Source organism: Mesocricetus auratus, unplaced genomic scaffold (assembly GCF_017639785.1).
Source record: "Mesocricetus auratus isolate SY011 unplaced genomic scaffold, BCM_Maur_2.0 Super-Scaffold_2245, whole genome shotgun sequence".
NCBI lineage: Eukaryota > Metazoa > Chordata > Mammalia > Rodentia > Cricetidae > Mesocricetus > Mesocricetus auratus.
The window spans coordinates 43,485,224-43,613,958 of record NW_024429180.1 but is presented as its reverse complement, the minus strand read 5'-3'; the positions used below and the strand labels follow the sequence as shown (position 1 = coordinate 43,613,958).

General features: G+C 41.0%; 1 protein-coding gene across 4 annotated transcripts; it reads left to right on the top strand.

Moving 5' to 3' along the window:
- The first annotated feature begins 18,779 nt into the window (after positions 1 to 18,779).
- Positions 18,780 to 122,430, top strand: Epsti1 (epithelial stromal interaction 1). 4 transcript variants are annotated; one of them, XM_013114015.3, is made up of 13 exons: positions 18,782 to 19,094; positions 39,146 to 39,259; positions 39,474 to 39,532; positions 41,146 to 41,229; positions 45,882 to 45,955; positions 46,825 to 46,908; positions 57,143 to 57,216; positions 80,231 to 80,324; positions 94,111 to 94,143; positions 95,943 to 96,026; positions 107,054 to 107,127; positions 113,437 to 113,536; positions 120,337 to 122,430. In XM_013114015.3, the coding sequence occupies exons 1-13, from the start codon at positions 18,910 to 18,912 to the stop codon at positions 120,343 to 120,345; spliced, it is 1,068 nt and encodes a 355-aa protein (XP_012969469.1). In that variant the 5' UTR covers positions 18,782 to 18,909; the 3' UTR covers positions 120,346 to 122,430. The 4 variants fall into 4 exon arrangements, with proteins under 4 accessions (XP_040613737.1, XP_012969469.1, XP_021083333.1 ...); XM_040757803.1 differs by lacking the exon at positions 39,146 to 39,259 and having other exon boundaries at positions 18,780 to 19,094; XM_021227674.2 differs by lacking the exon at positions 95,943 to 96,026 and having other exon boundaries at positions 18,783 to 19,094.
- Positions 122,431 to 128,735: the final 6,305 nt, after the last annotated feature.

Below are 128,735 nucleotides of genomic sequence, written 5' to 3'. Positions count from 1 at the left end.
AGTCTAAAGTTCTATATGTAGCTTATCTTTTATCATAACTAAGGAAAACTATAATTATAACTATCTGTCTTCAACTCCATCAAAGACCACAGAAGGACAATATATAAACACTAGGATTGACAGAGATATCTTACTGCCTGAACAGTCACCCGAAGTTCCTCTGTATTATAGGGGCATCCATCTTCAGCCCATAGGCCACAATGTGTCCAGAAGATTTCTCAGGATAGCAGGTAATTTCAAACTGTCCATCTGCATTGGCAGTCTGTCAGTCATTTCTCTGTGTCCTGCAGAAAGTCTTGTATACTCTTCCATGAAGCAGGAACCCTGTAAGACTGAGTTCAGCAGTTACTTTCCTGTGGGTCCTGCATGTCCAGATTATACAGCAATAGTCAAGCAGTCTAGGCAAGAGCAGTTTCTTGCCCAAATGGCTAATCTTGCCATGTTGAAAGCAAACTCCATAATGAGTTTCTTCGATGCCCATCTTCCTCTCAGACATAATTGGTGCTGCCAGGAGCAGACATTTCTCATTGTCAAGAAAAACCCTAAACCATTTTAAATGCCATTTTTCTGAAGGTCTTTGAGAGGTTTGAAGACTATCTGTCTGTCTCAAATACATCTCCATTTATCTAGAAAACCTAACTTACCTAACTATAAATTTTGACTATTATAAGTAACTATCTATAATCTGTATTTAATTACGCATTACATTTTAAAAGATCAGTATAAGTACAATACTTAATCAAGAGGAGAAATATACACATCGCAAAATTGACCTTGAATTTGTATCAATAAATGAAAAACAATACCCATACCATAATTCCCCTTTTTACCATTAAAAAGAGATTGGTTGTGATCATTAACCAATTATAAACAACCCCTTTAAATGAAAACAAAGATTTATAAACAAGATGGGAATTAGGACGTCGCTCATTCCAAACCTGCCAGCCCCTTGGTCTTTCAACTTGCAGCCTCCAGAACAGAAAGAGTAAATGTCTGTTGTTTTAAACCATTTAACTTGTGGAATTAGGCTGTGGCAGCCCTAGAAGTGAATAGATGCTCTTGGATTGCTTTCTGTTAACTTTAGCTTCTATGTGTACGATCTTCTGACTTGAAAATTCTGAAAGATCGAGTGAAACAGATTTATTTTATATTTATAAAAGATTTATTTTTATGATTTTAAGTGTGTGTGTGTGTGTGTTTGCATATGAGTGTGGGTTCCCATGAAGATCAGAGATGTCATGTTTCCTGGGGCTGTAGTTAAAGACCATCGTAACATGGGTTCTGGGTACCCAATTTGTATCCCCTGCAAGAGCAGTGCATGTTCTTAAAACTTCTGAACCATTTTCCAGCCCCCCTAGTGAAAAATTTAAGAAATTCTATCTCGGGTTTTTTATGCACACACTTTTATATGATGTTACTATATATCTTAACCCCCTCACCTCCTCCCTGGATGTTGTCCTAAAAGTAACTAACCAGATAAAACAAAAATGTTTACTGAATTATATTTGAGCCTTTTTTGAATTAGCACAATACAGTAAAAACGCCTCAAAATATCTGACTCAGAGACATAGCCCATTAACTATGAATATAAATGCATGTATAAAAGTCAAGTGTTATACAATAACCCTGAGCTTTGCTCACCATTGCAAAAATTGAAGAACAAACATTTCTTTAAAAAGATTTATTTTATTTTCCAGTGTATGTGTATATATGTACTTATGAATGTGTATGTACTTATGAATGTGTATGTGTGTGCTTGCGTGCTCGTGTGTGTGTGTGTGTGTGTGTGTGTTTGACACTGGCTGTCTTCCTCAATTGCTTCTCATTTTTAAAAGATTTATTATTTGTGTGTATGTATTTGTGTGAGGGTGTGCACTGGTGTATACCTCTGAGCACGTGCAGAAGTGAAGAGACATCGAAGTCTTCCTCTATCACTCTAAACAGATTCCTTTGAAGCAGAGTCTCTCCCTGAACCTGGGGCTTGTATTTTATAAGCTTGAAGCCAGGAAGCTGCAGTGATCTTCCTTTCTCAGGGCTGGAGTTTAGGTATGCATGGGGTACCCAACTGGTTATGTGACTGTTGAGATCTGAACTCCAGTCCTTATGACTGCTCAGCAAATATACTGAGTCATCTTCTCAGTCTCTTCATGTAAGTTTTTGAGACTGGGTTTCTCACAGGAACTTACCAATTGACTAGACTGGCTGACTAGCAAGACCCAGGGATCCTACTGTCTTTGTTTCCCAGAACCGGGGTTTTTACATGGTGATAGATATCAGAACTCAGGTCTGATGCTTGCACAACAAATACTTTACCTCCTGAGCCATCTCTCCATCCCCCAATAATGGGGACTTGCTGAAAATTCTTAAAATTCTGGTTTCAGTCATCTCTTTAGAACACAGCTCAGCACTTCAGTCAGAATTTGACATCTGATTTCAAGAAAGGATTGTTGATGGTGCTCAGGCACAAAGCTACCCATTACTGTTTATGACTTACTGTTTATAAACCAAACCATGTACTATTTATATGTTGGACTGGTGCTTGCCTCCCATCAGCTTTAAAAGTACACATTGACATCACATGCCCAGAAAGACATTTGAATTAGATGATGATGATGGTGATGGTGTGTGTGTGCCAGAAAAAAAAACACTTTGGATAAACACAACTAGAAAACAGAAAAATGCTGATTTTGTTTTGGTCTCAACTGTGTTTCATGGCCGACTCTGTGAATGTATGAGGGTTGGAGACAAATCTGCTAGGCATTCTTAATCTAAAATGAATACTCAGACCATCTGACCTCTAATGCTGCCATCTGACCTCTAATGCTGCCATCTGACCTCTAATGCTGCCATCTGCCAGCTGGACTACTTTCCTAGGGTTTTCCCCCCTGCATGATCACTAAGCTAATTTATTGAAACCACAGGGGATTTAGGGCATTGTGGGTCCACTTTCACTTTTCACAATATCATGCTACAAAACCCATCTCACCAGTGCAATGTCCCTGCACGGCAGCCACAAGAACAGAGTGACCTTTGCAGGTCAGCTGCAACAGCTAAGTAACCAGAAATACCTTTGGAAGGAGTTGTAAAAGGAATCTCTAAACAATTATAACTTCTCATCCCAATAATTTTTATATCCTTACTTTTACTACATTCCAGTGGAAAAAGTCACGCACTAAATTCACTGCCAAAGCCTATACTTTAGGATATGATATAAACATATTTCTCTGTCAGTCCCTTGTATGCTATACCATATGCAACCAATCACAAGCAGCAGAGGAGAAGCCCCATTTGATGCTCCCATGTAATCCTCTAGGACCATGGCCTGATGTTTTAAGAGATGGCAACAGGGTCTCCCAGTTCTTGTTGCTTGCTTTCTGTATCGTGATAGAAAATTAAAGATCATCATGGTCCAACCTATTACCTATTGCTGACTTTCCCAGCAAGCTGGAACCCAAGCCAGGACCTGAACACCCCTACACCAGCTTGACTCCCCAGATCCTCATACAAATTCCCTATCCTGTCCACTTTGCTGTGGGCATGTGGGTGAAATACGACCCTTCTCTCTGTGACTGTCTGGGGGATGCATTGCAGCCCTCAGTGGGCCCCTCTGATATACGCTTTAGATTGGTCACCCCTGCATTTCGTGTTCCATTCCTTGGAATTCCAGCTGGCTCTCTGTCTAGGTTCCTTGGGGGCCATCTTTTGTGGGAACTCTCCCTGCGGCTGAGTTTGGGTTTTTGGTGAGATGAAATAAGGTGAGCTACTAGAAGCAATTTAAACTAGTTATTCAATACTTGTTCCTATCTTTCATTTTGTTTGTTTAGCTTTCTAAGCCGTCCCTCTTTCACAGAAGAGTGTTGACATGATCAGAACAATAAGCAAATAACTACTGGTGCAAGCGTTGATGTGGTAAGCCAGTAACTAGTTTTCTTCTGCCTCAGTGGTGCTGCACAGCAGGGTCTACCTGAGGCCCCAGGGAGTGTCTATAAATGCCAGGACTCCTTACTCAGGACTAAGACTGCCTCAGGACATTCTACCTAAAATTCCATCCTTAAATTCACTTCCCTTTCTCTTTCTTCTTTCATTTTCTTTCTCCTTATTTGTCTTAGTTATCTGCTGCTGTAGAACAAATTAATTACCCTTATTGGATGCCTTAAAATAACATTAAACATTTATTTTCCCGAAGAGCCACTGTGTGTGTGTGTGTGTCTGTCTGTCTGTCTGTCTGTCTGTCTGTCTGTGTGTGTGTGTGTGTGTTTGTTTGGAAACAAAGGCTTGCTGTAAGCTCAATCTGGCCTTGAACTCATGATTTTATCACAGCTTTCCAAACTGGAATTACAGGTTCTTGCATGCTTGGATTCAGTGTCTATGAGTTGGAAATTTAGGGCCAGCTAAGTTGCCTGCTTTTTGGCTGTAGTCATAATGTCAGTTAGCTCCCAAACCTGCAAAGCATGGCAAAACAAGGTGAGCTAAGGTTGTGGTCTTATTGTTAGAGGTGAAACCTTGCAGCCATGTTGAATGTTGGAGGGGATTGCTTAAAGTAATGAATGCAAGAAGGCAAGAACCTATGAAGGCTAGCTACTGTTGTGTATACATCTAATTAAGACTAGGTCCTTTGGCTTTGAAACTTAGTTTAGCCAGCTAACTAAATTTTAGCGGGTAAATGTAGGCAAAAGTGAAGTGTACTAAGTTGTAGCCATAAAGGAAATGGTATTACCCACCATTACTTCCATTTCCACCTTCTCATTGGGTGGACTATGTATGTGTTAGATGTAGATAAACATAAAGACTCAAGAGGAATTAGAGCAGCAGGGCTGGAGAAGCCCAAGCCCTTACCACGATGGAGATGCTATGGTGGTCCCAGCTTGCACATGCTTAGACAGGTAGCTAAAAGCAAGCTTCCAGGCCATGCCCTTCACAGCTGTTCTATGTCTCTATTACTAGAGTTGAGCCTATGGTTTAGCTACTATAAGGTCCATAGGTGAAAGGAGTTAGGGTTGAGAGATAATGGGCAATTAGTTCTGAAAGACCTATAATGCTGGTGAACATCTGTGATCCTAGCACTTGGAAGGCTGAGGCAGGAGGATGATGAGTTTCATGTCAGTCTGCACTACAGAGTAAGCTACATGGTACTATTCTGTTGCAAAAGTAAATAGAAATGACACACGCAGGACTTCATTATATGTAATATTAAGTTTAGACTCTGTCATACTCCCTTATTTATTTGTTATTGATTGATGGGGGAAGTCCTGTGTATATGTCAATAAAGCACTGTTAGCCAATAGGGAAGCAAGTTAGGTGGGACTAGGAGTCTAGGAGGACACTGGGTAGGAGAAACACAGGAAGTCAAGATGTAACCGCCATGGGGTAGGAAGCCCAGAAAATTCTCCCGTAAGAGAAATACTTAGATTAACAATTATGGGATAATTACTTAAGTCAGAGCTAGCCAGTAAGAATCAAGCAAGGCCAATAGCTTCATAATTAATATAGCCTCCTGTGTGTTTATTTGGGACGGATGTGGCTCTGGAACCAGGCTGGTGGGAAGGTTTCCCTTTACAATTGATCTTTTTAAAATCATTTTTATTCTTTGAAAACTTAATGCATGTATATTGTGTACCTTGATCATATCCACTCCTCCTTCCATTTTACTCCTGGTATCATTTAAATATACACCTTCCTCCAAACTTTATGTTCTGTTAACCTTTAAAAAATAATTCTCCGTGTCCAATATATTTATGGGTGTAGGATCCTCTTCTGGGGCATGGGTGATCTTTCAATGGAAACTCCCCACAAAGAGAAGTGACTCTTCTGCCCTTAGCAGCCAATAATGACCAACAACTCCCCAGTGAGGGCTGGAGCACCAGGAGCTCCTCCCTATTCCACACTAGAAATTTTCATTGACTTGATCTTGTGCAGGTCTTATGCAAATACCTAGTTTCTGTGAGCTATTCATGGGTCCCCTGACTACATCCTACCCAGAGATCAGCATTTCAAAGCCCCCCTCTCCATCTTTCAGGTCTTGTATTCTTTGTATCCTTTCTACCTGATTGTCTTGGTTCTGTTGTATTGCTGTAAAGAGATGCTACCATCAAGGGAGCTTAGAAAAGAAAGCATTTAACTGAGGGCTTGCTTATGATTTCAGAGAGAAAGTTCATTACCATCATGACAGGGAGCATGGCAGCAGGCAGGCAGGTAGGGAACTAGGGCAGTAGCTGAGAGCTTACATCTGATCCACAAGCAGCAGGTAGGGAGACAGAGACAAACAGAGGGACAGACAACAGAGACAGACAGACAGAGAGACTGAACTGGGCTTTTGAAAATTCAAAGCCCACCCCTGATGTGGAATGTCTTTCTGTATGCTGTGAATATGTGCTGCTTTTATTGGTTGATAGCTAGGCAGTAAATCCAAACAGAGGTAAAGAAAGAAAGAAGGCGGAGTCAGAGAGATGCCACATAACGACCTAAGGAGTAACATGCTGGAGCATTACTGGTAAGCCACAGTCTTGTGACATTATACAGATTAATAGAATAGTCTAATTTATAAGAGAGAGCTAGTCAGTAATATGTCTGAGCCTTTGACCAAACAATTATAATTAACATTAAGCCTCTGAGTGTTATTTCATAAGCAGCTGCAGAAACTGTGGGTAAGATAAAGAATTCAACTATATACTCCCAGTGACACACCTCTTCCCACAAGACTATGCCTCATAATCCTTGCTAAACAACTCCATCAACTGGGGACCAAGCTTTCAAATATGTAAGCCTGTAGAGAAAGTTTTCATTCAGACCACCATGCGGGCGTCTCTTCTGCAATGTTCCCTGGAGATGGAGGGACTTCTTATACAGATGCCCCATCTACAGCAGAATTCTCACAGGTCCTTATCCTCAGCACTTTAGACAGCAGCAAGTCCCTCTACTAACCACTGCCTTCTGTGGTTATCAACAGACAGGCCTTTTCGTAGTTTGTGGTTTTATGTTCCAGTTAATAACACCAATCTGAACATTCCACACGTGATTTTTTTTTACCAGCACAAAATTTGCTTGTATTAATATTCTCTTACTTTTGCACACTGCAGTTAGAATGTTTCTGTTTTTTTCCTCAATATATGTTTTTATTTAAATTAGAAACATGAATGCTTCACATGTCAATCCCAGCTCCCTCTCCCACCCCTCCTCCCATGTCCCTCCACCAGATCCCCAGACCCCCACCCCATCCCCACATCATTCCCCAGGGAGGGTGAGGCCCTCCTTGGGGGGATCTCCAGAGTCTGTCATTTCATCCAGGGCAGGACCTAGGTAGGCCCTTCCCCATGTGTCCAGGCTGAGAGAGCATCCCTCTATTTGGAATGGGCTCCCAAAGATCATTTATATACCATGGTAAGCACTGATCTACTACCCAAGGCCCCAGTGATTTCTGTGGCCTCCTTACTGGCACTACATTCATGAATCATTCCCCTGTTGGCCTCTCAGCCATCAGTCTGGGATTCAAGAGCTCCCCCTTATCTGGTCAGCTGTCTTTGTGGGTTTTACCATCATGGTCTTGACCCCTTTGCTCATCATTCCTCCATCTCTGTCACTAGGTTCCAGGAGTTCAGTTCAGTGTTTAGCTGTGGGTATCTGTCTCTGCTTCCATGAGTCCCTGGATGAAGGTTCTAGGATGGCATATAGAGTAGTCATCAACCTTATCATCAAGGAGGGGCAATTAATGTAGTCTCTCCACTATTGCTTAGTTTGCCAGTTGGTGTTATCCTTGTAGATCTCTGGAGATCTCACTAGTGTCACCTCTCTCTTCAAGCCTATAATGACTCCAACTATTATGGTATCTCTCATCCTGCACTCCTCAATTCTTACTCTGACTCAACCTTCCTGCTCCCCCATACCTTTTTCTCCCCTCCTCTTCTCTCCCTCTCTTTTTCCTGGTTCCCTCTTCCCTCCCCCAATGTTCCCAATCTGCTCAGGAGATCTTGCCTGATTCCACTTCTCTGGGGTATCATGTATCTCTCTTGGGAACCTCCCTGTTTCCCAGACTCACTGGCACTGGGATTGTAGGCTGACACTCACTCCCCTGATCCATATCTAAAATCCATATATGAGTGAGTACATACCATGTTTGTCTTTTGTGTCTGGGTTACCTCACTCAGGATGGTTTCCTCTAGTGCCTTCCACTTGCCTGCAAATTTCAAGATTCCATTGTTTTTTTTGTTTTTTTTTGTTTTTGCTGAGTAGTACTCCACTGTGTAAATGTACCACATTTTCTCTATCTACTCTTCAATTGTGGGGCAACTAGGTTGCTTCCAGGATCTAGTTGTTACATATAATGCTGCTATGAACATAGTGGAACAGACATCATTGTTGTGTGAATGGGCATCTTTTGGATATATGCCTAAGAGTGGAATTGCAGGGTCTTGTGGTAGACTGAGTCCCATTTTCCTGAGGAATCTCCATACTGATTTCCATAGTGGCTGTACGAGTTGGCACTTCCACCAGCAGTGGAGTAATGTTCCCCTTTCTCCACATCCTCTCCAGCACAAACTGTCACTGGTGTTTTTGTTTTTAGCTATTCTGACAGGAGTAAGATGGTATCTCAGAGTTGCTTTGATTTGCATTTCCCTAATGGCTAATGATGTTGAGCATTTTCTCAAGTGTTTCTCAGCCATTTTATACTCTTCTATTGAAAATTCTCTGTTTAGTTCAGTCCCCCACTTTTTAATTGGATCCTTTGGTGTTTTGGAGACTTGCTTCTTGAGTTTTTTTGCAAATTTTGGCGATCAGCCCTCTGTCAGATGTGGGGCTAGTGAATATTTTTTCCCATTCTGTGGGCTGCCTTTTTGTCTTGCTGACTGTGTCCTTTGCCTTATAGAAGCTTCTCAGTTTCATGAGGTCCCATTTATTAATTGTCGATCTCAGTGTTTGTGCTATTGGTGTTATGTTCAGGAAGAGGTCTCCTGTACCAATTCGTTCAAGGGTACCTCCCACTTTCTCTTCTAAGAGGTTCAGTGTGGCTGGATTTATGTTGAGGTCTTTGATCCATTTGGACTTAAGTTTTGTGCATGGCGGTAGACATGGATCTATCTGTAGTCTTCTACATGTCAATATCCAGTTATGCCAGCACCATTTGTTGAAGATGCTATCTTTTTTCCATTGTATAATTTTAGCTTTCTATGTTGAAAATCAGGTGTTCATAGGTTTGTGGATTAATCTCAGGGTTTTCAATTCAATTCCATTAGTCTACCTGTCTATTTTTGTGCCAATACCAAGCTGTTTTCAGAACTTTAGCTTGAAGTCAGGGATGGAGATGCCTCCAGACATTGCTTTGTTGAGCAGGATTGTCTTGGCTATCCTGGGTTTTTTGTTTTTCCATATAAAGTTGAGAATTGTTCTTTCAAGGTCTGTGAAGAATTGTTCTGGGATTTTGATAGGGATTGCTTTGAGTCTGTAGATTGTTTTTGGTAGGATTGCCATTTTTACTACATTGATCCTACCTATCCAAGAACATGGGGGATTTTTCCATTTCCTGATGTCTTCTTTAATTTCTTTCTTTAAAGACTCAAAGTTAGCATTACCCCCAGGTATTTTCTGTTGTTTGTGGCAATTGTAAAGGGTGATGTTTTGCTGATTTCTTTCTCAGCCCTTTTATTGTCTGTATGTGGTAGGGCTACTGATTTTCTTGAGTTGATCTTGTATCCTGCCATATTGCTGAAGGTGTTAATCAGCTGTAAGAGTTCCCTGGTAGATTTTTTTGGGTCACTTAAGTAAACTATCATGTCATCTGCAAATAGTGAAAGTTTTACCTCTTCCTTTCCAAATTGTATCCCCCGATCTCCTTTTGTTGTCTTATTGCTCTAGCTAGACCTTCCAGTATAATATTGAAGAGATATGGGGAGAGAGGACAGCCTTGCCTTGGTCCTGATCTTAGAGGAATTGCCTTGAGTTTCTTTCCATTCAGTTTGATGTTGGCTGTTGGTTTGCTATATATAGCTTTTATGATGTTTAGGTATGTTCTTATTGTCCCGGATCTCTCCAAACCTTTATCACGAAGAGGTCCACATGTGATTTTTAATGATTACAGGCACACAGCTATGCTGTACACCCAACAGTGGAATGATTATATATGCAGATATTCAGTTATAGATATTCCTTCAGGTTCTCCTAAGGGGATGTGATAATTTACAAGCCCACCAGCACTGTATAAAATTTTTGCTGTTTTGTAGGCTTTTCTTTTTAGCCATATTGTAGATATTTATTCGTTTTATGTTGAATATGTAGTGATACCTCATTCTTATTTTAGTTTGCATTTTCTTCATGCCAAATGGAGTTCCTTTTCATATGTTTACTATTCATTTGGGTGTCTGTTTGTTTAAGGGATTTGTTATTTTTATTCATTTTATTTATTATTTATCCCAGGCAAATGTTCTTATTTTGTGCTGTCCTAAGTCTTTAACTCATTTTAAAAATTTGTGGCAGAGTTTTCCTTCTCCCTTAGTTGCCCAGGTTGGCCTTGAACTTTCTCTCTAGCCCAGGCTAGACTTCGACTTGTGATCTTCTTATCTCAATTTCCACCATAGCAGGGATTACAGGCCTGGACCGCCATTTCTGACATTTGGTTTAGATTACAGCAATGGCTACATTTATTTACTATAACTTTGGGCAAGTGCTATGACCCACTTCATACTTATAGATGAACAATGGGGCTGTAACTGTGGCCAGTCCTGCTCAACTTAAGATGGCGTCATACATACCCTAATAAACCTGTCATTCATTTAAAAAGGCCTTAATTAAAATAAATTTAATACCCATAACCTACTGAGCATCATGGTACACTGTAGAGTCCCAGCTGTTGCCCCTTGATGATCATGTGGCTGACTGAAAACTGCTGCTAAGTATTGGAAAACAATATACTTCCACTCTCTGTGAGAAGCGCAAAAGTTATCACTATGGCAACATTCACAGTCCATACACTGGTGTCCACCCGTATCCTGGGCCAGTATTTAGATGCATCATGTATCCCTCACTTATTTTTATGAATCCAGTCATCATATTTATATGCCATGGAGTCATGTGAAACAGATTTCTTACTTCCATGTAGACAACAAAGGCAGAAATCTCCATGTCATCATGAGCTGCTTCCCCAAAGGAATTTGCTCAGGATAAATGTGCCTTGACTGCCCGTACAGTGCCTGCTTTGAGGTCACTTACTTCAGGGGCCATGTGACTCACTGGACAGAGCTTTGAAGAACACCCTGCTTCTAGAGGAGAGAGGAGGAAATTCTGTGTTGTTCTGGGCGGCTCTTCTGTAAATTGAGAAAGGGGGACAGGAAGAAAGGCTAGGGTATCTAAGGAAGCATTAACTCCCAGGGCCTTCTAAAAGCACTTTGGAGAAAGATGAGAAAACTGGTTCTGGCCACCCAGAGAATTATCCTGCATTGGTAGATAAAGCTAGAATCCCACAGTTCCTGCAGGCTGCACGTAACCTCAACCTAACATTTGTCTTCTCACTTACATTGCCAGGAATAGTCTCACTGATAACTTAAAGAAGGGAAACATTTGGTTGGTTGGTTGCTAGGGAGCATCAAGACGAATCTTGAATACTAAGTCATGTGCTGAACCTATAATCATTCTGGCCTTAGAAAGGTATTTTTATAAAATTCTATGTGTATATGTTCATACATGTATATGTATGTTCATACATGTATGCATGTACACATGGAGGCCAGAAGCTTATGTCAGGTGCCGTCCTCAAATGCCTCTCTGTGTTCTATTTTTGAGTCAGGATTTCTTAGTAGCCTGGAGCTCACCTATCATGTTAGACTAGCTGCTATCAAGGGTTTCTCCTATCTTTGCCTTCCCAGGGCTGGGGTTACAGACTGCACCTGGATTTTTACAGGGGTTCTAGGAATGGGAACTCAGGCCTATTTGCAAGCTAGTCATCCTTCAAACCCCATCAGCAACAAAGATATTCTAAAATGCTTGTATCCCTCCCTTTGACTTGTGGAATATGGATATGGGACTCAAGGAATACCATGCCCTTTTGCAAGCCAGAAGGAAATGTCTTAGATAAAGAGACTACACATCTGTGCTGACCTCCTACAGGACAGGGAGCCAAGAGCCTAGACAATGATATGTCAGTGAGGGCCAGGACCATACCCTCCAAGAACATCTGGGTCATCCATACTTTTTGCTCTCTACTTAAACTTCATTTCAGGGCCCAGAAGATGGCATAGGGGGAGGGGATTACTGGACCTCTGTATTTGTTCTCTTCTTAACATGGCCCCATTGACTGAATCTCCTCTCTCCGTTTTTCACTATTACTTGTTAATTTCATTGGGTCATTGAGGAAGGCTGGCTAAGCCTAACTTGTTAATGCTGTCAGAGCCCAGGCCTGACTGTCACAATCCTAGCAACAACCTTGTGGGGAAATCCCACCCAAATTACAAGCCTGGGAGCCTTCAAACGTTGTGGGGGATTCCTAAAATGATGACTTTTCTATGTAAATCCAAGAGAAGCCTAGGGATTATCCACTGCGATGGAATTTCCATCAGCTTCCAGAAGTTGTTAGGCTAGAACCATATCACAAAAGGCTTACAGTTTCTAATGCCACCCAGCAATGAGGATAGAGTCTCAGCCTCACTGGAACATATGGTCCTATGACAGGCTTTTTTTTTTTTTTTTTTTTTTTGGCCAAGGTTTTAGATGTAGCCCAGGCTGACCTCAAATTCACGATTTTTCTGCCGCAGCCCTCTGCCAGGCATTTCTATATTGGCCAGTAAAACTACAAATTCTACTTAGTTTGCATTCTGAAGGGGGTTTAAATTTAAAACACATTATGGGTAAAGTTTTGTGACGTTTTAGAATTTGAAAACCAAAAGTCTTGGGAACTAAGATTAAAAATCCCTAGAGGACAAATTCAGGTATTAACAGAAAGAACAAAAGGAGTTTTGGCATTGATAGCTTAAAAGTCAGTGTCCAGCCGGGCGATGGTGGCGCACGCCTTTAATCCCAGCACTCGGGAGGCAGAGGCAGGCGGATCTCTGTGAGTTCGAGGCCGGGCTGGACTGATAGCCTCCAAAACAATACAGAGAAACTCTGTCTCGTAAAAACCAAAAAAAAAAAAAAAAAAAAAGTCAGTGTCCATTTACGCTGCATCAAGGTGCCATTTATGAGTCACTTTCTCATGTGTTATCTAACTCAGCCCTCACAAACCCTGAAAAGATAGATGGCTGGCCAGGGGAGGTGGCTATGGTTTTGACTGCTACCCCACAGATGCAGCAATTAGAGTTCAGATCAGTGGTTGGTTGAGATCAGTAATGTCTTTACTGATTTCACCAAATCCCAACTTGCATTTTCTGGTCGCTTGTTCTCTGACATACTTAGACATAGTCACAAAGGACTTTGAAGTTTGCCATACTGTTGGCTTAGAGTTAGAACATCAAACCCAGGTAGTTCCCTTAAAAGTAGACTTTTTTTTAAAGGCACATGTGTTTGGTAAAATCCAAATAGTGCTCAGATAGTTTCTGTTTGAATCACTTATCCTAGTTTTTCCCCCCCAACGGGGACTCTCCAGGACAACATAGCTGGCAGAGTCTACAGAAGGTTTTTAAGGGAAAATCTTTCAAACCCCACAGACAATAGAGATCTTATGAGATCTGGCACATAGTCTGAGAACCTAGATTTGGCAGCTGCCGTCTTTCCCTCAGGTCTCAATTTCCAGAGAAATCAGCTTCCTGTCAGAGGAAAGTAACTAAAAGTGCATTTCTAGTCCCTTGTCTGCTGAGGGATGGCATTCATTGTCACTGGAAGTGCAGGAAACAAATGTACAGTAATGCACTGATAAGTACAAGTCTTTGTTCTGTACAGTGGAGCACTGCACTAATGTGAGTCTTAGTTCTGAACAATGGAGCACTGCACTAATGTGAGTCTTAGTTCAGAACAGTGGAGCACTGCACTAATGTGAGTCTTTGTTCTGTACAGTGGAGAATTACACTAAGTGAGAACCTTTGTTCTGTACAGTGGAGCACTGCACTAATGTGAGTCTTAGTTCTGTAGAGGGGAGCACTGCACTAATGTGAGTCTTAGTTTCTGTAGAGGGGAGCACTGCAGTAAGTACGAGCCTTTGTTCTGTACAGTGAAGCATGCTATTTCAAGCTCCACTCAGTACATTCGCCATTGGTGAAAATCATGGGGGAGAACAGTAGAGTGATGGGGTTTCTATTTAGTAATAGTGTTGACTTTGATAGGTCTAGAAACTTTGTTGTAACTGCTTTGGCTTTGGTAAATAATTCATGGCTGATTATTGGGAATTTTATATTGCATGAATACTACTTGAAATTGTGAATTTTGTCAAGAGATACAGTTAGTGGCGCTTGTCTTACAAAATGTACAAAGCCAGGCTTTGATGTGAAAGGACTGTATTCAAGTTCTGCTTCTGCTACAGATTTGTACACTACTTGGAAAATCTCCTGGCTTCATGGAGTTTCTGCTTCCTCCTACTTAAAATGAAACAGTTAGGTGATGAACATGGAGACAGAATAATAGTGTTCTGTCTATTTATGACAGTGGCTCTAGTGCCAGAGAGAACTAGTGGTGTACACTTATCCCTCAGTAAACCTTCCTGCAGGCATTGGGGTGATTTGTAATTGTGACATTCCATTATACAATGATTGAAGAAGGTTTTAAAATATGAAATTGTCACAGTACAAACATGTACAATGCACGCACATACTGCAAGTGAAGAGGTGGTGAGGAGTATGTGACATTTACATGACTCCATTGTTCAAAGTGGGGAAAACGGCTTTAACATAATTGCTACCCTGGATTTACTGCTGTAACTTAAAATGGTTTATTTTCTATGTATGAATGCTTTAAAGAATTTTTAAACCTCTGTTTTTATTGTATGTTTATGGGTGTTTGGTCTGCATGGAAATCTGTGTACCACTTGGGTGCAGTGTTGCAGAGGATCATAGACAGCATCTCCTGGGACTGGGGTTAAAGACTGTTGTGAGCTACCATGTGGGTGCTGGGAATCACACCTGGATCCTCTGGGAAAGCAACTAGTGCTCTTAACTAACTGAGCCATCTCCCCAGTATGAGTGTTGTTCCTACATGTATGTCTGTTGCCTGCATGCCTGGTGCAAAAGAGGGTACCAGATCCCCTGAGACTGGCGCTGGAGTGACCATGTGGGTGCTTGGGAACTCAGCTTAGGTCTTCTACAGGCTCAGAAAGTGCTCTTAAATGCTGGTTCGTCTCTCAGGCTCCAACTGTGTTAATCTAACTTCACAGCAAACTGTAAAATTTAGGGAAGCAGGACTGGCCAGATGGATCATTGGTTAAAGGTGCTTGCTACCAAGCCTGATCACATGAGTTCAGTTCCTCCAGATGGAAGGTGGAAAGAGAGAAGAGATTTCCACAAGTTGTCCTTCGTCCTACACATAAGCTCTGTAGCATGGTGGCTCATGCACCCACACATAAACAAACAAAATAAATGAATACAATGCTAAGGAAGTTGTTTATTTATTTTCAGACACCAAGACTTTTCATTAAGGCATGTCCCATCAGGAGAAGGTTCAGAATTCATGCATCTAATAAACTCATACACACTAATGAAAGGTTAACCTATGGGAACCAAGTTAAAAATCAAACCCCTTGGTTTTCTTGGAAGGGAAAGGTGTATGTGGATATGTTACCCATGCAAGACAAACTGAGGAAGGTTCTTTTTGGTTTGATCTTGTCTCTTAGAGCTCATTGGGCGGGCTAAAATTGCTCACTTTACTCCTGAATTTTCAGTCATTTTAGAGCATTTTTCTTTGCATATTTTTTTGAATTCTCATTTTCACTCTGCTTTCTCTTCCCAACCCCAAAAGTCTTTTGCTCATATTAAACTCATTTACCCAAAGGGATGAGTAAATGAGTACTTCCCAAGGACAGTGATATCTTAAAAGAGAGCCATTTCCTAAATGAATATCTAATTGGTCAGATTTCAAGCAATATAACAGTTTCACTAGATTTTAGGTCATTCTCTTGTCCCCTGAAATATATTCCTTCACTATTATGTGGTATGGTGGCTTTTCAAATACTAAAAGCCATAGAATTCTTGCATGGAAGAAAATTAGGCATCATCTCAGTATGTAGGAGAGATAGGGATTAAAGTACTTGGTTGGAATGGGGACAGGGACCCCAAGTTTTCTGAAAGTCCCCAAGCCCTGCTTCTTTTCACCAGCCATTTCTGTAACAGTAACACCCCAGCCATCCTGGTAAAACGCCAGACTGACACACACAAACACGTATACGTACGGTGAGAGAACAGTGACACGCAAGTAGATAATACACTCTGGAATAGCCTTAAAAAGACTGCGGAAGCTTACTCTTACTGCCATACTGTCAAGTGAAATCACAACCAGGATTTTAAACAGAGAATATGGCCGAACAGTGAGGTGAAGGACTTTCTGTGGATCTCTGATTCTGTCTCAGGTTTAGAACTTTAGTGTGGAGAATGTTTGGGTTGTATGGTAAATAATATCAAATAAATACAGCCTTGAAATCAGTTCCACCATTACTAGCTCTTTGAGGGGGGATGTTGGGGTTCCCCTAACTTGCCTTTTCCCTTACTCAAATGTTAAATCCCATGCACCTGCTAAAGTAGTGATCTTCTCTTTGAAGCAAGAGTTCCCATGGCATTTCCCTAAGCACTCATGACTTGAAAAAGTACAGCCTCCAGGCAGGCCATGGTTGCCCTCTTTTAAAGTCATCACGACAGCTGTGACATTACTGGAGCTTTCAGATAGGTGAGGACTTGGCAGCCTCTGGACCATGGGCATTTGGGGCAGGGTAACTCTTTGTGGGGGCTGTTGCTCTGGCTAGTATTTTATGTTTAGCAGTATTATTGGCCTCTCCCCACTAGATGCCAGGCCTATGACCTCCTCTAGACTTCACAGTAAAAATTGTCTGGAGGCTTTGACTAATGTCTGGAGGCAAAATCAACTCTGACAACCATCGATATGAATTATCTCCATAGTCTTCAGAAAAAGTTCAAGGTTGAGATTGTGATTTCATATCACATTGTGCAGATGAGGAAATGGGGACAGTGAGGGATGCAGAGGCTTATCTTTGTCATGAGGCCAGCTTGTGTCTTTGTTGATCCCAAAGTGGTACAAAGGCTGGCCCCTCTGCTCTCTGCTGACTCTGCTGCTCAGTTCTCCTTGCTATGTTGTTGTGTAAACTATGCTATCTCTAGTTTGGAAGGCTTGGGTTTTAATATCTACCTTGCATTTCCCATACAATCATCTTACTGCTGGTCATGTGTCTCTTGCCTGGTTTGATAACCATGTCCTTAGTTTTTCCTCCAATTTAATCTGCTCATCTATCTTTCCATCTCCCTTTCACCCTTGCTGCCTTCCTCATTGTCTTCAGTGCTGGTTTAGAGTGGTCCCGGATCTGCCACTCTGGGAACTGTTGGAAAGTCAATTCCTCAGCCCCACTCCAAACCTAATGAACCAAGAACTCCAGGGTGGGCATCTCCATACCTGTTCTAACACACCCATCACTTGCTTCTAATGCTCTCTGAGCTTCGAGAATCTCTGGCCCACTTAACCAGCTCTGATACCTTGTTGGGGTACATAGGAATCCTAACTACCATGGCCACCACCTTCTTCCTTCCTATTTTATAACCTGCATTTAACTCCTTTTCAATTTTTTCTTTCATTAGCTATCAAACATACATTTGTCTTTCTGCTCCAAGCACCAATGATAAAACGAAACAGTGCAGCTATTGGGTGGCCAGTTGGGACATCACCTGGACTGCTACGCTGCACATGATTTTACAGGAGAAACCCCTGCCGTCATATCCCCGCCCCCATTCTTGGTGAACTCCCATGCCTTTTTGTGACTTGTTCTCAAATGTCCCCTTTTCTGAATTAGAGGGCTAGTCCCTCGCTTTCTAGTCCATGAACCTTACACATCTTCCTGTCATTTCAGTTGTCCAGTGACAGCATTAGTGTTTGTTGACCTGCTTCCTGGAATGTAGATAAGGCATCACCTATTTTTGAATGGTCAACACTGTGACCAGTCACACAATCACACCAGAATTATCTGAAGCATACAAACAAACAAACAAGCGATGCCAGAACACATCTCAAGACCTACAGAATTAGTCTTGCAAATCTGTTTTTAAAAAAAGCAAAAAAGCATTTCAACATAGTTGGATTGCTGGAAGCTGTGCTTAGGGCAGGCATTTAATCCATAATTTCTCGAATGTTTCATCAATTACTTAGCAAGGCTAACAGGACATCAGCTCTCCTAAGCCCTCAACTTGCCTCTCAACTCTGTGGGGTGTTTGCTTTCTTCTGTTTCACTTTCATCTTCCTCTAACAGCCAGACAGCAGTCACAAGTAATAAACACCATTTTTTTTGTGTTGTTGTTGCATTGATTTTAGTTATTGTCCTAACCTATGGGAACTCAAGGTAATATGTCCCCAGTCTCGAGTCTCCAACAGTGAGTGACCTCAAATTAGGAACAGCTATTTAAGCAGCTCCTAAAGTATTTTCAGGATTCTGATCATTTTGCACCAGCTCAGAAGCTGCCCGCGGCTTATCTTAATGATCCTTGGTGCTCTCCCCCATGCCTCTGAGATCTTAGGCTGGCTCTATACCTAGGTGAACCAGCCCAGTTCATCGCCCCTGCTTCAGGCCGGCTCAGCCCAGGCTGTAAATCTGTTACAAAGTCAGAGGGCATTCGGGTGGAGACTAATGAGGAAGTTCTCTGTTGGCCTAGAGGGTGGTTATAGAGAAATCGAAACTCAGCTGTTAAAACCGCTCTCCTTGTTCTTCCGAACTCATTCCTCGAGCCTCCTGGGAACCCTCTCCAACATCCCTCCCTCAAAGGCTGAGGCCAGCACTTAACAGGGAGGCTGTGGACCATGTACACCCACACCCGAAGTAGGGTGGTGGACCCAGGGTTGGGCACTTCCTCCATCTCTCGGGACCACGCTGGGCATGGGCAGCGCAGGGAGCTGGGCCTGCAACAAAGCCAAAGACAGAGTTTGGAGGTGCCCGTTCCCAAGGATGCTATGATGGAGAGGCAAGGGCGTGCTGACCAGAAGGGGTAAGTATTCAGGAAGCTACCTTGGATGTAGGAAGTCTTGGTCCCAAACGTAATCAGGCACCAGGAACCAGGCACTTTTAGAGGGTGAAACCAGAGAGGTCCGATAGCAGGGATTTTGGAGGGGTTAAACGTCATTTACCCCAATAAAATCACCTATGAGTTACTTTATTATGCCTTGAATCTGCCAATTTGCAGGTCTTTATAACATATTCTGGTGCCCACTTCACTGATTCTTGTGACTGGTTCCTGGATTGAAAGATGGGTGTGTGTTCTGGGATTCTTATTTATTACAAAATTATGAATGTAAGTTTTCCTTTATTAGAGAGAGAGAGAGGGGAGAGGGAGGAGGGAGGGAGGGAAGGAGAGAGAGAGAGAGAGAGAAAGAGAGAGAGAGAGAGAGAGAGAGAGAGAGAGTCTAAATGGGACCACCATGCCAGAGTGAAGGCAATAAGGACTAGGATTAGGATACAGAGGGTCCAGATAGCCTCAGAAGCAAGTTTGCATCACTCCCAGACTCCAGATAAACTACCCTCTTCGAACCAGTGGAGTACAGCTGGGAGTGAGGACCCCAGCTGCTCAAGGTTGAAACACTTTCTAAACAGGAATAGAGAGGAAGCATTTATTTTTGATATGTGGTCTGTGGTTTAAGGACTGCTGATGGCATCCTGAAAGCATGTTATGCAGAGTGTCAGCGACCCTCTCTTTGCACCAGGTGGAATGGGTTTTGCTTTTATTTTTTCACTCAGCACTGTGGTTTGAAGTGCTGTCTCTGTGAATTGGAACTGTCCAAATGGTTTTATTTTTAGTTTTCCCCCTTTGCAACGACTTCTTTGTTGGAGGAAAGACAAATGCTGGTTGCTAAGGAACAGTTATATAACCTTATGACCAACAAGCAGTAGAGTTTCTCTTATCCCCCAGCTTCTGAAAGAACCAAGGTTATACTATTCAGTGTAGAGTTCCCCTTAGATGGGGCAGATGGTCTGGGAATCAATTAGAGACGATGGGATTTCTCTCAGAGTAACTGGCATCTTGCTGCAGTAGAAGTTCATTGACTCTGAGTCACATATCTGTAAGTGGTTAATGATAAAAATCCATTTCCAAGCCTTTTATTAGAAAGCATCTATTTAGCTATAACCACTTATTTGTATGCTTCTGTCATCTCACAAGCACTAATCAGCTGTATCTTTCTGTTTCCTGATTTGATTGTAATTACTCTAGGATCTTGCTGGACCAAGTCACTCAGAAGGGGGCAGTCTTCTGGTAGATCATTAGAAAAATGCCTGAAAGAATTCAATGACTTCTTACAGACTTCGTATGCATCGGTGGTAGTCGGCAGAGTATTAGAGAAGGCATTCCCTTTTAGGTGTTTAACATCTAAGGCATTGTTTGGACCATCTTGTGTCTTCATCATTCACTCTGTCAACTTTCTCACTTGTTTCCTTAATGGAATTGGTAAACCAAAGGGAATGGTTGAGTGACAAATGGCATCTCTGTAAAAACAACAACAAAGGATTAGAAGAGTCTTATTTATTTTGGAGAGAGAACTTAGAGGATGTGTGTGTGTGTGTGAGAGAGAGAGAGAGAGAGAGAGAGAGAGAGAGAGAGAGAGAGAGAGAGAGAGAGAGAGAGAGAGAGAGAGAGAGAGAGAGAGATGGAAATTAGAATAGAGGATGATAAATGCCGTAATAGCTTACTTGTTTGGTAAAGGTATATTTAACCTCATTTGTATTCAACCTTCTGTAAATTAGTCTGGGCAATGAATTCAAAGTGGGGATTACAACAAGCATGGGCTTTGATGCCTGGTAGATGAGTTTAACATCTGAATCTTTTTACTTGCTCTCTGAATAACATGCTTAGCTACTGTATGCCTCGGTTTTCATATTAATAAAAAGCAGCTTATAAGCCAGTATTTAGTCAGTGTTGATGATGACTTCATTTAACAAGCACTTATTGATGACCATGATATCACCTTCAGATTGTTTGTGACTTGAAAAATCGTACTGACTTTAAGTGCCTTCTTACTAAATAAACAAAATACATTAGTATGCTCATGGTTTTGTACCAACTCGACACAAGCTAGAGTCATTTTAGAAGAGGGAACCTCAGTTTAGAAGGCAGTCCCACCGTATCAGCCTATGGCAAGCCTTTGGTGCACAATCCTCTTGATTGAGGATGAATATGGGAGGGCCTAACTCACTCTGGGTGGTGCCACTCCTGGGCCAGTAGTCCTGAGTACTGTAAGAAAGTAGACCAAGCAAGCCATGAGAACGAGCCAATATGCAACACTCCTTCATGGCTTCTGCATCAGCTCCTGCTTCCAGGCTCCTTCCTGCCTTGAGTTCATGTCCCGGACTTCCTTTGGTGATGGAGTGTGACCTGAGAGTTGTAAGCTAAGCCATTTCCTCCTAAGTTGCTTTTTGTTATGGTGTTTAAATCACAGTAATAGGAAACGAAGACAGAAATTGGTATGAGATCATGGGGTATTGGGGTGGCAGACCTGGCCACCGGTTTTTGGGATGGCTGTGGAAGAACTCTGGAACTTTGGGGTAGAGAAGGCTTTGGGTGTTCGGAGATCAGTGAGCTGCTGTGAGAACTAGAACGTAATACTGAGAGCAGTGTAGATGGCAGAGGCCTGGCTTTGAAATGTCGGAGGGAAGTTTAAGAGTCCCTTAAAGGCTCCATTGGGACCTTGTGAAATTTTGAATTACGAACTACTGAAGTGAAATCTTTGCTTTTCTGGGACAATGAATACTGGGAAGCAGGACCTGAAGAATCGTCTTTGATTAAGAAGAGAGCAGCATCACTGGGGCAGAATCCTCTGAGGGTATCTCAGCAGTCAACACAGAAGCTGTGGTCCAGAGGTGGCCAGCACTGTATCTTATGCTGACAGCCAGACCTGGTACTATGTAAGTCATGTATTCAGGTACCTTGAAGGCATGAAAGATCATGAAGAGGGGCTGAAACTTGGCACTAGGTGGCAGGGTTAGGGTCCCAGAAGAGAGCCCAGGAGAGGCTATTGGTGATGGTGCAGCCCAGTTTGGTGGATCTCTGAGCATTTTTGAGAAGCCAGGAGAAGTCAAGGACAGCAGTGGCTTCAGAATGGAGCCAGCCTTGGCCTAGGAGACAAGCTGGTGTGCTGCAGAGGCTGTGCCCAAGAAGGTGGAGCTGGCTGTCCAGACCCCTTGGAGTCTGGAGTATCAGGAGTGGGGTCCCAGAAGCCAAATACTGTGCTTTTAATACTGTTGAACTTCAGGTTTGCTTTTATTTGACTGTAACTTGTGTGGCTTGCTCTGTTTCTTTCTTCTTAGAGTAAGAAATTGTATGTTCCCCCCCCAGGAGGTTTCAGAATTTCAAAGAGATGTTCGGTTTTAGGAAGATCTAAATTTTAGAGAGACTGGTGTTTTGGAGAGACTAGAGTTTAAAGTGCTTGAATTTGTAATACTTGTGGGACTTTTAAAATTTAGAGTATGGTTTATATTGTGATATTGGTATTAGTGACATCTTGGAGGCAACAAGAGAAATTTTGGTTTAATAGTGATATGTTTGCGTATCAAGTTGACAGTATGTCACTTGTACTGGGAGTTTTGTGTGAACTTGACAGAAAGTAGTTATTTGGGAAAAGGGAACCTCAAATGAGAAAATGCCCCCAGGAGACTGGCCTGTGGATAAGCCTATGGTACAGTTTCTTGATTGGCGACTGATGTGGAGGGCCCAGCTCACTGTGGGTGGTGCGGCTCCTGGGATGGTGGTTCTGGTGCTGTAAGAAAACAGGCTGAGCAAGCTATTAGAACAGTCCAGTGAGCAAAATTCCTCGATGGTTCTGCTTCAGTTCCTGACTCCAAGTTCCTTCCTTGAGTTTCCTGCCCTAATGTCCTTTGATGATAGACTGTGACTTGGAGGTATAATCAAAATAAACTTTTTCCTCTCCAAGTGACATTTGGTCGTGGTCTTTATTACAGCAATAGAAAAATTCCCTGAAAGTCAATGATTCCTATGCTGTGGCAGACTACCAGATAGGATAATTTTTTTTACTGCATTTGAATTTCAGTTATTGTAAGTATTTACTATTTCATATTGACTTTTATAGTTATTTTTATCTGGTGACATGTACCTTGTCCACAACTGTTATGAACTATTCACATAGATTTAAATAGAGACAAAAGTTTATATAAACTTGTAATAATCTAAAGCAATCTGTTATTCTCTCTTTTACTATTTTGCTTGCTTCGAAGCAAATTCCACTTACATCTACATGGATATTGAAGGTACAGGTTTCCAGTCTGATTATACCAAATTGTGGGCGATAGGCTCTTGCCTGTGTTAGTGATAAAACCCTGATGCTGTTTGAAAAAAATAAAACAAAAAAGATTCTGAAAATGGACCAGCAACATAGAACTTTACTATACAGTAGTTAACTTTAATATAATCTAAACACAAATTCAGTTTATTATAACATGCTTGTGGTCTATATATGGAGTACTATAGAAACTTAAACATTGAACAGCAAAATGGCAAATACTTATGGAGTGCTTGCTGTGCAACAGGGCATTAGCTATGCTAACTAACACTCTTATAGTAACAGAGGATCCCTGGCTGTGAACAATTTAAAATGTTGTAACAATTATCTACTTAGCAAACTTCATAAAGATTTTTTTTAAACTTTAGTTGATTGGACAGATACTTCTGCAATAATTATGAAAGTAAATCTTTGTGTGTACTACAAGAGAAAGCTAGTGCCTGGGCTAGTTGTGAGGGCAGGAAAATATTTCCTACAATATGATATTAAGCTGAGATCTATAGGAGAATGGGAAGTTGTATGTGTGTAGAATGTTTATGTTGTAGGTTGTGATGATTTGAATGCCAGCTTGTCAGGATTTGGTATCATCTGCGAGACAAGCCCACAGTAACACCTGGGAAGGATTATTTAGATTAGATTAGCCTCTGGGCATGCCCTTGAGGGATTACTTTGATTAGGCTAATTGAGGAAGGTAGGGTAGCATCATAATTTGGCCTTGAGTGTAGATTGCATAAAAAGTAGGAAACTAGCTGAGTACCAGCATCTACTATTTTTATCTCCTTGACTATGAATACAATGTTATCAGCTGCTTTAAGTTCCTTCTGACTTAATTTTCCTGTTGTGATGGACTGTACCCTTGAACCATGAGCCAAAATAAACCCCTGGTAGTCTGGATAAAAATGGCCCCAATAGACTCATATGTTTGAATGCTTGGTGGAACTGTCTGGGAAGGATTAGGAGGTGTGGCCTCATTGGAGGAGCTGTGCTGCTACAGGTGGGCTTTGTGGTGTAAATATTTCATACCATTCCAATTAGCCTCTCTCTTTGCCTCATGGTTGTTGTCTCCACATGAGGGAGCTCTGAGTTACTGCTTCAGTGCCCTGCCTGACTGCTGCCACACTCCCTGCCATGATGATCATGGACTCTACTACCCTCTAGAAGTAGGAGTCCCAAACTAAATGTTTTCTTTTATACATTGCCTTGGTCATAGTGTTTTTGTCATGACAACAGAAAAGTAACTATTGTTACTTTATTTCTTGAATTGCTTTTGTCAGTGTTATTTTATTACAGTGAGAGGAAAAACCTGAGATAGCAAGTTTGTTTGCTTTTTTTCTTTTTGCTTGTTTGTTTGTTTGACTTTTGGAGACAGAATCATTCTAGGCAGCCAAGAATGGCTTGAACTCACTATGTAGCCCATACTGACTTTGAACATGTGATAATTTTGCCTCAACTTTCTCAGGTAGATTACAGATATGCTCCACTACCCAGCTTTCAAGGAACACATTGGTAGTTATTAGAGCGTATAAAAAACAACTTACTATTTCCTCCTCGCTACAGTGTTCCAGATTTCAATTTCCTGTCTTAATATGATTAAAAGAAAATACGTTTTTTGCCAGTAGATGCTAAATGGAATGAAAGCATCAGGCTTATTCTTCCTGGAGATGGAGTACAGGATAGTGTAGAAGCTTCTCTTAATGTTACGAAATAATAGTACATTGGAAAAGCTCAACGATTGTCTTAATTAGCAATCTTCCTGATGGCTCAATATAGATGGCTATTCATTAGGGGATTATTTAACTCAACTCCCAGACAAGACCCATAAGCACTTAGAAAGTTTGTAATGTAACAGATAGTGTTTAACTCTTAATGATAATGATGTAGTTCAGTGAGCTGGGTAGGTACCTCAACTATGACCAGATTCTAATAGCAAACTAATTAGCAGAGCTCTGATTCCTTAGGTTACTCTTGGAATGATGAATGTGTTGGAGCATTGCAATACTGTGTAGCATGTTGTAAATTAGTTATAGCCTTAAATAAGTTAAGTAATCCTGCAAAAACAAATTAACAAGCAGTTCAGTTGTTCATGTATACTGGGTAAGTAATGTACTTACCCAGTTTACATGAAGCCCTAGGTTCAAGCTGCCATTGCCAGAAAAACAAAACCCATGCTTAAAAAAAAGTACATAAAAATATCTCAAATGCTAAACCATGCATTAGATCTTGTACAGAGTGACATGAACAATATTGAATTTTACCCTCAAAATAAACACTTTGCCACCCAACAGATAGGAAATGTGAATCTTGGAGGATTAACTGAATTTCCCAAGTTTCCATTGATTTTCCTAATCACTAGCTAGAACTCAAATTGAAGTCTTTCTACTGAAGTAGAAACTGCTCAGTAGTCAGGAGAGGACATGACATCAAAGCTACCTGTTGCCTTATTGTTTTATACACACATTAAGAAAAAAATCAGTAGGTCAAAGAGAGTACAATAAGGAAGTAGGAATGTGGTGCTTTTTACAGCTTCTTAAGGAGAAACAATTTCTATAGTCACCCATCCTTTGGTTCATGACTGAGACATCTATACCAAAGTCAGATTCACAAGAGAAAGGAATATACGTTTATTTAGTAAATTGTATGTGACATTGGCGTCTTCAGAAATGATGACACAAAGATAGAGAAATCCTATATATTTGCAACTTTTTCTCATTAGTGTGACAAAATGCTTGACCAAAGCAACTTCAGGGAGGAAAAACTTACTTTGGCTCATCATTTCAAAGGGTACAGCTCATGGTGGGGCAATTTCATGGCAGGTAGAGTATGCGGTGGAGGCTTGTGTACAACATGACCACAGACGAGACAAAAGGAATACAGCCTGGAATCATAGCAACAGTGGGCATAACTTGCAAAGGTCTGCCACGAGAGCCCTACTGCTACCAGCTAGGCCCCATCTCCTAAAGACTTCACACAAAATAAAATAGTGCCACAAGGGAGTAGGGAGATGGTGAGATGGGTCAGCAGTTTAGAGCACTGGTTGCTCTTGCAGAGGACCTGATTTCAGTCTCCAGTGTCTACATGGTGGCTCATAACTATCAGTTATTACAGTTCCAAGGGACCCCACATCCTCTTATGACCTCCAAGGGCATCAAGCATACATAAGGTAAGCAACACACACACACACACACACACACACACACACACACACACACACTAAAATAAAATAAAAATGAAAATCTAAAATAAAACATTAAAAACAAATAAAACACTGCCACAAGCTGGGCACCAAATGCCCAAAGCCTCGCTCCCATAAGGGACATTGTTTATATAACCATAATACCTGTTTTTATGCTTAGGCGAACAATTTATAGCTGTGTGATTGGTCAGAAAGGTTTAGCAAATAATAATCTTATAGAAAAGTGAAGAAACGCAGGAGGCCTGCTTGTACAGAGTCTTCAAAAGAGAGCTTTGAATTGTGGGTCTTATGACCTATGGACTCTAACAGTTAGAGAAGTCCTTTGTTATCTGCTTCAAGGGGTGGAGAAAGGCTGACTTTCCTGTTTCTGTTTCCTCAAATGCTAAGGTGTCATATTTTTGAAAAATGTGCCCTGAATCCTATCACTATTTCTAAGTTATTTTCTAAACCATTTAGAAAAGTAGTTTGGTGTGTGTGTGTGTCCTTTTCTGTGTTGCCTTTTACGACAAATGATACACAGTTTGGCTTCCTCCTATTAGAGCAGGTTGTAGTCATTGTCTCTAAGCAATCTCAACTATGTGGTGACTTTTGACCAAAGCCTACAATGAACAATTTGTTTGATATTGTGATCTAGGACATATGTCAGTATATATGAAGATATACACAACTGAAAAAAAAGTCACAAAACAATTCTCACTCATGTGATATACTGAAATTTTCTTTGTGTGTGTGTGTGTCATACATGTGAGTTTGCAAATGCATGCACATACATGGGGAAGCCAGAACAGAGGATGTTGGGCGTGTTTCTCAATTCTGCTGTCTTACTGCCTTTGAGGCAGGGTCTCTCACTGAACTAGAAGTTCCCATTTTTGCCTAGGCAAGCTAGCAGGTTAGCTAGCTGGGTCTGCCCCCTCTTTCTCCTCAATGCTGGGATTGCAGGAATGCACAGCAACCGTGTCTGGGCTGGGGATTTGAACTAAGGTCCTCATGATGGCAAAGAAACTGCTTTTACCCACTAAGTAATCTCCCCATTTTCTCTTCCTGTTCATTAAAAATAAATTCATTTCATGATTTCATAAAGAGTTAGTGGGATACCACCTACAGTCTGAAAAATACAGCTCTATGCAAAGGAGTTTGTTAGAGTGAATGAAAAGAAAAGACATTTTAGTTTGATTAGATCAAATTTACCTTCCTGTTTATGGAGGAAGGTATAAATTATGCTCCTGTTAGAATGAATTTCCAACTTTTTTTGTGCTAGCCCCTGCTCCTTGATGTGGTATGCGTTTGTGATCTGCCAAGTCTTAGGGAGCAATCATTTTTGTTCAAATACAGTATCATCAAAAATGAATGGACATTTTTCAAAAAGCCTTTGACAGCTGCAACAGTGAAACAATAAATCAACAGGATGATGAAAGCCTGAAAACACATAATACCTATAATAATCAGGAGAAGTGTTGCAGAAATGAGAGAAAAAGGAAACTTAGCTCAATTACACAGTGAGGTGACTCACTTCAAAGTCAGTAGAGTGCCGTAAGGTTATGCATATTGTTAAGGTTAATTGCATCTATTCAGAATGTATTTGAATCTGAAACAAAAGCTTAGGAGAAAAAAAATAATCAAAAGGAACAGACGCTTTGGAAGGTTCTATTCTCTATCAGAAAATCAGCTGTGACGGCTCCTTTGTTCTGTGATGTTTGTAGTTTCTCCTCCAAATGGGAAGATTAAAAAGCAATCTATTAAAGTAATGTGGAAAAATGCAAGATATTTTCCATCATTAAAACAAAGGCGAGAGCAGGGTGTGGTGGTACATTTCTTAGCATTCACAACACTGAGGCAGGAGGATCATTAGTTAAAGTTCAATCTTAACTACATGGGTAGGAAGAGATCTTATAAAGAAAGATGGACAGACAGGCAGACAGACAGACAGAAAGGAGGAAAAAAGAAAAGAAAGAACCGGTATGTTCTTTAATTCTACTGTCAAGGGATCGTGGTGAATATATTATTATTGCTATTTTAAATATTTTTGCTTTTTTGATATAGGGCATTGTATAATCCAGGCTGTCCTCAAACTCTTTGAAACTCAGGACACTCCTGCCTCTGGCTCTCAAGTGCTGGTATTAATCCTTTCTATAATAATAACCCCTGTCTCCAGACTGAGACATCCCATATGACAACATACTGAGGCTTCTTAATGATGCCCAGCATGAAGGAAGGAGGTCAAAGGAATGGCCCTAGATTAACAGTCTGCAGAGACAAGTGAGGTTCATACTGATACAGGATGAGTTGGGAATAGGGAGAAATTCAATGACACAATTTTGAAGTCTGAATGAAATTAGGTAAATTCCTTGGGTATGATAATGTTTTTAATGTATAAATAGGATAATTATTTTCTTGGAGGTACTTGCTATAGTGCTTGGGGGTTATATACCATGACCCAGCTGTTTAATTTTATAGTTCCTTAACAACAACAACAACAACAACTTCAAACCAAAACAGGAAAAGAGGTGAGACAAATAAATACATAAAGCACCCAGAACTGATGACTACTGTAGAGGGTGGTGATTTTGTTTTACTCTTGTTAGGCTCTCTCTCTCTCTCTCTCTCTCTCTCTCTCTCTCTCTCTCTCTCTCTCTCTCTCTCTCTCTCTCTCTCTCACACTCTGTGTGTGTGTGTGTGTGTGTGTGTGTGTGTGTGTGTGTGTGTGTGTGGTGTGAGGGGAAACCTTGCCCAGTACACACCGGAAAACACTGCCTGTGAAATGAACCTCTGCCCCAGCCCAAGGCTTCTAAAGAGTTTAAAAATAAGCAGCTGGGAAAGAGTAATTCTTGGTAACACCCTAAAGTTCGCTTTGTTTCTCTGCTTTTTTTTTTTTTCCTTTTCTCTTTTGGAACCCAGAGAACTTAAAAGAAGGTTTATCACAGAGCTATGGACTTAAGGTTTTGCAGTTTACTGTAGCTCTATTATATTTCAATAAATGAAGGGGCAAAGCTGTGCTGCCACTTGCAGGAGACTAATGTCAGCTAATCTTTAAAGATAGCTTTCTCAGTACCATTTTGTTTCATTCAGTGGGTCTTGTCACTTCTGTGACATATAAAAAAAGAATACAAAAAAAACCCATAACAGATGTTAGAGGGAAGAGCCAGGACCACAGTTGTAAAAAGAATTTAGAAAAACTATGTATATTTATGAAAAAGATTAATTACTAGCACAAGAAGGAGATAGACTAGCTATGGGTGAGCTTTGTTTAGGTTTTTCCTACAAAATATGCCCCAATGTAGCTGGGCTTGGGATAATACAAATACTTGGCAATTATTGTTGCATTCTCTCTCTCTCTCTCTCTCTCTCTCTCTCTCTCTCTCTCTCTCTCTCTCTCTCTCTCTCTCTCTCTCTCTCTCTCTCTCCCTCTGGTTTTTCGAGACAGGGTTTCTGTGGGGCTTTGGGGCCTATCCTGAAACTCACTCTGTAGACCAGGCTGGCCTTGAACTCACAGATCTCTACCTGCCTCTGCCTCCCCAGTGCTGGGATCAAAGGTGTGCACTGCCCGGCTCGTTGCTTTCTTTTAATTAAAAAAATTTCTATGTATGTGTTCATACATATGTGTGTGTGTGTGTGTGTGTGTGTGTGTGTGTGTGTGTACATCACATGTGTGCAGATACCCCTGGAATATGGAAGAGGGCACCAGATCCTCTGGAGCTGGAATTACAGGCCATTGGGAGCCACTGCCTATGTTTGCTGAGAACCAAAGCCTCTCCCCTGGCTCCTGGTACTTTCTGATATTGTTGTTTTTAATTAAATTTAGTATCATGGTATGTGGATGTGTGTATTGTATGTGTGTGTAGTGTGGCACACACATACCGTGGCGTGTGTTTGGAGGTCAGGAACACTTGGGGTAGTTTTCTCCTTTCACTGTGGATGACAGGAACCAAGCTCAGCTTGTCAAGCTTATGAGGCCAGCACCTTTACCCGCAGGCCCATCTTTTCTGGACCCCGAAATTATCTGAAGCATTTTTTAACATATGAAGTGGATAACTGTCTCCACTTTAGAAATGAGGAGAGTGGGGACCAATCACGTGACCCAGATCTTCAGCAAAGCAAGTGGGGGACCAATCAATGGAAGAAAATCTAAGTGAGGTCACATTCCTGGCCCTAAGTGCTGCTCCTGGAGGACTGTTAGAATCTTCTGGACTGTGCACTCTGGATAGATTTGTTTTGTACAAACTACAGGGCTTTTTATAACAGCGAATGTTTGAAACAATGAAATGGTTAGATGTTACGTTAGGACATACTATGGGGCCATTTAGTATTAAGCATGATATGTGTATAATTTAATGGAGAAACCATGTACAATGGAAAACAAGATAGAAAAATTGTACTTTAAATATGGTTACAAACTTTGTAGAGAACATAGCTACAGGTGTGTACACACCTGTAATCCTGTACTTGGGAGTTTGAGGCAGGAGGATGATGATGTTGAGCTTGAGGCCAGCCTGAACTACCAGGTAAGTATGAAGTCAGGGTTGAAAACATAACGAGATTTTATCTCAAATGAAAACGACAGAAGTAGAGAACATAGATTAAATGGAAATTAAGCCAAATAAAACAAAGATTGCAATCTTTGAGAAGTGGGACTTGGGTAACTTTTAAAGCTATTTTTCTACATTGCCTTATGAATTATTTTCAAAACTAAAAGTAAGAATTTATGTCTGAAGTATTCTTTGCATGAGCTGAAGTATCTGTCACTGGATGCTGGGGTTCTGGCTTTATGTGCTAGAATTAACATCTGAAGAGTCTTAAGTTTAAGTTGAATGAAAATAAAAAGGAGAAAATGCATAACATATTTGACATGTAAATGGCTGTGGGGTAGTTGTCATCCTGCTTCGCTGACTTATCCTTTAGAAGACAGCTGTGGTGGTTTGAAAAAAAATGGCCTCCTTAGGAAGTGGCACTATTAGAAGGTGTGGCTTTGTTGGAGGAAATGTGTCACTTTCAGGGTGGGCTTTGAGGTCTCCTATGCTCAAGTCAAACCCAGTGTGGAACAGAGTTCTTCTGCTGCCTTTGGATCAAGATGTGGAACTCTCAGCTCCTTCTCCAGCACCAAGTTTGCCTGTGTGCTGCCATGTGCCACCATGGTGACAATGAACTGAACCTCTGCTGTAAGCCACCCCAATTAAATGTTTTCCTTTGTAAGAGTTACCGTTGTCATGGTGTCCTGTCACAGCACTAGAAACCCTAACTAGACAACAGCCTTTCCCCAGTTTCCTGTTCTCTTCAACCTTTAACTTGAGATTCCCATTTTCTGTATATTTGTTGTTGTTTTTTGAGGGAATAATTTTTCTGTATTTCCTAACTAGTGTTGAAGTCCTAAGCTGAAGTAATCTTCCAGCCTTCTGAGGACCTGAGACTTAACTCATACACTACTTTGACCAACTACCCCAGGCTGTTTCTAGGATTGCCTATCTAACTGGAACCTCAGGAGACAGGCACTCTCTTTCTAAGACAAAGACCAGATGTTTTGTTACCTGCTGTAGCAATGGTAGACTAGTAGGGAGTGATGGCACAAACCAGATATCCAGGCTCTGGAGAAGCTATGGCAGGAGAATTGAGAGGTCAAGGCCAGGCTGAGTTGCAACCTGAAACCCTGATTCGTAAAACCAAGAAAAACTTAGGTATAGCATGCCTTAGCTGCAAGGAGCACAGGGGCTCAGAGCTTACTGTGCTGCCCCCATCGGACCTAGGGCCACAAAACTGATGTGAAAAGGTTGGTGGTCATGCTGCAGGTTGTACTCAGAGGAATGAGGTTTTTGTCTCTGACCAGCAATCTCATGTCTTCTGACAGTATCCAGGAAGTGGAAACAGGCTAGTTTATTAGCTTATAATAGTCACATCAAAATCCCAGACCTGACATCCACGTTCTGAAAACACAAATTTCTTTTAATTTTTCCCAAGAAAGCTATTTTATACATTTTATAAATTTACCTATCAATAGGTCCCAATCTCATCTTGGTTTTTGGCTTCTCAAAGATAAAAGTTCTGTACAGTATTAATTTTTTTCATGAAGGTTCTTTGTCTCTTTAGTGTCAACTATTCTTGTTAACTTTCTTTTTTCATGTATAGCATTTGTGGCATATGCTTTTAAGTGAAGCAGCATAATATCTCTTGTCCACACTCTGTAACTGTGCATTTTAACTGCCCAGATTGCCTCATCTAAATTAATACTATGGGCATAAAATATGTATCAAACCATTAGCTTCTAGTAGGTTGTGTTTTTCTAACTTATGTAAACTGGTCATATCTTATCAAGACACGAGAACCCTAGGTCATGTATTTATGCACATGCAAAACACACACATACACACATAAAATAAAAATAAAAATGGGAAATAGTGAAATAAGCTTCATATCTCCACACTGAAGGCCATGTAACAAAACCAACATTGACTCCCATAAAACTAGGCAGTGCCTTCATCCCCTCAGTCATTCTCCCCATTGTCAATTGTATCTGAGATTTAAGATTTTCTTTAACAATGAAAAACAGTCACCAGGGAAACTGAGATTCACTTTTGGGGTCCTTAGTCTCATTAATAAAAAGAACTTGGAAATGGGCTCAAAAGGAAGCTCAGGACAATGTTTCTAGAGTTTAAGAGAAAAACAGTGCAGATTAGGTGATAATTATGACAGCTGCCAGGAGGATGGAGAAGTCACACCCATCAAATTAGGCATGGAATAGAAATGAGAGTTTTTTAAAACAGGATCAAGATATTCTGAGGAGTGGATGTGAGTTAGTGAACTGAGGAGAGAACCTCCAAACCATCCGGGCACTGGGTGCATGGTTTTTTATAACCTCCCTCCTTTCGTGCTTGTATGTTCGAGGCTTTGTTTAACATATTCTCTGTTCATGAGATGATGCCACAGGGAGGAAGGGCTTCTAGCCTTGCTCTGAAGACTGTGTATGATAAGACTTTGCTTCTTTGCTGCTAATATTAAGTTAGCCTTTTTAGTTGCTATTGTCCATCATAGCATCAAGCCAGGTTTTGCTAGGACAGTAAACTCCACACATCTGCTATTCAGCTTAAAACTGTCTGTAATTCACTCATCCATCTCTTCCCGAGTTTCTGCTCTCCAGTACATTTCTTTTTCCAATCAAACCAATGCTGGTCTTAATTCGAAATTTGAATTACATCTGGTACAGTTTGTACACTCCAGGAGATATATGTATGTGTAATACCTTTGTCAGCTTGCAAAGTGCTTATTGATGAGATGTCATGAAAATGGCACAAAGAAGTGTATATAGGAGATGCCTTTGTGTAACCATCCTAGAGCCCTCACAAAGTAAGCGTGGCTTGCAATCCTTTTCCTCAAATCATTTTTTAAGTGTGTATGTGTGCGCTTGTGGGAGAGAGAGAATGTGTATGTGCACACACATGTGTGAAGGACAGGGGTGCACATATCTTCCTCAATTGTTTCTCTATTTTGTGTTTTGAGAAACGGTCAATAGCTGGACTTGGGGCTCAATGGTTGGCCAGGCAGGCTGCTCAGCAAGCCCCTGGGATCTGCTTGTCTACACTTCCTTCAGCACTGGGGTTACCTCTCTGGACTTTTTACATAGATTCTAGGGATCTGAACTCACATCCTCATGCTTGCACAGTGTAGAGAGAAGCCTTTTCTTTGTCAGCCACTTGCCAGTCACCTGGGCTCTGCCGCGTTGTAGTTCCCAAATAACACACAAGACATGGTATTAATTATGAAGCTGTTGGCCTTGCTTGTTTCTTACTGGCTAGCTCTGACTTAAGCATTTATCCCATAATTGTTAATCTTACCGGAGCAAAGTTCTAGACATCTTATTTCTCTGGCAGGCTACATTGTGACTCCCTGTGTTTCTCCTACCCAGAGTCCTCCTGGACTCCTAGTCCCACCTACCTTGCTTCCCTATTGGCCAACAGTGCTTTATTGACACATACACAGGACTTCCCCCATCAGCCCATCAGCCCATCAGCACAGGAAGCACTTTGCTCACTGAGCTGTCGCCCCAGCCTTCCTACTCTTTAAAAAATGACACAGAAAAGGTACTTGTCTTTGTTTTAGAGTGTTGTCTTCTGTGCCCTCCACTCTGCCTCACAGAAGAACTGTGATGTTGGAAATTGGAAACAATCTTACTAACAGACATTTCATTAAATTTCAATGAGATAATTAAGGAAACTCATCTTCAAAAATATATATTTGTTTCGGCAACTAGGATGTTGCTTCATTAGGCAATGACCAGAATGTTAAATGGAGGCAACTTGAGCTTGTCCAATCAGTAGCTCCAGAATCTGCTTGCAGAAAGGAACTCCATGAAGCTGAAATGGCAAGGGTCTGCTGTCGAGGAAGCTAATTGGTTTGGAACATTAATAAATTATGCTTGCTATTCATGTCAAAAAATGTTCAGAGAGAAGAGATGACTATTTTGGATCTATAAGAGCCTTGCACTCTGCCACACAATATTAAAAATAAAAAGCATATCCTTAGACTCCAACTCCTCTTTCTACTGGAAAAAGGAGAGATAAGAGCTAAATCACTTGGTGGTGTTTTCTTATATTATTATGGGTTTGATTTGGCATTTCCAGGCAATAAAATATCACTACGGCATTCTCTCATGTAAAACGTGTATTACCAGGACCAATGTTAGGATTAGGTGAGAGAGAGAGAGAGAGAGAGAGAGAGAGAGAGAGAGAGAGAACCCTACTGGGTCACACTACTTTCTCTGCATTGAATAGGAGGCCTTTTGTCTCTGACCCAGCAGTTGCATGCTGAGATTGACAGATGCTACTGTGCTGTGATCAGACTTAGATTAGACACTGTAAACTACAATCTTCTGTAAACAGATTTCCCCCTCCAACTCTCTTTGGTAATTTGTATAAGAAGGCAGATGGGCTTGGAAAATTCACTGTGGAACATTCTTAGCAAACTCATTTGCTACATCTTCAACTCAGCATTCTTCCTTGAAGTTTACTGCTCTTCTGGGTTCTTTGTGGGTTTCCTCTGCCTGTGTCTCTGACTATTTAATCATCTCACCCTAGAACTTGTTTGGATAATCTTGTCATTGAGTTATGTTGCTTTCGTCAGTTGTTCCTAACTAAAGCTTAAGATCTGTGGAAGGGTTTGGTATCTCTGTTTAATGCCTTTCCCATGCCCTGTAAGTCTCTAGCATAGTAATTTTATAATAGATCCTGAGGTAAGTGGTCATACTGTTTGGAAGTATTTCAAAGTGTTGAAGTTACAGGAAATGGGACCAGCTTATATATTCACCAACAGATGAAAGAACAAAGAGACGTAGACACAGTGGAGTTTCTGAAGCCATAATGAAAACTCAAAAGACATATGTAGGAAGGTGAGTTCAATTAGAAATCATTGTGTCAAATGAAATAAGCCAGGCCAAGAAAGACAAATGCTACAAGGTTTTCTCATATGTAGAACCTAAATTTAAAAACTACACATTCTATATATGTGTGACTTTAGGTCATGAAACTAAAAAGGGGATCATGAGAGGTGAAGAAGAGATTTTAAGGGAAGTGGGAAATGGGAAGATAGAAAACATGTAACAACGAGCAAAGCGAATGAGTGTTTGGAAAAAGGAAGAGAGACATCTGTGAAGGGAGAGGGCAATGGAGGCAGGAAATGAAGCAGAATGAAATACAATGACATGGATGCATGAAAGTATCGCTACATAGTATGCTGACCCAAGCAATTCATAAAGGGGAAGGTGGCTGAAGTTAAGAAAACAGGCATTTTAAGCTATCTGTGTTAAATTGAAAAATCAGCTACAGTTAGTTGGTTTAGGTCAAAAGTCCCAACTTTTGAGCTTAGCACCATTGTTTTGTTAATCTAGTGATTTTTTAGTAAATGATTTACCTTCTGTGTATTGATCAAAAATTCATTAATCAATAGTTTTTTGTTTGTTTGTTTTTGAGACAGTGTTTTTTATGTAGCCCTGGCTTGTCTAGAACTCGGTATGTAGGCCAGTCTGTCCTCCAACTCACAGAGACTACCTGCCTCTGCCTCCCAAGTGCTGGCATTAAAGGCATGCACCAACATGCATGACCCTTGTTAACTTTTTATCAAAAAAAATCCTAAAACAGATTCTTAGTGCTTTTGTGTTGCTATACCAAAACACTTAAGAAGGACAATGCATTTTTTTAAAGAGAGATTCACTTGGTTCACAAGTTTAGTGGCTAGAAAGTTCTAACACGTATACACTGTTGGCTGTGGGAAGTTGTGACGAGGATGGGGGTGGTTAGCAGGCTGGTGCAGAAGATCAAGCAGTTGACTATCTCTTGAGTTTTAACAATACTCTTTCTTACCTAATCCAGTCCTGTGATGCCCAACCCACTTTCTGTGAGAATGTCACTAATCCATTAGTCCCATGTAAGAGCGGTGTCCCCGTGGCCAACACATCTCTTAAAGGCCTCCCTTTCCTCGATACCCCTACACTGGGGACTAAAAGCTTCAACATGGGTCTCGCTGGGCACAAACCATTCTGGCAGCATAGAAAGTACAACTAATCTGCACCAGTGGCTCTTCAAATGTGGAACCTTGGGCAGTATTTAGCATTAGTGTCATTCCCTGTTGCCGTCAAGATGAAACTAAAAGCTGGAGGGTTGCTGGGAACTGAGACAGATGGTCGCGTTGAGTCTGCCCCTGGGAAGCAGAGGGGTGCACACTGGCTCTCTGTTTTCTCCTTCCCCCTTTTTCATTCGAAACACATTCAGGGTGGGCCATCGGTCCTTAGTTAGTCCTTCCGGAAACGCCCTTACAGACTGGTTCAGACTGTTTCTCCTAGGAGATTTTAAATCCTGTAAAGACGGTGATGAAGATTAACCAGCGCAAACATCAACTGGGAACTTATTTTTTTAAAAAATGCATGTTATCGAGCCTCACCCCAGAGCCACTGAATCAGAAACTCTGCCCTTTAACAAGCCTGCCAACAAGCCCTCCAGGTGATTCTGATGTATGGTAAAGGTTACGAGCTGCTGATGTGGGGCATAAGCAAATCCCCAGCCTAGACTCTACATCACAGCCTCGGCACTGAGGATAGCACAGTAATTTCACAATTGCCCTTTAAATCCAATGCCTTGCGTTTTAGCTTTAAGACTCCGTAGAATGGCTCACCATTGCATCACATGGAAGCCTCCAGATACTACTCACAGAATTGCAGCTCCCAGGATCCTATAAAGTACTGGCAATTAAGGAGTGGAAAAAAATCTTTGTCAGGGTGAACAAAGACTATGTAACAGATAAGGGATTAATTTCCAGTGGCAGTCTCCTACTTCTGTATTCATAACGTTGTATGCATGCTAGGCTACCCATGCACCATCTGCTGGTATACATTAGGTAATTGGGCACCCAGCAGCCCCATTTGCATGCAAAGGTGGTTGCACACCTCACATTACAAGTCTAAAATTAAAGTCCAGGAAGAAGCAGGCTGAAGGCTTGCAGCTAGGAAAATAATGAGATAAGGAAAAATGGCTTCAGTTAATCAGCACTTTTGGCCTCTACTGTTCTGTCTTTGCTAATTTGCCCTTAGAAATGGGACATCCCAGGTGGGAGAAGGCCTTCTAAGAGCATTTAGGGTTTTTGTTTTAAACCCGTACTTATAAGATGGCTGCATTTATCCACAACATTTTCTCCCAAGCTGCACCCATATGTATGCTGCAGTCTGTTACTGTACTGTATCTCTGCTTTACGAAGCATTCTTGCTCTGGTGGGACCACATGCATGGGCTCAAAATGAGCCATCCCAGGGCAGACTCACGGCTGGCATCTGTGATACTGAACTTCATCACACTCTCACAGTGAGCCAGTCACTGGCACAGATCTGGAATACATATCACTGAAGCCCACCTCTGCCTTTAAAGGTTCACAGTGTCTTACGTAGCTCAGTATTTCTGGTGTCTCCGTGTGGAATATTTTTACTTACAGAAAAGGCTCTGTGGCTGAAGTGCTTGCTATGCAGGCTTGAGAATCTGACTTTGGATTCCCAGCACCCCAGGGAAAACCCAGCATGTAGTGCTGTGCCTCTACCCCAGAGCTGTTAGGGAGGGGCATGGAAGGAGCAGAGATGCAAGGAGGTTCTCTGGCCAGCCAGTCTAGTCAAAATAGGACTCCAGGCTCAGCAAGACATTTCCTCTCAAAATAGAAGGCGGCGAGGAACAGGACATCAGTGCCAACCTCAGATCTTCACACACACATGCACAGGCAAGTGACCCAGCGCATGCAAGGATGCACACACATGTTTGCACCTTACCTGCTACAGAAAGAACAAAGGAAAAAAGGAAATTTTCTCTTGAGTCCCATGTTTGCACTGTTCTTGGTCCTGATTATGTTCAACCTGTGTCGCCAGGGGAATGAGGAGCCCAGGGGATCAAGGCTCATACGAATCAAAACCTAAAACCACAAGAAACAGACAAGTTGGTAGTCACAAGTGGGCTAGTCAGAGAGGATGTGGCTGCATGGCAAAAGACTCAGACTCGTGTTTGTCTGAACAAAGAATGCGTCGGATGTCCCATTGTTTCTTTTTGTCCTAAAGTAAGTCTACAAGAGAAGAAAAAAGTCTTAAAGAGATTGACTCACATGCGCCACCTAGAGGAGTGATGTCCTACAAGAACAGTCTACCAAGAAGCAGTGGTGTTGGAGTTCAGCAGTAAGTAGTTACCATGCCCATTGCTTTGTATTTCTTTATTTGACTCTGCCCATGCACCTTTCACCTAGATTGAAAGGTACCAGAAAACAGGGCAAGTTCTTAAGAATGGCTATCTTCCCCAATACCTGTCAGATGGTATTAGAAGGAGGATGGGTGGTGCCTTAGATGCCTTGGGAATTTGTCATGATGATAACCACTGTTCTCTTCATTCCAGCACAGGCACGCACACCTTGATAGCACCGAATGAGAGCCGAAGGCAGAAGATGCAAAGAAGTATGCACACATATTCCTACCAGAGTCAATGTTTCTTGTTTGCCTTATGATTGCTTCTTTAAGTATTTTTATTTTCTGATTTACAGAGATTCATTGGGTCACACTAAAGTCTTTAGGATTTTTAGCAGTTTTAATTATACTTGTAAAATTATTCTATTGTTAGCACTTCTAAAACGGTTCCTCTACATTAGTAACATAACTCATGGCACTAGTGAGTGTACATTTTAGATTTTTCTTGGATTTAAAAGAACTTCACACCTGTTGTTATTGCTTGGCTCTGGTCCCTGATATATCCAAAAATTGGTGATATTTTAATGGCTCCATGAATACTTTCGAAACAGACAAGCTGTATATGAAAAAGATCATAAGGGACTTGTGCCTTTTCTGATACGTTCCATCTTTCCTTAATGGACATTTTTTTCTTTAGCCTCTATATTCCCATACTTCTGTAACAGTCAATCTACCCTCCATGGTTTTATCTATGTAACCACTTTTTTTTCTAGATAATAACCCGAATGTCAGGGACCACATCTTAATCTTTTACTGTGTTCCTTGTATTTTGGGCATGAGCAACAGGTTTAACCGGGGCACAGTAAATACAAATGCTGCCTTCTAATGCTTTAGCATTATATTTAGTTGACAGGAGAGATAACATTCATTTCGTTCACAAGGACACTGTGTGCCTGTCCATGGCAGGTGCACAGCTAGCTCTGGAATTCTGTGTTCTCCCTTATTAGGTTATTGGTAGGGAATTCAGTGACTAATGAGGACACAATGGCACAGCCAGGGAAGTATTATCAAAAGGGACCACACTAGAGAAGTATCAACCTGGGTGGTACAGTGAGTCAATACAGAAAATGACAGCCATCTGCAGTGACTACGGGAACCGCAGACACTATCCATAGTACCCCAAGTTCCAACATCATTCAGACCTCCAGTTCAAATTTCTAACAGGGCTTTAATAGTCAGAATCACCCGGGTTTTTGAAGTGCTTCAGACTTTTTGAAAATGTTTATTAATGGTCTTTTGGGACAATCCAATCTGAGAGATTAGGTTATATGTTGGAGCAACAGATCTAAACCTCCCAGGCTCCCCCTGCTGTCTCAAACTCTGAATACCAAGATGTGGAGCAGGGGTGCCACAGCACCGGGCAGAGCCTCCCTCCCCAGAGTTGCAGCCAGCTTGGGAAACACTAAAAATAAGGCAAATATCGGCACCAGAATTCTTTGGGGGATGTATATTTACCTGGATCTTATTGACATATGAATATTCTAGTTTTTGTACACATTTGCTAAAGAAAACCTTTTGAAATAATTCATGAGGTTTTAAGAATGTCAGTATTGGAGGGAAAACTATATTTCTTTGTGTTAGCAGGAGTTTAGCTGTTGTTCAAATTTGTACCTTCTGTGCAGACACTTGGAAATGATGACATGGGGTGGGTCAGGCATTACTCCAGGGGGCGGGGCTGGGAGGTATCATCTTTTCCTGGACATCTTGTCCTTTCACTCCCGAAACTCAGGATCTGCTATCAGCTAGCTGTTTTGATGTTTGGAATGACCAGGTTTCTTTCCAAACTCTAACTGTGGATGACTTGCTGTTTCTTACCTGTTTAGTTGCTGAGCAGGAACTGGCAGACCTGGAGAGGTGGAGGCAGCAGAACAGGCCTAAAGCAGTCTACTCGGTGCCACAACGGCTGGGTGAGTGGCAAATGGGAAGCCAGAGAAAGCAGGCAGGGTCACTCGCAGATCCCGCTAAGACCCACCACATCCGCCTTCCTCCATGCACCGATGCTTGTTCTGGGGGTGTACTGCTGGAGTGGGAGACACCTGACAGGAAACATTTCAGCGTGCAGGTAGATTGTTGTTTCTGGCTTTATGTAAGGAGCAAACGCATCTGCCACAGTTGTGTGGGAATAAAGTGATGGCTTAATTGGCAAATAATTTAGAGCCTCTTAGATGATCAGCTCTGAAGAAAGCTTACCTGGGGCGCTGCATATGCCCTGTCACAGCATCGTCAGAGAAGTCATCACAGCATATTCATCGTGGCAGTTAGATGCTAATGTGACAAAAATGATGGGAGAGTCAATTTGGAAAGCAAAATGAGAGTGATCTGGGGACCCAGCTGTGGGTTTAAAGATAGATGTCGCCTGAGTTTTCATGCTAGGACTGGGGACAGGTGCTGCCTGTGTGATGAGCTGTCTAGACTCCCAGCGTGGGGTTTCAGACCTTTAGAGGGGATGCCCCCCAATGGGAGTCACTTGCTTCCTGTCTTGACTTCTCTTCACAGCCAAAGTTTGTCACATAAAGGTTTGGCATAGTTCCAGTTGACATAAAGATACGTTGAGTTAGAAGCCACCCACTGCCACAACAGTTCTAGAGACATGATAAAAAATAAAGCTAATTTGGAAATCTCTTAATGAGTGGACGGAATAGAACTATAGCTGTCACTCTACATATTTACCTTTAGCAGAATAAGCCAGACTTGAGGAACCCAGTCCAAACCCAAACCTGCTCTTCTTAACAGGTCCTCTCAAGCAGTCTTTCCCATAATTTTGAGGTGAGGTAAGAAAGTACAGGGGTTTTTTTGGGTCGGGGAGAGATGCCTTTTGAGACAGCCTCATTTCTAGTGATCAGTGCTCAGTCCTAGGCACTGGTCAGATTTGGTCACCTCCAGGATGGCTTTAGCTGTGGACTCTTTCACGAGAAAGTGAAGACAACCCTGTTACATCCTTTCTCCTCCAGTTCAGGAAGACAGCCAGCCATGATGCAGCCACTTCCTTTGCTGAGACAGGGTCTCACAGCCCGGGGAAGTCTTTGGTCCATGAACCTCTTGTCTCTATCTCCCTAGTGTTGGGGTTGCAGGTTTGCCACTCTGTGCCCAGCTTCAGCCTCATCTTCTCGAGGACCTATCCTGCCCTGGACTTGGGGCTTTAGGCTCAGATTCTCAGCATCGACTTTGCTACCAGAAATGCACGATGAGGATGATTTTCATTAAGCCTCTCCATCGTCTTGGTATGAAACCTTTCTTTCCCAGACACAAACACAGAGGTGCTGGAACTTATGAAGGCATCCTTCCTCAGCTTCCAACCTCCCTCACGCAAACTCCTTCATAGACTAAAGGGAGTCTCTAGAGCACACCCTTTGAACTGGTTTTTAGTTCTTCCTTCTGGATCTTTCTCTGGGGGCTGGGTACCACCTCATTTTGGAATTTGGAGAACTCAGCACCTGTTGTTTTTCAGCCTTCGAAGAAAATGAGCAAGATCTCTGTGCTTGTCTGCTGGCTGTATGAAGCTGTCTTAGTTAGGGTTTCTGTTACTGCAACAAAACACCCTGACAGAAAAGCAAACTGGAGAGGAAAGGGTTTATTCAGCTTCCATTTCCACCTTGATGCTCATCACCAAAGGAAGTCAGGGCAGGAACTCAAGCAGGGCAGGAACCTGGAGGCAGGAGCTCATGCAGAGGCCATGGAGAAAGGCTGCTTACTGGCTTGCTTGCCCTTGCTTGCTTAGTCTGCTTTCTTTGTGCTTGTTTTATTTTTGTTTTTGTGTTTTCAAGATAGGGATTCTCTGTGGCCTGGAACTCGCCTTGTAGAACAGGCTGGCCTTGAACGCACAGAGATCTGCATGAGACACCACTGCCTGACTTCAGCCTATTTCTCATAGGACCAAGAACTATCAGCCCAGGGATGGCACCGCCCATAATAGATTGACCGCTCCCCATTGGTCATTAGTTGAAAAAAATGCCTTACAGATGGACCTCATGGAGGCATTTCCTCAACTAAGGCCCCTTTCTCTGTGATGACTCTAGCTTGTATCAAGTTGACACACAAAACCATCCAGTAGAGAAGTATTTACAAACAGTCAGGTGTGAAGGCAAATTATAAAGTATATTAGCCCTTAAAATGTGTTTTGATAAAAATTAAAAAATACTTAAACATTTGGCTTCTGCTGCTTTTTAAACTCTTAATTTATTGCCTGTGTCTCTATCACTTAAAATACTGGAAGGATTATAGGAGCTCCAGAGAGTAGTGTAACAATAACTATAAAGTTTCATCATCCCTAATTCTTTTTCATATTCCCTAACAGTAACATAATGTTCCACCTGAACTGGCCTCATGTACCTCAGAAGAAAACTACCTTCGGTGTCTGTATCAGATCAATTATAAAAACCTCAGTATAAATACAAATTGTTTTCATGCAAGTTTTGTGACAGTGATGCTAAAGAGAGCTGGCACTTTTAGTAACCAAAGCACCAGAGAATTGTTGCAAAGTAGTCTTTCTTTTTAAAAAGAAAATTTATTTTTATTTTATGTGTGTGGGTGTTCTCAAGCATGCAGTGCCTACAGAGGCAAAAAGAGGGAGTCAGATCTTCTGGAATTGGAGTTTCAGCCAGTTGTTAGCTGTGATGTTGGTGCTTGGAACAGAACCCACATCGTCTGCAGGAACAGCTAGTGCTCTTAACTGCTGAGTCATTTATGTCTCTAGGCCACAAAATGAGTTCTTTTAATGTAAATACCACGTTTGTACAAACACTGAGAAGTCACTAAGTGACAGCTCTTAGACTGATTGTCAAGCTGTGATGCTTTCTAGCCTCAGATAATTTTGGTTTAACAGTGGGAGCAATCATTGGAAGTCATTGGAAGTCCTTGTTTTTGTCTTGAATACAAAAAAAAGCAGTAAATGGCATGATGATGGATTAACAATTACTAGCAGTAATATTTCCATTATATTTCAAAAGACTGGAATAGATGATTTTGGAGTGCTCAGTCCTAAAAGGAATATGTGCTACACTCCTCTCAAGGCTCAGGGATCATTGTGAAGAGGAGGCAGAAAGAGCAGAAGAACCGAAGTCTGTGGAGAATGACAAGGAAACATTGTCTTCTGCACACAGCAGCAAAGCTGCACATATAAGCACAGGGTGGTTGGGACAGTGTGTACAAAACCCATGCAAGCCCAAGCCAGACTGTACCAGCCTTTTTCTTTGAGGCCACCAACCAGCTCCCAAATCGTGACACAGAGACTTACTATTAGTTACCAGTGCCCAGGGCTTATCTTAGTTCTTATTTTAATCTGTTTCTTTTTATCTACATTTTGCCTTGGGACTTCTTACCTTTCTTTTTGTGTGTCCTAGTTTCCTACTTCTCATGTCTGTCTGACTGGCAGCTGCCTGGCTTCTGTTTCCGGGCATGTCCCTCCCTTTCTCCCTTCTTCTCTCCTTCTCCCCTTTTTTATTCTCTCTGTCTGTCAGCCCCACCTATCCCTCTCCTGCCTAGCTATTGGCCATTCCAATTCACCTTTTTTTTTAGACCAATCAGGTGCCGTAGGCAGGCAAGGTGAAACAAATGCCGTGCATCTTTACTTAGTTAAACAAATGCAGCATAGACAAATGTAATACACCTTTATATCGTTAAGAAAGGCAGTAGAAACAAATGTAATACACCTTCACATAGTTAAAGTAATGTTCTGCAGCACAAATAAATGTAACACATCTTTTCATAGTTAAAAAATATTCCACAACATCAGGCCAGATATCAGTATGGAGGGAGCAGTTGGGCACACAATTCTACCCCTAAACATGGAGCCATTAGCAATTGTTAGCTGCTGGGAAGTGTGTGTGTGTGTGTGTGTGTGTGTGTGTGTGTGTGTGTTGGTGTTCTCCAAGTGTGTAGTCCTTAGTAAGTTGACTGTTCTCCAGTGGGAGACCACACATCCAAGAACATATGGTCTTGAGGAATTTAAAAATTAAATAGAATGCAAAGTTGAATGGGTAGGGTATATCTGTGAAGAGTTGGGGAAATGAATAGGATCAAAACAAATTGTATGAAACTCTCAAAGAACTAATAAAAATATTAAGAAAAAAAGTGGTTTAGGTTTACAAAGAGTACATATGTCTGTAGTGCCAAGAATCCTGAGGGTGTGGGGAGGTTCCCTGCTTGAACACAGGAGGAGAAGAAAAACAAGTGACACATCATTGTCCATTGTTTATATTGGGGTAGGGAATGGTCATACTGAAGCAGGAGGAATGTTTCAGAATTCTTAGCACAGGCAGTTGCTTAATGTCTGGTGTGACCCTTCAGGTATGGTTTTGATGAAAATTTTAACGTTTACTGACTGAAACCCCTAGTGTTATCATCCTTTAAAGAACAAGATTTCATCTTTCCGTCCATCCATTATCTTTTAAATGACCACCAGTCTGAGAACTTGGGCTGTGTTCTGATGTCCCGGGGTACCGAAATGTTGGACTCCCACTGCAGACTTACCAAGCATTCATTAGTACCAGAAGCTGGCATTTCAGCTTAATATTCCTGTTTTACCTCCATGGCTTATTTATTTATTATTTATTTTCATTAGGTGGAAGCCAGTCTGAGTCTGAAGTGAGGCAGAAACAACAGCTCCAACAGATGCGATCTAAATACCAGCAAAAGGTCAGAATCCATTTCTTCTAGTTTAATTTCAGCAACAAATTTCAGTGCCAACATTTCCACATGACCATGAAATAACACAGTGACCCAAAATATAAAACCTTCAAATCAACTGCAAAGTATAATCCTCCAAATAAAAAATACCAGGAATCAAGAAGTAAAAAGGAAAATATCTGGAATTCTTACCCAGGCCACACACACTTTGATTAAAGGTCCTCCTTTAAATTAATTACGTATTAATTATAGTTTAAGATTGCTGTTTCTGTTCCCAGAATATGATTTTGTCTATTCCATATTAGTGATAAAAGTAGTACAAAAGTGATTGAAGATAACCAGTGACTTTTTACAATAAATATCATAAGTTTTATAATTTGAAAAATTAAGTGCTTTCTCTTCCTGTGTGCATGAATGGATACACACACACACACACACACACACACACACACACACACACACACACAGACAGAGAGAGAGAGACAGAGAGAGACAGAGAGACAGAGAGACAGAGAGAGAGAGAGAGAGAGAGAGAGAGAGAGAGAGAGAGAGAGAGAGAGAGAGAGAGCAAGAGGGAGCAAGAGGTAGAGCATGTACTGGAGATATAGACAGACAGGCAGACAGGCAGGCAGGCAGATGGACAGACAGACAGACAGACAGTTAGACCCATGAAGAAACACCGAGATTCTCAGACAGGAAACGCAGCCTGGCCATTGTCTGAGATCTAAGTAGCTTAAAGTAACAACCTATAATCATGGAGAGGTGCAACACAAACAATACTGTAATTTGCCTTTCATCATAATTTTGTGTTCCTGAAGTTCAGACTGAAAAATGGTAACTGTTTTTTCTTTGTCCTCTGTAATCTCAATACAATTTAGCTAAAGAGAGATGAATCTATACGAATCAGGAAGGAAGCTGAGGAAGCCAAGCTCCAACACATGAAGGCAATCCAGAGGGAGAAGGTAAGCGGGTGGAGGGGAGGCTAGACGATGTTTGCTGAGGTCAGGCTTGCTTCCAGATGCTGTCAAGTGCTACTCATTTAACCCTTCCTGTACTCTGCGGAGGTGGCTATTGTGCAATTGTGTAATCTAAGAAATGACAGAGAGAGGAAAGAATAAGATGTCCAGAGGCCCACAGCTATAATGAGAATAACTGGGTTTCATATCCCAACACACTGGCCTCAGAGCTGGGTGTCTGAGTCACCAAACCCACTGCCTCGCCTCTCAGTAGTGTGCTTGGCTAGAAGGCAAAGCAACAGGTAAGAGAGACAGTCAGTGGGCCACTGTCACATTCATATCCAAAATAAGTTTTCCAGGGTGAGCGTGGTCAAGGTGAACACAGGCCTCTTACCACCGAGAGAAAGAGCGTACTCTGGTCTTTTAGTATCAGTGATATCAGACTTTCTCAATCTGGCAGCTGTGCTTTAGTTTTGATATAGCGTCCAGGGCCTGGGAAAAATGTCTTACAAATGCTTATTTGCTAGAGAACAAGAAGCAATACAGAGATGGTGCAACCTCCTCCCTTCCACAAACACCTGAAAGGAAGTCGGCCTTAGTGTTGGATGTTTGAGAGCAGGGGTTGACTCTTAGCAGCTTGTGTGACACCTGTTACAGATGTCCCCTTAGAGACACAACTGTAGCCTGCTTCTCTCTCTCTCTCTCTCTCTCTCTCTCTCTCTCTCTCTCTCTCTCTCTCTCTCTCTCTCTCTCCCTCCTCTTTCTCCCTTTCTATTTTCTTCCTCCCCCTCTTCCTTGTTTTTCTCCTTTCCTAGTTTCTTTCAAATATTAGGTGTTGTTTAAATCTCATTTTAAGCAAAAGACTTATTTGTTTGTTTATTCATTTTGAGACAAAGTCTCACTATGTAGCCCTTCCTATCCCAGAACACACAGAAATTACTGCCTCTGTCCCTTGAATGCTAGAATTAAAGGAATGCACCACCCCTCTACCTAGCTATAATACATGTTTTTAGCAGTTAGAGTTAAGGAAGCCAAAAGTTAATGTCTTATGGAACATTGGGCAGGAGTACAGGTTTCCTCCTCCCTGTAGGAATTCTCTTCTTTCTTGGGAACAGTCTAGTCATTCTTGGAAAGTCTCCATCATTGTTGTCCGACCTTGAGCAGGCTCCCAACACTTTCAAAATTCTTCCTGTAAAATGATTCTACAAGTCCAAGAGCAATTGTTGCCATAGAGATGCAGGTGGCAGCAAGCCTAGGCTTGCACACACAAACTGTAATAAAATGCTGGAAGTATATAAAAAGCACAGGTAGTTTATTTACAACTTTTGATTCACGGATCCTCTACTAGTTGGCTATCTGTTACATGGAAGATCTTCACTGAAGCTGCCTTTTCTCCTCCCCTTTAACTCGTACTTCTCTCTTTAAGACACTTCTGTTCTTCAATGCTTTCTCTTCCCCCTTCCCCCTTGAGAAGCTGAGCCTTTGGTCTGTGATTGTAGGAGGAGAACACCACCAGGAACCGAATTAAAGGCTAATAGAACCCGAAGAATTTTTGTTGTTGTTGCAGACTCTCCTCCAAGTCGTGTTTGGTGTCACTTAGTCCCTACAATTGGCTGACGTGTGGGTTGCTTACAGTTCATTTCTTCATGGCTCGACAACACATGTTCTTAATGTATGGGCGAAGCTCTGTTCTTTAACACTGAGTGAAAGCAGTCATCCCGCTTTCCAAGTCATACCACCACTTAGAGCGGCAGCAGCCTTTAGACACTGAAACATTAATTGGATTAGCCTTTCTAAACTGACAATCGCCATATAAATTTGGAAGTGATGGAGAGGGGCCAGCCCTCTAGCCTTTCTCATGAAAAGGGGAATGAGAAGAATTGGCATTACCTGGGATTTGTTGATGTGCACACTCTCGAGCCAGCCTTGGACCTATTGCAAATGGCATCCTGCCATGCTCCCCGAGTTGATTCCTATGCACATCGAAACACGCGGAGTATTAATTAAAATGGGCCTTGATTTATCGGGCTGATTCACTGTCACCAGTTGAACACTGTGAAGTATTTCTGTTGAATATGAATCTGTGGCTGTTCATGCTATGTATGCCTGTTTAGTAGCTTGTGTCAGACAGAAGAGTGGATATTAGCTATCTAGAAGTGACATATTCCACATTGCCAGTGTGATAATGGCTGGGAGAAGTGATAATGACTGTGCTTATGGAGCTTATGGAGCACTTAGTCTTTAAAATGCACAGCAAAAGCATGCAGGGACACCAGCCCTGGCAGGCGAATACTGGCCAGGAAGGCTGACCCTCCTCCCCCAGAAGGTGGATACTGGCCAGGAAGTCTGAGCCTCCTCCCCCAGAAGGTGGATATTGGCCTGGAAGTCTGAGCCAAGGCAGAGCCATGCAGCTACTGCCACCCAGGAGTCTGGCAATACCCAAGACACCTGCAAGGTGTCTTTCTTATTGTCACCTGTCAGTACATGAGTGGATTGGTGTATACATTAAAGCCAGTCACTTCTTCAAAGCCCCAGCAGTGACCACTGTTTGCCATGGGGATCAAGCTTTCCATATATCAGTCTTTGAAGGGCAGCTTCATATTTAAACTACAGTAATAGATTTTCATAGGTCACCACAATAATCTTTTCAGCTAGAATGAATGTTCTGAGAATGGATGTCCATCATACCCTGTTCATAATCATATTTATGAAATACTCATTTGATTTTTCCATATTTCCATGATACTCACAAACCTGAAAAATGAAAACCTTCCACCTCCATGTCAAAGACCTTCTCTACCCCTGGAATTAATTCCTCTGCTGTCTACTCATGTTTGAAATAGTCTACAATGCTATTTCTTTTCCAGATCCTTCCATCTAATTATCCCAATCTCTCTGTATCAACCTAACTTTGGAAAGTGTTAAAAACAAGATAGTCAAGTGACATCTAAAGCCTCTTCTTGATCCTCAAGCTGTGGCTACCAAAGTCACTTGCAGCAAGTGAAGTCATTGTGCTTTTTTATAGACTCCAAGAACAAAATTAATCTGAATGCTGTTCAGTGCTGTAGGTCCAAACCAGTAGAATATGAATTGTGCATATTAGATGCAAATGCATTCATATACTTATTTTTAGGGCATCATACTTTGATACTTTCTAGTTCCATAAGGCAAGTAGCTGCAAGGACTAATGGCTTTAAGGACAAAAATCAACATTCATATGAATATTTCATATGAGTATTTCAAATTCTGTAAACTTTCAAGCCACACCAGGAGTCTGAGAAATATGGTTCTTACCCTTTGCTCTTCTTTGGGGTGGCATTGGTACACGCATTATGTCTTTGGATATTGTAATGCTTTAGTTAATGAATCCCATAATATTGGAGTGAGAATGGTATCCCTGGAACCCAGGCATTAAGAGTGTAGGTTGTTAGTTTCCCTGGGGCCCAATGCCTTAATTATAAAATGGGTACAATAACAAGGACAGGAGAACTAAAGGGTGAATGTACAAAGTCTTCAGCACAATGGCTAGATCTGAGCTCTTCCATTTACTTATTTAGTTTTGGTTTCACTGTGTTGCTGGAGTTCACTATATAGACCACACTGCCTCTGCCTTCCAAGGGCTAGAATTAGCCATGCACCACCATGCCCAGCCCTAGACCTTAGCCTTTTGTAAGCGTGCCCTACCCTAACTGTAAGCATAAAGAAATGTTCTAATAGTCTTTCATTTCATTTTATTTCAGTCTGTCACCTTCTTGCAAGGAAGGCAAAGAAAGGCTTACTGTTATTTATCCCAAATTGAATGGAGGGGTCAATGATTTCATGTTTGTTAAGTGAAATTGCTGGAGAGAAAACACACTTGGCATTCTTGGCTGCATCTCTTTTCCAGGCTTCTAATTCAGCTAAAATTTAATGTTGACCAATATCCAGTAGTTTTCCTTTGTATTCTAGGCCCTAACCACCAAGATCTTTGCTCACTTTCTTTTCCTTTCTTTCAATTTCAGAATAGGATGCCCTCTACTATCTCACAGAAATAGAGGTTGTGACTATCTTTATTTTTCTATTACTTTATTCGTTGTTGCTTTCTGCCTTCCCCTACCCCTCCTTCCATCATCCCTTCCTCTCCTCCTTCACTCTTTTCCTTATTTCCTTCTGTTCTTTGAATTGTTGGTTTTGCTGCCTCAGACTCTTGGTTGCTTGACTCTAGGCATGCATTACATGGTCTAGCTCTTGGCTGCTTCTATCTCCAAACCATCTTAAGAGGAATAAGAAAGTGGCTTTGCTTGATACTATGCTGGAATCTTCCATCTGCATTCACTATCCCCTTCTCTCTCTCATCCCTTCAGGGACCTTGTTTTTTTACTGATTAAGCCTCTTCTCTCCCTGCCCCCAACACCTTTTTTTCTCTTTTGTGTTTTTGTTTCTTTGCTCATATTAGACTTTTACTTAATTTTCTCATCTTAACAAATCACGTTGCTGTGCTGTCATCTACTTTCAACTCCTCTACCCCTACCATCATGGTCAATTTCTTGAAAGCCTTCTCTCATATGTGAGCCTAGTCTTTAACAGCTGAACCATCTAATTCCAGCACTAGGGAGACAGAGGCAGGCAGATCTCTGTAAGTTCAAAGCCAGCCTTGAACTAACAGAGTGAGTTCCAAGACAGACAGGGCTACACAGAGAAACCCTGTTTTGAAAAACAAAAACAAAAACCAAACAAATAAACAAAGCCTTCTTTTTAGTCTTTGATTTGAAATGTGAGTCTATGAACTAATTTTAATACTCACTTGAATAGGATAAGAGTTTTGCTTTACTTTATATGGAAAATCAAAAGACCCAGGATAGCCAAAACAACCCTATTCAACAAAGGAATGTCCAGAGACATCACCATCCCTGATCCCAAGCTCTATTATAGAGCTATAGTACCGAAAACAGCTTGTTAGTGGCACAAAAATAGACAGGTAGGCCAATGGAATCAAATTGAAAACCCTGATATTAACCCACACACATATGAACACTTGGTTTTTGACAAAGAAGCTAAAATTATACAATGGAAAAAAGAAAGCATCTTCAACAAATGGTGCTGGCATAACTGGATGCTGGCATGCAGAAGACTGCAGATAGATCCATGTCTATCACCATGCACAAAACTTAAGTCCAAATGGATCAAAGACCTCAACATAAATCCAACCACACTGAACCTCTTAGAAGAGAAATTGGGTGGTACCCTGGAACGAATTGGTACAGGAGACAGCTTCCTGAACATAACACCAGTAGCACAAACACTGAGATCGATAATAAATGGGACCTACTGAAACTGAGAAGCTTCTGCAAGGTAAAGGACACAGTCAACAAGACAAGAAGGCAACCCTCAGATTGGGAAAAGTTATTCATTAACCCCACATCTGACAGAGGGTTGATCTCCAAAATTTGCAAAGAACTCAAGAAGCAAGTCTCCAAAGCACCAAAAGATCCAATTAAAAAGTGGGCTACAGAACTAAATTGAGAATTCTCAATAGAGGAGTCTAAAATGACTGATAGACAAGAAAGTGTTCAACATCCCTAGCAATCAGGGAAATGCAAATAAAAACAACTCTGAGATACCATCTTACTCCTGTCAGAATGGCTAAAATCAAAAACACCAATGACAGTTTATGCTGGAGAGGATGTGGAGAAAAAGGAACACTCCTCCACAGCAGGTGGGAGTGTCAACTTGTACAGCCACTATGGAAATCAGTATGGAGATTCCTCAGGAAAATGGGAATCAGTCTACCACAAGACCCAGCAGTTCCACTCAGGCATATACCCAAAAGATGCCCATTCATACAGTAAGGACGTCTGTCTGTTCCACTATGTTCATAGCAGCATTATTTGTAATAGCCAGAACATGGAAGCAACCTAGATGCCCCTCAACTGACAGAGAAAATGTGGTACATTTATACAATGGAGTACTACTCAGCGGAAAAAATGGGATTTGAAACTTGCAGACAAATGGACAGCTCTAGAAGAAACCATCCCGAGTGAGGCAACCCAGTCACAAAAAGACAAACATGGCATGTACTCACTCATATATGGATTTTAGACATGAATCAGGGGAGTGCCAGCCTACAATCTCACTACCAAAAAGTCTGGGAAACAGGAAAGATCCTAAGAGAAATATGCATGGTACTCCAGAAAAGGTGGAATGAGGCAAGATCTCCTGAGCAGATTGGGAGCATGGGGGCAGGGGAGAGGGAGCCAGGAAAAAGAGAGGGGGAGAAGAGGAGGGGAGAGGAAGACATGGGGGAGCAGGAAGGTTGAGTTGGGGGAAGAATAGAGGATAACAGAACAGAATGAGAGATACCATGATAGAGGGAGTCATTCTAGGTTTGAAGGGAGATCTAGCACTAGAGAGATTTCCAGAGATCTACAAGGATGACACCAACTGGCAAACTAAGCAATAGTAAGAGCCTACCTTAAATGCCCCTCCCTGATAATGAGTTTGAAGACTCTCTTATATACCATCCTAGAAACTTCATCCAATGACTGATGGAAGCAGAGGCAGACACCCACAGCTAAATACTGAACTGAACTCCTGGAACCCAGTGACAGAGAGAGAGGACTGATGAGCAAAGGGGTCAAGCCTGGGCTGGTGAAACCCAGAGAAACAGCTGACCTGAACCAGGGGGAACTCTTGGACCCAGACTGATGGATGAGAGGCCAGCATGGGACTGATCCAGACCCTCTGAATGTGGGTGTCAGTGAGGAGGCCTAGGTAATCTATGAGGCTTTGAGTAGTAGATCAGTATATATTCCTGGCACACAAATGGACTTTGCATAACTATCCTACAATGAGGGATGCTCTCTCAACCTGGACACTTGGAGGAGGGACTAGGCACTACCCTGAATGAAATTACAGACTCTGGAGATCCTCCATGGAGGGCCTTACACTCCCTGGGGAACGGAGTGGGGATTGGGTGGGGGACTGGGGGCACTGGTGGAGGGGGACAGGCGAGGAGGGGAGGGAGAGGGAGCTGGGACTGACGTGTGAAACAAGCTTGCTTCTAATTTAAATATAAAATAAATAAAATAGTTTTTGCTTTACAAAGCATTGATGCTGTGCCCATCAAACCAAGGAAATGAATCCTCTGGATCCTTCCTTTACATGTTTTTATTGTGAGTCAAGTTTAGCTTCTGTTTCTAGTACTTGTTTGGTACAATGTTATATCTATCTATCTATCTATTTATCCATCCATCCATCCATCTATCTACACACACACACACACACACACACACACACACACAACCAATTAAAAATGTCATGTGTGTTGATGACATCATAAGACCTAGAATGTTGAAGTCTCCCTTGTAACTCAATTTGTAAGACTACAGAATGGTCTGGAAGGAAAAATGCTCATTTTTGTTCAAACTTCAAGAGACTTTCAAAGGAATTTTCTTTTCCAATTCGAAAGAAAGGGAGAGCATTGTGGCCAACTATTCAAATTACAAAACTGTAAAATCATATAATGTTTTTCAATTGCATTGAGTGCGCACACATAAAACAATTCCTTATAACTCAGTGAGCAAGACATCTAAGAAGCAATGGTAAGAAATTACATGTTAAGGAAGCATGCTGTCTACCTCATTCCTTAAATGCTTTTAAAACTTTGAGTAGTTTAACAATTTCTCCTAAGGAGGGCATGGTGGTACAAGCCTACAATCCTAGTGCTTGGAAGTAACGTGAGAAGACCAGGAAGTTTGAAGCCAACTTGAGCAACCGGAGACCCTGGCACATAAGAAAGATAACAGTATTTTCTTATGGATTTATTCTCAATTAGCTAGCATCTTCCTGTTAAACATAAAGATTTGCACTACTGGAAATGACAGCTGTGTAATTTATGGATTAAAAACATCCCTAATAAGTACTTAGGGACACAATCTCTAGATCTCACCCACTTCTGAAAAGTCAAAGTGTTCCCGTCACATAGCTGATGCCAGCTATCACTTGGAGTCAGAGGCAGGAAGATTCCAAGTCTGCACCCCAACCTCTCCAAAGCAAAGACACGAGGAGCATGGGTTGGGAACAGAGGGACAGCTGTGAATGTAAGGAAAGGCAGAGTTAAAAGATGGCTGAAGAATGAGGATCAGGGTGAAACCTATGATTTCTGGCTGTTTTTAGGCCTACAATTTTTTTGCTTTAGCATAATACCTGTGAAAAGCCCTTCTGGGTCATCTTTTACTCTCCCAAATTACTACTTAGTTTCTATGTATTTGCTTTTATACATTTGATGACATCAACAGTTCTTGCAAGTCGAGTGTTTTGTGGGGCTCGGGCTTCTACATTGAGTGAAATAAGAAGTTGAGACCTCAACAAACTAAATCAGATCAACAAATGAAAAAACAAAAACAAAAACAAAAACCCTCCAAACCTCCATACTTCAAATGTCTATGTATCTCTTTCTGAAACTGCTACTATTATTTCATTTGTGAGCATCTTTCCTTTGGCATATTTTAACATACTTTCTCCATTTCTCTCTTGTCTATACCTTTTAAAGGTAGGTACTTCTCTGCTCATATGATATGGTATAGTATAATATAATTTATTCATATAATAGGGCATTAGATAAATGTTTGTTGGATACATGTGAGTCAGTGCTATTATTCAGGTCTCTTGGCCAGTGGTGGTGTTCTTGCTGAGTCTTCTTCTGCGTCTGTCTCTGTGCAAATATGTTTGGGTGATCTTGCTAAACCTAACTATTTCTACTGATATAAAAATGGTAGACATTGGATTCAAATCCTCAAACATCCTCCATTTCACAAACTACTTGTTCATTGGTTTCTGCCGAGAGATTAATAGACCTTAACTGGGTGAATTCTGCTACTGTGTTATGAATCCGAATCTATCAGTGAAGAAGTTAAAGCGGATTTTCTCCATTTCTGACCTTCGTGAGGAAAGCCAGCTTTTGCTTCTAGATGCTGGTGTGACTTTCTCTCTGGTCTCTAAAGAGATCCTGACCTTGGTTTAATCAATAAATCCTGTTTACACTCTGCCTTCTAGCAGACTTCCACCATTTTGGTGCCTCCACCCCAGGGATGTAGAGAGATCTTCACAGTGCAGCCTAATCAGGGCTTGCTAATCAGGACTTGATCTAGATATAATACTTATTTGAGGTTAAATTCTCCTTTCATTTCTTTTCTGGAATTCTGCTTCATTAGCAGTCTGGTTGCTGTTTTATAACTGATTCCTGGACTCTAGAGAACTTACTACAGGTTTTGTTTCCTTTTTTTTTTAACATGGAAAGCATCTAAACATCTCTCTTGCCTGTCAAAATGAGAAATCTCAGTGTACATTAAGACTTTCATGCTCCCCATCTTCCAGTGATGGAGACAGATCCAAAACAGAGTTTAAAAGTGATTATTCCTATTGTTCTTTTTCATAGCTCTTCCTTTGAGCAAATCCATTTTTTTTAAAACCCAGCTATATTCTGGCTCTCCTTTGGACTCCTTTAAACTTCTTTTCTCCTGTGTTGTAGAACTTGTTTCCATGCCCTATTAATATTTTTTTTGCCTAAGAATGTTATCTATTTTTTTAGGCACATGAAAAAATGACAGTAGTGTCACAGGGAGCAAAAAGTAAATGGTTTTGGTATTTAAATCAGGTTAAAATGTGCCAGAGTCATGGTGACAGTAATATCAATATGAAGTCACATTTCTGGAGGCGCTCTAGACAACTAATTAAAAAAGGACTCTTTCTACTCAAGTGGATGGCTTTTTTCAGACATATGCTGCTCAGTTTCTCAACAGCTTTAAGTGTCTAAGTCAGAAGGGAGTTGTATTGGGTTATTGAAAATTTTTTCCTGAATATTTTTGTAGAATGAGTAACACACACACACACACACACACACTTTGTATGAACTATTTAATGGTTTATTGTTTTTAATTTAACATGTTTGGTGTGGAATTTATTATTTCCATCAGAATATTTCACAAGTCCATTTCCTGAAAAATGGATATTTCTATCATTTGAGCCAAAATAAAAATGTGAAACTTTGATTCTGCACAATTTAGCCCATCGGGTTGGGAGAGGGGAGTTTTGAGGGGATCATGGGGCCTCCATTGTAGTGTTTATGGTTCATGAGAGGGAGACTATGTTAGGATCTCTAGGGCCAGTGCAACCCAAGGATTTGGGGTTTGAGATAACTTAAACATCATAATTCTTCCTAAGCCATCCATAACAGATTATATTTTGATCCTTTTAATTTCAGAGTAATAGACTAGAGGAGAAAAGGCAACTTCAAGAAACCCTCAGAAGAGACACATTCAGGGAGCATCACCAAAAGTAAGTTCATGCTCTCAGATTTATTGTTCAGATTCCAGACTCTGAAGACTGATGACTTTTCAGACATGGCAGGTGGGGTTGTGCACATTATACTAATCATGCAATGGAGTTCTCCCATCTCTGGGAATTGGAGATTGGGACAATACTACTCATCTAACTGTTTCCTAGTAGTCAGCTGATGAGCAGTAATCTGACTCAATTGGGCAAATTTGTCTCTGTAAAGAAGTTGGATACTTCTGATTATGCTGATCTCAAGGGCATTGTGTGAGGAGGTTGGTGTTTGAGGTGAAATATCCAAGGGACATCTAAACTAAGTGGTATTATTTTTTTGGGTTGAGGGCTGTTTTACTTTGTTTGTTTGTTTTTCAAGACAGGGTTTCTCTGTGTATACCTGGTTGTTCTGGATCTCACTCTGTAGATCAGGCTGTCCTCAGACTCATAGAGATCCATCTGTCTCTGCCTCCCAAGTACACCACACCCAAGCCTATTGTATTTTTTCTAGCCAAGAATTGAGGTATCATTTATTAATTATTTTGACATTTCAAATTGATGATTATAAACCAAGGTACTTTTTCTAGTATGATTTCTGAATAATAATACTTAATATGCTAATACTATACTTTGATAATGCCAAAAATGTACTCTTCCAACCTTTAAAGAGAAACCCATGTCCTAACTTTTAGTAGCTAGGTTGTCTGAACATGGATTATAAGAAGGCAAAAGCAAAGTACTCTACACTTTACAATGCAGTTCTAAATGTAGAGTTAGAATCAAGCAGACAAGGCTTCCAGATCTTAGCTCTGACCTTGAGCAAAACCTTGAACCTGAGTGTTTTGTTGGTTTGATCTTCATCTTCAGAATAAGGGTGATCATATCTGTCCAATAGGCCAATTATAAGGATTAAAGGAAATTCCTAAATGGCTTAAAAGTGCCTGGATATTCTGGGACTTGGGGTGGAATTTCTTACAGGAATCCTCGTTATATGGAACTGTGCAAATTCATTTGCTAGAGTCAATAAGGCAGTGTCAGTAACTAGACTCTCACCATCATACAGAGCATTCCCCGAGTGCTTCCAGTTCTCTCTGCCTATGCTTGCCCTTGCTCAGGGATCTCTCAGATGTCAAACTGCTCATGGGTGTGGCATTTCAGGATGTGCATCCTTTCTAAGTCTGGCGTCTCTAGAGTTATTAGAGCATTGGGCTCAGCCTGCGTCTGTCTTGAGTGGTGCGCAGACTCAGCAGTAAGAACAGAAAGCCAAGCTACCACCCCTGTGCATCGCCCCTTACCAAGTTAGGGTCAGGGCTTGGAAGCTGAAGGACTTCAGTTTGCCCTCGGTGAGTTTGAGACAGGGCAAGAGGGGCAAGAGATTCTTAGAGTTTTCAAAGGTTGGAGGCTGTTCTACCCGGCCTCCTATCTTTTCAAACTCCCCCGGCGCTGTGAGTTTGTGTTTTACTAAATGCTAAAGATCAGTCACCCTTTAATGTAGAGAAGAAAAGGAGGCCTTGCTCCCAGCCACTGCGCACACGATGGGCGGAGATGAATTCAATTACATGCACATTTCAGTCCTGCTTATCGTGAAAGTGCCGGTTAGCCAGGAAAAGAGGGAAGCTGGAAAAAAAATCCAAGAAGTACCTCAAATTGATTTTATAAGCCTATTGAGAAACACAAGAAGTATGGATACGGAAGGTTTTTTTTTTCTTTTAAGAACATTGTGTTTTGAGTTACTCTTGAAATGAAGGAGACCAATACCTGAAGAAAAGAATGATATATATATATATATATACATATATATATATATATATATATATATATAAATATATATATATGGAAGTACGAGAGGAACTTCTTAAAAGAGATGAATCCTCCACAGAAAGGTCTGTCTTGATTTTTCCTAGAACCAGTTTACAGAGAAGGAAAAGTCTAGCACAGCTGACAGATTCCTAACAGTGCAAAGACTTCACCAAACCTCAACCAGACCCTCTGCCTCCCACGCCCGAATGAGATTCTTTTGTTGCTGTCAGGCGAAGGAACACAAAATAGAAACCAAATAAGCAGTTCTTTCAAAGGAGTCGATACCTTGCCGGGTGCAGCATGCTGTGATGGGTGGTGCGAACAGCAGAGCAGGAGCAGTGGGCTTTTTCTGTTGAGAAGGGCAGTGGCGGAATAGAGCGGACTGTAAATCCAGCGGCTGGAGAAATGGAGAAGAGACGCGCCATGGCCGCCCCAGGTCCCCCCCAGAGCTCGGTGTTCCTTCTTCCCACCTAGCTCCTGACTCTGTTCATTTGCTTCTGATTATTTTTAGTGTTGTCAATTATTTAGCTAACAGGCAGAAAACTAGGCTTTTATTGACAACCAAAGGCACTCTCCTGAGTATAATAATGAAGGCAGTTTATTGAATGCCTGTGAGGTTGCTTTCTAATTGTACACATTAATCTGTCCATGCAAGCTGGCTGAAAATCCACAAGCAGATTGCACATGCAGATGGAGCACACGGGATGGTTTTTATGAAAAGACCTCCACAATGCACTTCTGGAGCACTGTCTTTTCCTTAAAAACCGAATGGCTGTGACTATTGCAGTTGGCGGCTGAGAGCAGACCTGATTAATGACGCATTAAGTTTGCCACTCTGGCTGGGGACATACTCCAGTTTCACAACTCGGAACCAGTTCTAGGATTCTCAGACCTGAAAGCAGAGGGCAGAATGGGCCTTTAACCTTGACATAATTTTCACTGTTACTTTTAGTCTCTATTTACTGCCTATAAAAATTCAAATGTGAGTTGTGTGTGTGTGTGTGTGTGTGTGTGTGTGTGTGTGTGTGTGTGTGTGTGTGCAGGTGCTTTCATATTAGCTGACAGCACAGAATGCCCAACTCTGAAGTAACGGTGAATGAGCCTCTATTTTTAATATCAAAGAGAGACTGTGGTTCTTTAGAACACCAAGTAAAATCAATGTCAATATTTTATTTTCTCAGGTTTCCTTTCTTTTTTAAAAGACATTTTATTCATTTTTTAAGAATTTCAAAGAATATATTTTGATCATATTCACTCAAATCCTTCCCTTAATGCCCTCCATCTTGCTATCTACTCCCCAAGTTTGTGTCCTTTTTTTTAGTCTAATAATCCACTGACTTCAGTATATTTCAAATTTTAATGATAATTTATCCTAGAAGTATTGTCAGTTTTATAATTATGTGTTTTTATTTTTTTAATTGTGTGGGGTTTTTTGATGGACTTAGGTATGGTCTTTTTTGTTTTTGTTGTTTGTTTTTTGAGACAGGTCTCAATATAGCCCCAGCTGTCCTGGAACTTGCTGTGTATTTCAGGCTGGCCTTGAACTGACCAACAATTGCCTGCTTAAATGCTGGGATTAATGGTGTGTGCAGCCATACCTTGCTATGTTTGGGTTTTGAGCCTGTTAAACAATTATAGTTAGGGTAGGATAGGGTCAGGTGATTTGCATGCTGATATTAGGAAATATAGAATTCTTTGAAGATTTTTTGGGAGTATATGAACTGGCTTGTTTAAAATTGTAATTCATCTCTAGTGACTATTTACTGTAAGAGATGATGTGTTTATGTCATCTAAGAAGTACAAAGTGCTCAGCTCTTTCAAATCAAAGTAGCAAGAAGCTGCTGTGTACATGAGATATGGAATGTCAGGCTCTGTGATAGACACTGAGCCTTTAAAAAATGTTTAATTTTCAGGTTAAATTTACTAGAGATACCTCATCCTCACCCCCACCCTCCCACCCCATCCCCCCACATTCCCTGCTTTACAGATAGAGCCTTGGATAGTTGAAAATTTCCAAATTCACAGAGGCAGTAAGTAACTCAGCCAAATTTAGATCCCCACATTTGGGAAATTTTGAAAAAATAGATGATTTGAGGGCATAGGGCACCACAGGGGGCGGGAACATCAGGTTTGGTGGTACCTGAGATGAGACTGTTGAAGAGGGCAGAGCAGCTCTTTCTTCCAAGGTCTAAATATGGTCTAGGGTGGGCAAAAGAAAGGCTGGAGAAAACAAGTCTAGTGATTTTTCCAGTCATCAAACAGGAGCAATAGCCCCCTCCCTAGGTCCCATCCTGGTTAATCCTGTGGTTGATATCAGGTTAGAGGGAATAAGTGTTCCTGATCTATCTGAGGTGCGACCTTCCCTCAAGTAGCAATCTTCAGAATTGTTTGATAGGACCAAGAGGTTCAAGTATTTTAAATGTATGAATTTACTAGTGTATATGGTGTGTGTGTATGTGTATGCACACGCGCACACGCATGCTCCCAGTGTACATGTGAGATCAAAGACCAACTTCCAGACATAAGCCTTCTCCTACTCTGGGATCCTGGGATCTGGGTGAGGTTATCAAGTTTGTGAGGCAAAATGCCTTTAGCCCCTGAGCTGTCTTGCTAGCCCAAGGATCTCAATTCTTTTTTTTCTTTCTTCTTTTCTTCTGCCTTGAATTTTTATTAAAGATTTTTTTTGTATTTAAATTAGAAACAAGGTTGCTTCACATGTCAATCCCAGCTACCTCTCCCTCCCCTCCCAGCCCTCCCAGTCCCTGACCCAATCTCCACTCCCATTCCCCAGGGAGGGTGAGGCCCTCCATGGTGGAAATCCAGAGTCTGTCATTTCATTCAGGGCGGGGCCTAGGCCCTCCCCCCCAAGAGTCCAAGTTGAAAGATCATCCCTCATTGTGGGATGGGCACCCAAAGCCCATTTTTATGCCAGGGATAAATACGGATCTACTACCCAAGGCCCCGTAGATTGCCTAGGCCTCCTCACTGACACCCACATTCAGGGCGTCTGGATCAGTCCCATGCTGTCCTCCCAGCCACCAGTCTGAGGTCCAAGAGCTCCCCTTTGTTCAGGTCAGCTGTTTCTGTGGGTTAAACAAGCCCAGTCTTGACCCCTTTGCTCATCAGTCCTCCCTTTCTGTCACTGGGTTCCCGGAGTTCAGTTCATGTTTAGCTGTGGGTGTCTGCCTCTGCTTCCATCAGTCACTGGTTGAAGGGATCTCAATTCTTAAAACTTTGGTTGGAAAACCTTTGGGAACCAAGCCCATTCCCCAGAAGGACCCTACTCCTAAACTGCTGTGCTCCTCCCCAGCTCTGCCCCGGGACTCTAACATTAGGAAGTTTTCCTCATTTCTACCATCAGAGTCATGTTTTCCTTTTACATCCACTTGAATAGTTGTGTGTGCTAAGCTCCTCAGAGGCACATCTACATCTCTTTTAGCTTCCTGGAGCTGAGAATCCAGACTGGTCTGCTGAACATGCACACTTCAGCGCCAAGTTTGCCTTCTAATCTGCTCCAGAAACTCCTATTGCCCTTCATGGGAACTTTGGAAAGACACTTAAGGGCCACAGGGTTCCCTTGTCTATGTGGTAGGCTTCAATCCAACCTTAGTCTTATCATTTAGGTAAGGTGACTGGAAAGTCATCCTGTTCATAGCTTTCTAGCTTATGCTAATGAAGTGAACTTGGAGATATAAAATCCCTGTGTCTGTTTTGTTCGGAATGAAAGTGAGAAGCTTCTGAAAGATCCAGTCTGAGGGAAGTCCTTACTGATGCTTGGTAAATCATGCTGTTGGGGGAGGGGCACATCAGATTTCCTCCCTGTAGCTCACAGAGCACCTGTCACCCACCTCCTTTGGTTCCCATGAACGCTCCTGTCATGTTGGTACTTGTCATACTCCTGGGTGACCCCAGGGACTCCTGCAACATCTTTACCAACCGTCTCTTCTGGTGATTTTCTCAAGTTCTGTCACATTTAGTCTTTTTAATTTGTAAATTACATTTATTTATTATTGTGTTTATGTGATTTGTGTATGTAGACACATGCATGTGTAGAAGCCAGAGAGTTGGCTCTGCCATTGTGTCCCAGGGATTATGCTCAGGTGGTAAGACCTGACACCCTTACCCAGCCACCTCAACTCCCCCCATTTCCCCCCCTCCCCACCCCTGGAGTCATCTTACAGCTGCCCAAGTCAGTTTTTAAAAACATAGCTTGGGTCATGTCATGCCCTATTCCAAAAGATTTGATTTCCCATTCCTGTTGTCTTAAAAATAAATTTCTGTCTCCATAGTTAAACTTTGGGGTACGATGAGGTACTTTAGTAGGATATCAGAAGGAACTTATAGGATTTAGGGCCTATGCCAGGTAAAAGGGCTAAGGAGAGCTTTGCCCTGAGTTTTATATATCAGGAATCCAGGCTTGCTATATGATTGCCTTATTGCTTTAAAAAAATCAGTCATGGGAGAAGACTGTCACTGACAAAGCAGTAGCAGTCACTCCTTATAACCAGAATTTTCAGGTGTTTTGTCATTGTTAGGGTTTGCAGAAGGTTTATATGCGTTTTGGTGTTCAGACATTGTGTGGTTTGGAAGAAAATGGTTCCCTTTGGCTCACAGGGAGTGACACTATTAGGAGGTGTGACCTTGTTGCAGTAGGTGTGGTCTTGTTAGAGGAAGTGTGTCACTAGGGGCGGGCTTTGAGGTTTTAGAAGAAGCTGTCTTCTGAAACCTCAAGGCCCAGTATCTCTCTTCCTGTGCCTGTGGATCCAGATGTAGAGTGGAACTCTCAGCTCCTTCTCCAGCACCGTGTCTGCAGTGTCCTGCATGCTTCCCCCCATGATGATAATGGACTAAGCCTCTGAACTGTTAAACCAGCCCCAAATAAATGCTTTTTTATAAGAGTTGCTGTGGCCACGGTGTCTTTTCACAGCAGTAGAAACCCTAAGACATATTGCAGAATGACTTTATACTTTATATCACAGTCACATAACAACCTCTTCTGGTGTTAATATTACATGGAATTGTTTATTTTCCATTGGAGAACACCAAAGCCTAGACATTAGTACTCGGTTCATTTTCATTTTTCTCTGTGTCTTGTCTAATTTTTGTGTCCTGCATACATTTCAAATCTATGTTAATAAAGGTTTATGTTTCACTTTCTTTGGGATTATGTATTTTATCTTCATAAAATATTGAACACTTTTCACCTAGAATTCAATTTGTCTCATATTAACGTTGCTGTATCTTCTTTCTTTTGCTGGTATTTACGGATATATTATTCCATGCTTTTGATTTTTAACTCTTCTATAGATGTCACTTATAATACCATCAAGTTAGACATTTGTTTTTATGCTACCCAAGAGAATTTTTAAAAAATAAACATGATTTGCATACCTTTTGTAAGCATTAGCTTGTTAGATTTAACATTTTACTTTCTTATATTTTACTATAAAAATTCATTATTTTCTGCCTTTTGATCAGTGTCTTGTTATAGAACAGTCTAACTTAATTATCTCATTGCTGTAGCCCACCATTAGTGTTTCCCTCCTGGGAATGAAGAATATTTGGGCCTTGACTTCCTTAGTTCAAATTTTAGCTTCTTTCCTCTGGCTGGAGAATGTTTTAGAACCTCTTTGGGTCTCTGTTTCCTCAAGTACACCGTGCAATGAGTTCTCATAGCTGCCACCCACAGGAAAACTGATTAATCCAGTCCACAGAAGAAACCAACAGAGTACTCAGGGCAATGCTCTGGGCTGAGCGAACAAACCCAACAAGGAGGAAGGAAGACAGAAGGCTGCTGGGCTCAGCCTTTGCTCAAGTGGTAAACCCTGGGAACCACTTTTTAAATCCAGGAGATTCACAAAGGCAGTCCAGAGGCCAAAACCTGGTCCTGGTGAACATACCACACCTTTGGGGAAGGTATGTCTAACCTGGAGACAGGTTTCCTGCACAGCCAACTTTTTCTAAAAGCATATCTGGAAACACACACACACACACACACACACACACACACACACACACACACACCAGAAAAGGAACTCTAGACAAATATGTAGCAAAATAAAGGAGAAAAATGTCAAAAAATGAGATTTTTGATTCAAACATATAGCTGGTCTCCTTTTTCTCCTTTTCCCCATTTTCTTTTCCCTCCCTCCTTTCCTTCTCTAAGAAAGAACAGGGTAGAGTTAGGAGCGTGGAGAATTGTTGCACTAGATTAGGCAGAGACTCAAGAGAAGGATGTGAGCTGCACTAAGTGTGGTTCCCTTTGGCACATGCACAGAGGCTGAGATCCTGTGCCAAAAAAAAAAAAAACGAAAAACAAAAACAAAACTGATGTGCTTGTGCTCAGTTATGTTCATTAGTCCTTTGTACAAACCGGATATATAAAGACATGAGAAAATGTGGCAAATGACCATTTTGTCATTACAACAAAAGGCAGAAAATAATGAATTTTTGTAGTAAAATATAAGAAAGTAAAATGTTAAATCTAACAAGCTAATGCTTACAAAAGGTATGCAAATCATGTTTATTTTTTAAAAATTCTCTTGGGTAGCATAAAAACAAATATCTAACTTGGTGGTATCATAAGTGACATCTAGAAAAGAGTTAAAAATCAAAAGCATGGAATAATATATCCATAAACACCAGCAAAAGAAAGAAGATTCAGCAACGTTAATATGAGACAAATTGAATTCTAGGTGAAAAGAGTTCAATATTTTATGAAGATAAAATACATAATCCCAGAGAAAGTGAAACATAAACCTTAAGTAACATAGATTTGAAATGTATGTAGGACACAAAAATAAGACAAAATAAGACAAAACGCTATTATAGTCTCTAATATAGAGTATGGATTTGCTGAATTTTCTTTTATTTAAATAATTCTCCATAGAAATGAATTGATCAAATCAACCAAAAAAGTGACATAAGGAGTAAAGGAATTGAATAATAATCGCTCCATATGATTTTGTAGACACAGTGATGAAACACTGAACCCAGTATATGAAAACTCATTCCTTGTGAACATTGTATTAACTTCTATATCACTGACCATGACTGAAGCCTCAGAGACTATCCATGTATTCCAAATGTCTCTCCAAATCCTGGATAACCTCAATCCTCGAACAATATAGCACCTAGGAATTATACAGTAAGGCATTTTAAAGCCACAAGAATTTAAGGACCTCATTTTACTCTTTCATCCTAGTTTTGAAGCAAAGTCTTGCTTGTAGCCTAGACTTGTCTAGGACTTACAATTCTCCTACGTTTAGCATCTTGAGTGTTGGGATTTTGGATGTCAGTCACTATGAAGAGCTTAAATATCCTTTTAAATGACTAATGTGGAAAACTAGAAGTCAAAGCTGAAACTAGTTTGTGACAATAGATTAAGGATTTAAAAACTGATAGGTATATCCAAATGTTAGTAGTATTAGAATCAGTAGATAAATAGTCCATTAAATGCTACAGAAAATCCACAGGGAGATCCAGAGTCATACGAGAATTCAGTATTTAAGACTTTAGCTATCTATGGAAGCAAGCGTTTCTTAAAATCAGAATCAAACAAATGGGTGATTTGACAAATTGTATTGAACCAACACAATTAGAATGCAATGGTATTTTATAATTTTAGGGTTTATTCTTCTCTAGACATTATAGAAATCCCTGAAGCAGTGAAGGGAAAAAAAGATTTAGAACACACTTTTAGCTTTATAATAGAAGGCATAGTGAACAAAACTACATACTAATGGTGGTCTAAGAGAAAATGTTGCCTGTGATATAAATGGATAAAGACCTAATTCACAAGGAATTCTTTTCAATATGAAAAAACAAACTCTAGGAAAAACTGAAAAAGTACTGGATAAGCAATTAAGAGGGAAATATTCAGAGAAACAAATACACATTTTATGACTGCAATGGAAAGTATCAATGTATTGATAACCACTAGCAATAGGAAACATGCTTTCATTGATTGATAATGGGTACCTAGTATGTTAGTATGTGTCCAGCACTGCACTGGGTTCTGTATATGGTGTATGAACAAGTGAATGTAATCCATGACTAAATACGTAATTCAGATGATGCTGCCAAAGGCATACACAGGTGACTGTCATTCCTTAAAGGAGCACAGAGATAGGGAGATGTACAATGACCAAGAAAAGTGGGATCCAGAGGGGTAAATCTCCTCGGTGTGATGGGGGAGTCCGGACTCACTGAGACGATGGCATTTGAACTGAGGGCACATGTAAATCTGTGAGCAAATATGTAGGACATGTAGACTGGAAATCACTCTGTTACTGTAAGTCCTGGAAATGGATAAAAATAGCTTAAGGAAGGTTATAGATTTGAGAAGGGAGCCAGGACTAAGGGTAGAGGAGTTCTATCTATCATTTACAGTTTAGGTTGATATGGGAGAATATCTGAGAAGAGTGGTAGGATCATGGAAATGTAGAGAGACACACTTCCAAAAGGAGAGAACTGTCAATTCTCCATTGCTGCAGGGAGGGGAAGTCTGGTCCTGCCATACCAGCAACTAAGGAGGAAAATTCATGGCTCAGAGATCATCATACAGTAGTTCAACCAACCAAGAAGAATATGACTTACTAGAGTTGAAGTGAAAACTGGAGAAGAGGGTGTGAATTTCATGGGATGGCCTGTAGATAGGCATATCAAGTGGGCCAGGTTTTCATCTAGTTCCATGGGAAAACAACCACCATCATCATCTCCATCATCATCTTCTCCTCCTCTCCATTCTTTCTCTGTTCCTCTATTTTTTTCATTTTAAGGAAATAACTACTCAGGTAGCTGTATTGAGACTACATCTGAGGAGATGAACGTGAAATAGAGAAACTATTAATGACACTTTGTAGTGGTTTAGGTGGGAGTTTAGGATGGTTTCACTTAGGGTGATCCTGGAGAACAGAAAAAAATAGCTATTGCATGAAACATCTTTATGGAACATCGGTGGGATATGCTGGTGTATAGGAATGGGAAGAAGGAAGAATCAAAGATTATTGGATGTGTGATGGTGTCATACACTGAGATGGGGACTGTTAGGAATGGACCAAAGTTTCAGAAAAAAAAAACCAAGTTTAATTTTAAATGTGCTAAGCTTGAGATGCTTGGGAGATACAAAATAAGTAGTTGCACATATAATTTGTGAATTAATATGTGGGATGTATAAGTTTAGAAATTACTTGCATGTGACATAGATATAATTCATGAAATGCATAAGATCACTTACAATGAGAAGTGATCCCAGGGCCAACTCTATAGGAGCAACACTCATTTGGAGTTCAGGTGAAGGTAGAACATCTGAGAGGCAGAGTATGTAGTGTGCAGACATGGGAATCAAGAGGGAGAGACAGTTCTAAGAGGAGGGATGTGTCGTTCTCCATTTCTGCTGTAACACTGAGTCAGAGGAGGCCAATGTCTATGACAATGAGGAAATCACTTGTGATCCTGTCAGAATGAGTGTGGGAATGGACCTGATTGTGTAGATTCATGACTAAAGAGAGATGGAAGCAGGGATGCCCAGCTCTTGAGTAATTTGAGAAAGAGAACAACGAATTGCTGTAACAGGAGGAGGTTGTGGGATTGAGGGAGAGTTCCTAAATTGTCTACATTTGTGTAAAAACGCACCAAAATTCATCAGAAAAGAGGTAGAGATAGGGAAGAAGAGAAATTAGATAAAGAGTTCTTACATTATAAAAGGGTAGGTTAATGACAATATAAAATCAAGGGCTTAACCAATGGTTAAAAGTGACAGTATACATACACACTAATACTGATGCACATGTGAGGTTGGTCTGCTTCACTATTCACTTCTTCCTACTTCTAAGCACACATACCTGGCATTTTCCTTTCCCCAGGTTTGCCTCATGCTCCCTGGTACAGAGGGTGCAGGGGTTTGACTTGATCTGGGCCTGGCAAATTTTTTTCAGACATGATGGAAGGAAAGATAGGAAGAAATAAGTTAAAAGCAATTGTGAGGATATTTATTTTTTAAAAAGAAATTGGTTATGGTATAAAAAGTTATGATAAGTGGAAGCTGGTGGAAAGGATTTGTGGCAGGAGGTGGTGACAGTGGCTTAGAAATCCCCAAGAGAATGGATACTTACTGTAATGTGATTTTTTGAAGAAAGATCAAGCACGATAGAAATAGTATCCATGAATGAGATTGGCTGCTTGGTAGTTTGAAAAAGAGGACATTTGTCGGTGGCACTAATATCTGGCTTGTGAAACTATGTTATTTAGGTCTGAAATGTTCTCTCAGAGCTCTTGTGATAGGGTTTGGTGTTTACTGCAGTTTCATTCAGAGCTGGGGCTCTGCTGTAGGAGTTGGACTGTGAGAATTCAGACCCAACTGGTGGTGCCATCATTTGATGGGCTACTGGGAGTAATGGGAACTTACAAACTAGGACATAAGGTGAAGGAAACAGGCCAGTGGGGCATACCCTTGAGGACTATCTCATGCCTAGTTCTTTCTTTTCTCTCCCTCATGACTGCCAACTGACGTTAGGTAAGCAACTTTGTTCTGCTGTGCCTTCCCATCAGATGTCCTATCTTAAGTATGATGGGACAAAGTGATCATGAACAGAAACTTCTGAAACATGAGCAGGCGTGAATCCTTTCTCCTTATCATGGATTTCTCAGGTACTTTGTCACAGCAATAGAAAGCTGACTAGCATAATCTATGAGTCTGTGGTTGACATGAAGGAGAGAAAAGCTAGTAGAGATGAGAAAGTTGAGTATCAGTGGGATGTAGCAGAAAATGGATCTGACTCAGTCTGGGCCTGAGATTCTGTCGTAGCAATGATAATGGATTAAACCTCTCAAACTGTAAGCAAGCCTCCAGTTAAAGGCTTTTTAAATATGAATTGCCTTGATCATGGTGTCTCTTCACAACAATAGAATAGTGACTATGACAGAAGTAGGTACCAGGAGTGGAGTATTGCTGTGACAGGTCTGACCATGCTGTTTGTTAGCAGAATGAGACTTTAGGACATTGGATTAGGAAGCAGTTGGATGCTTTAAGTGGGACTTAATGAACTATGCTAGTAAGAGCATGGAAGACAATGCTGAGAGCAATGTTGAATATGATGGTTCCATTCAAGAAGTTTCGGAGAGAAAGAGTATTAGCAAGTGGCCTAGAAACCATTCTTGTGATATTTTGGCAAAGAATTGCCTGCTTTTGCTGTTGTCCTAAATATCTATCTGCTTGAAGCTATGTTGAAGAGTCTTAGATTTATGACACTGACAGAGATTTTAAGACATCATAGGATTGACTATGTCACATGGGTATCAGTAAATCATTATTATGCACATCTATACTGAAAAGGAGCAAGCTGGACAAAGAGAATTATAAAATGTACAGCTTGAGGAGAAAAGGAGCACCAGGAAGTATAATGTAGCTGAGTTCAGGGCTCAAGGAGATAAAAAGTCTAAAGAAAAACCTGATGCTAAATGGAATTAAGGGAGTGGTGACTTCAGGGCAAGACCCCATTCTAACTTCTGAAAAGGAGGTAAAGAAAAGCAGTGAAGGAAACCATCAACAACAGAAGGTTGGTGCAAATGTAATAAAAAAGGGGGCCAAGTTCCAGCCCCATCAAGCTGCAGAACTTGGCAGCTTCAGTTGTGTTGTTCTGGCATTAGAGTCAAGGAGACAAGAAAGGGGTTGTGAAATTTCTCTCTGTAGCTAAGGAAAGCCTCTGATGCCAGGCATGTGTCAGGTGTGTCCCTGCTTGGAGGCCTACAGGTGCCATTGTGTGAAGCTGTAAAAGGAAAGCCTGGCCCCCAAATTGTTAGAGATGCCAGAGTCCTGGAATACCTGCCAAGGAGAGCTGCAGTCTGGGTGTGGATTCAGCCCAAGAGAGAGAGAAGTGTGTTGTAGTTAACAAAGCTGAAAGGAGTCGGAGATCTGAAGAGTGCTTTGATATCAGACATAGAGATATAGAATTTGGAATTTGCCCTACTGGTTTCTGTTCTTGCTTTGGTCCAGTTTTTCCTCACTATGTTCTTCTTCCTCTCTTTTTGAATGGTAATGATATTCTGTGCCTTTGTATGTTGGAAGTATGTGATCTGCTTTTTCACTTTTATTTTTACAGGGTTTGCAGTTAAGAGATTGCCTTCAGTCTCAGAACTTTGAACTTTGGACTTTAAATTGTGTTGAGACTGTGTGGATTGGGGGGACTTTTGACGTTGGACTGAATGTAGTTTTGCATTGCTATATGGCTACAGGCCTATGGGGGCCAGCAAGTGGAATGTGGTAGTTTGAATAAGAATAGTTCCCATAGGCTCATAGGTTTGAGTGCATAGTCACCAGGGAGTAGAACTCTTTGATAGGATTTGGAGGATTTGGAGGTGTGACCTTGTTGGAGGAAGTGTTTCCCTGGGCAGCAGCGGGGGAGGTGGTGTTGCTCTTTCAAAAGACCAGTGCAGGTCCAGTCTTTCCCCCTCTGCTTCCCCCAATCTCTCTGCCCTCAGATCAAAATGTGGCTTGCAGCTACTGCTCCAGTGCATGCATACCACCACTCCCCCTGCCATGATGATGATGGACTAAACCTCTGAAGCTTTAGGCAAGCCCCCAATTAAATGTTTTCTTTTATAAGAGCTGTTGTGGTCGCCTCATCTCTTCACAGCAATAGAACATTGACAAAGACAGTAACTAATTCAGAAGCTCAGGGGAAACACTCTTTCAAATGAAGTTTCAAACAATGCATTAGAAAAAGACCTTCCCCCCTTTGGATTTCCAAATCATTTTCACCTTAAAGACAAGATATAAAAATAGTATAATTGCCATTAACACCTTCATCTAAGAGAATTTAATAGCTTATGTAGCTGTAGTATAATTATCAACATCAGGCAATTAGCATTGGTATAGTACTATATACATAAAACACATTGTTAAAAATTTGCCATTTTTTCCTCCAAGTCACTTTTCTATTTCTGGATCTGATTTAAGAGCATACAAAACATCTAGCATTGTGACACCTTAGTTTTCTCCTATCCCTGATGTGACCTCATTTGAACAGCCCTCCATTTGGACCAGTCTAACATTTCTCCTGGTTAGACTGAAGATACATGTTTTAATAAGCAGTACTATAGAAATGATACCACACACTCATGGTGCATACTATCAGAAAGTGCATGATGCTTATGTCCTTTTCACTTGTGATGTTACCGTGGCTGTTTAATTAAGGTAGTCTGCACTGTGAAGGTGCTGTTTTCATGTGTATTGATATATGCTTTCATTGAGATAGTGTAAGATCGTATAAATATTCTGTTACCCCCAACTTTTGCTCAGAGTTTAATTTTCACATGTGGAACATGTAAGGAAATTTTTATTTTTTACTTTGGTACTTACAAGTAATTATTTTATATTTGGGGAAATTTTTTAAAAATGGGTCTACATGGTTTGTGTGATATAGGTCGATGTATATGTGTGGCAGCCTAAGGAAGGTGCCATTATTCTTGTTGATGATCTTCTGATACAAGGTTACAGTTATGAAGTTGTTGGATTTTAATTGAAGATCTTTGTTTTCATGGCAGAAAGTTCTGGGAGGATGAATTGAGGAGGAACAGATATCCAGAGAATTATAGGATTGAAAAATTGAGTGGTAATGGATTATGGGGGTATTTGTTTTCTATTATCATGATAAAATAATTGAGATACTAAAATTAGAAGTATAAAAAAATCTTTTGACCCACAGTTTTGGAGAGTACAATCCATAATCATTTGGTTTGGTTGCTTTGGGCCTGTGGTAATGTGCCACATACTGATAGAGGTACATGGTGGAACAAAACTATTAATCTCCTGGCCAAGTAAGAGAAGGGAGAAGAAAAGACTAGAGTCCCCAAATCACCTTCAAGGGTATGTCCTCAAAGACCTAAAGACCTCTCTTTAGACACCTCCTCTAAAAGGTTGCACTACCTGTCAATAATATCTCCCCAGGGATCAAGCTTCTAACACATGGACCTTTGGGGAAAATTTGTAATCTCAGTATCACTGGCTAATTCTAGGTTATTTGAAGGTGCCTGAGTTAAGTAGAATATACAAGACAGTAGACTGATTCTCAGTGGAGGGAGGTTGTGGTTCCAAATTGCTAATTTCAATACACAATAAATATCAGTTTTAGGGTTGATATTTATTTCTATACAACATCTTGAAATCATTAAGCAAGACATAAATATGCATGTATATATGAACATATACTAGGAAATAATTTCTAGGTATATATATTAGTGCAGTATTATGTGTATATATACACACACACACACACACACACACACTCTCTCTCTCTGATGCTCACTAGCGTAACATAAATATTTATCAGTAAGAATGCTGTAGGGAGCTGGGCATTGGTGGCCCACGCCTTTAATCCCAGCACTCTGGAGGCAGAAGCAGGAGGATCTCTGTGAGTTCAAGGCCAGCCTGGTCTACAGATCGAGTTCCAGGACAGCTTCTAAAACAATACAGAGAAACCCTGCCTCGAAACCCCCCCCCCACCCAAAAAAAGAATGCTGTAGGGAAACAGCTGACCTGAACAAGGGGGGAACTCATGGACACCAGACTGATAGCTGGAAAAACAGCATAGGACTGATCTGGACCTCCTGAATGTGGGTGTCAGTTAGGAGGCCTGGACAATCTATGGGGGCTCTGGTAGTGGGTCAGTATTTATTCCTAGTATACAAATGGACTTTGGGAGCACGTTCCACATAATGGGATACTCTTTCAGTCTAGACACAAGAGGGAGGGCCTAGGCCCTGCTCCAAATGATGTGACAGCCTTTGAAGATCCTCATGGAAGGCCCCACTCTCGCTGGGGAGCAGAAAGGGGATGGGATAGAGGGTTAATGGTGGGGGCAGGGGAGGAGGGGAGGGAGAGGGAACTGGAATTGACATGTCAAACAAGCTTGTTTCTAATTTAAATTTTAAAAAATCACCATAAAAAAGAATGTTGTAAGACTGTATTTAGTTGGTAAAGGATTCAGTTAGATATGTAAGAGTTAATGTGGATGAGCTCCAAAGGATGAGTTAAGTGAAAAAAGTAAGAATAACACAAAATATCATAGTATTCCACTTAGGGGGAAAATATTTCTGTTTAGGGATAAAAAAGCTATGGTGAAAAAGAAACCTAAATCAAGAAGAGTGCATTTCCATGTAGAGTGGGAAGGGCTGGTAAATGACTATGCCATTAACTTTTGTCCTCTGGCAGTGGGAAACTCAGGCAAATGGAGCCTCTCCCATGCTTAAGCAAGCATCTTCCAAGCCTACTTTGAGTGCCACCATCAAACAGGAGGAAAGAGTACTCAGAATCATGTGGGTGGCTATAAACACACCACTCCAGACCTGGCCCATCCATCTGCTCTCATTTCTCAGGCCAGAGCTCAGACACAGCCACATCTAGCTGAATGGGAGCTGGGAAATGTCATCCCCTCTATGCCAAGGCATAGAGAAACTCTCTTGAGAAGAGCTGGCCTTTTTGCTTTCTCCTAATTACCATCCCCTGAAGGAAACCACTCCACATCTGAGTGTCTTCCTAAGCAAATGTTTATCAGTTAATAGAAAATTTCCCAGAAAGATACATCTGCAAATGGAGCAGTTCATGTTGAGAGGAGTATTACATAGGACATCACTATTTTATTCCTTAAACTTTTCTGTTTTTCTATTTTTTTGTTATGCTCATGTATTACTTTTGTGATGGAAAATTGAAACTGTTAAATAGTGGAAATAATTATTTTAAATACATGACTAATTTAGCAAAATTTATCTCCCAACATTACTAGATCATTTCCTAGTGATCTAGTAAATGGGACTTACATGTCTATTATAGCTCAGTTTCCCCTGGATTCTTATTACACAGACTTTGTCAGTGCCAGGAGATGCATGGCACTAACACATTAAGTTATAGAAAAATGGGATTGTGCAAAATGATACTTCTAAAGTACATAGCAGAGACTCAGGGTGTGTACATTGCCTGTGTGAATGGATGGGTGAATGGAAAAGAGACTGTTCACTCACTTAAACTTCATGGTACCAAGGTTAGGATTGTGAAGCTATTGCCCTGCTAGGACATACACAGTTCCTAAGACATACCAACCTTTTATTTCCGAATGTGTTCTACAGCATGAATTATTCATAAGTCAGAATCATATGGATCTAAGATAATTATGTATATTAAATATCCATCTGCAGTACTGGGGTAGCTCTTAAGATCACCGTGGGTGTTTTTAAGAAGCACATTTCTGGATTCTATTCCAGACACGCTGGACCATCTAAAGCCTGAGCGTAGTAGTCTATAAGACCCTGCGTTGATGAGCCTCAGGCTTACCATCCCATGTAGGTAGGGTCTTCCTATGGGCATTTGGAAACCCATTATCCTAGGAAGCTGTGATGGAATTCGCTTGGACTTCCTCTTCTCAGTGCAATTAAAGCACTTATGCCTTTTCTCTATTTGATAAACTATTTATGCTGTGTTAATTTTTTGGTTTAAAGTATTTTTATTTAAATTTGAAACAGTCTTATTTTTTATATCAATCCAAGTTCCCTCTCCCTCCCATTCTCCCTTTCTCCCCACTGACTCCCATCCCACCCCTTATCTACTCCCCAGGGAGAGTGAGGCCTTCCATGTGGGATCATCAAAGTCTGTCACATCATTTGGGGCAGGGCCTGGGCCCTCCCCGAATATATCTAGGCTGAGTGAGTATCCCTCCCTGGGGGAATGGACTCCCAAAAAAATACTGGTTCCACTGCCAGAGGGCCCCATAGACTGCCCAGGCCTCCTAACTTACCCAAGTTCAGGGGGCCTGGTTGGGTCCTATGCTAGTTCCCCAGCTGTCTGGCTAGGGTCTGTGAGCTCCCATTTGCTGAGGTAAGATGTTTCTGTGGGGTTTCCTCAGCATGGTCTTAACCCCTTTGCTCATCATTCTCACTCTCTACAGCTGGATTCCAGGAGTTTGGCTTGGAAATGAAACATTATAGAGACTGTTGCAATGCTATCATTCTCTATCTTCCCTTGTAGTAATCCTGTCCTGATGTGTCACATTTGTTATTATCCTTCCCCTCTAACTAATAGAGACAAACCTATGGGTGAACAAATTGTGTTTAATGTTGAAGCAAAGCAGAACAAATACTATAGAGAATAGTGAAGTATCAAGGGAAGGACCATTTGAAAGAGTCAAGTATAGGATTTGCAGTTTAGTTGGGTAATTTGGAGAAGAGTCTAAATAGATGGAAGGTGGCATCAAGATGCCGGGGCATTTTATGATTGTATTTCTTGATAAACTGTCAGTGTAGGGGTGACATGCCAACATGAGGAAGGAGCTGTGACTAATAAAAAATTAGGAGTCTTTCACTGAGTTGGGGGTTGATGTGGGTAATTTGTGGGTTACATGACTACTACTTTGCAAGAATGAACTATCAGTGTAGGGTGGCATATCAACACGAGGTAGGAACTGTGACTGGTAAAGGAGTAGGAGTCTCTCAGTGAGTTGAGGGTAGATGTGGGTAATTTGTGGGTTACATGATTATTTGCAAGAATCAGATGCAGCTGTACAACATAGAACAAGTCTTTGTAGGACTGGATCACTCCACAATAACTGTCAGGTTATAGTATCAGATCAGTTCTCAGATATGACACGCACTCATATGGATTCATGTTGTAAATTAATTCATTTCCTTCTTCTCTCCAGTCTCTGCCTTTCCCTCATGTTTTTCTCCTTTTCTTTTTCTTCCTTCTTTGTCTGGGATACTTACTGGCACTTGGTCTGTGTGGTTTTACAATTCTCCTTAGGTGTCAAGAGTCTAGACATTGCACATGTATTTGGCTTCACCAAGTGTTGTCAAATTTCTTTCTCCTAGGTGACCAATTTGCTTTCACGTTAGCAATTTATACAAGAAATTTTTGCCAAATATTCTCCTTAGTATTGGGAAAGTTTCCATACTTCAAAAGTATTTTTGGGCTCATATGTGATGTTGTCTTGTTATAATGTTCCCATTTTCAGTTGTTACTGAGATGTACATGAGTATTCCTCTGTAGGAACAGTGGAGTCTCCTCGCTGAAAGTGTGGCCTCTATGGTTGGGATGTCTGGGTCTGAGCCCTCCTGGTTCTGATATTTGCTAATTTTGTAGCCTAGAGCTAATTGCTTCTGTGAATTGAAGATGTTGAAATCTTTGCAAGGTTGTCATGATGTTAGAGATGTAGAGATCTCCCAACAGGGCTTGACACATGTGATATTATATAAACTCTAAGCCATTGTTGCCATTTGTGTTATTAATTTTGTTTCTCTTTCAGTGAAGTACGCATTTTTTTTTATCTCTTTCCCACTTGTAGGTTGGGCTCTTTGTCTTTTTGCAATTTGTTTTATCAGTGTTCTTCATGCATTTTGCACAATAACCCTTTTGTTATGTTCCTTTGCTTATAAATATTTTCTGTGGTTTTCCACTTTATATGTAGTGTTTGTTTTTCATGTATTAACACAAATACGTAGAACTGTAAGTGGAAATAAAAATGATACACCTTAGTATTTGGCATAAATATGAGATATGGTGTGATGTCTCTTAGCTGGCAGATATAAAGCAGTAATGGGCACCTTTTGTTTACATTTTTACCTAAAGATAAAGAGCCTATAGTTATGACATAAATGTATTGTCAACAACACAAACATGACTAGGCAGAAACAATGATTTAGTCATGTCGAAGAGCCTTTGGAACCGCATCTGGCTTGCAGAGGGCTTTGTTTGGTTTGCTTATTTCATTGTTTGCTTGGGGACAGCAGAGTAAACGTGAAAAGTTTTAAAACTAATTGCCAAATTATTTCACATTAAAAATTGCAGCATTTTGGTTACAACAATAAACCTAGCCCATTTGGCATTGCCAGCTTGTTATCCATTGGCATGCTGGTCTGTAGCTAAGTAGCAACTGACTCCCTTGCATGGGGAATAATTTTCTAGTTTGTCAACCCATGTAACATGGTCAATGTTCTCCCTGTCTTTGACCTAACTGGCAGATAGCACTTATTGCTATGTATAGTCTCCCATTTTCTTTACTCACGTACATTACCTGTCTGGACCCTGCAGACAACTGTGTCGGTGTGTTAGATAAACGGAGGTTAGATAAGGTAAAACTATCACCTCCCAACAGCACAAAAACCACTGACAGGGGAGCCATTCACCATTTACAGTTTTTAATGAGGGTGACTTCATAATTACAATGATAATTTAAAACTGGTAGTTTTATTTTCATGTCATATATTCTGATGTTCACTAGTAACATAAATATCCATCAGTAAGAATGTTAAATATATTATACTTATATGGTAGGACTCTCTCCTATTTTTAGATTATTGATTTCAAAAAGCCAGACAGTGTGATGTTATTGGTCTTTGTCTGTTCTGGGCAAGGTAAGAAATCCTGGACTAGGCGACAAGATGTAGTCACGGCTTCACCGTGAGCACTTCCTTTCCCAGCTCAAGCTTCTAACTTTGCCCAAACACCATGTTCTACCCAAGAAATCAGTCATCATGATATTGGCATCTTTGTTTTGTTTCTAATTCCTTGAACTGTCTTTTCCCCCTGCAAACTGTGTGCCACTGGTTCTTATTAGACCCCTGTGCTTCTGGTGATGCTCACGTCCTAAGCTTTTGATGACTTGAATCTTAGTATTAGCAGAAGAAGAGTGGAAAGGAGGAGGAGGATTGGAGCAGACTAAGGAGTCTAGAATAATATAAATCAGGCTTGTTTCAGGTGTTTAGTTATAAATGTGGAGTAAGAAGTCAAAATTCCAGAAGTTACAAAGGGAAAGGGAAAAATGAGTTAGTCAAAGGTAGGCAGAGTAAGACAGTGCTTGAAGTAAGGGCTAGGAAGTAACGCCAGTGCTCTGTGCTTGACATAGGTGAGAAGAGAAACAGAGTGGCCATTTGGATTAAGGAAAAAAACAAAGGCCCCATTACATGTCTAGTACATGTCTAGGCCAACTTTTTTAAAGCTAAAAAGAAATATCAGAAATGTGTGTCTGAGGCAGCAGTACTACATACATTTGGATATGTGCTATACTCACTTGTATGAATGCAATTGTGCATGTTAACATGTGTATGTAGATGCCTGTATACATACATGTGGAGGTCAGAGGTTAACTTTAGGTGTTTTCTTCTATTGATTTTTTACCTTAATTAATCAATCAATTAATTTAATGATACAGGATCTCACTATATAGGCCTAGGTAGCCTGGAACTTGCTGTGTAGATAAAGCTAGCCTTCAACTTTCTGCTGGGATTAAAGGCATGGACCATCACACCCAGATATTACCTCATGTTTTAATCTAGGACCTATTTTTGAATCTGGAACTTACTGATTTGGCTAGACTAGCTGGTCCACAAGCCCTAGGGAGTCTACTGTTGCCAGCACTGGGACTATAGGAATGTGTCACCATGCCCAACTTTTTATATGGTTCCTGGGAGTCTGACCTCACGTCAGCATGCTTGTACAGCAAGCACTTTGTTGACTGAGACATTTCCTCAGTCCAAGCAGCATTTCTGAGCCCCCAAGAAAGGAAGTTCATCTCTTCCCTTGAGTCAAATGTAAAGGTGTGTGTGTATGCGCGCGTGCGCGCGCGCGCGTGTGTGTGTGTTTTGAGATGTCATTCTGCATCTGAATGAAAGGTTTATTTCTGTTTCAGAATCTTCAAGGGTTCATAGTCCGTAGATGGAGAGAACTGCTGGCCACTGGGCTTGGTGTGCACTATGAGTAAGCAGCGCCATGTAGGAGATGAGATGACTAGAGAAAGACCCCTGGAGGGGTAAGGGCTTAATATAAAGCTGAAGTGGAGTGAGATGTTGTCGGGGATTAGTGTTCCCCAGGTCTATACTGAAGTCTGATGTCAAGCCCAAGGTATACATGGAGGAAATTAAACACCATCCTGTGAAGTCACAGGGAGGATGTATCTCTGTCGATAACACAAAGTGCAAAATCTGAAATAACAGGTTCACATTTCACAAACCTAATTTTATATTTGTAAAACATATGCTGTTCAAGATGCTATCTTGCAAAACCACTTACTTTGGATTTTCTACCGCACCTTGATCTCTCACCTTTTGTTCTCCCCAGGATATTTTAAGGCATCATCCCACGAAAATATAGGCTGGTATCCAAAGGCACAGTAAACAGTACTGTTTCTAGTTTTTTTTGTTTGTTATTTTGAGCACTAACTCCTGTTTGTTTTCCTGGTAGAAAAACTGCTGCGTTCTTGAGCAGACTGGACCCAAACCTAAGAAACAGAAGTGCTTGTCAAAGTGTTCCTCATACTGACCAGTCCTCAACTTGGGTGAGTGGAAATTCATGTGGGGGCCTGTCTGGCATAATGTGGATGTCTCTCTGTATGCTGTGAATATGTTTTATTAACATTGGTTAATAAAGAAGCTGATTTGGGCAATAACCAGGCAGATTAGAGCCAGTCGGGAAATCCAAGCAGAAATACAGGGGGAAAGAAGGTAGAGTCAAGGCGATTCCAGCAGACGTTGGGGAAGCAAGATGGGAGGTAACAAGCCATGAGTCTTGTGATAAAATATAGGATAATAGGAATGGGTTAATTTAAGTTGTGAGAGCTAGTTAATAATAAGCCTGAGCTAATAGGTCAAACAGTTTGTAATTAAACCTCAGAGTGGTTATTTGGGAACTGGAAGGCTGGAGAGAAAACTCTGGTTAAACTGGCACCTTTTGAAGAAATGTTTAGAGACCAAAGATTCAGGGCACAGAGTGAAAGATACAGTACAGAATGATCTGAAACCCTGACCCATCCCCACCAACTGCCCCTTATGATATAAAACAATGCTTGTATTATATATATATGTATGTTATCATAACATAAGCATCTGAAAAGTCCTTATCTTACCCAGCTGTCCACCTATACCCTCCCAGTCTCTTACCTTGTACAGAAAAATGGGTTTCATTCTAATAATTTTATATGTGGATACAATATACTTTTGTCATATTAACCCTCTTCTCATTAATTCCATGCTCCCTCTATCTAGTGTTCCTGTTCATTTTTCTTTTCCCAAATAGTCCTTGCATTTTCATGCTTTGATTTTTTTATCTTGATTCTTCATGTAAAAATATACATTTGACATTTAACTAAATCTCACTTATTTTACTTAACATTATAATTTCCTATTCAATCCAGTGTTGTGAAAACAGTACAATTTTGTTCTTCATGGTGAAAGACAATCTACTATAGTATTTCTACCACATTTTCTTTATTCTTCATCCTCAGACAGGTTCATAGGCTGATTACATAATTTGGCAATGGTAAATGAGGTAGGTAAACTTGGCCAGTTGGGTATATAGTATGCTGACATTGATTCCTTCACCTCACCCAAACATTTGTTTCTACATAAGGTCTAGTTCACATTCTACACTGAATGACCCTAATAACAAGAGATAAACCAATACTGGGAAACTGTGTGCTGAGAATCCAGCTCCACACCATCAGAAAACTCCAGTGCTTTTTGAGAAAGAAGCATGTGTGTCAGGCTGTATGCAGGCTCTTCCTGGTAGAGCACACCTGAGTGGAAGCTGACAAAAATGAGTTACAAAAATGAAGAGAGTTACCCCAGGTGTCAGAATTCATTGACATAAGGTATACAAGCAAGGAAAAAGCATGGTGCTGGGAAGATGACTTACATAGATTCAAGGGAGAAATAAACCAAGGGATCAAAGACTAAGCAGGGCCCTGAGGAGCTTTCCTCAACTCAGGTATCCATGGCAACCTGGGTGGGGCAGGTTATTGTCCAGGTTTTGTAGCACCTCCAGCCCCCCAAAGCTAGTAATATCATCAAGACCAGTGGTTTTCAACCCTCCTAATGCTATGATTCTTTAATATAGTTCTTCATGTTGTGGTGACCATCTAAGCACAAAATCAGTTTTGTTGCTACTTTATATCTATAATTTTGCTATTCATATAAGTTTTTTTGTGAATCATAATATAAATATCAGATATTCTAATGGTCTTTGGTGACCCCTGTGAAAGGACCATTTAACTCCCCACAAAGGGGTCCTGGTGAACCACTGACCTAGACAATGAGATACCTTGAAATGGCCCAAACAGGAAGCTGGTGAAGCTCCTGCCAGAAAAGCCATTGAGAACATTCATGTGTCAAGTTGGAGAACTGTGGGAGCAGATGGGCCTGAAGTGCTGTGAACAAGGAGGATTCAAGATCTCTTGTATTTTCCTGGGACCACATAGACAATGGTGTGAAGGATAGATCCAAAAGAATTGAGAGCAGAGAACCTTTAGACTCTGGTTCTGGTCTAGGTGACAAACGGTGAAGAGCTCAACAAGCGAGACTGGATGTGGTGGTGGTGGTGGTGGTGGTGATGGTGGTGGTGGTAGTGGTGGTGATGATGGTGGTGGTGGTGTATTGAAAGCTGTTTGGAAGGTAAAAGTGGCCACACTTGGTTATTGCTCACTAACTTGGGGAGTACATGATGCCACTCTTATAAAAAAGATCACTCTTGCTCCCTATCCTGTAAGTATTCTGTTTTATTCTTTCCTTGTTTCTGATGTGGTGTTGCATACTCTAGACTTTTCAGTGTGAGCTCTATAAAAATTGTGTCACCCCAAATCCATCATCTCACTCCCCTCACTGCAGAGCTCTGGGGGGGGGGAATTGAAAAACTGCAGGTCACGGACTTAAATTATGTGTGGAGATGATGGGGTATGCCCTTTTGTGTATATGTTTCTTTTAAAGGTTGATGAATAAAACACTGTTTATTCAATAGAGGCAGGAAGAGAGGCAGGACTAGGAGAGAGGAGAATTCTAGGAAAGGTAGGCAGAGAGAGAGAGAGGAAGAGAGAGAGAGAGAGAGAGAGAGAGAGAGAGAGAGAGAGAGAGAGAGCACAAAGAGATGCCATGTAGCCAAGGAAGAAGTAACAGGTCCAGACCCTCCTCTGGTAAGATAAGACCATGTGGAAATACTTAGATTAATAGAAATGGGATAATAATTAAGATAGAGCTAGCCAATAAGAAGCCCTAGACATTGGCCAACAGTTTTATAACTAATATAGCATCTGTGTTTATGGGGCTGAAGGGGCTGTGGGAGCAGGCGGGACAAAGAAACTCCAGCAACATGAAGGGCAAGTCCTAAGTGTGTCTAGATAGCCTTGTGGCTGTGAGGGAACAAGGAGGACAGCTAAGAATGGGATGGGCTTCCTTTGGGTTTTGCCTGCCAGCATGCTGTGCTCTCTAGTTAGGAGCTTTGGAGTCCTGTGGTGTGAAACATCAGTGTGATTGTGTCTGCTTGCTCCATTGATTTCAACTTGTTTCTTTGATTTCACAAGACCATCCTGAATTTTAATAGTGTCGTCTATAACGCATCAGCCGTGTCTCCCAGAGCTGCACATTCTGTGGATTGATTAGTACGTGTGTAGCACCATCCTCGAGCTATCAATAGGAAATATGGAGCAGGGTCAGTCCTAGGATGGTTCCTCATGAGCTGCATGCAAGAGATACTCAATTTTGACATCAAACTATTAATAAGTTTTCAGCGTTCAATATACTTACCAGAGTTTTTACCCATAGTGTGCTGTTATCCTTATGTCTAATCCATATGCACAGGACTCTGAGAAAGCTTTGTGCAGCCATTTCTAGTGCTTTGGGAAAGTCAGATATGTACATTGCACTTCGGAGGGAACCATTTGTTCTCTGTTAAGAGGATTGCTAGTCCATGTTCAGAATGCGAGTGGGGTGTCACTCCATCTGCCTGTGTATGAGGAGCTGAGAGGATTTAAATTATTTTTGTCTGTTTCCTAATTTCATTATACTCTTCAATACAACTTTTCTGAAAAAAATTCTCCTTATATTTTAAAAACAATATTTCATATGTATGTTCAATGTGTCTTGATCACATCTACGCTACACTCCCCACTGCAACTTGCCCAGCTCCACCAGCACATCTCCCCCAACTTCATGTCTTCTTTCTCTTTTTTAAATTTATTTTTTTACTAAAATCTTTTTTTCATAGTTTGAAATTCTTTCCCCTCCCCCAGCTCCTCCCAGAGACTCCCCACCCAATTTCTTATTCTTTTTCTCTTTCCTAAAAGAAAAAGAAAACAAAAAATACTCCCGAAACTAAAAAAAAAAAGAACCTCAATAAGACAAAACAAAACAATAAATAAGAAAACAGGCAAATAAAAAACATGGAATCTTTTCTTCATTGACCAACTGCTCCTGGGATATACCTAATGACACTCCTTTCCCAGAAGATGTTGCAAGTAGTTTCTTGGTTGGGGTGGGATTTTGTGTCCGTTTCTCCTTCTCCATTCTTGGAGAAATCTTTATAGGCCTTGTGTATTCTTGTCACAGTCTCTATGAGCTCATGTGTGGATAGGTGTCTGTTCGGTACTGTTTCTGGCTCTTAAAATTTTCTTCTTCTACATAGATCCACATAGAGTGGAGGGCTTTGATCAAGACATCGAAGTATGGAGTGCTCCCAAGTCTCTCACTCTCTGCATATTTCTCTGTAGAGTTTAATAAGTTCAGTCCATACATTTGGGAATAGGTCATCTATCAGAGGGCCAATTCCCTGGGAAACATGAATCCATGATCCTGCCTTCCACACCAGGCATCAACTACCAACAGCTCCTCAGCTAAGGATGGGCTCTTATAGCCCTCCACAGGTGTATGAGGATGCTTCCAAAATACATGAGTAGAAAAGGGGAATTCTCAGTGCCAAGCATAGATTAGCTCCCCATGAGTTCTTACACACGTTCCTAATTTGCACATATATCCACCATTGGGACATAGGAAATTTATAAATATTATGCCATTATATGGATGAAACAGGCTACAGGAAAATTCCTTTGTGCATTAGAGTAAAGCTCTTTTGAGGTTTAGGATTCTAGACAAAAGACATCTGCAGAATTTACTTACACTTAAATGGTGCCACACTGTCTAGTAGGCATGTATGTGTTGGGTTACAGTGGGGACAGAATTCTTTTCTTTCTGAGATATTAACAGTGGATATTCTCAGCTACATTCCAAGTAGTTTCCAGTCCTTGCTTATTTCCCCTCTTCTGCAAAGAATAAGGTATATATATTCTTCGAGAATTTCATTTCAGTACAATGTGTTTTGTCATATGTACTATCCAGCTTTTCTCAGACCCATCCCTACCCTTTCCTACCCACCCAATATTGCATCTTTTTTTTTAATCTATCAAGGCCTATGGTGCAGCCCAAATATTCTTGGATATGTGGCCTCCTACTACAGCATGGTCAACTGACTAGGGGATACACTCTTAGAAAAACTGTCTCTCCATCTCCTAGCAACTATTAATGGCCAATACCTCCTCAGCTATGTGTGGGACTTCATGTCAAGTCCCTTCTCTGCTAAGGAATTTGGTCTGGCTTGAGTTTGCACGGGTCTTGTGAGTTCATCTATGTAGCTTCCCTGCTTTCTCCAGAAGACAATATTTCCTTGTAGTTATCTACTGTTGACTCTTACACTTTTTCCATTCTGTTCCACAATGATCCCTGTACCTTGGGAAGAGGGGTCTGCTCCAGATATTTCATTTAGGGCTTAGTGTTCTGTTGTCTCTTATTTTCTGCACCTTGGCTAGCTGTGGGTCTCTGTGCTAACCACTATCTATTGCCAATCGAAGTTTCTCTAATGGTGTTTGAGAGATGTGTTGATCTATGAGAATACTATATCAGCTTAGCAGAATAATAGTAGTGGTTTCTTATCTATGCTCATGAACTGTTTAGCCTTATGTTCTTGGCCCAATAATGGGTCTAGTATGGATTTCATCCGTAGAGAGGGATCTAAATCCAGTAAAAAACAGTGATTTACTTCTATGATATTTGTGCCACTAAAATTACAGCCAAATCTTCTGTTCCTCACAGTCCTTTAGTGCCTCACAGGATCTTAAAAAATAAAACCAAAATGCCTTAGCTTTCTACTCCCCACACCTGATGGGGAGTGTTTTTCTGTATATATGGTTCTCTTATTGGCTAATGTATAAAACACTGATTGGCCTATTGGCCAGACAAGAAGTGACATAACTGGGCAGTATCAGGATATAAGCAGGGACAAACAGGAAATTACTCTCTTCTCTGTGGAATGCTGAGCAGTCATCATGTAGCAGGCAAAGGAGTAGCAGGTCTGGCATTCCCCAGTAAGCCAAGACCACGTGGAAATACTTAGATAAATACAAATAGGTTAATAATTAAGACAGAGCTAGACAATAAGAAACCTGAGTCACTGGCTAATAGTATTATACTTACTATAAGTCTTTGATTGTTTATTTGGGCCTCAAGGGCCTCGGGACCTGCTGGGCCAGAAACATTCACGTACACATACCCTTGCACACCTCTCTACCTACAACACCCCTGCTCCTTGCTCCTGTTTCTTTAGATGTCCCCTCACCATCCCCTAAGGTCTTGGAGGACTAGCCTTGATTCTTGCTACTTCATGTGTGCTCCTTGGACCCACAGCAGCACTGGTCATCTGTGAACATACAGAGTTGCAGATACATCTGAATCCCCACTCCAGACCTGAGTCTGCACTTGCTGTTGAATACTGTTGTATGTGCATGTGTACGTTAGAGAGAAGTTGTCCAGTGGCTATCTGCTCACTCTGCTCTATATGCTCCATATGGTTGAGTTTTCTGCCATTTTTATCCACAGGTCACGTGTTCCTTCCTTTAAAATGTTACATGATGCTCATGTGTCTGTACTTCCTCCACTATGTTTGCCATGTTTGCTCCAAAAACCTGGAAGTCCTTGTATTTTCTGCTTTTGCTGTTGCAAACTGTGAAAGGTTTATTTTTTACTCTTTGCTCTTGGGTGGCCCACCACCCAGCTCCAAAATAAATACAGGAAGAATTATTCTTATTTATGGATGCATGGCCTTAGCTTGGCTTGTTTCTAGCCAGCTTTGCTAACTTGAGTTATCCCTTTCTTTATTCTGGATCTCTTTCTTTCCTTCTTACTCCATGGCTGGTTGTGTTGCTGGGTGGCTAACCCTTGGCACCCTTTTCTCCTCCTTTTCATACTCCTCCCTCTTCTATTTTTCTACTTATCCTCTCTGCCTGGCAGTCCCACTTATTTCTCTCTGCTGCCTAGCTATTGGCCATTCAGCTCTTTATTAGACCAACCATGTGTTTTATACAGGCAAAGTAACACAGCTACACAGTTAAACAAATGCAACATTAAAGAATACAACACAAGCTTTGCATCATTAGACAAATATTCCACAGCGTAAATGAATGTAACACATCTTCAACTAATATTCCACAACAACAAAACACTGCAGATTAATAGTGGGTAGATTAATAGAAGTGCAGCCAAGGTTGAGAAGGACTGTACCGTTTCCTATATAAGTGAATTCAATTATTCTTTTACATTTCTGGGGGCCAGGAATCCAAGATGAGTTTGAAGACACTAAAATCTACAAGACTGTTTCCTTCTGTAGGGACTGTGGGCATCGGTTCCTTGCTTTTGCAACCCCTTGTGACTCTAGGCATTTGTTGGCTGCCTGTTCCATGCTCTCTTCTCCCTGCTCTGACCTTGCCTTGTTTCCCTGTAGACATTTGCAATTACATTGGGTCAACCTAGCCATACCAAACTAGCCTCCCATCTCCAGATCCCGCCTTTTTACTGTTCCTATTGTCTTATGTAGTGATATTAGCATATTCTAGGGATCAGGGTAGAAACAGCTTTGGGAGACCATTTTGGCTCCCTCCAGGTTTTTGGCAATATCTGTTATCAGGTATATATTGCTCTCTCTCGATGACTTCCAAAACTTGCCAACTCATTTCTTCTTCGTTTCCTCAATATCACCAATGTTCTAAGTTTCCCATTTTTATGACCTCTCCGAGTGTCTTTTCCTTGCCCAGCCAGTTAGTTAGTATTGCAGTTCCTGTCTTTTGTAACTTTAAATGTTTGGGATGATTCTGTTTCCTTTTGGTATTTTCCTAATCAAATGTTCAAAGGAAACTGTCTTTAGCCTTTCTGGCTATCCCACTCAATGCTTCTTAATTAAAGGTGGCACACGTTTTCCATCTTGTGGCTGTCATCTAGCTTGTCAGTTCTGTGCCCGCCATTCAGACAGCATCTTACTCCTGCTCTGCTTGCAGCTTGTTCTTCCAGTCTACCGCACAGCAGTTGTGCTGGAACTTTCCTCTAGCACAGTGGGTCAGAGCCTCCTCTGCCCAGTGAACTGATCTGGGGAGCTTTAAAACTTGTCCATGCCTAGGTCACATCCCCAGAGGATCAGCTACAGCATGACCTGGACTGGAGGGTTTTCGAAGGGCCCAAGGCAGCTGTGAAGAGAAGCCACGGGTGAGAAGGGCTGTCTGAGGATGTCTTGGGAATCGCCTTTATTGCCTTTTTATCGGAGTTCTCCCATCTCTGGGTATCCTTGGCTTTTGCTTTCATGTGCTGTCACTTTGTTTTCAAATGACATCTTGTCTAATAGTTTTGCTGCAGAAGGTGCAGGGAAGGCAAACGTGTTCAGGTCCTTCTGTGTTGGATGCTACTTTTATCACCCCCCCACACACACACCATCACCCACCACTTTGCTTGCAACTCCAAACTGAAAGAAGTTTGCTTCTGGGTTTTGATGGTCCTGCTCTTCCACTTTTCAATACTGGCTCCTGAGAAATCCAAGGGCATCTGGATTTTAGTTCTTAAAGGAGCTTTTTAAACCTTCTTTCCTTGGGAATAATTTAACATCCTCCTTTCTTCTCGTGATATTTTGTAATAGTGTGACTGACTATGAGGGGTTTTATTATTCATTTTCAATTTGGAAACTCATTTCTAGTCCTAGATAACTTTCTAGTGTTATTTTCTTTTTATTCATTTCCCTTCATTTTCTCCTTATAGAATTCCCATTTCTCTAATCCCAGGCCACCTGGATTTATTTTCTAACTTTTTCTTTTAAGCATTTTTTTTTCTTCCTTGAATTTATCTTCCAGTACTTTAACTCCTGCCTGCTGACACATTTTCTTGATTTTATCCTCTAAGTGTTTTACGGATATCATTGTTTTTGTGGTGAAGGGAACTCTTTTTCATTTTCTAGGAATCTGTTTCCAATACTTTCCAAAGATTACAAGGCCTTCATCATTTGGATGACAACAGCGCAGGAAATAGGTGAAAACTCCGTGGAGGGCATCGGCATGCAGGATCCTGTGCAGCCTTTCCTGCACACCACTGCTGCTGCCTTCTGCATGTGGTACATGTGTCTGCTTCCATTTTTTTTCCAGAGTATGCTCTTTGGATTTCCTGTTAGGGTTGAGAGAATTAGCACTTCAATTTTCAGGGCAAGGGCAGGCAGATGGGGCAAACAACTATTTGGACTTTCTAATAATTTCTTTTCTTTCATTTTCCTGTGACGCATCTGGCTTCCCAAATAGCTGGTATATCCATTTATTATGCCCTCCTGCAGCTCTGAAGGAAAAAAAGGGAGGGGCTGTCTGTTTTGTGTTTTGAACGTAAAATGTCTCCTGTAGGCTCATGTATTTGAACACTTGATCCCCAGCTGCTGATGGCTTTTGGGGAGGTCATGGAACCTTTAGAACAGTGGTTCTCAACTTGTGGGTCATGATGCCCCTTTCACAGGGGTCAGATACCAGTTATCCTGCATGTCAGATATTTGCATTTCGATTCATAACAGTAGTGAAATTACAGTTATGAAGTAGCAGAGAGATAATGTTATGGTTGAGAGTCACTGTATTAAAGGGTCAGGGCATAGGAAGGGTGAGAATCACTGCTTTAGAAAGTGGAGTTTCGCTGAAGGAGGTGAGCAGTTGGGGGCGAGCCTTGAGGTTTCATGGCCTGCCCCTTCTTTGTTCTCTCTACAAGAGTTCGCTCCAGAGTGTCTCTTCGTGACTGTGAATGCAATGTGACAGCCGGGTTCCTGCTCGAGCCACTTTACCTTCTCATCAGGGAGGAATGGGTCCCCTTGAACTGTAAGCCTCAGTAAACTCTTCCTCCTTTCAAGGGCGCCTTGTCAGGTGCTTTGTCACATCAAAGAGAAGAGAAACTGATGTACTCTGCTCTGACCTCGGTCGGTCTCTTGCCCTGCTTGTCCATTCTCTTCTCATATTACTTTACCTTTGTTTCCTTATCAGTTTGACTTGCAGATTTCCCTCTGTGAGTGGTGATGTCTCTTGGGTCAAGTCTCTTTTTGCATGTATCTTTACTTCTTACATGTATGGGTGCTCTGCCTGCATGCATGTGCCTCAGAGGCCACAAGAGTGAACTGAATCCTTTGGAACTGGAGTTACAGGTGATATTTGCCCATCGTTTGGTCTTTCTGTGTTGGATGCTACTTTTATCACCCCCTCCTCCATCACCCACCACTTTGCTTGCAACTCCAAACTGGAAAGAAGTTTGCTTCTGGGTTTTGATGGTCCTGCTCTTCTACTTTTCAATACTGGCTCCTGAGAAATCCAAGGGCATCTGGATTTTAGTTCTTAAAGGAGATTTTGGTTATGTGAGAACTTGGCAGAACATCTCAAAATTATTTGGCAGAACATGTTATCTTCAGGGTACAGGGTGTCAGGTTCCAGAAGACATGATCATAGGAATGGACTTGTTTTGACCTTGTAACAACATGGCCTTTACTCTTAAGATGGAGTCAGGCTGGTCCATCACAGCCAGTGCTCTTAACCGCTCTGACTTCTCCCCAAACCCAACATCTCTTGACTTTTGAAAATAGATTGTTTTATTTTGCTTTGTTTTAGGAGTAATCTTTTAAAGAAAATACTTAGAAGTACAAACATCTTTACTCCATCATCTGACATGAAAGTTTATCTTAGGGTGAAGTGAGGTCCTCCAGGTCTAATATATGTTGAAACCTAAACCCAACCATTTAACAATGGGACCTGATATGGAGATAGCAGCTTCACAAGGGTCATCAATATGAAATTCAACATGAAACTAAGAGAACAACATGTAGAAGGAAATGGTGGGAAGAGACAGGGTTAATATGACTCCTATAAGCCAGACAGGAGGCACAGGGAGACAGGGGATGGCTATGACCCTGTAAGCCAGACAGTAGGGATTCAATAGATTAATCCCTTCCTCAAGGTTGTCAGGAGTAACCTTGATTTTGGAATTATCGTGTCTAGAACCATGAGACAGCAGATTTTCGTACTCTGAGTCACCTATCTGCACTGGTCTGGCATGGTACCACTAGGAAACTCTTTAAAAAACATTGTTTTTTTTTAATTTAATTGTTTTCATGAAGTATGTTTGATCATGTTTTACCCATCCCAACACCTCCCAGTTCCTCCCATCCTCCCACCTTACTACCTACCTGACTTTGAGCCCCCCCCATGTCTGTCTGTCTGTCTGTCTCTCTCTCAAAAAAAACCCAGCAACCATTCTATAAAAGGAAATCAAAACAAACAAAAAAGCCAACAAGACAAAAACATTTGTTGAAATGAAATAAACCTCCACAAAAATGCCCCCTTGAAGTTCATTTGTGCTGAGGACTGGCCTGAAGTGTAGTTAATACACCCTGTGACACTCTGTAGGAGAAATTGGATTTTCCCCTCCCAGCAGGTGTCAGTTGCAAACGGCTTCCTGGTTAGAGCAGACCTGGGGTCCACATCCAATTCCCTGTGCTTGGATTGTGTCTGGTTTGACTCTGGGCATGTCTCCTGCATGCTGTCCCAGTCTCTGTGAGTTCATATGTGAACCAGTCCTGCTGTGTCTGGCTGACACTCTTTCCATGGAGTCTTTTACCACCTTACAATCTTTCTGTTTCCTTTTCCATGAGCCTTTAAGTGTCAGGCTTTGACGAAGACATCCCATGTAGAACTGAATCTCAGCTAAAACAGTGTGATTTCTCATTTGTTCATAAGATGTTATTCTCCTTTCTTTTCTTTAGTCTTTTTTTGCTGAATCTCTTTTTAAAATAAAAACTTAACATAATTTCTTTATTGGTTCTTTGGAAATTTCATATCATCCACCAAACAAAAACAAAAGAACAACCAATAAATCAAATAAACAAAACAAGAACAAACCAAACCAAAAATAATAACAACACAAAGCACCCCAAACCACTTCCCTTTTCCTTCTTTCCTGCCTCTCTAACACCTCTTCATTTGTCCTGATGGCATTGGGAGCGGTGTGTCACACAGTGTACCCTTTCGTCCAACCAGCTTTACTTGCAAATGTTCATTGCAATGAGTCACTGGCCTGGTATGCCATCATCATTGGGTCCTCACTGAAAATCCTCTGTGATATCCCGTGGCTGCCCCGAGTCAGAGATCCTGCCAGTATCATTCCAGAGGGCCAGCGCCTTCACAAACGAGCTCCAGCAGGCCCTAGATGGGACAGATGTTAGGGTGTGCCTAGCTGAGGTCCTGGGTGGTAGCTGAGCTGGTCAGTCTAGGCCACTGGGGCCACCCACCTGAGGTGAGGGGGTGGAGTCAGCTCCCCTATGCCCATGCCCTCAGGGTGTCACCTGTTGTGAGCGGTGGAACCATCTCTCCCAAGTGCAGGGCCAGCCGGCTCTCCTCTGAGGGTCAGGCCCAGTTTTCTTGCCGCAGTGTCTAATGGGAGGCAGAGCCATCTGTAGCAGCCTGGGCTAGTGAAGGGCATGCTGGCTCAGCATGTCTCTCCGATTTCATCGTGCATGGTTCTTATGGCCATGGTGACACAGGCCACACACATCAACACTGACCCCCGCTAAACTGAACCACAGACCCAGACATGGCCCTAGGCAGCACCTCCCGCCCAGATGACAGCCTGTCTCCGGGTGGGAGCACTGACCACTCAGATCAAAATGGTTCTGTCAGTAGCATGATCCCTCAACCACCACCAAAGCCACAGGTTGCTGCCCTAACCCTGGGCTTCTGTGTGGCCTTTGGTGGCAATATGGGACTTGGACTTCAGCACAGATCCCAGCTGTGGTAGGATCACAGGCAGATGTAGACATAGTCCTCAGCAGTAGCCAGATCTGAATGTCACCCTTGCTCCAGGTGGCAGTACAGGCCACTCAGATCATCACAGTCCCAGCAGTGGCATGGCCTTTGGACACCAACATGGCCCCAGACCTCTGATGTCTGCACGGCCTTCCATAGTAACGGGAGTCTTGGCATCAGCACAGAACCTGTCTGCAATAGGGCTATGGACACAGATATGACCTTTGGTTGTAACAGGAGCCACGGATGTCAACTCAGTTCCTGGAGGCTGCAGGGCCACAGGCCCAGACATGGCCTTCAGCAGCAGGCTGGGCCTGGACAACACTAGGGCCCTAAGTGGCAGCACATGCCTCCCAGATCAGCATGACTTTGGTGGTGGTACAGCCCTTTGACACAAACAAGGCCACAGGTTATGGCCTAGACCCCAGGCTTCTGTGTGGCCTTTGGTAACAACATGGGCTACATACTTCAACACAGACCCCTGCTGCGGTAGGACTATGGATCCAGACATTGTCCTCAACAGTAGCCTCTGTCTGGGTATCACCATGGCCTCAGGTGAAGGTCACTCAGATAGGCATGGCCCTAGTGACAGTATAGCCATTGGATACCAACATTGCCCCCAGGTGGTGGCCCAGACCCCTGGAATCAGCAATGACAACAGAAGTCACAGACATCAGAGATGGCTCAGCCATTAATGGCTAGGCTCATAATGAAAAATATTCTCCTTTATTAATCTGTTTCCTATTCACTCTTTCATACACAGCTTGGCATCACCCAGTTGGAGAAGGCGCCTTTGACCCTTTTGATTAAATGTCATCTTTCCTAGCTTCATCTTTTAGGACAGTTATCATGCATTGGTACTGTAAGCATTGTCTCTCTGACTTCCATACATGGTTATAAAAGTCTGAAGTTTGAAGTTTGGGATCTTGTTTTGACACAACACTTGCACATAGGAGGCACAGGTATTGCTGATGAACGAATGCATTATAAATACAGCTTTGAGAAAAATGGATCACAGTGTGCTTGGTTTAATGACAAAACTTCAGTGTCAATTATTAAGCCAAGTGAATATTTAATGCTACAAAAATTACATGAATGCAGTGATTTAGACTTGTCTAGTATAAAGAACTAAGAAAAAAAAGAAAATAAAACATATTTTCTCCTGTATGCTTTTGAACAGAAACTTCCAGTCCTGCCTAGAGATTCAAGTTGGGTAAGTATGAATTAGGGTTGCATGTGTCTTTGATTTCTCCATAGCTAAGGTACCATGTCACACCTCAGTTATTATAGCCTTTTATATGGCACACATATGCACAATAAGCATCTTGTGTCTCAACTGAAAAATAAGACTCATATTCTGGTAAAGAACAATGTGATAAACTTATGAAGAAAGTAGTCAAGTTGAATTCATGTTCCTTGTTCAAGCCATAATATTTATTCTCAGTCTCCCTTGCTCCCTGGGCCTGATGTAGAGTGTTTGTGATTAAGATTAGCTTTCTCTAATGAAAGTGGAAAAGTGCATGAGAGAGCCACTACCCACCCACTGTGGCTTATCACAACTCCACCATCTGGGGATAGAGACAAGTGCAAGTCATGGTGTGTAGGCTGCTTGTGTGATGAGGCAGGCTATGGATGCATGAGACATTTCTGAGCACACAGAGCTCCCCTAGTCTTCTCCCTGACACTTCTGTATAGTGTGATTCTGAAAGCTTCTCTCCATCCCTGGAGAGTGGTTCTTGCTGGTAGATGGTGGGAGATGGATTTCTATAGTTATTAGAGTGGAGGGATGATCTAAGACATACTTGAGAAAGATTATAGTATGGGGAGAGGGGAAGCCAGCCTACATGCACCAGCTGGATTACTAGTCCAGAGAATGAGGCCTGAAATATGAGGCTTTCTCACACTCTGCAGCCGGGAGTTTCATGAGACTCATGGAATTTCTGGAGCACTAGGTTATTAGGTTGTGCTTTCTGCCTTTTGGAGGCTGGGACTGCAAGTTTTAGTGTGAAGTAGAAAAATTACCTGGCACTTACACAGAATATAGATAGCCTGGGCTCATGATGGGGTTTACGCCCAAATAAACAGGTCGTAATTTGAAAATATTGCAAGTCAGAATATATGTAATGTATCTAGCCCAGGGACACTGGCTTAGCATCATCGCAGGCTACAGGGTGTCAGTCGTTTCTCCTCCTGATTGCATGGCTGACAGACTGTGTGGCTTGCTCCCACTGCCAAGCATCCAGAGCTAATGTGTTACTACATATCACCAGCCTGTGAGAAGATCAGAACTGCATACACACCATTTTTGTACAACCATAAAGTTGAAAAAAAAAACCTCTCACAAGTGAACCATCATAAGTCAGAGACCATTACTACTTGAAATCTCATACATTTCACAATAGTTGGTCCATAGTCCACTGTGTTGGGCTATGATGGTGAGTTGGAAAGACAGCAGGACATCCTCTCCAAAAACTGCTACGGTCCAGAAAAGTCTTTTCATCTCCTCCTCTCAGGAACAGAACTGTGTTTTAGGTACCGATAAAAGCTCAGAAAGAAATACATCTTTGCAGCTACACGTTATCAATGACCAATTGACAGAGTTTAGGAGGGTGTCACAAATGAGCAGTGCCTATGGCAGCGATTCTAAAGCCAGCGCCATTACTGCTTGTCTGTGAGAGGGACCACTCAGCAGGTTGGAATAATCTTGAAAATATCTTTAGCTTTCCACCAGAAGGGATGAATTATGTCGGTTATCTCTGAGGAGAAATTTTACAGCTTAATTAAACAAACATTTAAATCATCCTTTAAAATGTGCTGGATGATTGTGCTTACACTGGCCTTCTTTTTAGATATCCCAAGGGATGTCTTCAGATGCATGCATAAATCACTCAATAAGCAAGTGTGTATGGAAAGCTTAGTATACGCTTCCCATGGAGCAGAGTTATTAGCAACAGTCCCTTGGTAGGAAGATGGATGCGCTGAGTTGATGCTGCCCTGCTTGTACCTTTATAGGCCAGTAGCCAAACATACAAGGATTCTCTGTGGAATGGAGACAACCAAAACTTGCAAAAGACGGGGGATGGACAACATCAGAAGGTATCTACAAGGCCTTCCTTGTTATTGCAGATTGCTTCAGGTGCTGGGTGGGTGCTCTTGAAGGCATGGTGCGCAAAAATGTTTAGATTCTTAAAATGATTTTGGAAAAACTGACAGCACATTGTTCTATGGAGGTGGCTCCTCCCAGCCAAAACTTCTATGTGCGTAGCCCTACAGTGGGTTGCAACTGAGTTGGTCGCAGTTGGTGCTGTCAATTCACAGAGAAGATGAAAACACACATATGAACACAAAACACAACCAACCCATATATTAGCCAAGGATAGGTGACGTTACCAATGGCTTTATGTAACTGGTGTTAAATGTCGGTACACACGTGTGTGCAAATGCAAAGCATTCTACATAGTTGGAGCAACAGAAATCAGTGAGGCGAATGCAGAACCTCCTAACTTCTTACTGGCTGGATTTTACCACTGCAAGTTTCTAGTCTTGGAGCTACAACCATTCAGGGTTGTGATCTGATGGCCACACATCCTTTTGATAGGCAGGCTCTGATAGTGGAGCATAAAGTCAGTTAAAAGGAGGCAGAGGAGTAAAGCATTGAGCTTTTAATTTGATAAGCATTCAGGACAGTGTGGTAACCAGTGCTGCAGGGAAACATGCAAAGTTAAGAACTGCAGTGTGGTTCATCATAGTGCTGGCTGCCTACTCTTGTGCTACATTCCTGGTTTGTCTAGGGGATTCCACTCTATTTTGTGTGGCCTGTGTGCCAGGAAATGAAGGGGCTAGGCCAGGCCAAGGGTCCAACCCTAGTTCATCTCACTGTCCAGGGGGGTTTCCATTCTCCTTGGTTGTAATTGGTGGAAATGAATGTAGGATGTGGATTTGGGCAATGAGACTAAGGGAGGTTGCCTTTCAGTGTAGACGGTTAATCGATTTGAAATAGTATGTTCTTCTCATTAGTTATCTTTCGCTTTCTGTATTTTATCTAATATTTCCTGTACCTCATTGTTCTTAGCATTTATGTGGCATTTTCCTAGCACTTAGTTTTTACCCCTCTGTGTCACTGGTTTAAAATATACATCCAGTGATAAAAGTGGCTGGTTTTCTCCCACTGTTTCGTGGTCTCTCTCTTTTCATTTGTGGTTGGATATGTTCTTGTTTTCTCTTGTTGGTAGTTCATTTGCACATATTTGTACTCTCGCCATGTAACTGACATTTCATTCATAGTATTTTCTTTATTTTTATGATCTCTGGTTGCATTTTCTCTGTTGTGTTTATTAATCATTTCTCTCCCCTCCCCTCCCATATTATGAGAAGATTTACAGTGTTTCTATTTCTGTTTTTAATCTTGCTGCACTGCCTCTGCTTGTCTCTTCAGATCTGAAAATGCATGCATCTCTCTGGCTTTCTATCTATGCTTATTCCCCTGTTCCGGTGCTGCTCACCTTCCTGACACATCTATCAAATGGATTCCAGACATGCAGGATCAGCTCCCCATACGTCTTCATTGTTCCTTCTGCTTCTTCGCCTTGCATCTCATTCTGAGGAAGGCACTGGATCATCTCACTGACTACAGTCTCTCAGAACTCTCTGCGCTGTGTTTATTTGACATACGTATTGAACTCATTTGCTTCCCCAAACCCCTCTCTTGCTTTGTCGTAGCAAGTTTGCTTTATGAGTCTAATAGTCTCATCTCTCCACTGATGGTGATTATCCAAATATTAAAGTTGTCTGCTTCATGTGATACTGTATTTCCTGTTTTATCTCCCATGCGTTTGTTTCTTAATGTTTGGTGATGCTTGCTTATGTTTGTCTGGACCGGAGATAAGCCACCACTGTCCTGTGGTCACTGTCCTGTGTGGCTGCTTGTCCTGTGGTCACGGGTACCTGGCATTCTGTTTCTCTGAGCTCATTCTCTCTTCTTCTGTTTGGCGTGATGGCTTGAGGAAAGAAACCGACACCAAAATGCCCTGGAAGCTGTTCTCTAGTTGGTGGTCTCAGCAGAGATTTCAGTATTGCCTCACGAAGTGCGCATGAAGGCACAGCTTTAGGGTACCCTGCTCACGTAGTCCTGTGTGTGACTTACACTGTCCTTTTTTATCTAGTTGGCCTTTCCTATTCTCTCCAATAGGTTGATTGCACTTCCTGAGCTTTGTATGGTTATTGGGTTAATTTAGAAAGTGAAAAGGCAACAAAGAAAACCAGAAGGCACTCAAACAATTAGGAGACAAAATTGTTGTGGAAGTCATAAAAAGTAGTATTGCTCCCTTTTTATGGAAAATGCATGCAGAGCTGTGAACAGAGAACGGAAACTATAACTGTTAAACCCATTTAATATCTTAAAAAAGAAGAAGAAAAGTCATGAATTATGTACCAAGGAATTTACAGCAGAAACAATAAGTAAAACTAAAGGGAGTAATTAAGATCAGAACAGAATTAATAACTTAATAATTAGAAACTTGACGAAGCATCTGTTTTGAAGCTCCAGCCATGCATGCTGTGATAAAGTCAATGGGATGAAGGAATCTGCAGCAAGCATGATTTGGAAGAGATTAAATGAGCAAACACCAGCATACAAAGGCAGAACTGGGGGGCCAGAGATGTAGCTTTGGGAGGATTAGACCCAGTTGCTGCAGCTAAGGCTATGCTAATAAGTTGAAAATCTACATGAAGTGAATGACTTTCTGGGAAAACATAAAATGACAAAGAGCTAAAACCTGCACAAAGGCAAATGAAAATACCTTGATTTGGAAAGTTTTCTGGAAGTTCCTAACTTCAACAGACTAAGCTTAATGTTAGAAGTAAGTTCTTTAGGTATTTTTACAGGGCAGATCTCTTTTGTTTCCTTTTATTTAGAAACAATTCCAGATCAAGGAAAAGGATTAAGCACTTTAGGCTTCTTTTAGCTATTGTTTAAGTACATGCACTTATACACACACACACACACACACACACACACACACAGAATGAGAAAAGAGAGAGAGAACATAGGCCTTTTAGATATAAAGGTTTCAAAAAATAAAGATTTAATGCTGAAAGAAAGCTAAAGTAGAATTTTCCTCTTAAGTAGTAATTTACCAAGACAAAATAGTTCATTCTAAAAATGCAAAGATAACTACAAGTTAGAATATGTTATATTTTATTTTTGCTATAGGAAAACTATGAAGAGAAGATATATTCAGACATCCTTTAAGTGGCAGAAAAACAAGTCAGACTTTCAAATTCTGTCAATTAAATGAAACCTTAATAATCCATAATAAAAAGGATATTCTTAGCATACATATAATCTTCCAAACTAAAACCCAATCTATATCATTAGTGTTCAAATACCAGAAATGAACAACATAAGGATGCTTATAAACCCTACAATATAAATCAAGGCCATTCTGGGAATTCTGATATAGCGTTCCTCATAGTTATTTTGATGTAAAACTGTTAATGTTGCATGGAACACGCTTTGGGAATTATTTTAGTCAACTTGGTAAGTCAAGAGATAAAAATTTAAAAGGAACATTTCTAATTATTGGAAATAAGCTAATATTTATGGATGAGAGTAATATAACCACATAACCCAAGAGAGTCTATTGAAGCATGATTAGATGAAGCAGAATCTATAAGAGAGGTGGTTACAAGAAATGTATCAAGAGGGAACCAGCAAAATTGATTAGAAAATATAGTGAAAGAAAAAGGAGCTCATGAACTTAAATGTGTAAAAAAAAACCATTAAGTAGCTTGAAACAAACAAACAAACAAAAAGAACCTAACGCATAATTTCCTTTATTCATAAAAACTCATTTGACTAGAATAGAGATGGTACTAACCCTGAGTAGGAAAACTCCACAATGCCGTAGCTTCAGTTGTATCCAAGCTAATTTGAATTATTTCCAATAAAATTTAAAATATCTTGGCAGTTCATTTCTGAATCTCAACTCTGAGAATAGTGCAGAAACTTAAGAAAAATATGACTTCTGATAATGTGTTTGCTGAGACAAGAATTTGCAATTAGTGAATACTATACAGTAGTATAGACAAGCACGATGCCATTACTACTGACAAGAGAAACTAAAAAGCCCCTGGGCACTGTCATATTTAAAAAAAAAGCAGTCATTGTAAATAGTATTTATTTATTTTTGACAGAGCATGTAATAACCCAGGCTAGCCTTGAGCTTGTTATCTCCCCTCACCCCCAGCCTACAGAGGGCTGGGATGATGAATCCGTAACAACCATGCCTGACAAAGATATGCATTTGTTCTGAGAAATAATCAGAGATGCCCACAAGAAGTATGTACACATTTAGATCTTTAACGACTAATAAAAATTTGAAATGATTTGTTTACTGGCAGGAGACTGGAAGGTTCTGGAAGTCCATATGGTAGTTATGGACGTATTTTAATGACAGGAATGTGTTCACATTTGTGAAAATGAAAACAGTTTAAAAATAGAGCACAGACAGATTGCTAACCCTACCTCCTGCTACTGCACCTTGTGTGGATTGTTTCCTCGCTCCAGCTTAGCCTGTTGTGTTTGATGCTGCTGTTACTTGCCTCGTGACATTTTGTTAAGATCAAAAGAGAGGAAGCAGGTTGAGAGTTGATCCCAATGCCTGGCACATGCTAAGCCTGATAATGTGAGTCAGGGGGAGAGGCTGTAATCTGTGTGTTTAATCAGGAAGAAAATACAGGGGCTTATTAAAGGGGCTTATCGCTGGAGCGGAGGATTTTCTGAGTCAGCATTTGTTTTCCTTCATACTTTTCTGCAGTTTCTACATTTTCTGCAGTGAATCAGGCCTTCGGCAAAGGGAAAGCTTTTTGAAAAGTAAGATAGTTGATGGGGGATGTTTCTGGATAAAAGATAGCAAATGGTGAAATGAAACTGTACTCTGTTTGTTAATATTGACACTAAATGACAGTGCTCCCAGGCCGGTCAACGGGGGACTTAGGCACACTCGGTATCATTTTCCGTACGCATTCACCTGGCTGTATAATGTTCTTGGCTATCCCACTTCACCCAGCGGTGCTCACTTCCTGCGAGTTGGCTGGGCGCCTCTTCTCCAGTGTTCTTTCCACCTTCGTTCTTGCTGGCCAACGTCATCTCTGTCCTTCCGGGAGGGAGCCTCAGACCAGTCTATAGATGCTCCCATCCCCTCAGTCTTTCTTGACAAACATTCAAAGGTAGCAGTTCTTTTCCTGTCGGTTCACTGAGCTTGCTTTCCCTTCAGTTGAGCCGATTTTCTGTCCCAGCCCGATCCCCCTCCTTCCGCTGAGCTTTTCCTCCAGTTGAGCTGAGAGAACATCCTCTCCTGGGAGGAATTCATCCCACCAAGGTGATGGCACTTTAATGTTTACATGAAGCAGTCAGGCTGAACCATGTCTGCACACGCCACAGTCGGAATCGGACATGATTTCAAAACCGCCCTATCTTCATTTTCAATTAGTGCACTAGGAGTTGCTTTGGAGTCTGGCTTTTGCTATAGCCTCGTCACTTCTCAAAGCTTCCAGCCTCGCTTACGCTGAATGTGGCACCATGGCTGGTCTGATCATGTAGGGCACTGGAGTGAATGGAAGCCCAGGGCTGATTTTGCTTCTAGCAGGAAACGCCCACTGCTTTACTTCCCTCTGTTAGGCTGGGCTCCCAGTGCAGATGCTTGGAGCTGTGCTGCAATTCTCCAACCCAGCTACCTCCCTACCTCCTGCTAACCCAGTCAGTCCCCGTTTGCAGCAGATTCCTCACATGCAGCAGGCCACCAGGCCAGTGCTTACAGGTTCTGTTCCTGACATCTCAAGACGGTATCTTAACATTTCCCGGAAGTGCCCTCTTCTTCTGGAGCTCTCAGTGCCTGTGGAAGACCCCCCCCCACACACACACATACACCTCCTTCTTGGAGAGCTTTTACAGATATACTTTAAACACTGAATATTCATTTCTCTTGTTTGTCTTTCTTGCTTTGTATTTCTGTGTTATTGTTGGGGCTTCCGTTCAGCAATGCATTTCTTTTTGCTTCATTTCATGGTTCTTTCTGGGTCCCACTTCCTTTGTCATGTGGTTTCCTTTGGAGAAGAGCTGCATCGCACTTGTATCTGCACAAATCCAGGTGCCTGGGAAGTGGCTCGTACTTAACACGCATGCAATGGATGCGATAAGGGTGGAGGTGGTGTTGTGTTGTGTAGCACAACATTTTGTTTTTCTTCGTGTTGCGGTCTCAGTTCCTAGAACCAGAACAACTTACCTCGTACTTTTTCAATTTCGATGCTGCCCTTCCCTATGAGAACCCAAGGAAATGAAGCGCAAATATGCTTATGAGGCAGGCAGGCAGACATCCTCGGCGGCTGTCAGTTCAGCAGAACAAATTAATTAGTTGAAATTATCTTTCTTGGTACCGAAGAAAAATGGGTCTCTCTTTGGAATACACTGTGCTGATGATCAGAAAATAATCCTAAACGCAGTGGCGCCAGCCCCTCCCCTCTACCATCTGGAACAATGTTCTCACATGGCAATGCCTCATCAGCTTCCTGTTCACGCTTCCCACCGGGTCTCTATCTCCTCCCCCCTCCCCACTCTTTGCCTCTGCAAGAGGATGGCATGCATCAATCACCGCCTTTCATCTAGCTGTTCTTAACTTCTAATATACTAACTTCCTGTTTTGCTATCTCTAAATATTAAGAACTGTACCTATTAGAATCTTTATTTATTTGCTTGTTTTAGTATGTTTTTAACTAAAGTAGAATTGCATCTTTAAACAAGGAAAAGCTTGAGAAATCAGAAGTGGCCTTTTACACAAGTTGTAAATCCCCATAAATGGGATAAGGGAGTAATATGTACATATAAAGATTATAACACCAAAAGCTTTCTCCCTCTATCCATCTACCCTCCAAGTCCTCTACCAATGCCAATGGACATGTTCTTCCATTGTTGCACAAAATACTTTAATATGACATATGCAAGCATATAAAAGTCGAGATGGGGGGCCCTGGGGAGATGGCTCAGTGGTTTAGAGCACTTGTTGTTCTCATAGAGGGTGTGGGTTCAGTTCCCACCACCCACAAGATGGCTCACAACTGTCTGTAGCTCCAGTTCCAGGGACTCCAACACCACATGGTACAGATATATGCACGCATGCAAAATGCTCATGCAAATGAAATGTAAAAATCTAAAAAAGTTGAAATGGTTATTTGTATATAGACTCTATTTATATGTAAGGATACTAGGAATGCTGCTCTAGGCTTTTATTTTACTTTTAATTTTTGTATTTTGTATATGTATGTACATATGATGTGTAGGACATGTGCCTATGTGTGCATATAGTCTCATATATATACATACATACATACATATATATATGTATATATATATATATATATATATATCCAGGTGTGAGTGTGTGTGTGTGTGTCCATGTGGAAGCCAGAGGTTGATGTTGAGTGTCTTTCATGATCATGCCATACTTTACTTACCTGAGGTAATGTCTCTTACTGAACTCAGGAGCAACCAGTGCACAGGGAACTATGGGCTATCTGACACAGGGATTACAGGTGGGCCACCATGCTGACCCAGCTCTTATGTGAGTGCTGGGGATCTGAACTCCAGTCCTCATATTTCTGTGGTAAGGGTTAGTCCCTGCTGTGGCTTTTTATCAATGAAACTTACAGTCCCACCTTCCAGCTATAACCTGTTCTCTGTAATTGTTTCATACAATTCCATTATGTGGATGACCAACTTATTTATTAATCGTTTTGATAGACATTAAGATTTCTTCCTTAACATTCACAACTTTGGATACAGCTGTAAGCACTGTATCCACGTTCTACTTGTGGTCAAACACTTCTCAGAGGATGTGGCACATTTTATTTCTTGGTGATTATTGCTATATTGTGCTTCAGAAACCGAAGTTTGGACCACTACAGTGTTTGGGTGTCCCTGATTATCAGACTTTTCTGATTTTGTCAATGATAGAAACATTTGTCTCAGTGTTGTGATTCCTATTTCTCTGGATGAAGATGAGAAGAGCGTTGAACTGACAGATAATCTGGTTTTTCTGTGGACCACCTATTTATTTTTAGTCTCCAGCCTTCTCTCTGTGGTTGTCCCTCTTCCTTGCTGGTTGATTCAGGTCTTCAGTGCTTTCTCGGGCCTCAGCCTAAAACAGTCACCAAGTCGCTGTGTCTCATGTCAACTTTAATATTCTCTGTGTAGAATCAGGGCTGGATATTTTTCTACTTGGTGACAGATTTCCTTCCTCTAGAATAGGAACTATAATGGGGCAAGGGTCTCATCTGTCCTGTGTGCTGCTGTCACATCTATCTGAGCCGGGCTCACCACAAGACACTCAGACATTTTGTTCAATGAATGAATGAACGGAACATGTCAAATTAACTCATGTGTGTCATAAATGTTTACTTGTTGATATTTTACTTATTTAAAGCTCGTTTGTGGCATTTTATCAAAATGGGAGCTATAGATTTTTAGTCAGCTGAATTTATCAATTTTCTCTTTGTATGACTTTCTTTGCTATGTTTATAAATTTACCTATCCTTCCTTTGAAAATGTTTGCCATTTCATCTTTTAGCTTCAAGCATTAGACTCTATAAAATGTATGTGTATTTATTAAATGAAGTATCTAGTTTTGATTTTTCTGTTAGTAGTTTCTCAGTCTATCAACCTCACTCAACTGTCTCCTAGATAGGCAGACTCAGTCCAAATCTACCAGAACCACATTTCCATAGGCAGTGGGTCTCTTGCCAGACTTGATTACATTCTTGGATTTTTTTTCCCCCTAATGAATTCCAAAACAGTTTCCTTTATATCTGGTTACTTTCTTATTTCCCACAGAAACAGATACAAGTTTCCAATAACAAAAGAATAGATAAGGGGTCTACAGCAAAAGGGAAAAAAACACGATGTTTTATTTGTTTGTTTGTTTGTGAGATTCAACCCAGAATCTCAGGCAAATGCCCTACATAGAATTGCACTTCTAGATCTTTAGTAAAAAAATTTTTTAATATTACTTTAGTTTCTTTTTTTCCAGTTTTTTATTATTATTGTTTTTTAAATTTAGGTTAGAAACAATCTTGTTTCACATGTCAATCCTGGCTCTCTCTCCTTCCCCTCCTCCACCGCCCTCCCCTTTAGCAAAAATTTTGTAGCTGGCAAGTGATAATTGACTGAGTAAAAGAGAAAAGGCAGAACTCATATTCAAGGAGCAGGAAGACACAGACTGACTGAGGTGCATGATGTGGAGGCATGGGGAACCCGCAAAGGTTAGAGCTAAAAAATAATTAGTTAGTCATACAATGCAAAGTGGTCAGCCCTGAGACCACACACACAAGTGACACTAGATAGATTTATCAGGTTGTATTTAGACATTTAGATAAATGTATAGAACGATGACAGTCGAGGGATTTGAGAAGGGAGGCATAGGAGATGCTGGAAGGAAGGACATGGTAGTGGAGGTTGGAATGAGTAAAGGGAAGAGGGAAGTGATGTAGTAAGTTCTTAATGAAAATTTTGGAAAGCTTAGTGAGGAGCTACAAGAACCCTGGGTCCTCTCTGTCACCACACTGAATGTTGAGAGAAGAGTTTAAGAATGACAGTATGATAAATAAGGAGGGAGATTAGGATTGGCATGGAGATAGTAATAAAGACATAAATCTCATTCCACAGTAGGAAATAAAGTTAATATAACCAAAATAATAAGTAGAGTAGGAATGCTTGTTGTGGAGATAATTTAGACAGCTCAGCATGCTCACAAGAGGAGTTAAAAAGGGTATGAAGACAAAGGAGGGGCAACAATTGGTTTGGTTTTCTATAAACCTGGGAAGTACTAGCATGTGGTTCTGATACTTTGACTTATTTTTTTGAAACAGGGTCTTAAGAGGTAGCCAAGGTTAGCCTCAAACTTAGTCTTTGGGACTCAGCCTGTCAAGTGCTGAGATCACAGACGTGTGCCACCATGTCTGGCCATTTGACAGTGTGTTAAAACTGTATATATTAAGCTAAAAAAAGAACAAGGTGTAGGATAGTGTTTGGGTGTAGAGCATTCACATAGCATATCTGTGGGCCTGAGTTTGGTTCTGGGGAGGGGTGGTGGTGGTGGATGTGACTAAAAGATTAAAAGGAATAGATGACTGTGTATCATTGTAGGAAAGAGAGAGCTCCAGCATGAAGCTTGGCATCTAGGTTCTGGGGAAGTGTTGAATGGGTGTAGAGTATGTCATTATTTTGAAAACTCTTCAATTTCCCTTGTTAGTGCAATGTAAGAATGAGAATAGTCTAATGGGCTTTATAGACTGATAGGCAATAAGTTTAGAGTATAATGTATAAGAAATAAGTGCTTTTCTTTGGTGATGACATTTGAATGAAGTTTAAAAGGAAAAGTCAGTATGGATTTTTAGTTTATTTTAGACGTTTCACCAGGAAACGTGGGGGTTCTAAAACACCAGCCATGGGCATGGCCATTCATTGGTATGTGTTTGTCAGGAAATGATACTATAATTTCTAGCAGAAAAATCTCTTTCGTTCAAGTTCTGGTAGCAGAAGAAATAACTATTAAAAAGCATATATAACTGTTCATTATTAGGGCAGAACTTATTCTCTGAGAACAAGAATGCTTTACCAACAGAATCACGCGGCAGCATTGAGTCCAAAATTTACTTTTAAGTTGCAATGTATTTTTACTAGGAAAGAAATATTACAAAAATACTAAGAAATAGTATTGTATGCTATTTTTAGAGGAAATAATTTGATTTGTTTTTCTTTGTAAGACACAGATGAGTTTGAGTCACATTGGATTTTCTTCTCTGTGTTTTGTGCATCTTGGTCTAATTTCTCAACCATGTACATTGGCTTTTTAATCTGACAATTTTACACTCATGGAGCTGTTAGACTAGGCTGCAATTATTTTTGCTACCTACTTATAGAGGGAAAATAATTTCACGTCCAAATAGATTTAAGTAGAAGTTTCAGAAGTGAAATGTTGCATCAGCTAAGGTTAAATGTGTAATTGATTTGGGTGCCTTCTGTACAACAGTGTTAATTGAAAACCATATCTTAAAACTTTTATTGTTCCTAGAATAAATTACTGGAAACCAAAGGACAGCACCAAGAGGAAGAAAGAGCCCGAATCCATCAAGCTGAGCACTGGAGGTATAACTGGCCAATAAAATAAGCATGCTTGGTAAAATCAATTACTTATAAAGTTTTGCAGCATTCTGGGAAAACATTAGAGCAGCATTAAATAATGTTCTGGAATCCAAATCACCTCCACATCTGTTACAGTGTGTGATATGTCAACTGCTATATACCTATGTATATATTCACTTGTATAATAATATATACATGCATACAGAATATCAACACTTCTTGGGTTAAGTAAGTAAGAAGGCGGAATCACAGGGTTGTAGAAGATAACTTAGTGGTTAAGAGCACTTATTGCTATTACAAAGGACCTGAGTTGGATTCTCACCACCCACATTTAGCTACTCACAAGTGCCTAAAACACCTGTCCCAGGAGTAACACCTGCCATCCCAGGGAATCTGATACCCTCCCTGACTTCCTTGGACACCTGTACTCATGTGAGCATGCATGCATTGGCTTAAAAGAAGGATGAACTACACTTTCTGTTTATTTAGGGTGTTATTTTCTCCTTGCTCATGGGACAGAACATATACATCCCTCTGAGACTGCACATTACATTTGTAAATGACTTCGGAGATATTGGATGATATAGATGGTTTGACCCTAGTGCTCGGGAACAAACACTTGAGGAAAAACTCATTAGAATTATTATGTTGACTAATACATTAGGGTGTGGGAGAACTTAAGATAGAAGCAATAATTTTTAATAGATTAAGAACTATTTATTTTCTAGATTACAAAATAATTACAGTATTTTTCCCTTCACTTTCCTCCCTCCAAACTCTCTGATATACTCCTCCTTGGTCTCTTTCAAATTCCTGCCCTCTTTTTTCATTAATTGTTATTATATGTATTTATATGTATGTAAGTATATGTATATACACATATAACATGCTCGGTCTGTATAATGCTACTTGTATTATATGTGTGTTTTCAGGGCTGACCACTGGGTATTGGATAATCATCCGGCATGCTCTTCCCTGGGAAAGATTAGTTCTCCTACTCTTAGCATTCCTTGACTACCTGTAGTTCTTTGCATAGAGTTGAGGCCTCTTGGGCTTTCCCCCATTCACTTTGGCCTGCCTATTAGTATATCTTTATTCAGCTCATGTTTGTGCAGTCATGTTTGCAAGACTTCATGGGTGTAGCTTCGGACATTAGTAGCCTACACAATCTCACAGCAAACTCCCTGGTATCAGATGTAAGTGTTTTGAGAATACCCAGTAAGACTCAACATAAATTGCTAATTACATTATACTGATTGTCTCTGTAATGACAGGTTCTTCCTGGGCAGCAGCTGGGTGGAGTACCTTAGAAGAATTTAGTGCAAGGCTTTCATGTTGTAAGGAAGCATATTCTTTTTGCAAGCAGATGGCTTCTCGTATGTATTTAACCTCCCCCATCATTAAATATGTTTTTTAATTTTATTTATTTTTATGAGTAAAGATATTTTGCTTCCATGTATGTCTGTGCACCATGTACATGCTTGGTGTCCGTAGAGGCCAGAAGGAGGCCATCAAATTCCCTGAGACTGACTGGAGCTACAGATGCTTATGAACCACCATATGGGTGCTAAGACTGGAACCTGGGTCCTCTGGAAGAGCAACCAGGGCTCTTGACTGCTGTGTCATCTCTCCAGCTGCACTGAAGTGTATTTTGGAGTTGTAATGGTTTCGTTTTGTAGATGTGAAACTTTGGAAGATGCCTAGTGAATGCGCTAGTTCTGAGGATGACTCTAATCGCTGGCAGGTGATGACGTACCTTTGAATAGACTATGCTGTTTCTACAGTTTCCACAAAGTGCTTTTAAAACATTAAATGTGAATTTAGATGTTTTACTCTGATTTAGAGAAACATTGAAACCTTGAGAAACCTGGCTAAATCTCTGTGTTAGGTAAACTGAGGTGAGGAAGTGACCTTTATTATTGTCTATAAAGTAGGTCATAAATTATCTAGAATTTTTATTGATTATGTTAATTTTCTTTAGAAGACTTTTGGTGAGAAAAATACTGATATTGTTTTTGTATATACAGTGGTTGCTAACAGTAGCCAATTATTCCTTTGGATTAAGTAGATAAAAAAGTCTTAAGCATCTTAAAGATAGCAATGTGTCACATTAATAGTCCCCATTGCTAATAAGTTGACCTTTGATGGGTACCAAATAAAGGTACATGCTATTTGTTAGAGACAGAAAGGGCTGCATTTTTGTTACAGGAATCTTGGCCATAATTCTTTAAATTTATTATCCATACTACCAAATACATAAATATTGGCGGGACTGTTTATTTTTTGTTCCTATTTCCTCTCTTATTGATTCTGGTGACACATAGAGCCAAATTAAACCCACCAGGAAATCTCTGTGGATAATATACTCAGTGATCAAGTTTGAAACAAATAATCAAGCCTCCAGACACATACTTTATATTCTTGATCAATTTTTGAAAAGAGCTTGCATTTGTACTGCCTTTAAAGTTTATGGAGTGCATTCCCATGGTATCATGAGATACATATTCAATAAGAGTGGTGCCTCTTCTGAGGGCAACAACACAAGCTATGTGGTATGTATGTAGGACATATAAGTTAGGTGGGGGGGCATGATTTCATTAGCATTCAAAAGGCAACAAGCTTTCTCCTGTCTAGAAGTTGACATGGAAGAGCACTCAACCCTGCATTGGTGATAGAAAGCTTGTGGGACTCCGTGTGAGCTTTTCAATGAGCCTTGCAATGAGTGTACACCTGGAAGTGCACCTGACCTTCACCCTGCATAACCACTTGAGCAAGAGTAGCACCTAAGAACCCCATAGAGAGCAGACAGAGCACCAGTTCAAAGGCTCGAGTGGATCTGAACTGTGAGCTGAATGATGGAATGAAAACTCAAACCATCTCTGAGTAATAGCTCTTAATCCAAATTAATCCTGGGGGGTGGGGGTGGAACAAACTTACAGCACAAATTTTGACAGCAATGGAATGTATAGTCTCAAGCTAGCCAACTAAAATGCAACAGGGCCCTTTCCTCCTTGTTTGGTTTCTTATTGCTGATAGAGAGAAATAAACTGTGCACTGCCTTTGTCTCTGGTTGACCCATTGCAGTGGGCAGGCCAGGTGAGGACCTTCCTAAAGCAGCATGGAGAGCTCAGTCTCTCTTCCTCTTCATAGTCAAGCTTGTGAGTGAACTTGTCATTTTGCTTTTTGCAAACCCAGTCAGAGCAGTTGGCACTGAGTCATGTGTATTTTGGACTCCACCCCAGTGGGCTTTTCATCCACAGCAGAGGAGGCAGGGAGCATGTGACTAGAAGCCTCATTCACTCAATAAGTATGTTATCGGAACATGCTCAGCCAAGGCTCTGTTCTAGGCAATGGGGCGAACAAGCAAAAAAAAAAAAAAAAAAAAAAAAAAGAAGTCACTGACCCCATGCAAATCACGAAGACCTAAACAGAAGTCGACAACTGAACACTGAGAATTTTGCATATGGTGGTGAATACCATGAGAGTGATAGGAGAGAGGGAGCAGCTGGAGGCGACAGGTGACTAAACGACTCACAGAAGAGCTAGCATCGGAGGATGAGGAAGAAGCAGGCGCGCTGAACTCAGAAGCAGAGACTCCTACTGGAGTGGCCCCTGTTGCCAGCAAGACGGCAAGCGCAGAGGCTCTGTGGTGGGAATGCAGTTGGACTTTGCATCCCAAAGTTTGGGTTGCACTGGATGAAGACGTGTAGAATTTGGATGTCTGCAGGAATGTGTGAAGGATGAAATATAGGATTGCATAAGACACTGACTCTTAAGCCAGTGAGAAGCAAGCCGTGGGAGACTTTTAAGTGGAAGGAAGGTGTGTTCTCGTAAAAGAACACATTCAATGGGAGCTGGCTTACAGTTTTTGGCGGTTTCATCCATTGTTATCACTGTGAGAAGAAGCATGGCGGCGGATGTGACAGGCATGGTGCTGGAGAAGTAGTAGAGAGCTACATCCTCATCCACAGGCAGAGAGGGGACACCGGGCTTGGCACAGGCTTTTTAAACCTCAAAGCCCACCCCCAGTGACACACTTCCTCCAGCAAGGTCACACCTTCCAATAGTGCCACTCCCTGGTGACTAAGCATTCAAATATAGGAGCCTATGGGGGCCATCCTTATTCAAACCATTAGTGAAGGCAAGATCGCTTTTCTAACTTGGGGTGGAGGTTGTTGTGGGAAGAATGAATGACAGGTAGGGTGGAGACAGTGACCCAGAGAGGCACTACTAATGGGAACTGGAATGGTGGCCATGGGCATGAGTGAATTCAGGATGTGTTGGTTAGTAAGGCAGTTAAGACATCCAGTGACTTCTATGGAGTGGAAGGGCATTGGGGACACTGAGGGAAAGCCCCTTCTTATAACTGACCAAAAGCCTAGATAAAGGGATTGCTGATGGTTCAGTCACAGAGTGCTTGCTGTGGAATCATGAACATCTGAGTTTGGATCCTTGGTACCAGGGTAGAATGATGGACCTACCTATGGCCCCAGTGATTTGATGTGAAGGGGACAGAGGCAGATGGATCACTGGGGCATGTTGGCCAGCCAGTCTAGACAAATTGAGCAGCTCAAAGTTCAGTGAGAGACACTGCCTTAAAAAGTAATATAGAGAAGTCCATGTTAGCACTCAGTGCTGACCTCTGGCCTCCATACTCAGGTACACACACACACACACACACACACACACACACACACACACACACACGATAAAAACACGTGATAAAAAGAACACCAAGTGCGTCCACATTTCAGAATACCTTTGGTTGTGTTACTCCCAGGGCAGTTTCCACTCATTAGCATTCAAGGCTGTAATTTAGTAAGATTTTTCTTAGCCTGCCTGCTGAGTGGTGACTCAGACATGGGGGCAGTGAGCCAGGCTGTGGTATCTGCATAGGTTTCTAGGGTGAGAACAGAAAGCTGAGATGCAGCCACTGCCTACTGGGAATACACTTGTAGAGAAACAGCTTGTCAATCCAAGGAGGTCAAAATGAGCCCAAACACAGTTGACATCTCGGCTGACACCAAGTGAGCTCAGAAAGCCTATATGACTGGGCCAACCAGCCAGTTCTCCTGGAAATTCCTCGATCTCAGAGTTGTGACTTGTGGCCATCCACCAGGACCTAACTCTGCTTTCCATGACTGAAAAGGAGGCCAACGTGCCCAGTTCCCTCTTTTCCCGTCCTTCCACAAAGGCATGTTGAATAGCTGCTTATGTTAGGCACTCTTTCTGCCCCAAGTACTTTCTAGTCTTATCTTCTAAGTTTCTAAGTGACTCATTGCTTACCATCCAGTTTCTGATTTCCCGTCTGTACTCAGCCATGCATAGGTGACTTAGAAGATGGTGATGAAATGCCTGAAAGACAACTATTTAGAGTAATGATTGCCAAGCGATCCCTCAGGTAGCCATCTATAGAAATAGTCAGTGCATCATATCTGCGAGACTACTCATGTCTTGAACAGACTGAAGATACTCAGAAAAAATACTGTATCCATAGGCGTGTGTTGTAACAATTTTCCTGCATTATTCCTTCAAGAATGAAGTGTAATGAGTCTCTTAGTCTTCACACAGCACCAATGTGGTATTAAATATTATAAGTAATCCACAGATCATTTAGAGCATACAGGAGAATATGAGAATGGTGGCAGTACTATGTCATTTTAAAGAAGAGTCGTGAGCATCCACGTCCTTTGGTACCCACAGAATGCTGAGGGATGACTTGTTAGACCATCACTGTGCTGGCAACCTCTATACTGACCTTTGTGAAAATAATTGTCTCATTAAAACAGATTTAGGTTTTGAACTCGGTGGCTGTAAGCGTGAAAGAACATCAGAGAAGGGTGTAGGTAGCCTGTCTTTTGAAGTCAGAACTTCTTTTCTCTCCTTGTAGCCTGCTCATTTTCTTCTACTTTCCTCTCCTGCAATTCTCTTGGGGGTGAAGGACAGTGCGGTAGAACTTGAGTGAGAAACGTTCTGTCTTGCAGCAGCACTGACACAGAGCTTTCTGCCACCCCCCGCACCCGGTTCTTCCTGGCTCTTCGATCTCTAGTCTCTGCCTTATTCTTTGGCTTCCTTGGGTGACCAGAGCACTATATAAGATGATGGCAATTCAAGTTAAGAATTGATGCTCTTTTGGCTTGAGACACACCTGCACCAACCTCAGTAAGGGACTGTCACCAGACCCCATGTGTCACTGGACAGAGGTTTCTGTAGATCTCCTCTAAGCTGACTGGAAGAAGCAGCTTGTATATCACATTCAGTCCTCAGAAAATCCCTTATCCCTGCTTATGCACATTTCTCATTGTTTTAAAGGGTAAATAATGCTTTTCTGGACCGTCTCCAAGGCAAAAGTCAACCAGGTGGCCTGGAACAGTCTGGAGGCTGTAAGAACATGAATAGTACCAACAGCTGGGTGAGTTTTTTTTTTCTCTAAAAAAAATCTTTGCAAGTGAAAGAATAAAAATAAGCGAGCTTTTAAAAATAAATTGTGAATTTCCCCCAATTATCATCACCATCATCACTTCCAGCATCATCATCATTATTGTGTACTGGGATGGGCAGCTAGGGTAATTAGTATAAATTCAGCAGGGAAGAGAGAGTGGATAAAAGATAGGAAGGGGAAGAAGGGAAGGAGCAGAGAGAGGAGGAAAGAAAGAGAAGGAGGGTTTCAGTTTGGGCCAACTTAAAAAAAAGAAAAAAAAGAAGTAACAAGACCTGCCTTTTGTTCTTAGCATGTGCTGGCCTGGAAGACTTTTTATCACCTTTTGCCCAGACCTGCAACAAAAATAAATGAACATTTTTCCCCCCAAGGAAATTTGAAGTGAAATATGGTTATGAAAACACTAAGCATTTCTCTCTAGTAATGGGGCCTCCCTGTGAAACCAGCACATCAAAGGAACTAGGATTTAACTTTTCACTACAATATGATTAAAATAAAAAAGCCCTATAGCCAAAGGTTCTTTTAAAAGATGAAATGTCCTTACATATTTCTGTAGGAAAAACACTCTTGCAATTCTGTGTTTAATGTGTTTCTGTGTGCAATATATTCTTGAACCAACAACAAAACTTTGAAATGTATGTGACTACAATGTGCGCAGAGTCAAAACTAATCACATTGTGTTTTGCAATTTAATTAAATCCAAAGTGAATGAGGACTTAAAAGTGTTTGTGTGTATGTGTATGTTTGTGTACATACATGCATGTATGTATATTTGGAGTGAGGAGATCTGATATCTTTAAATCATCAAAATCCAACAACATAATCAAGTGTTTTGCTGGCAAGATGGCTCAGTGAATGAAGGAATTCATCATCAATCCTGATGACCCTAGTTGGATCCCTGGGCTCCACATGATGGAAGGAAAGAGTCATCTCCCACAAGTTGTCAGCTGACCTCCACATGCATGCTGTGGCATGCCCCAAATAAACACATATAGTTAAAAAAAATCAAGTGCTTTCTAACCTGGAAATAAATAGTTGAAGTGCAAAAGCTCACTGTGGAGAAATCAATGCATTAACAATATTATATGCAGGACTCCCCAGAAGGCAGCTAGAAGTTAAAATTGATAGTTTTTATTAAAACATTCATATAGAAGATGGTTGACCAAAAACACATTTGTGGAGAATGCATCTTTGGTGGGTCTGTTATCCACACTATACATTGATTTTAATTTGATCTCCTATGGCATTAAGAATCTGGACAAAATGAAAGAGGGAAACACATTTGAAACTCAGTATTTGTGTTGTGTGATGTAACATACTCAGCACTGATTCATTCATGAGGCTGTGTGAGTAGGAGACATAAGAAAACATACTTGGAAATTAGAATTCCTTTAGGACTTCTAATTTCACTATTGAGTTTCTATTTCTCCACTACTCAGCAGTTTCCAGGGGTACCTGGAAAACTGTCTAGGATCCAGGGAATATATGGGGACACACGATATGGGGTTCAGGTAAAGAAGTGATTTTAAACCCAGCTCCGCAGTGCCTACTTGTGAACCTTGGAGAGTGGGTTACAAATTGCTGCTTAGACTCAACAGATCAAAGACCACTATATTCTTATGATATAATGCTGTCAATGATTAGGTCAAAAGTTTTAACAAGACAGGCAAATCCAATCCAAGGTGGTTTTAGACTCTTATGTGAAATTAGATGGTAGAAAGGTGAGAACATCCTCAGACTCTCACCTCGATCTTCACTTACCTACAAGTATGGAGGAGACCTTGCTTAATTATGGACCAGATTGTCTCTCTTATCTGCTGGGACACTTTGTTCTACTAATACCCTTCTCCTCCAAGTCACCAAGTAGAAAATTCCTCCAGTGTGACACGGACAAACATAAATTTTATTGATGCATTGCTCCCACTGACTTAATTTCTGACTTTTTAAAAAGTCATCTCCTCAAGCCAGGCGGTGGTGGCGCACGCCTTTAATCCCAGCACTCGGGAGGCAGAGGCAGGCGGATCTCTGTGAGTTCGAGGCTAGCCTGGTCTAGAGAGCTAGTTCCAGGACAGCCTCCAAAACAATACAGAGAAACCCTGTCTTGGAAAACCAAAAAAAAAAAAAATCTCCTCTGTAGCTCAGGCTGGTGTGGAACTCTCAACCATCCTGCCTTTCCCCAGTGCTTAGGATTACAGGTGTACACCAACATGTCTACCTTTAGGTTGGTTTGTTGTTGTTGTGTTTAATGTAAGCCCACTCTACTGGTAGGTTTTTTGTTTGTTTGTTTTTTATGATCTTTTCATGGCCACTGACAATGTCCATAGTAGAAAAACCCATGGCTACTTTTCAGTTTTTATCTCTGACCTCTCAGCACTTGTCCAGATGACTCTTTCCCTGCTTTGAAATTATTTCTAGGACACACTCCTACCCTGGGACTCCACATATCTCAGTGGCCATTTCTTTCCATTCTCCTTCCCCGAGTCTCCTGTACCCCAAGGAAGCCACATTCCTGACTGTTTCATTAGTACCTTGGTGGACTTGCTCTGTCTGGGGAAATTAAGTACCTTCTATGTGCTTACTGCTCTCACCTTTCTGTCCCCAACCAAATCCTTTTCCTCTAGATTTGCACATCCAGTTGTGTCGACTAGGATATATAGTGGGCACTTAAACCTCCATATTTTTAAATCTAAGTTTTAAATATTTTCGTTCCAACCTTTCTCAGCACCTTCACTGGCATTATCCTCTGTCTAGTCTCTCCCAGTGCACTTCCAAATCCTACCAGTCACTTCCTGACTTGTTTTCTTATGTTTACAAATACATATCTGGAATTTGTTTCAGTAGGAGAGCAATAGAGGTCATAGCTTGTCATTTTATTTTTCTCTTTAAAACGCTCCAGGGGAACTCCCTATGTTATTGGAGTAAGAGCTAGGATCCTCTATATACACCCCCCAGGGTGTTATATGAGGCAGACTCTGTCTCACTCCTGGCTCTTTACTGTCAAGGCTCTCTCTACCTGCATTAGCACCCTTGTGGGTATTTGAAAACATTCTGATACTGGCTGCTTCAGCTTGGAGTCTTTCTACATCATCTCCCTTTATGCACCTCTTCAAAGTATCCATGTCAGTTATTTTTCATCAAGAGCTTTCTTGGATTCCATCATCTTAATAGGATTACCTAGGTTGTTCTCTTTTAAGCCTTGAGTACTCCTCCCACATCCCACTTTATTTTCCCACAACACTCTTCCTGCTCTACCATATTTTTCTAACACATCTATTTATACATTTGTCTGACTGTTTTTAACCTCTCTGGACATAAGGATGCTTCTCTTGGATTGCTTTGTTTGCTGATATACCTCAAACAAGATTCCATTACTGGAATCTACTGTACATATAAGAGAACAAGTCATTGAGCTTTCACATTATGAGCCCAAAGATTTAGGAGAACACTTTGATAATAGTAAAATGAATGGGTATTGAATTTAAAATAGCGGTGTAGGAAGCATTTGCTAAAGTAAGAATGAGACTTGGAATAATGAGCAAAATGAAGATACAATTAAAGATGGCCCAGGGCCTGGAGAGAAGGCTCAGTTAAGAGTGCTTACTGTACAATCATGAGGGCCAGACCTCAGTACTCATGAAAGAACCTGACTTTCCCAAAGCATGCAAAGAATGAGTTACTATTCAGTGTTCATCCTCAAATGGCACATCTACATCTGAAGCTCTGGAAACATCAGAAGGGAGGTGGAAAGATCGTAAGGGCTGGAGGGCCTGGAGGACGTCTATGAAACAGTTTCTTCTGGATATGACAAGGGTGTAACACTCATTAGCACCCAACAATGTGAGTATCTGCACAAGACCTGAATGAGATCACATCAACCCACGTTCCAGCACAGATGGGTGAAGAGTGCTATCCTTATTTGAAGAGATGTGGAGTTGCTGGCTTCTGAAGAAGAAAAAGTCAGTTTTCTTCCAAGACAAGCTCGTTGGTAGGTCAACCAAAGCACCTATAGGCAGTACTATTTGAACTCTCTAGGTGTGTGTGTGTGTGTGTGTGTGTACAATAATTATAGAGGAGGAGTTCATGAATTTGAGAATGGACTGTGTTGGGGAACATGGAGAGGGAGGAAGTAGTAGATACAAAAACGCATGTAGTCATGCACAAAGTTCTGGAAAAAATATAAAAGGACTTGTTCTCATAAACATAGATTTTAAAAATCATAAAATTTTATAGACCTTTAAAATATTAGTATAACCTCATTAAGTTATATCTATCCTAGAACTGCAAATGTGATGCTACAGTTAGATTTTCTGTTGCTGTAATAAATGGCATGACCAAAAACAACTTGGAAAGGAAATAGTTTATTTCATCTTCTAGGCTACAGTCGATCATGAAGGGATGTTAATACAGGACATCAAGGCAGGAGCCAAAACAGAGATCCTGTCTTTCTTCTCCTGTTTTGCTCAGCTACTTTTCTTTGACAGCCCAGATCCACCTGCCTAGGGGTAGTACTTCCCATAGTGGACTGGGCCCTCAGACACCTATTAATAATCAAGAAAATGTCCCTCAGACATGCTGACCAATAGAGGCAAATCCTCAGTTGAGGTTCCCTTTTCCTAAATGTGTCGAGTTAACAACTGACTCTCACTATGACACCTGGCTTATCACAAAACAAGTCATAAAAACCTAAAATAATACATCTCACAAATTTTGTATGACCATGTCTACAGATACAGTGAAAGCATTTGATAAACTCAGTGCTCATTTGTAGTCAAAAGTTCTGTCAAAGGAGGAATAGAGGGCAAGTTTATTTAATAATAATGTTGGAACTTTATAGTAAAACTTCAAGAAAAGCCTTCCTGTTGAGTTATATACAAGTATTGAAAAAGAAAACAAATGTATGAATTATATCACATATTATGTGATCACCTATATAGATCCCAAAGAAAATTCATATTACAGTAAATAAGGGCTTACCAATGTTGACATATAGAATCAGCATAAAAAAACTAAATTCACTTCTACACATTTAGAGCAAACAAACAAACAAAAGAACCCCAAAATATTTGATCACAAAATGGGAAAACTCTTTAAAGAATTGTAAAATATTTCAGAAAGACACCAGGGAATAAAGGGAAAAAATAACTGGCAAGTTATACTTTGTTAATTGGTAAGAATGAGTTGCCCGGCTATGGCTTTACTTCTTGTGAAAACAAAGAACCAAGAAGAGTAGAAGATAAAGACATATACTTGAGTATCAAATTATTTATGATGACTCACAGTTGGTATTGTCAGTCCAAACATTTGTGGGCTTTTGGTATATGACAGAGAAGAGGAGGACACATCCCTGTAACACATGTTTGTGGGACCCAAGTATACCTTCTGAAGTTAGACACATACCTTCCTGACACCATTTATGAAAATCAACTCTAGAGGGATTCAAGCTTATAAAGAAAAAAAAACATTTTTAGATTTTAGAAGAAAATTAAAGACATTGTTTATAAAAATTGAGCTAGGGAACAATTTTATAAGACCCAAAATATAAACCAAAAGCGAAATATAGTTATAGCCACATTAAAATTTAAAGCATTCTTTCCTCAAAGGACCCCAATCCAAAGTCAGAAGAGAATGCCAGAACCTGGTCTTTTATTCTGGGTGTATTTTGTAAATATCAAAACAGACTAAAGTTAGTGTGTAGGGTATATTACAAACGGGTCATTTACTTAGAAGTGAATGGAAGGCAATTGAACTTCTCTATGTAATGTGAGAAGAAAGCTATGCTCCCCTTTGCCCCCGTGATGGCTGGAAGGAAACAGGTACCAGTAGAAAACCAAAGGCAGAGAAGAAAAGGATGAAGACCAAAAATAAGGAACTATGGTAGAACAGGGGAAGAATAACTCCTTGATATGTCATATAGATTCTTGGGCAGGAGGTCCCTAATAAGTGTCTGTTGGAATGACAGACAGGATTGATCTTTATTTCTTAAACATTTTTATTTCATTATAGTTTGATACTGCTTAATGTATATATTTATTCTTCAACAATTTTAAATTACTTACATATTTTAAAAATACATTTTTATTTTGTAGAGTTCCATGTTAGTTTTTATGAGGCACCTAGTGTTGAACATGTTAAAAGTCACTGTAAATTATATGCTCAGTTAAAATTAGAGGCAAGACTTTGTGGTGTATATATCTAAATGCTTTGTCTTTAAGAGAAGTTAGGAACCTGACATGACCTCTGAGTTTCCTAGAGGGATAACAAACCAACAGTTGTCTGTCTCCCAAGGGTTGTGTGGCCCAGTGTTATGTAAGGATGACCCTTTGAACACAGTGGAGGGGGGGACTCGTTAGTCCATCTGTCAGCTTCAAGGTCCCCTTAGAAGTCACCTTTCTGGTGAATGATCCAGTGAGACGCTACTAATACATTTCCATTCCAATTCCTCTGGCTCAGAGTCTACCCTTGCTGTGTTTGTGGAGGTGCCAGCATTTATAGACTCTAATATTGTGATCCGCGTTGGCCTGTGTGTAACAGCACAGTCACTAAGATGTCATTGGATAAGACATGACATTCTCAGCAAGGAACATGTAGCAAATTAAATGCACCATGACTTAAAAATTAAACTCATTGTACCAGGACTTCAGTCATAAAAAACCAAAGAAGGTTACCTTAGCCTGATACATTGAGTATAGTTTGTGGGAACTCCAGTTTGGATTGCGTAGGCTCTGAGTTTTATTTTGCTGTTTGTGGTAATTTACGTTTTCTTTTTATTTCAGGGTATATAAGAAGCAGTCACTTCCATATGGGCTTCATCAGCTGACCTTGAAAACCCTCACAAGTTGCTTTTTCTTCATGCAATACAATTTTGTTTGGCTTCAGTCTTCATACCTCAACTTCAACTTCCCACCCACTCAGATGAGCAGTTGTGGGTGGCCAGTTTCCCTCTGTCATTAGTTATGTGTGGATTTAGAGGCTCATTACTGACTCATGTTTAATCTCTCCCAACAGCATAATGTTACCTTATTTTTCCTAATTAGTTCTGCCTCTTATTAGAAGGATAATTAGAACAATGTTAGTAAAATAGTGAAAGGGAATCACGTGACATTCAGGGTAGTTAGAGCTGTGGATGCTATAGATTTGTGTCTCCTAATTTACTCTTTTTCTTTGCTAATTCTTACAGCAGGTTTGCAGATCTTTTGGGGTCTTTTTAAATTGCTACTTTCTTAATCTAGGGTACTAATGTGAGCAAAAGGAGATCTCTTACACTATTATAGACAAATTCATAAATACATTCCAAGCTGCTTCTGTATAAATGGGTCATTTTTTAAATGCAACGTTCTCAAAGAGTCTGATTACAACATTCACTTTTACAATCCATATAGATCAAACACAGTGAGCAGTCACTATTGGATCTTCCTTTGGTCTTTATACATTTACTAGTGTTGTTCCCCTGATGTTCAAAGTGGAAAAAAATTGTTTATTGGAAAACCAATGTTTACATAAAAATTAACTAGACACAGCTATGGCCCCTTATCTGACTTATAGGTATGAGGAAAACTTATCTTTTCTGTGTTCTGAGGAACCTACTTTATTAGGCTTTCCTGCTCAAACTCTGTGACCTTGAATAAGCGCATCATTCTTAGAGTAAAAGAATATTGATCGATCTCTATACTGTGTAGTTCAGTCCCACAGCTACCTTCCCATCCTCTGGGATGCATTGTACTTAGTGTTTCATAGAATAAAGTTTGGAGGAATGAATTTATCTATATCTATGTATATATGTATGTGTGTATATGTATAGATATAGATAGATAAGTAGATGATAGAGATGATAGATTTGTAGAAAGAGAATAGATGAATGATAGACAGATAGATTAATGATAGTTTTGGGTAGCTGAGCAATCAATAATACTCTGTAGCATTTTACCAAATTCTCTGTTAAGTTTAATTTTACAAATCCCTATATCCAGGGAAACACTGGGATTTGAAATCTTGGGCCATGATGCATAACTCGGGCAATGGTGCCATGCAGAGAGCTCCATATTGGGTGGGGTAAAGGTGGCTAAGAACACATGGTGTTCTGGTAATTTCTCTAGAATAAAAAAATGCAGGTATTGTTGTTTTCCTGTTCTCTGCCAACAGATGTTGCTTGCATGCTGCTGACACTAATATGAAATGTTTGGTTCACTCTAAACCCTTGTCATTATCATATATGAAGAAAACTGAATCCCTCAGCCTGTGTTGGAAGTACTGCCAAACTAATTGTAAATATACCGAGGTAGCAGACATTTTACTGCCATGGCAAGAAGCCACTTTAGCCCTTCACCTGCCATCCTGGCTCCCTCATAGATAGGTTTTGGTGTGTGTCTTCCGGAATGGTATTCCCCACTGTGGTGACTGTCACAATGGACCCAGGGATAGGTGAAAGGATGCTTTCTTCTTTTGAAGGCTCTTGGGGAAGTTTGGCCCAATCACCTCCTTCATATATGACATTTGTCATACTCTCCAACAGATTTTATTCTTGTGTCTGGTTCCACTTTTTTTTTAAGTACAGGTATGGAAAATTACAACATGATGGCTGGGATTATAAATATGTATGGACTATAAGTATCTTTCCTTAAGAATTTCTTAAAGTATGTAGATGGAAGTTACTAAGAAAGAAACATGAACCACTGCCTGAGGGAGCCTACTATTATGTTTTTCATATTTAACCAGCCTTGATGAACCAACTGGAATAAATTTGACTTGCAAGTAACTCTGGATAGGAAATCCCTAAGTCCTTGTCTATATTTCTATGTTTTGAGGGTGCTTTCTTTTTTCTGGGAAAGAAGCAAATTATTATAAAATAAAGCATGTGTTGTAGAAATAAATATTGTCTAGTACAGATGAGCAATTAACAAATTGATAATATTTCAGATTTTACTCCTAGATAGTTCTGGATCCTTTCCAGTATGTGTATTAAAGGATACTTTGGGGGACTGGAGAGATGGCTCAGTGGTTAAGAGCACTGGCTTCTCTTCCAGAGGTCCTGAGTTCAATTCCCAGCAACAACATGGTAGCTTGTACTCATCTATAATGGTATCTGGTGCTCTCTTCTAGTGTACAGGTGTATATGCAGATAGAACACCATATACATAAAATAAATCTTAAAAAAACAAAGGATACTGTGTAGGTTGTTGGCTGAGAGTAAGTTCACAGAGTTTGAATTGGTGATTTAAAGGATGTACATTGATGAGTTGTCCTAATCCATTCAAGCTGTTTTAAGAAGCTTCCTGAGTCTGGTTAGCTTATGAACAGCATATTTATTTCTCATATTTCAGGAGGCTGGAAGTCCAAGACAGAGGGACTCATAGACTTGGTGTCTGAACAGGTGGCACTTTCTGACTGATAGCCTTCTGGGCATGTTCTCATGTAGTAGAAGAGGCACAGGGGTCTCTCTTGAGTCTCAAGTCATGTATTTCTCCTCAGATTCAGTCTGGGGCTGAATGGTGCCATCCACATGCAGTGTGGGCTTTCCTATCAGTCAAAAGTTCTCTGGAGTTAAACCATCACAGGCACACACAGAGTTTTGTCTCCTAGGAGATGCTAAGTTCTGTCATACTGACAGTTGATTAACCATCTCGTGGGGATATATGCATAAGAGTCTTGACGTAGGAGATAAAATATTCTTTTCAAAAGGTACTGGTGTAGTATTCATCTGCACCAGAAGTGTACAGTCAGAGACACCCCAGTACATGTACCTTCTCAAGTAGAATTAGCGACTTTTAAACATTTGCCTATAGAATGAGTCAAACATTTTAATGGAAAATTTATCCTTTTCTTCCCATGGGCTTCCTGCTCAGTGACTTCAGCTTCACGGAGAGGAGAATTTAGGTATATGTATTCCTACTTGGTTTGCAAAAGATCTGTCTGTGGCAAAGTAAGATTTCACTGATATTCTTCAAATTTTTTGTGGGGATTTTATCATTAAATTCATTATTATGTATTTCAATTTACCAATATTTTTCTTTTATTTCTTCTTGGTATCCATTTGATCCATTTTAAAATGTACACATCAGCACATGTCCTAGTGGCTGGCTGAGCCAAACAAAAGATGCTACCTCCCTTGTAGATTTAGTTCTAATGACATAGGACAGATCATTTCATTCCTGATGTGACACAGCTCTCTTTGCTTGCTTTTTATGTATTTATGTTTTAATACTAGATATCTCTTTCTTATGGTCTTTACATACTCTGTTTAGGCTGAAAGAAAGCATTGGACTGTTTTAGCTGTGCTGGTTATTGAACCAAGGTCTTGGGCATTCTTGGGCAAGTGCTCTACCATGGCTTTATCTACATCCCTTGATTTCTTGAGGTGGGGTTGTACTGTGCCTTGATGTGTAGTCGATGTTTGCCTTGAGTCCACGACCCTGCTGCAGCTTCCCTCTGAACACTAGAATTGTAGGCACACACCAGCATTCCTAGCTAACTCAGAATTTTTTCTTTGGACTTATTTTATTTTACAAAATATTATGTGCAGCCTACAAGATGGTTGTCTTTCAAAAAGCATCTCTGAGAAATTATATTGTCATTATATTAAATGTAGCTATACCCTCCAAATCAAACACTTGACACTTACAAAATATGAAAAATTTGGGTTGAAAGTCAACCCATGCTAAAATAAACAGCTGAGTTATGAGAGCATGTAACCACTGAAACCATGTCTCTATGCCTGACTGCAAATGCAGGCATTAAACAGATAGGTCATGATTAGGTATACCTACTTATTTCTAAGAAAAGGAACCTGTCAGAAGCAGGTGCAAGCATTGTATTAGAACAGCTAATAGGTGGAAGAAAATAGTAAGAAGGCTGTTGGCTCTTTGTTTCTAACTCAAACTAGGCATGCAGGAGCTAGCTTTGTCCTGGTGTGCATAAAGCAATCTTGGGCACTGTGCAGCACATTTACATGAGGCTAAAAAATATACACCTTTCAAGTAAAAACTGCATAGAATGAATGTACTTCAGGCCATTTTACTTCCAAGGAATGGGCTCTGTTTAGGAACCCTTTCTTTTCTAAATATGCCACAGCTCTATAGTGGGGTTTAAAAAGCATCTTTGACAGAGGATTCTTTTTCCTTTCTGTTCACAGACTTACAGGCTTAGAAGTAGGATTTTTTTGTAAAAGGCAAGTTGGGAGACACTCTCATCACATTTATTATCGTGATATTTTGCCATCTGCTGGGACACAAGGTGCAGGGAGACTTGCCCTACAGCACATACAGCTGCCAGGCTCCTCATTTGTCACAGCCCCTAGCTTTGCCGGCTGCTCAGCTGCTGGCCATGAGCTAGAGTTGCTTTTCCGTCAGTCCCCAAAGATCACAGGCTGCAGCCGAGCATTTGAGAAAGTGACATTCTGTTCTTTACAAAATGCTAAACCCGTGTCATCACCAGAGTCTATACTAGTTAGAAATGTTAATGTTTAAGTGTTAGGGTTATGCTAGAATGAAATGTAGCTTAGGACCAAGAGAAGAAACAGGAGAGGATTATTTGACATGGAGCAGTTTGAATTAAGAACTCAGAAGTCAACATTAAAATATTTACGTTCTAGTCTGTTTTAAATATGAAATAAAAAGGTATAAAAGGAAATGGTCTGGGTCCTCTTTAAGATGTGGGATGAGACAGCCGTATCTGGCCACAATAAGCAATACCGTGTCTCCCTAGTGTCTTAATTAATACCTTGTTTCTCATCCATGTGATACTGCTACCATACAGAAGCAGAGCTCTGTTCACACAGGCTCTCAGGGACCTGGCCTGATGGAGGTCCCTTCTTCTCCTACACTTGTCCCATGGCAGAAGAACACAGTAGCAGTGCCTCCCACAGGGCAATGGAGGGCTTGCTTCAGGAAATAACACACTTTGTTGTTGAGAAAGTATCTTACTTTGATATTCATGCTGGTTCCCAACTCAGGAGCTCTACTGAAGTGCCTGCCTCACTCAGCCTAGAGTAGCTGGCGATGGCATGTGCATGCCACCAGGTCCAGCTAATAAATGCACATCTGTTAATATATTTTTATAAGTGTATGTATGAATGAAAGTGGACACATGCCCCAGTGTTTGTGTGTGGGTAGAAGGTGGGGGCAGAGAACAACCTTTGGGAGTCTGTTCTCATCTTCTGCCTTGCTGAGGCAGGCAATCTCCTGCTTCTGCCGTTGTCCTGAGTATCCCAGGATAGCTGCCCTGGGAGTCTCGGAATTCCTCCTGTCTATGCCTCCCATCTCCTTGGGGAGTGCTGAAATTACAGATATGTGCCACCATGTGTGACTCTTTTATGTAAAGTCGGGGGTTGAACTCAGGCAATCGGGCTTGCACAGCCAGCTCTTTACCTACTGAGTCACACAAAACAGCATCCCATTCTTTCCATTGCATTAGTCAGGACAATTATATGGCCATCGCTATCTTTGTTATTATTATTATTATCACCGTGTATTATTTACACACAATAATGAATTTCATTGTGTGTGTGATCATTTACCCCAGTTAATCTTTATTGCCCTCATGCCCCAAATTCTACAATCTTCTCAGAAGAAATTAAGAACATTTGTAAGTAAGATCCCAAATTTGTAAGACACACCCATGAAAACTTCTAATTAAAGATGCATATACATGTGAGATAATAACAGATACCTAGTTTGGTCCAAAATTTGTTAAAGGGATAATGGAGGCCAGGTACTGTGCTAGGTACAGAGATAACCACAAGGAACTCTGGGCTAGGATGTGGTTTGGTGGAAGAACACCTGTGTGGTACATGGGAAGCCCTGAATTTGAATCTCAGCACCATATAAAATCAAAAGGCAAAACCCTCTCATTTGAGTTAGGAGCATATATGCAGATAACCTGAGTAAAATATGACAAGAACTACATAGAAGGATGAAACAAGAGATGTAAGGCACAGGTGGAACCTAAAACATGGTATGTGCATCTCAAGTAGTTTGTGCTTTTCAAAGGCCATAAGAAGGGAATGGATCAGACTAGATGTGTTTTTAAATAAACAGTGAATGACTGATTCATGGGAACCAGATTTGTGGAAGTCAAGAGCAGAGTCCGAGTATGCACTTTGGAAGCTGCAGGGGACCACATGAGTCCCAATGAGCAGAGACGGAGATCACATCAGCCCCAGTGAGCAGAGACAGAGGTCCCAGTCCAGAGCGCTGAGTATGGCCAGGGAGACAAGAGTGCATTTGTGGAGTTTGTAGAATAGAAAAGCACAGGGCCCTGTGAGTAACTAATTGTGGTGAGACAGCAGCAAGTCAGAGGTAGATGTCACATATGGATGCATGGACGGTGACATAACCATGAAGCAAAAATCTGAGGAATTTCAAAGGAAAAAGAGGGTGTAATCAAGAAGAACTTCAAATACTAAATGTCTGAAAAAGTCCTTCTGCCTTGTTCAACGCTTTATTCACAGGGTCATGAATGGTGCCCTCTTGTACTAGCCATGGGGTGAGCATTTGCTGAACGAATGGGTTGGTTACAGGAATAAAACTGCCATTGATGAAAAAAGAAGTGTGCTGTTTACTAGTAAGGATTAGGATACAGGATACTGATGTGGTTGTAGAAATGTGTTGGGGAGTCAGAGACAGAGACCTGAAATCCACAGGGCCAAGATAGTTTCAACTGAGTATAAAATGGAATGGATGGGCATACATAGTAGTAGCAGAGAAGAACCCTCGAGAAGCTTTCAGGCCCTTGGAGTTTCTCACAAGCAGTTTGCCAACCCTATATGTAGCGGTCAATGATGGAGAGACTCTTGGTCTAATAATATCAGACCACACTGAATAGTTTTAATAACCTCAAGCCCTGCTGTAGGCAACCAATGACATAAGCCAAATGGCTGGTGGTGAGCAGTAACCCTTTGGAATTTGAAGTAGAACCACTTGAACTTCTGAGAGATACAGGGGTCCCTCCCTATTGTGCACTAGTGTTGAATCATTCAATAAATCTTGTCTACCACAGAGGACAGTCTTTCCTTGAGTTGATAAGGTAAATGTTCTTAGGTAAACATGAAGGCAAGGTAGAATAACAGCATGGGAAGTGCTGACTCCGTGGTAAACGAAGGGATCCCATCATTGCTAAAGCTGCTTGTTCTTCTCTCACAGGTTTAGAGGTCACCTGCCATGTACACACGCAGCCTTCTCAGTCTCCCTCCCCCATCCCTGCATAGTTCATTGGCAGGAATTCCCCTTCTGTAACCTCCCAGCCCACTACACACACCCCCATGTCCCAAGTTCACAGCCACCCACTGTGGTCAGAAGGGACTATCTGGCTTTGTCTCTAACACCTCTAACACCTTGCTTCTACCGTCTAACAGGAAGATTGGATTTTGGTGGGGAAATGATTGCTTTGAGATCAGTGCCAGCCAAGAAGATGAGAAGATACTTAACACTTGGAGAATGTAGATTTTAAAGAATCCAAGAAAGGATCATTACAAATACTTTTTCTGAAGAAAGAACTCAAATGAATTGTTGAGCTTTTGAAGCTGCAATTCATTTTAAGGTCATGTTTGACTTTTTTTGAAGCTTTAGTACATGTAATATTCTGTATTCTGAACACATCCTCCTTCACATCCTCATCTTCATTTTTCTTACACCCTACCTCTCCCTACACAGTTTTTTGTTTTTATTATGTACACACACACACTTTTTAAAAAGTGTCTGTATGAAATCCAATAACCATAAATAAGGAAATACATGCAGTATTTATCTTCCTGGGGTTGGGTTGGTTCATTTATATAGTTATCCCTAGTTGTACCCATTTTCTTTCAATGACATAACTTTGTTTTTATGGATTAAAAAACTCGTATATATATGATATATATCATTTTCCTTTGATGTTATAATTTTGCCTTTGCCATCCATATGTTGGGAAGACAAGAGAAGATGTCATTTAGAACCAGGATCCTACTCATTCCACCAAGAGACTCTTATTGTAAAAGGGCATGTGGCAAAAAGTGTGAAGAAACTGATCTCCAAAGCTGGTGTGAAAAAAAAAAAACAGAGGGAAACTGGGGGGGGGAGGTGACCCTCTGATAAGAGCACCTACGGTAGAAACAGAAGGCCCTAAGTTCAGTCTACAGTACACATGTAAAAACTGGGTGTGGTCACATCAATCTGTATTTCCAGTGCTATGGAAGATAGAG

Bases quoted from the DNA above. Each gene is read 5' to 3' on its own strand.
- Epsti1 (XM_013114015.3), top strand. From the start codon at position 18,910: ATGTACACCCACACCCGAAGTAGGGTGGTGGACCCAGGGTTGGGCACT. The intron at 19,095-39,145 runs GTAAGTATTCAG...TTTGTCCTAAAG, and splicing joins GGGCGTGCTGACCAGAAGGG to TAAGTCTACAAGAGAAGAAA. The intron at 46,909-57,142 runs GTAAGCGGGTGG...TTTTAATTTCAG, and splicing joins AGGCAATCCAGAGGGAGAAG to AGTAATAGACTAGAGGAGAA.